At 37.1% G+C, this 106,886-nt stretch overlaps 2 protein-coding genes and 1 pseudogene across 3 annotated transcripts; 1 reads left to right on the forward strand and 2 right to left on the reverse strand.

Annotated features, from left to right (window-relative positions):
* Window positions 1-848: 848 nt before the first annotated feature.
* Window positions 849-27,047, reverse strand: CRISP1 (cysteine rich secretory protein 1; the record flags this gene model as incomplete). Its single annotated transcript, XM_081094648.1, has 8 exons — window positions 849-976; window positions 3,238-3,326; window positions 5,300-5,397; window positions 12,949-13,094; window positions 14,141-14,231; window positions 16,702-16,830; window positions 18,716-18,791; window positions 26,965-27,047. 8 exons carry the CDS (start codon window positions 27,045-27,047, stop codon window positions 849-851), a joined length of 840 nt encoding a protein of 279 aa, XP_080950774.1.
* A 1,534-nt stretch (window positions 27,048-28,581) lies between these two features.
* On the forward strand, window positions 28,582-62,837 carry LOC308521585 (DNA repair protein RAD51 homolog 3-like; annotated as a pseudogene). The gene is made up of 4 exons: window positions 28,582-28,725; window positions 46,696-47,478; window positions 47,591-47,737; window positions 62,811-62,837. The product of its transcript is annotated as a DNA repair protein RAD51 homolog 3-like (transcript).
* Window positions 62,838-88,660: 25,823 nt separating this feature from the next.
* On the reverse strand, window positions 88,661-89,659 carry DEFB113 (defensin beta 113; the record flags this gene model as incomplete). Its single annotated transcript, XM_081094649.1, has 2 exons — window positions 88,661-88,851; window positions 89,602-89,659. The coding sequence occupies 2 exons, from the start codon at window positions 89,657-89,659 to the stop codon at window positions 88,661-88,663; spliced, it is 249 nt and encodes an 82-aa protein (XP_080950775.1).
* Window positions 89,660-106,886: the final 17,227 nt, after the last annotated feature.

The following is a 106,886-nucleotide window of genomic DNA, read 5'->3' on the forward strand; positions in this document are numbered from 1 at the left end:
GCATTGAGTTGATAGAGTAATTTAAGTTAACGAGCTCCTTAAGGAGCTCGGTCTCAGAACGAATTAAACTCGTAAGTCAAAGCCCCACTGTACCAGGTACTGGGCTCTCTGGGTAGCCATACAATACACTTCACTAATTTCTTTAATGTTCAGATTCAGGAATACTTACATCTTTATTTGAAATGAGGAAGGCAATACCCTCTATATTTTATGGATTACGCTTTGTATATAATCAGTGCTGAATCCATATTTTTTAAGGCACACGGGTTTTTTTCCTGCTTTACACATGTGTACAGTTAAAGCAGTGAAACAATAAGACACTTAAACCACTTGCAATGAGGCAATATTTACCTTGCAATAAATGAGCCTGGACTCTTTGTTTGCTTTGTAAATTACTTTAATGATTGATTTAACATAGAAGTAAAGTTGCTAAGTGAAGAATTATTAGTTCATGGACGTTTGCAGAGAAGACAAACACCAGGTTTGTTGGAGATGTGAGAAAGCAGGGGAAGGAGTTAAACAGAGAAAGAGGAAGCCAGTTATGCCATCAACTGGATTTTGTCAACCTACAAGCACTAACTCGCGTGATTTAAATATGGGGCAGGTGTTAACTGGACCTTTCCCTCCAGGAGTAAGAAATAAAACGATGTTCCTTCAGGGTGTAGCAGGACAGGAGTGGGTGGCATTGGTGCAAATATCTGAGGCCCATGTATGATTAATGAAAATAAGGATCTCAAGTATAATTAAAACCAAATGAAATTCAGCAACAGCTACTGAAGCAAAATAAGGAGAAAGATGCAATACAGCGGACATTTCACTAGCAGCGTATTACAGCTCTGTCACCAAGGTTACTTGATCTCAGTGGTGCACAAGCACGTGGCTTTGCATTGTAGTGTGACTGACAGGGCGCGGCATCCAGGAACCACTTTCTGTATATCGCAGTCAGTGTATTCATCATAATAGGTGCAGGGGTTAGCTGAACGGAAAAAGCAATGTTATCTCAAACAATCACAGTCAGTGGGGAAAGAGGGCAGCTCCTAAAGGCATAAACATAAAATTGACCAACAATAGCTTATTAATTTTGATTATCATGAACTAATAAAATTAGAATGGAAAACGGGTAATGAGTTAAATGAGGTCAGTCATTAAAGAAAAATAAAAAGATGAAAGTTGCCTCTGACATTAAACAGGTTGTTTTAATCACTACTTATTTATTTATTTATTTATTTATTTATTTATTTATTTATTTATGGTTAGACATATCTAAGCAGATTGGAGATGAGTCATTTTGAGATCATCAACATCATAAACTATATATAAGAGAGTTTTATTGATGTGTGTATTCTGCTTATATGTTGCTCTACCATTTAATAGGTAAGGAATTGCTTTGGATTATTAAAATTAATATATACCCATATATACTAGGGTTTGTTTCTGGGCTCTCTATTCTATTCCATTGGCACTTGTCTGTTAAGCCAGCACCACTCTGAATACTATAGCTTTGTAATAAGCTTTGAAATCAGAAAGTGTAAGTCATTTAGCATTGTTAGTGAAAAAAATTCATGCATGGCCAATGTAAAAATCGTATAAAACCCACACATAGAATAGCAAAATTTTCAAATAACCTCTTTACCCAGAGATTTTCTTATATAACAAGGCAGTGGGCTCTATATTATGAACAAGCACATATCTATATCAATGTTTCTTTAAATCAGCTATCATTATTCCACTGTCTTCTGCTATGTAGTATTTTAGAGAAATATGATGTGAGAGATGTGTATTTCTTTTTATGTAACATGTTTTTCTTTGACTTCTCTAAATTGTTTTTATTATTCTTTTTTCTTTTATTCTTTACTCTCCCTAGTTTTATTGAGATATAATTGATATAGAACATTGTATTCATTTCAGGTGTACAACACAATATTATGATGTATGTATACCAGTATACTGTGAAATGATTAACAATTAGTTTAGGTAGCATTCATAACCTTACATAGTTTTTTTTTTCTTCTGATGAGAACTGTTAGGATTTACTCCTTTAGTAACTTGCAAATATATAATACAACACTTTTAACTACTGGCAAAATGCTGCACATTACATGCCCAGAATTTATTCTTTCTCTAACTGGGATTTTATACCTTTTAATCACCTTAAGTCATTCTTCCCGCACCCCATCTCATAGCCTCTGAAAACCACCAATCTATTCTCTGTTATGAGTTTGGACTTTTTTAGATTCCACATATAAGTGAGGTAACATATTATTCATTTTTCTCTGTCTGACTCACCTCATTTAACATAATGTCTTCAAGGTTCATCCATGTTTTTGCAAATGGTGGAGTTTGCTTTTCTTTATGGCTGATTAGTATATCACATTTTCTTTATCAATTTATCTGTCAATAGACAGTTAGGTTGTTTCCATGTCTTGGCTATCGGTGCTAACCATGAACAGATACCTTTTTGAGTTAGTGTTTTCAGTTTCTTTGGATAAATACCTAGAAGTAGAGTTGCTGGATCACATGATAGTTCCGTTTCGAATTTTTCCAAGACTCTCCATACTATTTGCCAAAGTCACTGCACCAATTTACATTTCTGGGCTCTCTCCTTTGTCCCATTGATCGATGTGTCTGTTTTTAAGTCAGTTTTATACTGCTTTGATTACTAAAGTTTGTAATATAGTTTGAAATCAGGAGTGTGATACCTTCAGCTTTATTTTTCCCCTTAAGATTGCTTTGGCTATTTGGGGTCTTTTGTGGTTTCATACAAATTTTTAATGTTGATAGTGACATTTCTGTGAAAAATGCTAAAGGAATTTTGATAGCGATTACATTAAGTCTGTAGATAGATTTGGGTAATGTGTACATTTTAGCAATATTAATTCTTATAACACATAAGTGGGTAATATATTTTCATTTATTTGTGTCTTGATTTTTTTTCATCAATGTATTATAATTTTCAGTATATAGATCTTTTACTGTCTTGAATAAATTTATGCTTAGGTATTTTATTTTTTCTCTGTAATTGTAACTAGGTCTGCTTTAAAAATTTTTTTTTTCTGATTGTTATTTGTGAGTATAAATACAACTAAGTTTGGTATAATGGCTTGTATCCTGCAACTTTACTAAATTCAATTGTGAATCCCAACAGATTTTGGTGAAATTGTTAAAATTTCCTATATCTGCAACTAAATTGAATCAAATCCATGGTTAATATTAAGCAAACTGGGATGTAAAACTTACTACAAAGTTTGTTGTCACAGTCGTTTGGACAATCTTCACATGAATCTCCTATCATATAAGGCATACCCTTTAGTTCAGGTTCATTTCCCCTTAAGAAAAAAGAAAAAGTGGTCTCATAAATTTGAAGTTTGAAAAATACATATAAAATGTACTCTCTATTTACTATCAACTTTAAAGACAATTTTTGAAAACCACTTGTATATAACAATGTTAATCTTTTAGATGACTTTAATATTTTCTAGACTTTGTAAGTTGTACAATGAAAATTTATCTTTTTAAATGTGCAACAGGCAACTCTGGTGTCCTAAGAATATTTTGAGGGAGTTTGTACCTCTTTGAACAGTCAAGTCCTAAGCAGAATGACTTTAGAGCCATTCACAATAGGAAATTTTTCTTTATACCCCTAAGTACTTGATAAATAGTTACATGAAAGTACATGGTTCTTAACAACGTGAAAAGTTTTAAGTGAGTGGAGTTGTTCTAAATTTATCTTGCGCTATGTGATAAGAAAATTGAAACATGTTACTGTCTTTTATAGAAACAGATGAAGTATTATAAAAAGTAAAACTACACCATATTTTACTCAACCTAAAGAGCTGGAGGACAGAGTAGTAGGTAAGACTTTCCCGTTCTGAGATAATTTAAGACAGGTTTGCCTGCAGATATCTTAAGAAAGATTAAGTTGATTCTTACTTCATAAAAAGTAAAGCAAATGTTTTGGCTGAAAGAACAATCTATCTAATATTTTTTTCTCCTTGATCTATACATTGTTAAAAAAATTACCATATAAAATATTTTTATTACTTAATTCAGTAAGGGATCTTGTCAGATACACCATGAAATCTTTTTGCTAAGAAAATTTTTCAATCACAACTCCATGCTTTCTACTTCTTTTTGTATTGTCAGGAGTTCAACACAGACCATCAACCCCGTCAGAGATTAAGCACAATTTGTGGCTTTTAAATGCAAGCAGATCATTATTTTTCTCAGCACTAACTACATAGATAAAAAAAAATCACAGCAAATACTAACTACTAAAATAAAGATATAATAAGACCAGAAATAACTCACATGGACCTATTATATGAATATTAGAGGCCCAGGGCATGAATCCGTGCACAGGTGCAGTCCCACAGCCTGGCCGCTGATTGGGATCATCTTGCCCAGTACAGATCAGGGCCAGTGGGGGCTGGGGAGGGACCACGTCAGGTTGGCCAGCCAGCCAGAGAGGGACCATGGGAGGGCTCCAGGGTGTGTCCGGCCCTCTTGCCAATCCTGATGGTCCGGACCCCAGCAGCAAGCTAACCTACCAGTTGGAGAGTCTGTCCCCTGGTGGCCCATGTGCATCATAGCAGTTGGTCGAGTAGTCGACCCAACAGTCGACCAATTGGTCTAACACTTAGCATATTGTTTTATTGTATAAGATGTTATATAAATTGACTCTACAGTGATTTTGAAGACATCATTTAAAGTGTAAAGGTGATAGCATATGATCAGCTAAATCATTTTCATTAGTTCATATTAAACATCTTTTTATTGTGCTACACATATGGGAGGCAGTGGCAAAATACCATGGGACAAAGGAGCACACCTGCCCTTCACTAAAGCAATCAGATTATTTCTTCTAGGAACTGGCACTCACACTGTTGGTAATATATAAACTTAATTTTTAAAGAAAAGACATACATTGATAGTTATACTGAAAAGCTAAAGACAAGAACACTTGGCTTTTTCTGTTTATTCTTGATAGTCCATTGTATTTCTGCCCTTGCATTATAAAAATACTCTGCATTGTTGAAGTAAATATCCCTGTTTTTTACTTATGCTAGCTCAATAACCAGACTACTTGTAATATTTCTGAATTTAAATATTCTATTAATGATAGACAGAATTATTTAGAAAAATAGGATGTAAAGAAAAGTGTGTGTGTGTTTGTCTGTGTGTGTGTGTACAATGTTTTAGGAATAGCTAAATAACTGAAATGTAATACTTATTTAATTTTTATTCTCTGTTTGAGGAACTAGAATAAAAGCTATGTGAACCCAAACTGTATAATACATACTCATGGCAATAGTGACAAACATAGAGGAATTGAGGTGTCAATTTTTTGCAGCATGATGACACACCACAGCCAATGAGGTAAGAGGAAGACCAAATAATCTGTAAATATAAAGAGATTATTTTGTTAAAATTTGATTATTTTCTATATGATTATAATATGAATATTGTTATCTATGATTTAAAATAAACACTTTGCTATTAGGATGCTTTCAGCACAGCTATTTATGAAATCATAAAAAACAGAACGATTCTCATGTGTCTAGTGGTTGGTAGGAAATGGTTGAGATTTTGTTTCCTCACTTGGGTTGGACGAACTAGAAAGGACCTTATTTGCAAGATTCTAATGTGCTATGTGCTTCCCCAAGCAATATTTTTTTTCATTATTTAGAGCTCAGATGGTAAGCTATTCCATAATTCAGTTCCCAGGCATGAAAAGACATAGGAGATAGTGGATCTGCCTCATTATAGCTGAAGGAGAAATGGAAACCCACTGACACCTGCAGCAAAGGACTATGCGTAAGAAAATATTCTAGAGCATTTAAAGTGCCAACAAGAATGAGAAATTATGGGAAATTAAGACATTTGAAAATAGCTATGCATTTGGGGAAATGGAAAAGAGTCCGAGACATAGTCTCAGGCGTGATACTTGCTTAGAAAAATAACATGAGACGACCTCTAAGTTTCACCCTAGTTTGATCCCCAGTCTCAAAATGTATCCTGTTAATTAATCAAGGTCATTCCTACAAAATGGCAAAGACTGGGAAAAGTTGCTTTTTTGTTCAAATGTCTTATTTTTGACAACAACAAAAAATCACAAGTTATATGAAGAAATAGAAAAACATGTCTCATTCAAGAGACAGATGGAATCACAGAAACCCTGAATATACACAGGTGTTAGACTTACTACACATAGACTTTAACACAACTGTCTTAAATATGCTTAAAGAGCTAAAGAACAACACAGAAAATAACTAAAATAAATCAGGGAAATAATATATTAAAAAGTGAGAATGTCAACAAAGATTAAAAACTTTTTTAAATAGCCAAAGAGAAATTCTAGAGTGGAAAATAGCATAACCAAATTCAAATAATGTACTAGAGGTGATCTATAACAGATTTGAACAGGAAGAAGAAAGCATTGACCAACTATGAGACAGGTAATTTGAAATTATTGTATTTGACAGAGGCTAGGGGGTTTATGGGACATCATCAAGTAGCCCATATATACATTTTGGGAGTGCTACCAGGAAGATATAGAATAAAAGGAGTAGAGAGATCATTTGAAAACATTATTGTTTAGGATTTCCCAAATTTGAAAAAATAATTTAATGTACAAATCCAAGAAGATCAATGATCTCCAAGTTGAATACAACCAGTACTAAGATATATTATATTCAAACTGTCAAAAACTAAAGATTAAGAATCTTGAAAACAGAAAAAAATACTATGACTTATCATGTACAGGAATCTGCAATAAGATCATTAGAGAATTTCTCAGCATAAAACTCACAGTACAGAAGACAGTGGGTGATACATTTAAAGTTCTGGAAAAAAAAATAGTAGACCCAAAATCATATACTGTATCTTACAAAACTGTCATTCAGAAATGAAGGAGAAATTAAGATATTTTGAGCAAAACAAAGTCTGTAGGAGTTTATTGCCAATAGATCTGCCTCACAAAAAAATTCTGAAAGGAATTCTTCAAGTGAAATGGAAAGAAAGTAAACAGTACCTTGAAGACATATGAAAATATAATATCTCCAGTAAAGTAAATACATGGTAACATATAAAAACCAAGATCATTGAAATTTTGTTCTGTAGTGCTATTTTACAATTTTTACATGGTTTAAAAATAATTGTATAATAGTAATAACTCTTTCTTGTAAAAATAATGTGTTGCATAAGCAGGGTGCTGGAACTATAAATGAGCACTTTTGTATGCAACTGGTTATTAGTTAAAACAGATTATTATACTTTTAGAATATTACATATAATTCCCATGGCAACCAAATAGAAAAATATCTATAGTAAATACACAAAAGGAAATGAGGAGGGAGTCAATAGGTGCCACTACAAAAAGTCCACTAAATAAATAAACAAAAAGATGGTAATGGAGAAAATGAGGGACAAAAAAGAAAAAAAAATATGGTTTCCAAAATGTAAGAAATAAAACACTCCAGCCAATACATTTTGTCAAATATACATTTTGTCAAATACACATGGAAAAATCACCAAGATAGACTATATGTTAGCCTACAAAACCAATTTTAATATATCTAAAGTCTTAAATATAACAAAGTATTTTCTTCTTATCACAAAGGAATGAAACTAAAAATCAAAAGATGAAAGAAACTGGAAAATTTACTAATATGTGTATATTAAAAACACAATCTTTACAAGTGGGTAAAAGAGAAATTAAGTGGGAAGTTAGAAAATATCTTAAGACAAAAATTAAAAATTCAACATACTAAAACAGGGTTAAAGCAGCAAAAACAGTGCTAAGTTACACTTATAGCTATAAATGGTCACATTAAAGAATAAGATCTCAAATCAATAGTGTAAAGTTTTATTTTAAGACACTAGAAAAAATATAATAAGTTAAACCCAAAGCTAGCTGAAGTAAATAACAGAGATTAAAGTATAGATAAACAAAATAAAGAATAAAAAAATCAATAAAACCAAAAGTATAAATCTTCTTCAAAAAGATCAATACAATTGATAAATTAGCTAGATTAACTAAGGGAAAATAGAATGATCAAATAAATTACATAGAGAAAATCAATGTTTCTAAGAGGTGATTCTTCAAACAAAGAAATTGCAATAGAAAAGCTTTAACAAAATAAAGAAAGATCTGCCTCTGATCACTTCACTGGAGAATTATACCAAATATTGAAAGAATAATGAATATCAATAATTTTTAAAGTCATCTAAAAGTTTCAAGATGAAAAAATACTTTTTAACAATTACTATAAACCAGTTTTATTCTAATACTGGAGACTGACACAGACGCTACAAAAAAGAGTAAGCTACAGCCTTGGCCAGTGTGGCTCAGTTGTTTGAGCATCGTCCTGTGCACTGAGAGTCACAGGTTTGATTCTCTGTCAGCCAGTAAAAGCACATGCCCAGGTGGCAGGTTTGTTCCCCGGTGAGGGTACACACTGGAGTCAACTGATCAATGTTTCTTTTTCACATAACATTTCTCAATCTCTCTCTCTCTCTCTCTCTCTCTCTCTCTCTCTCTCTCTCTCTCTCTCTCTTTTTCTCTCTCTCTCCCTTTCCCTTTCTCTCTCTCTAAAATCAATTTAAAGAAGAAAGTAAACTACAATCCAATATCCCATATGAACAATGTAAAACTCAACAAATTAAATTCAGAATCATATTAAAAGTAACATTATTATATTTAAAATCATTTTTCTTAAAATACTAATGTTTATTGGATATAAATGGCTAATTATTTTGTATCTACAATCTTGTAATAGATTTATTTTGCATGTTGTAAAAATTAAAATAGAATTTTAAAAAAAGAATTGTACACTGGGACAAAGTAGGATTTATTCCTCCAAAATAAGGATGGTTTAACACATAAAAATAAATCAATGCAGACTAACACATGAAAACAATGATGAGAAGAAGACACATGATTACATAAATTGAAACAAGCATTTTATAAAATTCAACCTCTCATTATACAAAGTGTTCAACAAACTGGTAAGAAAAAACTATTATAACATAGTAAAAGCCACATATGTAAATCTCTCTGCTAACATCATAATCAATGGGAAAGGTGGAATTATTCTCCAAGATCAGCCACAAAAAAAGAGTGCTGACTTTTGCAACTTCTATGAAACAAGGTGCTAGAAATTCTAGCCAGAGCAACTAGACAAGAAAAAAAATCCAATTAGGAAAGGAAAGAGTAAAATTATCTGTATAGATGACATAATTTTATATGTAGGAAACCCTGACAATGCCACAAAAAAAATCATTACAATTGATAAACAAATTCAGAAAATCTGCGGAATACATTAGCACAGGAAAATCAATTGTGTTTTCATAAACCTGCAGTAAACACTCTGAAAAAAATTAAGAGAATAATTTTCTTTAAAATAGCACCAAAAAATACAATATTTACAGGGATCAGCAAAAGCAAGTTAATAACCATAATAAAGAATGCTACAATGAATAAATAATATCAGAATAAACTGTGTTTTGCATACTTACAATTATAAACCTACTTTTGTCCACCCTGGTATAAATAAACCTAAGTTGGTGAAAGATTTGTATACTGAGAACTAGTAAACATAGCTGGTAGATATTAAAGAAGACTGAAATGATAAGAAAGCTATCGGATGTTCATGGGCTGGAGGACTTCATATTTTTAACATAATAACATTACTCTAAGCATTCTACAGATTTAATGCATTTTCTGTCAGAATCCCAATATATTTTCTTTTCACACAAAAAAATCATCCTAAAGCAGAACAAAGTTGGAGGTCATACACTTTTTGATTCCAAACATTAGTAAAAGCTACAGTAATAAAACTGTGGTTCTGGCATAATGATAGACATATACACCTATAAAATAGAATAGAGACCTCACAAATAAACCCTAACATAAATGGTTAAATGTTTTCCAACAGGGTGCCAAGATTATTCAATGGGTAAAGAAAAGGCTTACCACAAATAATGTTGGGAAAACAAATATCCACATGGAAGTAAACAAAGTTCAACCCTACCTTACACTACATAAAAAAAATTAACTCAGAATGGATCAATGACCTATATATAAATGTGGAAACTATAAATGTCTTAGAAAGTAACAAAAGGGAAAAACTTCATGAAATAGAATTTGGCAATAATTTCTTGAAATGGAACTAAAAGCACAGGCAAGAAAAAAAAAGAGATAAATTAGACTTTATAAAAATTTGGATCATAAATAGGATACCATCATCAGGGTAAATATGCAACTCATACAATAGAAATTTATATTTACAAATTATAAACTTGATAAAGGATAGGTATCTTATAACTAAAAAACAAACAAACAAAACTGATTAAATAAGCAAAGGATTTGAGTAGACATTCCTTCAAAGAAGATATACAAACGTCTGGCAAGCACATGAAAAGGTGCTCAACATCACCAATCATTAAAGAAATGCACAACCATGCCACAGTGAAATACCACTTCAGACCTGGATTTTCTTTAATATATCAAATAAACAAAAACCAGCACTAACAAAAAAAACAACATAAAATACTAGAGGCCAGGTGAATGAAATTTGTGCATTCAGGGGGTCACTCAGTCCAGCCTGCACCCTCTCACAGTGCAGTCTGGGAGCCCTCGGGGGATGTCTGACTGATGGCTTAGGCCTGCTCCCCATACATCCTTAGCACAACTGTGGAGGGGGAGAGACTCCCACCACAGCTGCTGTGCTTGCCAGCTGTGAGCCCGGCTTCTGGCTGAGCAGCGCTCCCCCTGTGGGAGCGCACTGACCACCAGGAGTCAGCTCCTGCATCAAGCGTCTGCCCTCTGGTGGTCAGTGCGCATCATAGCAACTGGTTGTTCTGCCATTCCATCAATTTGCATACTAGCCTTTTATTATATAGGATTAAAAGTGTATGTGTTAGGTATTGAATGGTACATCTCCTCAATATTCATATTCCAAAGCTTTAATCCAGAAGTATGGATCTATTTGGAGAAGCCTCTAAGGAATTAATTTAGGTTAAATGGGGTCTGAAGGGTGGGGCCATGATATAATAGAACTAGAGGCCTGGTGGATGAAATCCATGCATGGGTAGGGACCCTAGGCCTAGCCAGCAATCAGGGCCGATCGAGACCTTTTGGCTGTCAGCGGGGGCCTTCCTTCGGCTGGCAGGCAGGGCTTTCCTTTGTTCCATGCCGCCCCATGGTGGTCAGTGCACACCATAGCGAGTGGTAGAACTCCTGGTTGGTCGAACTCCCGAAGGTACAATTTCCATATTAGCCTTTTATTATATAGGATTAGTGTCCTTATAATAAAAGGCACCAGAGAGCACCTTCTGCCCACCCCTACCTCTCTCCAGGTATGCACAGAAGAAAGACCATGTGGCAACATAGTGAGAAGATGGCCACATATAAGCCAGGAAGAGAGCTCTCACAGAAACTGCCTAAACTCCAGGCGTTCACAGACTTAAAGCTTCCAGAAATGTGAGATAATAATTTTGTGTTGTTTAATCCACCCAGCCTGAAATGTCTTGTTATGGCAGCCCAAGCAGATCAATACAGTATGGATGTGAAGAAACTGGAAATATTGCTGTCAGGAATGTAAAAATATAAAGCTGCTATGGAAGACAGTATGGCAGTTCCTTAACTAATTAAACATAGAATTACCATATGATCCATCAAATCTACACCCAGGTATAGTCCCCAAAATAACTGAAAACAGGATATGAACCAATATCTGTATACCAATATTTTTCGCAACATTATTCTCAATAGCCAAAAGGTTGAAACAACCTAATTATCTATTGATGGATGAATGGATAAACAGCAGGTGGTATGTACATATAATGTACAGCCTTAATAGGTTGAAACACATGCTATAACATGAATGAACATGGATTAAGCATGTTATGATAAATGAAATAAGGTAGACATTAAAAGACAAGTATTGTATGATTCTAACTATGTGAGGTATCTAGAGCTGTCAAATTTAAAGAGACAGAAAATATACTGGTGGCTGCCAGAGGAAGGGGAGGGGGAGATATGGTAAGTTATTATATAATGGGTACTGAGTTTTAGTTTGGGAAGATGAAAAATTCTGGAGATGGATAGGGGTGATAGTTGAAAAATAATTTGAATGTAGTTAATGACAGTGAACATTAATGGTACACAATTTTAAAATGACAATTTTAATAATATATATGTATACTAGAGGCCTGGTGCACAAATTCATACACATTGAAAAGAAATTAATTAGAAGAAATATTTTAGAGGCTGGGGAGGGACTGTGAGAGGTTGGCTCCAGGGCGTGTCTGGTCCATCTTGCCCAGTCCCGATCATGGCCCATGGGGGCCTTCTCGCCCAGTCCCCATCCAGGCAGATCAGGGACAGCCTGCCAGGGAGGGACTGTAGGAGGTTGGTCAGCCAGGGAGGGTCTGCAGGAGGGCTCCAGGGAATGTCCAGCTTGTCTCGCCCAGTCCCGATCAGCCAGACCCTAGCAGCAAGCTAACCTACCGGTCAGAGCATCTGCCCCCTAATGGTCAGTGCACATCATAGAGACTGGTCAAGCGGTTGACTGAACAGTTGACTGACTGGTGGGACCCTTAATGTATTAGGCTTTTATATATGTAGATTATTTTACCACAATAAAAATAAACTGGAAAGAAGGGGATTCTCTGTATTGTTACAATTATTTTCATTCTTTAAAAATATAACTTATAAATTACATTGGTATATTAATATTTATTTTTCACTTCCCAGAAAATAAATTATGTAAAGAAGGAAAAATCCTCACATTTCCTTGAGTTGCAACTTATAAGAGGAATTCAGTAGGTCAAGTATAAGTTTGAAAAAAGTGGGTAGAATGATTGCCCTTGGTTATCAGTCACCTATTTTTCACAGATGATCATCGTCACTTAAGCAATGTGTATATTTGCCAGTTCACAAGTTACCTGAGTGTAATGATCAACTGTTTGCTCATCCTCTGTTGACCAGACACCATACTCAAAATTTTTAGATTCATTGTGCCAGATTCCAATCACCTCTGTCCATGTGATAGGATAAGGAGTCAAATACATATTTTCTCCACAAAAAGTATCTGAAAGAAGGGAAAAGGGTTGGGTTATACTCTAAAATTTTGAAAGTACTTTAGAAGAATGACTTCCTTATTTTTACTTTATAAATGATTTGCTGGCTATCCAAGCAATATCTTATAAGAGGAGGTGAGCTCAGTGATTTCTCTGCTGGCAGTCTTCTCCCTCTTGGATGAGTGCCCTTCTGGTGCTCAGGTCTGGTGAGACATTGACAGCAGAAGATGATGTGTGAGGCTTAGAAATCAAATCAATCAACATTTCAGTCTTTGTCGCCTCCAAGCTGATAAGAAGGGTGAAATCAGTCAGAGCAGACTATGAGTTGTAACAGGGCCCATGGTTTAAAAGGAGCCACACAAAAGTATGAATCATGTAAAGTCCTTGAAATAAGCATTTACTAACTTAGCCATACCACTTGTGAGGTGAGTTCTAATCAAATATGGCATTCAGGAGTGATCTGCATCTCTCTGGGGAAGGAAAGACTCGCATTGCTAATTCACTGCTCAACAATATTGGACAAATATGGAGGTTTCACTAGTATTTTTTAATATTTTCTGATAAACAAATATCTTATAAATATTATTAATCTCTGCATTCATAGGAAGTAGCATTGGCTTTCCTGGAAACTAACAGCGACTGACCTATTATAAATGCCATGAGATAGACTCATATTTGAACACCTACAATTGTTCTTCTGGGAAGCTCAGTAGAGTTGAATATAACTTCTCAACTGTACTAGTGTTCCAAAGCGTAAGGTATGGTGATATTGTGGGTAGCTGAAATAGCTGCATAGAGTAGCTAGCTAGAAGGTGTCCATCACTCAACTATTCTGTAACACTGAGAGCTTTTATTCTCTCCTTATGATAATTAGAATCTGAACACTGAAAATCCAAGTTAAATAATTAATAATAATGAAATAGTATTATTATAAACAGCGGGCCACAATTCACCGGCATTTATGGGGCAAATGCAAACCCAGATGGCATGACTTTCCCGGTGTCTTAGCAATCCCCGCGGACTTGTGAACAAAGGTGAGTCATAGACATACACCTACTTGTAATTCTTCTCTTCAGTGCGTTGCTCTGCACCACGTCACAATGCTTTGCCAGTTCTCTGGCATTGTTTGCAGCTTCGTTATTCCAACTCTACAGCAGCAGAGTAAAATACAAACACATAATCTCAACATTTCCATAGTAAGATTCCAATGTATTGTCATTAAGAATCCACGGCCAGAAATATACTCAATTTAAATAATTGAAGATAATTTAAATAAACATACTGCTTTAAATAGTCTAGTTGAAAGAGAAAGACAAAACTTTCAATTCATTCTTTTAGCCTTTATGCTTTCAAAATCAAAATTTGATAACACATTTCAGATGTAGCTTCTCTCTCAGAAGCATTAAAGAGGTTAAATAAATACTTCTTGAAAACATACCAGGGTTAGAAATCCTTCCCATCACTCATTAGTACATATTATTTAGTCTGTTGGAATCTCAGTTTCTTCCTCTGTAAAATGTAATCCATACTTTATACCAAATAGTTTTTTCAAAAATTTTAATATGATAATTGATGCAATACAATTGTGATGTGATAAATCTTATGTTACATGTTCAATAAATAGTGGCTGTGATTAGAAGCAAGTATAGTGTCACATATTTCCTATAAAATTGTGTATAATAAAATTTATAGCTAATACTTCATGCCAGGATCGGTACCCAATTCTATATGTATATTGTCTCATTTTTACTCACAGATTGCTTGTCATACGTACTGTGATGCACTAACCAGGTCCCCTTGTGAACTGAAGCTTTTATTTCCTCTTAAGCTGAGAATCCTGCCCACAGACAACTCTATTATTGCCTGTGCTCCCTAAAGTTGTCCTTATCCATGAGCATAATCCCTTCCCATATCCAACAGCTAGCACACATGGCATCTGTAACTTCTAGGACATTTCCTTCCAACTCAGGACAGCTCAGCAGGGTTGTGTCCTAGTTGGATAGTTTCCCACGGGATTAGCTAAAGCCTCTGCTCGGACTGTGTCACAATCTCATTCCTCCGTTTGCCCAATGATGCTGCTCGCTCTCCCTCCATAGGTAAGTGTACATCTGGAGGTTGTTCCCCGAATGAATATGCTGCATGATAATTTCCATCTCAGAGTCAGCTTAGCTTATTGTGTAAATTAACGGCAGCATTCATTACACAGAGCCTGTTGTTCACACCTCCTTGAGGATGCTCTGTAGGACATTATGTTGGCAAGATACTCTGTTTTTGTGATACTAGTACATCCCTGATTAAAATAGCAAGTGAGTGTTTATGGTTATTGCACCAAAGTCATGAATTCTGGTTTCGACAAGTGGTTCTGTTTAATCAGGTCCTTACCCATTATACAGAAACTCTCTTTTTTTTTTTAATCCCTGGCTGTCAGTGGTGATGGGTACTTTAGCCATACTGTCTGTAATTCTATCAGTTTCTTTCTATCCAGATCCTGTGAATTGTTTATGGAACAGCTCGATTCCCATATTCCCTTTAAAATGTTACCCAGCTTTACTGGTGCGCCTAATTTGTCATCTTGTTGCTCTCTCACACCTTTGCAGTTAGCACGAGAATACAGCCATTCTTATAGTCTGTTTCCATTATATAAACCTTAATCCACAATAATAAAATATAGTAGTGTCCATATTTTCTATTTACTCTATAACCTCCTTGCTACACTTATTTGCTCATCTGGAAACCAAGGAGTTTGGATCATGTTCATCCTAAGGGAAGTACCTAATTAAGAGCGGGTGCCTGGAGCTGGCCCTTTGCAGTCAACTCTGTACTGATGCAGTATTGATGACTGGAGAAGCTACCTCATTTCTCTGAGACTCAAATTAATCATTTGTAAAATGGAAATGATAGTATCTAACCACAGAATTATTGAATTCAATGAATTAACATAATAGGTTCTAGAAGAGTGGTTAGCACAATAGGCGTGTCAGTGGTAGCACTCACAGTATAACAATGCCTGAGATAGCTTTTGGTTTCTAGTGGAAAGACAATTTCTCTCTCTCTCTTTTCATGAGATGCCAGGGAACTGGAAAATAGATTTGTCAGTATTTTGTTTACCTGATAGCATCACCTGGCTTAGAATCTGGACATCTTTATTCTCAGAAGAGTGTCCTACCATTGATGACAGCTATGAAAGACCTCAATAACTTGTAGGCAAAGATTGTTATACTGACAACACTGGCTGGCAGCGTCAGCATCAGCTGGAAACTTGGCCTGGGCTCCACCCCAGACCTCCTAAATCAAGGTCTCAGAGAGCGGGGCTCAGAGACCTGTGCTGTACTGAGTTCTTCAGGGATCCTTAGGCACACTCGAGTTTGAGAGAACTGTCCCAGGGCACAGTATGCATGAAGCCAGGCTGTCTGAGTTGGAATTGTTGCTCTGTCATTTACTAACTGTAGGATTTGGGGAAATTGCTTACCTTCTCTGAGCCTCTCTTCTGCTAGGCCATAGGTTTGCTTGTGAAGACCTGACTTGCAGCATATTGAAAGTGAATAGAACATAATAAAAACTCAGGAAGCACCATTGCTATTATTTTCATCATTGCTATTACTTTTTAATTAATCTTACCATTTTCAGCATGTTGCTGGCTGGTGGATCCACTGCTCTCCTGATGGTGTTATGTAAATCAATAATTTCTTTTTGGACAGCTAGTGAGTCAGTAAGGACTGAATCATATGAAACTTTACCTGCATTTACCTGTTACCAGAAAATGATTAATTAGTCTTACTTCTTCAAAGTGCAATTTTTCAAGTACAGTGTGGTATATGCAGACCTACACACAATTTTAATTCATAGTTTATATTGAATAAATAATGATAAGCAGCATTTTACAATTTGTTATCTCTATGTGTTACTTTCCATATCTTCAGTGCTAGTTTTGAGGATTTCTGAATGTCAGTATGATATTATACAAGCCTATAGAATAGTGCAACAGCCTGTAGTGGGGATTTTTGAACTTTATAATTGGTACTTTGGACCACATTAAAGCACTTGTTATTGGACAATATGAACCACAATAATCTTGGTAGCAAACCTTTTACTGACTGACTTTGCTCATTCCCCACCACACCTCCACGTGTTCTCTTTGCTTCCCAGATAAAAACCACTTACATGTTTGTTTTATTCATATGATAAAACATTAATATTTGCATCTGAAGTTTAAAGTAGAATTCAAGCCCGGGCTGCTGTGGCTAAGTTGTTGAGTGGCAATCTACGATCCAGGAGGTCATGATTCCATTCCTGGTCAGGTTATATACCCAGGTTGTGGGCTTGATCCCCACTAGGGGGCGTGCAGGAGGCATCTGAGCAATGATTCTCTCTCATTGATGTTTCTATCTCTTTCCCTTCCTCTCTGAAATCAATAAAAATATATTTAATATAAGATTCAAATCAGCCATAATCCACAATTTGTGACTTTTAAAAAATTGTTTACCTTTTATCTGCAACTCACCAAGAAGAAAAATAAATACCCTTAATATTTTTAGGTTATCATTCATTGCAATAAAGAGCAGCTTATTTATATTACACATCTGATTTATCCTATTTTGCATATAAAAATATAAAAACCATTTTCTATACTGAAGCTATTGACTTCAGCTTATAATAAAACTAATTTGGGGAACATTAAAAAGTCATGTTTTCTTCATATCATTGAGGTATTTAGAGGTACACATTAGTGGGCGAGCACAACATATATGGGACTTCTTCCTAATTATACCATTGAGCATTTTGTTTCTGTCTTTGATTGTTGAAGTTCTTGTTTACAATAAGTAGTGAGATTCAGGCCTTATATATTCACTCCATTGCTAATTGCTCCTGACTCTGCTCACTTTGCTCTTGGCATCATTAATTTCATAGTTTCTTTTAATGTGTTACAATCTTGTTATAGTTACAAACCAGATAGCTCAGTTTGGATATTAATGGAATAGTTACCTTTTCTGGGTCAACAGAACAGTATTTTTTCCCTATTTAGTCATGGAAAATACATGGATAAATAAGTAATTCTTGCCCTACATTCTCAGCTTTTTTGAATTGCCCAGAGGGACTATAATAACACAGGCATGGGCCCGTGAAATCAGACTACTTAGGGGCACTTACAAGCTCTGCATGTCCTAGTTATCTGACCTTGGCTGCATGACTTAACCTCTCTCTGTAATGAGGGATTAAGAATAGTACTTGCTGCTCTGGCCAGTATGGGTCAGTGGTTGGAGCCTGGGCCTGTGCACTGAAGAGTCTCGGGTTCAATTCCCTGTCAAGGGTACATACCTGGGTTGCAGATTTAATCCCAGGCCCTGGTCAAGGCACCAGCAGAAGGCAACCAGTCAATATGTCTCTCTCACATCGATGTTTCTCTTTGTCTCTCTCTCTCCTCCCTTCCACTCTGTCTAAAAAGCAATGGGAAAAAAATATCCTTGGTGAGGATTAACAAAACAAAATAAAAGAATAGTACTTGCCTAATAGGGCGATGGTGAGAACTAGGTGAATAGCAGACATAACATCCTCACATAGTGCCTGTAACAAAGTGAGTGTACTACAGGGCTAGATCTATTTCTTCTGGAAAATAATTATGAAATATACAAACCCCACATATTCTTATAATCAAACCAGGCAGAAATCCAGCAGCAGCAGCCAAAAATAAGAAGTGTTTCATTTTTATCCTGGAAAGAAAAGTAACATAATTTTAGATTACTGTCAACTCCTGAGATAAAGTTGCATAATAAGACTTTTTTTAAAACACTTTTAGATATATTTGCATTTCCTGAAAAAAAGAAACCAGCAGGACTATTGAAAGGTTTAATATGTTAGTCATTGGGATCAAGAGGTAAAGACAGAACTGCGGTTGGAAGAATAATAGACTTAATGTCTTAATTCCTGGAACTGTTTAATATGTTACATTATGTGACATGAGAGAATTAAGCAGGTGGAATTCAAATTGCTAATCCGCTGATTTTAAAACAGGGAGAGTATCCTGGATTATCCATGTGAGTTCAATGTGATCAGGAAGATACTTAAATGTGGAAGAGGGAGGCAGTGTCAACAATAAATCATGAGAAAGACTTGACTAGTCACTGCAGACTTCAAAGATGGAGGAAGGGACCATCACCAAAGAATAAGGGCTCCCTCTGGCAGTAGGAAAAGGAATGGACATGGATCCTGCCTGGACCCTCCCTGCTGAATCCCGATTTTAGCTCAGCCAGGCCCATTTGGAACTCTGGCCTCCAGAACTGCATGATAAGAAATTAGTGTTATTTTATGACACTAAGTTTCTAGCAATTTGTTAAAGTAGCAACAGGAAATTAATATAAAAACACAAAAAGATTAGATTTGAATTCTCTGTTGCCTTACTGGTTACCAGTAAATTATGTTCATGATTTAGAGATATTCTGTAACATCTGATTATTGTCATTGCGAGTCAGGAAAATCAGAATTAGTATTTCCTCTTCTTTATTTATATTCAATAGAGGTTGCTTTAGGATATGAATAAGTATAGGTTATTAAATTTGGTTGGCACCTTTTTTTTTTTATAACAATTTGCCAAGTTTATTTTTGACTCCATCCTGCTAAGTGATAAGGGGGGAAAAAAAAGGCAAATAATTTTATTCTCATTTTGAGAAAAACTTCCAAAAAAACAGATTAAGTTTCCCCTGCGCACAGTCAAACATGTTCAATATCATGGGACTTTTGTAAATTACATCAGGGAACGTGCACATGAAAACAATCTTGCCTTTATTGTTCTTTAGTCCTCTTTTTCTTTCCTTTCAACTCTTTATCCCTCCAAAATGTCACATATCCTCAAACCCCAAGATTTATAGTAATATAGTGACAGAGATGATGAAATAGGCATTCTATTCTATTACTTAACTCTCAAAAAAATGTAGTAAAAAACATAATTTCCCCCCTAAGTTAATTGAAGAAAAAGTAAAAAAGAGCTACTTAAATATAGTAGGTGGATTTTATATATATATATATTTTTTTCATTGATAGCAACATATATATGTGTACTTATTTATATACACATTTATATATTTATAAGGTGTTATTATCCTATCTAATAATAGACAAACATGGTAATTAACCATACCTCCACTACGCTTCCCATTGGCTAATCAGCAGGATATGCAAATTAACTGCCAACAAATATGGCGGACAGCAGCCACGCAGCTGAAGCAAACATGAGGCTTGCTTGCTCCAGTGACAGAGGAAGCCAAGGTTCCCCGCCTGCCACAGGCCAGCTCTGAGCTCCAGATGCAACAATGTTGCAATTATAGAAGCTAAACAAACCCAGAAACCTGCTTTCAGCTGCCAGCAGACTCAGAGCTTAGAGCGCCAGTGATGGCAACAGAGTTTCAATTATAGAAGCTAAACAAACCCAGATACCTGCTTTCAGCCAGCCACAGCCTCAGAGCTGGAGACGGCTCTCAGCTCCAGTGACAGCTATAGAAGGAAAATAAATCCCAGAATAAGAAAAAAAAAGAGGCTAGGAGCTTCAGTCACCCTCCAGCCTGAAAACGACCCTCAGCCCCTCACCCACACTGACCAGGCACCCAGGTGGGGACCCCCACCCTGAAGGGGGTGTGACCAGCTGCAAACAGCCATCATCCCCTCATTCAGGCTGGCCAGACACCCAAGCGGGACCCCCACCCTGAATCGGATCATCCTTCAGGGCAAACCATCTGGCCCCCACCCGTGTACCAAGCCTCTATCCTATATAGTAAAAGGGTAATATGCAAACTGACCCTAACAGCAGAAAGACTGGAAATGACTGGAAACTATGACACACACTGACCACCAGGGGGCAGACGCTCAATGCAGGAGTTGCCCTCTGGTGTTCAGTGCGCTCTCACGAGGGGAGCTCTGCTCAGCCACAAGCCAGGCTGATGGCTGCTAGTACAGCGGTGGTGGTGGTAGCCTCTCCTGCCTCCTCAGCAGTGCTAAGGATGTCCGACTGCAGCTTAGGTCTGCTCCCTGCTGGCAAGTGGGCATCCCCCGAGGGCTACCAAGCTGCCAGAGGGATGTCTGATTGCCATCTTAGGCCCAATCCCCCGGGGAGCAGGCCTAAGCCAGCAGGTGGTCATCCCCAAAGGGGTCCAAGACTGCGAGAGGGCACAGGCTGGGCTGAGGGACCCCCTACCCCTAAGTGCACAAATTTTTTTCCACCTGGCCTCTAGTTTAAGTTAGACTCCATGATGAGGCTGTCTGTAATTTCTCTTGTTGCATTTTCTGAGGGAAGTGTTTTGGGATGGTGTGTATGCTCATTATTTTGTTATGATGTTTTATGGTATACACTAAAGTGGATCTTAATTATACCTCAAAAAGCCTGTTATAAGTGGTTTAAGATGTACCAAAAATATTATTTGTTTCACATCAATTAAACCACTGGTATTGACAATTTAAAGATTTTGTCTTTTAAGTCTTTTTTTTCCCCCTTATGGACAAATTTACTGCTTAGATTTACATATAAATACATAATTTTTATAAAATATTATTTACTACTTTCCCCCAGAATTTCTATCATAATTTATCATGAGCATTATTTTGATTATGTGAATGACTTATACTGTACTTAATAAAATATTGGCTAAAGTTTGATTTTAGGCTGTTAATATTTTTCTCTGTAAGTAATCCTATGAATACATTGTTTATGTGAAGTTCCAATATCTACCTTGAGCAATTGAGTCAAACCATGAAGATAAAGGTTAATGCTTGGGCATCAGTAGTACGTTAAGCATTTTAGAATGAGGATTGATCCAGGTCATTCTGAAGCTGTCATCATTGGCTCAGAACTGTTATGAAAGTGCAGGTTTTGGACTCTCACTCAGACAGTTCTCAGACACAGAGTCAAAAGGTGGGGCCTGAGGAATGAAAAAATGGTAGGGAACAGGCAGAGATTGAGGCAAACAGCAATCCTGCAGAAATAATGAAGAGGGAGACATAGAGATGTTGTGGGGGTGGAAAGACAAGTGGGTCCAAGGTTGAGATTCCAGGGACCCAGACAGCAGCTTATTCCCTAGAGAATAAGGGCAGGGTTTGGGCCAGGCCTCCAGAAAAGTCCAAACAGTTCTCCATTACCTGGAGGTCTGCAAATCTAGGACCTAAGTAGGTCATTTTAACCTAGACATTATAGGTATTTGTACTGAGATAAAGGCAGCTTTTCTTCTTTTTAATTTTATTTATTGATTTGAGAGAGGGGGAGGGGGAAAGGGAGAGAGAGGGAGAGAGAGAGAGAAAGAGAGAGAGAGAGAGAGAGAGAGAGAGAGAGAGAGAGAGAGAGAGATGTCAACCAACTGTTCTACTTTCTATGCATTTGTAGGCTGACCTTGGCATGTGCCCTGACTGGAGATGGAACCCATAACCTTGGCATATCAGGATGATGCTCTAATCAACTGAGCTACTGCCCAGGGCCAAAGGCAGCTTTTCTGAACAGGGTATTTCAGAAGCAGCAGAGTTATCATCACCTCACTGGCTTTAGCATCAATCCCCACTTACACTTATTTTACATCCAATAGGCAATTTTAAGCCCAAACTCTTAAAAATATTTTCAGATAAGAATACTAGAAATTTGACACAGTATTTATATTTATTTCCTTACATGGCTGTTTCAGGATGTATTTTCATTAATATATAAACAGAACTTGGATATTTGCAAGCTATAATTAGTTGAAGGAAAGATCAAAAATGAGGAGAGAAAAAAACTGAGGAAAATTGAGTACTGCCCTCTGGCATGCCCTTGGGTATGCATTCTGACAGATTAAAGGGTTAGATCACGACTGTTTCAGAAAGTACCTACAGGAAGAACAGTCCCAGCCTTGTCTTAGGCAAAGACTTCATAAGAATAGACTTTATAAGGAATATAGTGCCAATCTTTTTATCTTCTTTGCCTCAGTGAGTTTGTCAATTAAAAAATTACTAAGGTAGCCCTGACCGGTTTAGCTCAGTGGATAGAGTGTCGGCCTGTGGACTGAAAGGTCACAGGTTCGATTCCAGTCAAGGGCATGCACCTTGGTTGCAGGCACATCCCCAGTGGGGGGTGTGCAGGAGGCACCTGATCGATGTTTCTCTCTCATCGATGTTTCTAGCTCTCTATCCCTCTCCCTTCCTCTCCATAAAAATCAATAAAATATATTTTTTTTAAAAAATTACTAAGGTAGAGCTTACATTTAATAAAGTACATAAGTATTAAGTGTAGAGATTGATAACTTTGTAAATATGTACATTCCCATGTAACTACCACCAAAAACAATATATGTAACAGTTTCAGCAGCCAAGAAAATCGCTGGTTTCCCCTTTCAGTCAGTAACTCTCTAGAGTAAAAACCATTTTGATTTCTATAACAATAGGTTAGTTTTATCAGTTTTGAAACTTCATATAAATAAAAAATATATTTTTAATAAATACGCTCTTTTGCTTGAATCCATGTTGAATGTGAAGTTTATTTTTGTTAATAGCTATGTAGTATTCTACTGTACATTAACAATATAATTTACCTACCCATTCTATTAGTGAGCATTAGTGAATAAAACTTCTATGACATGTTATGCATATGTCTTTGTACATATTATTATTCACTTTTTTTGAGTATATATTCAAGGGTAGAATCATTGGGTCATATGGTATACATGTTTTCCTTCAGTAGATACCATCAAATCTTTTTCCAAATGATTTATAAAAAATTGTATATTTTTTCTACCATCTTCATAGCCTCACCCATATTTAGTATTCTCAGTCTTTTTTAAATTTTATTTTAGAGTTTATCCATTATGTTTGTGTAATGGTACATATCACAATATTTAATTTGTATTTGTCTAATGATGACTACTGATATTGAATACATTTCTATATGTTTACCAGCCACTTGCTTACCATCTTTGGTGAAATATCTGTCAAATCTTTTGCCCATTTTTGTAATTAATTTGATTGTATCTTATTGATTTGTAGAAATTCTCTATATGTTCTTGATATGAAGTATTTGTCAATGTATATACTGCAAAAATATTTTCTTAGTCTGTGGTTTACTTTTTGAACTCTCTTAATTATATCTTTTGTCAAACCGAAGATCTTAATTTAAATGTGTCCAGTTTAATCTTTCTTTATGGTTAACTAGAGGCCAGGTACATGAAATTCATGCAGGGGAGGGGGGATCCTCTCAACCCAGCCTGAACTCTGTCTAATCCAGGACCCCTTGGAGGATATCCTGAGGATCGGGCCTAAACCGGCAATAGGACATCCCTCTCAAAATCCTGGACTGCTGGCTCCTAATCTGCATGTCTGCCTGGTCAGCCCTAACTTCCCCCACTCCTCCTGCCACTGGCCTGTTTGCCCCTAACTGCCCCCCCCCCATTGGCCTGGAAAACCCTTACTGCCCCCCTGCCGACCTGGTTACCCCCAACTGCCCCCCCTCTGCTGGCCTGGTCACCCAAGCAGCATAATAATCAGAGCAACTTTAGGGCTTTTGAAGATTATGAATTATGATTGTCGTTGCATTTACAGTTTATAATCAAGGCAATGTCTTTAAAGGACCTCATTGCTTTGAAATGCCCATATTTGGGACAAGCTGCAAAGATTAGCTACATGGTTCAGTGGAGCCATGATCAGATAGCAAAAGTTCTGAAAGGGATAGTGACCCCATGGCCCAGAGGAGAGAGGCAGCTTATCAGCTCTATTACATGCAGGCATGCATTCATTCCATAAACATTTATTGCAGTATTAATATGAACCAAGCTCTCTTCTAGATACTGCAGATCCATAGAATAACTGAACATATAAGCCACAATCTCATGCAGTTTGTAATCTAGTACCTGGCACATAATGCATACAATGCATTTATGGAAACTGTACCATAAATACCGGAGAATCTGGGGATTAAAAGGTAAAGAGTCCATTTTCCTATGGAACTTCTTGCTCCATAGGAAATCTACCTGCAAGATGGGAACATTCTAATATAAATTGGTCCAGAAGTGATGTGGAAGCAACTAACTGCCTTGAAGAGTCCAAAAATACTAAAAGGATATCATACCAAATAGTAAAATACTAAATACTCTAGATGTCATTTGTACTAGACAATGATAAATAAATGACTTTTAAAGCAAAGGATATTGTTACCCAGACAGAAACCATATGTGCGAATAGAAAATCACTTCAAAACCAGGTATATTAAGTTTTTTTTTTACTTAGTTTATTATTCTGAAAACTTGGCAAATGTCTGTGTCTACAAGTGCATTGCCATTTATAGTGATGTCTCTGTCTACATGGCTTGTTTGTATCTTTTTTTTCCATTTTGGATAAGGCCTTTGTTCGTTGGAAGAAAGACGCTGCTATTATTTAATAAAAATTTTCCTCAGATCTTTCCTGAGAAAGGCCAATTGAGTATCAACAAGAGAACAAAACAAAATAAGGTAAAGAGTGTGTACTCACGAATTATTTTGTGTTGTGTGTTGAGGTGGCGGGTGTAAAATAAAAAACAAGAGAAAGGTTGTAGGCTCTTGAGACGGAGTTTTCTGGCCTTGCCAAAGTGCTCTTAATGAATGCCTGGAAAACGGTCTGTGGCATCGCTGTACTAAATGTCATTTAAAAATCAATCACCAATAGCCGTAAGCATATTGTTGGAGGAAGATGGTATTAAGCTGGAAGCGTGCCAAGCTCATCCAGAAATCATTAAGCATTTTTCAGAAAGAGAATTTTGTATGATCACTGAAGGAAAACTCACAAATTACTGAGCAACTAACTTACTTTCTCCCCTACTGTAAAAAGAAAGCTGGAAAAGAGTTGCATTACTTTGTCAAACCAGCGCGGTTTATATATTGGAAATGTATGATTTGTCAGTTACGCTTGCCACACTGCTGTTTATCAAGAAGAGTGTTGATTCAACACCAAGTCAAGTGTTTGTGGAAACTTAATTGCTTTGGTTTAACTGTTGGTCCTGTCAATTCCTGGCATTGCTCTACCCAACACAATGCTGTCTGTATTTATGTCATCGATGTCTTCTTATAGAGTTGCCATCCAGCCTCAAATACGTGTTTTTTTAAAAATTGGGAAGTGTTGGAAAGCAAAGAATAACTTGATTGGCATGTGAGCCTCAAGCATGGGTGCCAGTTGGCTGCTTCGGCTCACCTCTCTTATTTTCATACATTGTTCTTTTTATGTTTAAGCTTCTTAGCATAGTAAGAAATAGTCTGCAATGGCTTTTTTTTCTAAAACCAAAAACCAAGACACATTGGTTTAACATATGATATAACAACATGATAGAATTGATTGGAACTATCCCAGAAAACCCTTGGATGATGGCTGAAGAATAATGTGCTCATAAGCATATCATGTTTGTTAAAATAGATGCCTGTAAAAAAAAAAAAAAAAAAAAACTGAAGCAAGATAGTAAGAAGCCAGGAAAACTCCTTGGCAAGTGGGATAGGGAAACTGAGACAATAGCTGATTCAAACTTGCCCCATCCAGCACCCTGACTCACCTGCCTCCTTCGCCCTTGCACAGCACTCCTGTAAGCATTAAGCCCTCAGGACAATGAGGTTCTCATCAGCCTCAAATAATCTTAGGAACAAAGTCTCCGGTCTGCTGACCACAGAGACAGAGTTTTGAGGAAACTATAGAGATAACATCTAGGCATCAGCTGTGTTTCAGCTCCAGGCCCAGAAAAGCAGCAAAACCAGGTGGAGCGATGCCACGGCTGGCATCTGGGCCAGATACAATGACCAATGACCCCTTACTTTGCACCAACCAATCGGTAGAGACCAGGACTCAGACCCTATAGCTCATGTTGATGGATCAGCATATTAAAGGACACCCCTGGAAAGCCTATGAGTATTCTATTGAAATCCTCACCTGAGGCATCCTCTAAAATCCCTGCCTTTAGAAAACAGATCATAAGCCTTAAGACAAAGTGCCTGCTCTCTCTCTAGAGCCATGGTCGGCAAACCGCGGATGGCGAGCCACATGCAGCTCTTTGGCCCCTTGAGTGTGGCTCTTCCATAAAATACCATGTACGGGCACGCACGTACAGTGCGATTGAAACTTCGTGGCCCATGCGCAGAAGTCGGTATTTTGTGGACGAACCAGTATTTTGTGAAAGAGCCAGACTCAAGGGGCCAAAGAGCCGCATGTGGCTCGCGAGTCATGGCTTGCCAAGCCGCAGTTTGCCGACCAGTGCTAGAGCATGCCTGTGCTCTCTGTCTTTTTTCTAAGCTTTAAGGGTCCCCATGAGACTTGCAACCAGGGGAGCAGTGGTAGCTCATCCTGGGCTCACCCCCTGACCCTGTTTCCAAGGGCCCTTTATTTTGCCTCTATAATTTGTTTCCTGAGTCCTCACAGCCCAGCTGGCTTACTTTGTCTGCCTCTGTGACTTTCTTTCTATGAGACCAAGGCAGCTCTCTGAACATCCTGCTCAAATCTTCTCTTCCAGCGTACTTTTGTTTTGCAAGCTAAATAAACGTCCTCTTGTGCTAGAGTTCTTGGTTCTGCGTTCTTTCTTTGCCAAACTCAAGAACTGAGAGCTGACATGGCCCATAACAAAATCTTAAAATAATTATGTCACTAGAAGTTGGCTACCAAAACTTAAAAAAATACACAAATATTTAAACGCAGTAAAAGAAGAAGCCAGCATCTATATATAAAACATAATTATAAAACGATACATCTATAAAAGCAGTTGCATACATCATGGCTATAACATCTTGAGGGAAAGATTCAACCTATTAACTTGCCAAATCAGTCCATTTGAAGCTGATTGTTTCTTTATACTGCTCAGTGCAATTGTGTTCATGCTGCAAAGTTCTCTGTATTGCAAGGCTATCCACCTCTAAACTTGCCTGGAAACTGGGGCTCACCCACCTAAGAATTCTCTAGACCCTAAGGAATCCAAACATCTGTCATGCACAGAATAAAGTGAAAGTAATTTTTTGAATTTGAATTCAACTCTGGAAAAGGGAGAGACCTTCCTATCTGGATTATGCAGCACTAGTATTGGTACTTTGATATCTTAAAATCTAGAACCTACATGACAATATGGGCTTTAACTTCCAGAAAAGAGTGACTTAGAAGTAAATTGTTAGTGACTCATTTTAAGTATTTGGTTTCTTTCCTTTAGGATGAACATTAGCAAATCCTGAAATAAATCTCTAATGGGTTATGCTTCAATAAAGACAATATTTGTGCACGCACTTTATACACTACCATTTCCTACACATTTACTGAAATAAAAAATAAGTAAATAAAATAATTTTATTGTCACTAGTGTTATTATTTATTATTATTATCATCTGAACACCAACTATCATTATAATTGCATTTGTCAAGGTCTGTATTTCTGCTGTGGCCAACAAGACCAAGTTCCCCTCAAATTTAAGAAATCATTCATAGTATGAAATTTTTAAGTGGGAGACAAAAGGGAAAGATAGTCCTGTGGATCTTCCACAAAGGGCTTTCCTAAATCTAAAAGGGGGAATGACTTGGGAATTCCTCTGTTTCGGAGCGGAGAGTGAAGTGTGCTGTAACTTGAGCAGTGCCAAGGAGAAGTACAGATGGATGAAGAGATCGCCAGGCAGATGGTGCCAAGAACAACAGCTGCTGGGAGTGATTGCTGAGCAGGTGGTGTGATGGCATAGGCCACGACAGCCATCAGCGGTGAGAAGACTAAGTTCACCTTAGAAGATTCTGGAACAGCTGTCCTGAACCTGGTACAAAATGAAGTCATTAATTTCAGTGACCATTTGTTAGTGTGCACTGGTGTTGAGTGTTAGCTAAAGACAACCAATGGTTATTGATCAGAAGTATGCCTCTCTAAAAACACAGTCATTGATTGCATATTTCCAGTAATCTAATTGAGTAAAGCAAATATTACTGAGTGTATACTTTCAGGAATAAAAAGGAGAACTAATATTTCACATCGGGCATTATTATTGATGTTTTTTTTTAAGTACTACTAAATTACATAATTTATTAAGCCTTACAGCTAGTTTTCCTTAAGGTATGGAAACCTTCAGATGTATAAGAAACGCATGAGATAATGGCTAAAAAAGTATATGTTTCTGGTTTTTTTCCTAAAATGGTTCACTCATACGTTCTAAGAGTAAAGTCCCAAATCTGTAACTAACAGGCTTCTGTAGGGATTCTCATGTACACTAAGTGTAGAGTCCCCACCTTAAGGACACTGGGGATAAGGGGGTAGGGGAATAGAGAAATGAAACTCTATATCAATAGGTAGAGTTGCAAATGAAAGGACCTATTTGTCTTCTGTATATGGAAATTCCGATGGGATACTTATGAATTTCATTTAAGGCTACATCCAAACGCTTAAATGCTCTTTCTCCAGGTTTCTGCCTGCTTATCTCTGCTGGACTGCTCTCTACAGACTATCGAGGTTTACTTTCTGAACAACTTCTTTACTCATCTCTGAAAATGGCTCCATTCATACTTGGATTATTTGCTATAATTCCCAGGTCTACAATGGCAAGTGTAGTGACAGGAGAGAGATGTAAATATGGATCTAGCTAGAAAAAAAGATGGATGGGGAGTGGGCCTGAAGAATCAACAGAGATTGTTACTGGGATTTTATTTATTTATTTATTTATTTATTTATTTATTTATTTATTTATTTTAGTTTGTGTGGATTCATGCACTGACCCAAAGAAATGCATGAACAGGAATTTGCAGAATAGAAAGAAAAATTGTTGAATACCGAATTGGCAGATAAGCCCTGACTTACTGAGGGAAGGTAGGTTACAGAGTGTAGTGGACAAATTCCAAGACCCCCTGGGGTGTTGAGTCGTGCTGGGAGCTGGTTGCTTGGAGGTGAGGATTTTTCTGAGGTCTGATCCCACATCCCTCTGTCTGGCCTCACAGGAAAGTCTCCAGGAGGTTGTTCTACCTTAGTGCTCAGGAGCAGAAACATAACTTAAGTCAAGATGTTATTTTTAGGTTCAGGCTACTGTTTTCTGTTGCCTTGGGAGTTGCTGATCCTCTGGGGGAAAGGTTAGGTCTCTGGGGGAAGGGGGGAGCATTGGGAGGGGAAATGAGTTTTAGAACTAGGATTTAAAACTAAATTTAATGAAAGGCATACTAGGTTTCAAGAATAGATCAAAATACTCATTGCTAAAAATATTGGAATCTTATTCTTGAGGAAATTAAAAAATGAAAGATTTACATAGGCAAGTGGCAGCCTTCGTCATTTTAGAAAGCTCACCTTTATCCACCTTCTTATTCTTAGGTACAAATATTGTTCAAAAACTCCCTGACATCTTAACAAAGGAATATTAAGAATGAAACTCCTATCACACCTCTATTTTACTTCCTCAAAATGTTTTTCTTTTTAATGGACAAGGGATAAAAACAAATATTTTCTAAAAATTTCGTATGAGACCCAGAATTGATAATTCTGCAATGTTTTAGTTATAGACAAGAGTAGTAAAGTGTATTGCCCACATTAAGAAGAGGAAGAAGACGAAGAAGAAGAAGAAGAAGAAGAAGAAGAAGAAGAAGAAGAAGAAGAAGAAGAAGAAGAAGAAGAACAACAACAACAACAACAACAACAACAACAACCAAAGAAAGAATGCTATTCATGTAATTCAAATAAGGATTTCTAGCTGTGCCTTGCTGGGAAACTTGATTTTACCTGATATTCTGTCACTTAAAGATGCCCCATCTTAAAACTGATTTCCCCTGTGTCTTGACCAAACTAACAGGATATAAAAGATTAAAAGATTTCAAACAGCCCTCGGGTTTTTAAAAATGTAAGATAAATAGCTCTCTATTATTGAGTGTTTATAATATGTTAACTCCCACTACAATCCTATAGGGAGGCGCTATAATCATTCTCCTTTTTTAGATAAAGCAATCTGAGATTTTAAGATATTAGATAACCTGGCCAAGATCACATAAGAAGTAAATTATAAAGACAGGACTAGAATGCTTTCTGTTTGAGCTCAAGACATTATTTTAATCACGATGTCCATCATGCCAGTGACAATAAATTTTATCCTCAAATTCCTAATTTATAACACTATTCTGTAAGGTAGCTGAGAATACAAAATGAATTACACATAAAGTGACTAAGGCAATATTTAAGCACCTTAACTGCAACAAGTGAATTGTTGAATCACTGTGGCTTTGGAAGAAACAGTCAAAGTATTGCTAATTAGTTTGTTGATATTCTTAGGCCAAGAAATAACTTATATTATGTTTGCTCACAGTTTAATGGTTGAAGATGCTTGTATGCCCACTAATGTCGGGGGAGTGGGGCAGAATATGAGGCAGTAGCTAGAATATTTGGTGAGCTCTATTGTTACTCAATATTTACAACCAACAAAATCATGTTTTGATTTCAAGAAAGGGTTATCATGATATAAATCTTAATTTTACCTCAAATATAAGCATAATTATATCAACATTTAAATTAAGGGGGAAAATTCAACCAAATTTTCTTTAAGCTTTATACAATCTATTTTAGTTTTATAAAATTTTCACTTTTAAATGGTACTCAAATGACAGATTTTTAAAGAAATAATTCTGACATTTATATGTCTTTATTTGTACAGCTAGTTGTAAATTACTCAGCTTTTCATGTAATGTAATGAGATTTTATATTCCTGGTGTTAAAATCTGAAAAACTGAACTGATTAAATCAGAGGGGTTTTTTTCTGCCTTCTTTTCTTTGTAAGAACCATGTTTTAGTTATAATATGACTCATAATTAGCAAAATGCCACCAGAATCTCCTTTAAAAAAATGCAGGGTCTAAATGAAGAATACCAAAGCAGTCACTTTTGATTTATAATATTAATGATAAACTTTTTATATAACATATAAGTTATACCTGAGAAAATTTTCCTCTTGCCTCTTATTAAAGTTGTAATTCTGGTATTTCCTTCTCTTTTGACTTTTAAGAGCACATTATAAAATTACTAGAGGCCCAGTGTACAAAGTATTGTGCATTGTATGTGTGTGGGTGTGTGTGGGGGGGGTGTCCCTCAGCCTGGCCTGGGCCCTCTCACAGTCTGGAACCCCTCGCTCCTTACTGCCCGCCTGCAGCATAGGTGGGAGAGGCTCCTGCCACCCCGCTGCGCTCGCCAGCCATGAGCCCGGCTTCTGGCTGAGCAGCATTCCCCCTGTGGAGGCGCACTGATCACCAGGGGGCAGCTCCTGCATTGAGCGTCTGCCCCCTGGTGGTCAGTGCATGTCATGGCGACTGGTCGTTCCACTGTTTGGTCAATTTGCATATTAGGGTTTTGTTATTTAGGATGGTTAATATTTTACAAATATGTGATCAACCCAATTAAGAACTTACTTTGCCCACAAATTTTCTTGGCTCATTACATTATATCTGTATATAAGAACCATAACTAAGGAAATGATTTTAATTCTAAAAATTCCTATAAGAATAACTTATTTTTCTGGCAGTGTTCATGAATACTTGCAGATATGCCAAACATAAATCATGAGAATGTGCTATTTGTCCGGATATTAGACCCAGAATGGGTTATTTTCAGGATTTAGCCGATGTGAGGCGTTGACACAGGTCATATTCCCAGCTAGACTTGGCAATCCTTTGAGTAATAGAAGACAAAACTTGTTAACCTTGACTTAGGCTAGAATACACCCCTATCTTTTATTTTCCTCACTAGCACATAAGCAGGAACAACTTCTGTTGTCTTCTTAAGCGAATGACTATATCTAATTCTAAAGGTAAAAAACCAAAGTAGTAGGTTATATTTAATGCCTGTGTTACATGTAAACTGCCTCTTCAGGGACTTTATAGACAGTGGGGACATCTAATATGATGAAGGTGTTTATGCTAGACAGAAAGACATTATACTCATAATTTTATGCAGTCCCTTTGATACTGTTAAATAACCTGGTTATTATTTAACAGAAAAGGAACCAAGGGGAGACTATGATGCAGGCATGCCATTTATATAGCTTTTCCAGGAAGCTGCAGTTAGCATTCTCCAATTCTGTTCCCCCAGATCAATGGGGAAGGGACTAGATGAGACAATTTAGACACATGCCCAGTAAGGTCTGGGTGATGTGGAAAGATGCTTATCTGCCAATCACACCTGAGAGCAAGTCAGTGGCTAGAATAGGTGTGGCCACTGCATGGGTGCAGGCTGAGTTGAGGGACACCCCCCCATGCACAAATTTTGTGCACTGGGACACTAGTCCTATATAATAAAAGCCTAATATTCAAATTGTTCGACCAGGAGTTTGACCGAGTTCAACCGCTTGCTATGACATGTGCTGACCACCAGGGGCTGGTGTGGAACCTGGCTTGCATCGGTGACATGGCTCTGGTAGCAGGTGGCCTGCTCCCAACCCATCACCCCACAGACAGCAACCAGCGGTGGTGGCAAGGGGTGGGTCTGCCGCCTGGCTCCCAGGTGCTGAGGGAGACGGGAAGAGGGCCTGGCCCCAATCGAATTGCCTCACAGGCGGGATGGTGGAGCAAGTGAGGGGGTGGTGCCATTTATGGGTTAAATATCAAGAATCAGTGCTGCGAGCCTGGGGGCATGAGCTGGAGCCCACTCCCCACAGGCCACCCCGAGGGACCTCGCCCATGCATGAATTTGTGCACCAGGCCTCTAGTAGAAAAATAACACATACTTTTAAAGTAATTTTATGATAGTAATGATGAATATGATATTATTATCATTTTGTATCTTGGCTGCTGCCGGGAGCCGGTCCATGCTTGCTGTTTCAAGGGACCTGGCATATATGGCATACTGTTCTTAATATGTTTGCTCACCTTCTTGGCACTATGTGTTTTAACTAAGGTCTCTGAGAAAGGTTGTTTCCCCAGGTAGGGATTTTCCCCTGAAGTTAGGGAGGGAATAAACCTCTTAACTAAGTGCCAGGTGGGTAATTAATCACTTTAACTACGAACAATCATGCTTAAGCTACATAATCTTTACTCCCTGGAGAAACGCCCTAACCTTTGGAATAGAGATTGATAGGATTGGAATCAACTGGTATAAATACAGATGTAAGAACACAGAACTTAGAACACAGAACTTAGAAGACAGAACCAAGAAGACAGAACCTACACTCAGAACCTAGAGACAGAACCTACACCGAACCTAGAGACAGAAGAACTTTGCTGGAGAGAACATGGCAAAAGATCCTGGACTGAACCTGACTATAGAACATGGCAAGAGAACCTGACTAGAACCTGGTGACAGAACCTGGCTGAAGAACCTGGCTACAGAATCTGGTGACCGAACCTGGCTGGGGAACCTGGGGAACCTGGCTGGAGAACCTAGCAAGAGAACATGGACACAGAACCTGGCTGGAGATCCTAAGCAGAACCTCTCTGGAGATCCAGACCAGAACTTGGCTGGAGATCCTGGCTAGGCTGCTGATCAACTGAATGCTGCCTCTGTGTTGTTCCTTCTGTGCCGACTCCATCCACACCTTTGGGGACCCCTGGACCTGCTGGGGTTGGACCCCAGCAGGCTGCCAGGTACTCAGCTAGCTGCTTTATCTGTAACTCTTACAACAACTCTTCAGCGAAGTTGCTTGAAAGAAGAAAGAGGTTTTGTAGTTACCCAAGATCACATAGCTATGGCATTCTTGAGCTAGGATTGTCATCCAGTGTTTTGTACTTTTCTACTCATGATCTTTCAGCACATGATATTATCTTATCTTATGGACATTTTTCCCCCTCAATATTATACTTTTAAGTCTAGACGCCATCATTTTGATGGAAACTAAAAGAGCCTTGCTTTCAGTTAATAAATTATAGATTGGCATGTAAACCAAAATATATGACATTGGAGATGCATAGTTAATTCTATATGTTGATAGCTCATTGATTTTTTTTCCACCTAATAAGATTTAATCTTTTATTTTAAAGCAATTTTATAAAGCATCTTGATACTTAAAATATTTAATCTCTAAGTGGTGACATTTGTTATTAAGAATGTCCAGACTGACATGTGAGCACCAACTTTTGACATCATTTTGTGAATCTAATTTTACAGAAAGCTCTTATTATTCTTTGATTTGTACTTTTACTATCAGTGTATACATCAAGTCACATTATTTCCCAACAGAGTATTATATATATTTTATTGATTTCAAAGAGGAAGGGATAGGGAGTGATAAGAACATCAATGAAGAGAGAGAATCATCCATCAGCTGCCTCCTGTACACCCCCTATTGTGGATCAAGCCCACAATACGGTCATATGCCACGACTGGGAATTGAACTGTGACCTCCTGATTTGTATGTCAATGCTCAACCACTAAGCCACACCAGCCAGCCCCAACAGAGTATTCTAAATTTGGTATCTGTAGTAATACATTTACATGCAATTTTAACTCATTTCTTTCAGCCTGGCAGCTAAAAGGGAAAGGGATGGCAGGACAATAATAAGAGTTTGGAGATAGAAAGTATTTATTATGAGTCCTGTTTGAATAAGATGAATAATTATAAAAAGATGTAATTTTATAATGAAATGAATTAAGTCTGACGATTGAGTTCTCCTTTTTCTCATTTGAGACATCTCATCAAAGCAGTGTAACCTTCAATAGCCAACAAAGGGCTATTGCTAACTCAATGATCTCTTTCATTTCTTATGATCCCAAGTTTACCCTTCAAGGGAACTAGTCTTGCTGATATGTAAAATTTTGAGGAAATGAAAACAAGAAAGTAAACCTGAATATAGATATTATTTAAGAAAAAAAGGGGGGAGGCAAATAGCCTCACTTATGCTGGAAACCTATGATACAAAACCTAGATTTAACACCTAGCCTAATTGCAATTTCAAACTTCTCCAGATATGCAACATTAATCAACCAGTTGGCATTTTCTGGTCAATACTAATTAGGTCATATGGGTCCTATCCATTCCCCACAGAAAGAAGAAGCAATCTGCATGATATAACCTTTGCTTGTCTCTTCACCCCAAAAAGATTTCTTGACTTCAAAGTAATTCTTTCTTTTCTTTTGCTAATAGCTCCCTGGCCCCACCCTTCATCCTATAAAAGCATCCCATTTTGTCCAAGCCATCAAGTGCCCTTCTAGTGGCTAGATGAAATACTGCACTATTCATGAATCTTCTAATAGAGCCAATTAGATTTTTAAGTTTACTGGGCTGAATGTTGTTTTTAACAGCATGCAAATCTTGGTATTTTAGAAGGAAAGATCAGACTTCTAAGAAAAATAGGGTTGGAAATCACAACATAATCTCTTTATAAAAATGTGTTTAATTTTTAAATAAATAGACTATAGAAAGGATAAAACTGGGAGCATCTGAGAAAAATATTGACACATAAAATCTCTGTGACATTTTCTGTCAAAGGCAATCTGGAAAAGACATATGGAGTGGTGGCAGATACTATGTAATCAAAAAGAAAAAAACAAAGTCTTTATCTACATATTTCAAAGGCATTATTAAGGGTAGAGCACATACATTTCAGGAGAGACAGAAGAGAGGAGTGAGGTCCTGTTGGCTGAGAATCCCCCAAATGGTAGTCACTTAAATTCAAAAAGTACTTATTAAATGCTGGACAAACTCTCACTATTGGCTTACATATATAGAAACAACTTTGTGTGTTCTCTACGAGCCAGAAAATAATTAAATATCAGTTATGATGTAATCATTTTCATGGCTTTCTCATTTTCTTAAAGTTATAGTTTCTTTCTTATACTCTTGTTATTTTTTTTTTACATTTGTCATCCATTTTAAATTATGTTATAAGAATGAATATTAATGATTTAATTTAATAGCTATTTATAGAGTCTTTAGTCTGTGAAAGTTAATATAGCAGGTTCAAGTGCTCTTTGAGATAGAAAATTCCTCAAAGAAAAAGATGCAGTATAGGTAAAAATAGCAGGTGGTTAGTACAGCAAAAGTTGTATCTTAGTTTGTGCTTCACTTAAAATTTAACTGTGCTCTATTCAGAGTAGATACTTTAAAAGACTTGTTGACTGAGTGAATGAATGGTTCAAACTTATTTATACACATTTTGCCACATTCTCATTAAAAGACCTAGCATGCAACATTTTGGGTTTGGCCACGGTGAAATTTTGACTTGTGTTAGTCTTATACATAAGATCAATACATAAATACCTGAAATTTATTCTTTCCAATGAAGAAAAAATTATTCTTCCTATTTTGGTTTCTGCAACTTTAAATTGAACAAACCAGCAAGAAATTTGATTCATACTGTTGGTGGCAAAAACAGTATCAGAATGTTACTGGCAATTTGACCTCTAGGTAGCAAACCTTGGTACTTGAGCTCCGGCTCAGAAAAAAATTCAGAGCCAAGAATCAGATACAAGCAAAAGTTTATTAAGAAAGTCACAGAGGTAGGCCTGGCCAGCATGGCTCAGTGGTTGAGTATTGACCCATGAATCAGGAGGTCACGATTTGATTCCTGGTCAGGGCACATGAACAGGTTGCTACTCAATCCCTGATAGGGGGCATGTAGGAGGCAGTGGATCAGTGATTCTGTCTTATCATTGATGTTTCTAACTCTCTCCCCTTCTCCCTTCTTTTCTCTGAAATCAATAAAAATTTTAAAAAAATAAAAGAAAGTCACAGAGGTAGAGGAAGCAAGGCATGGAAATGAGACAGAACAGTGAGCCAGGACAGCAGAAATAGAGAAACTGAGATAGATAGCTTACCAAAATGACAGAGCAATTACAGCAGATACGAAGGTCACCGCCTTAGAAATAACATCTAGGCCTCAGTTGAATTTCAGCTACAGACACAGAAAAGCAGCAAAAACAGGTGGGCTATTCCAGGACCAGCTGCAATGACTATCGACCCCCTGCCCTGACCCTGACCAAGACCCTGAAGGAGCACACCTAGAAAACTGATGAATATTCTGTTGGAACCCTCCCTGGAGACCTCCCCTAAGGCTCCTGCCTGTGAGAAATAGATAGAGCCTCAAGACAAAGGGCCCAGGTGTGCTCTCCCTCTGGGAAGCAGCCCCTGCCTTCCCTTTCCCGTCTTCTTCCCCCACAGGCATGTGTGTCCTAAATCCTAAAGGACCCCATGAGGCTTGCAACCAGGAAGCCATGGGCAGTGGGCAGTGACAGCTCCTCCCAGGCCAAGCCCTGAACCTGATCCCAAGGCTCTCTTTTCTCTGACTTCCCAGCAAGCTAGGGCAGTCCAGGCTAGTGACACCCACCCCCCCACCCCAGCCCAGCTGCTTCTTCTATGCTAAGCCCTTCCTTGTTTAACTGTCCCCAGCTTTAATAAACATTCCCTCATAGTCACCTGGACTTTTGTTGTGAACTTTTTCCTGCATGAAGTCAAGAACCCACACACTATTGGCTGGTACTAGCAGACCCGCCAAGGGTCAGGCTCCCTTTCTGGTCACAAAAGAAGTGAGCCAGCTGGGCTGTGTGAGCTCAGGGAATAAGTTACAGAGGCAAAAGTAGGGCCCTTAGAGTTTAGGAGAAAGAGAAGAGGCAAGGAAAATACCCTGGGGGAAGAAAACAGGGAAGGGAATGGGCATGTTCCATGTGCTCCATAGAGACAGCCACACTGGATCCTCTGTCTTGAGGATATTTATCTGAAAGTCTCAGGGGAGGTTCACAGTAGAATATTCATCAGCTTTCCAGATGTGTTCTTTTGGGTCATGGTCTCTACTGATTGGTTCGCAGAAGGAGAGGGGGTCACCAGTCATTGCAGCCAATTTTAATGTCAGCCATGGCATCAACTTGTTTGATTTTACTGGTTTTCTGGGCCTGCAGCTGAAATATCACTGGGGCTGACCAGCAATACGCTGGGGGAGGAAAGGTTGCCCTGGAAACAAGGTCCTTGTTTTCCCAATTTTGCCTGTTAGGCACTCGGAGCTTTCAGCCCCAGTAACCTTCTGTAACTGGCCATAGTTCTTGCTCTTTGCAAGTCTGTCTAGCTGCCTACCACAATACTATGGCTTATTCTGAATATTCATATTACAAATTTAAGGGTTTTTTTAACTAAAGCAATAAAATGATTTAGTATGGTATTAGATTCTTAGAACCAACATTTTGTATAAAAAAAAAAACTAATTGATGATGCTTTAAAATATTTTTACAGAAAAAGATAAGGTATTTTATAGATTAAAATATTTTAAAAGATAAAGACAATTGTACTTTATTAATAGCATTCTGAGCATGTTTTTTGTTGAAGAGTTATACACCCAGGAATTACATATTCAAGTCTCAGAATCCTTTAAATGATAATCACTATATATATCTACTGATAGATGACAGATAGATCCCAATAGGTAGGTTTTGATATTTAAAATATTGTATTTATGGGTTAAATATCTTTTTTGTTAAATATCTTTTTGTTTTTGTTATTAATCCAAGGATATTTTCCCATTGATTTTTAGGGAGAGTGAAAAGGAGAGGGGAGAGACAGAAAGAAACATCTATGTGAGAGAGACACATTGATTGGTTGCTTCCTGCATACACCTGAGGCCAGAGGTTGAGCCTGCAACCAAGGTATGTGCCTTTGAATAGAATCGAACCCAGGACCCTCCAGCCGATGCTCTATTTACTGAACCAAACCAGCTAAGGCTGAGTTAAATATCTTAGAACTGTAAAATATTCTGTGTACCAACTTTACTAATTATTTTCCATGTCTCTCCACACTTTTATTTAGAAACCCCATGCTCCGATAAATATGCTTTTATTGTATTCCTTCTGATCTTTGGATTTTGCAGTAGAAAAAAATTATTGTAATGTACCAAGTTTTAAAAATATATTTAAAAATGCTTTTCTTTTGATAAATATGTTATAGATAATTCACACTGAATCCCCATACTCAGAACACACAGGACAGATGAAACATTATTAATACATGTTTAAAAAGACATACCCATGCTTATGAGCAGAATATCTTTATCTGAGGAGCAGAAATGAAATGACCTTCCAGAAGAGCAACTGAAAGAGGAAGCCTATAGGGCTGCTCTACTGAAAATGATTCTTAGCATCTTTTATTTAATTCCTACAAGAAGCAGCTCTAACAATATTCCACTCACTGTGAGGGAACAGAGCACTAGGTCTGCAAATGGAGGTTGGAGATAGCTTTGTGTAGGGTTAGGATCTGTAGCTTATAATGAACAATATCTTTGGAGGGTCAAGGAAGGACTGTGAATATCCCTCCACCAAGAACTGACTCTGGAAATGGATTGGTTACATCTTTATTTTCATCCTCACCCAAGGACATGTTTATTGATTTTGGAGAGAGAGGAAGGGAGAAAGAGAGAGACAGCGAAACATCCACATGAGAGAGAAATATTAATCAGTTGTTTCCTATACATGCCTCAACCAGGGAACGAACCCAAAACCTAGGCATGTGCCCTGGCTGGGAATCTAACCCACAATCTTTTTGGTGTATGGGATGATGCTCCAACCAACTGAATTACCTTGCCAGGCTGGTTATATTTTCTTAAGCCAACAATTCAGAACCAGAAATGTAAGAGCTGGTTTTCACTTGAGAATCCCGAGGTGCAAAGCAAACAAACAGTGAGGAGTAGGCATGGAGAGAAAACCACAAACTAGCCAAGAGATTCCTTCCCCAAATAAGGCTTCCATAAAAAAAAAGAATTAATTTAATGGAAAGATCCCAATAAGAGATCACCCCAAAGCAACAAATAAAATCGTAATCTAAGAAGAAATTAAAACAAAACTGAATTAGCGTCTCAAAAAATAACTAGCATTCTAAAAATAAATGGAAGGCTATGAAGCAAAAACAGTTGGATAAGTATCAAGTTGGATATGGAAAAAGAACACATTAGTAATCTCAGCAACAAGAAAATACAGTTACTCAAAGATAGATCCCTCGTTTGCAGAAGGAATCTTTGGCTACTTCAAAATTGAACAGGTGCAGATTATTTTGTCCTGAAAGAGTCTGGGATTTCACAGGATTATTACCCACTAATTGATCTCTGGTTAGGATCAATCTCAACAAAGCCTTGAAGCTTCCTGGTAGGAAAAAAAAAAGCATTAAAATTAGATGGCAGTTTGCTGAGTAAATGAAGTATCTTCCCCTTCATCCAGTCTAACAGTCCCAAACCTACCAATGTTTGGAAAAGTCTGAATTGGTATGACTTCCCTGTGAGGAACAGAGCTAGCAGGAAAAAAGCGAAGCATATATGTCACGCATTTAAGCCAATGTCAAGTAAAATGCCTATGCCTTAGAGTCTTTAATACCTAAGGTCCCAACTGTCATCTACTTGAAATAGCCAAGAATCATTGCCTTCTACCCAGCTCTGACCATCTATTATCACTTGCAGGGTCCTCCAGGTTAAATGGGCCACTACTATTTCATCTAGGGAAAAAGAAAAAGTCATCTCTCAACTGGCCATTGACGTACACTTTTTACATTGAAGAATGTAGTTATTGCAACAGCTGAACTGGCTACCGAACATTTGTTAAAGCATCTTATGCATACATGACTCTACTTAATGCTAAGCAAGAAGAAACACGTAGGTGCAGCCCATGTAGGCCCTCAGGGCGTGGGTTGTGTGCCATGTTGGAAATGTTTGTGAGCCAAGAAGCTGTCAGCACCACGCTTGCCGGTGCCAAGAGAGGTCTGAGCAGACTGCTCAGCGTTGGCACTCTTCCTTCCCCGACAGAAATACTGATGATGAGATGGACACCACGGCTGTTGTCCGGGTCCCTGTCAGAACAAGAAATCACAAGTAGGTTTGCTTGAAACAGCCCTTCAGTATCTTCGAGGAAACAAACACAAACTATTCTTAGCTGGTGTGGGGGAGCGGGGGATCAGAGGCAGGCTGAAGCGAAGGATAGCAGACACAGTGCTTTACCTTCTACAGAGAGTATTCTTTCTAATAGTAAGTAAAATTAATGGGAATTTAAGAAGAAGTTCAACTTTTTACCTAATTCCCCAAATTATATGTTCCATTCTACCATTAAGTTTTTTTCCATAGCTAACCAGAGCAAATATAAAGTCAGATAACTCTGGGATTTATGCAAGTAGTCAGTGTGTATAGCCAATGCAGAAAAAACAAACAACCCCCTAACATGTGAGTAAAGAATAATTAAGGCACCAATCAAGTCTGACCCAATCTGCTATATTAGAATTGACAACATTCTGTCAAATAGGCATTCAGCAACAAGAACATTATAAATAATTATTCAGCAATCAATCAATTATAAAGTTATTACTGAATGTAATTGCTATTAATTTTAATATGATTTAATTTATACATATTACAAGGATATATTAGCATTTTGCAATTTGTTTTCCTTATTAAGACTGTGGATTAGATAATATTTACTTGCTTGCATATTAACAACAAAATAAAACTTTATTATAGGGAACACAAATCATGATATTGATTTTTCTTCCTGTATCTTCAGGTGATTGAGATTCTGTGTGAAGCTCTGAGAGTCCAAATGCTATGAGTTTTTATCATGTACTGTAGAGTAAACCATAAAAATATTATTTTTTTTAGAGAACATCAATAAATTTAGTACATACATGACTGAAAACTCATAAAGCCTAGCAGGAAGTGAAAAAAAGAGAGGAAGAAATGGTTCATTAAATTATTTGAGAACCTGTATTTACATTTATTTACCTTTAGACAAAGTTGGCTGAGGAATTGCCAGCTTGATACCTGTATCTTCTGTATATGTAATGGCCCCTAAGGCAAAGGGCGCTTCATCCCAGTTGGACCTTGAATGATAAATAGAGAATGAGAGATCAAACTTTACCTGACCTTGGCCAGATAGGGGCTGAGAACAAAGTATGATTAGCAAGTTTCCTAGAGATCGTATTAAAACACACACACAAAAAAACCCCTGTAGAATGAAAATTTCCATTTAAACAATACCCAGATACTGATAATACCTCTCAATTCATTGAGAAAGAAGCCTGTCACTCACACTGAATTCTGATGGTCTTGTGCGGGAGCGGTGAGGGGGGCTGCCTGTTGGGTCAGTGTGTATATGGGTTGGCCTTATGAAACTGTCACAAATACTCCCATTGAAAATCAAGATTCCATGACCATCAACTTTTGATAGTATGTTTTTTTCTCTAGCAACTCTCATATTCTGAAATAATACATAATTTTTAATTTGAGAGTAATCAAAAGAAATTCTGAATTAAATGTAGACTCAAGTTCAAGCCCTGGATTTGCCATTTGCCACCTGTGTAATCTTTTATCTTTCTTTGAACCTTGTTTTTCCATTTACAAAATAATGTTACTCTGTAATAGATGATCAAACTATCTTCTTGAACTGAAATCCATGATTCTGTGATTCTTAGTTTCTAAGTTCTGTTGTTGTTACTCAGTTTCTGCAATCAATAGTACATCACATATCTGTAAGACCGGCTGAATGATTTTTTGGGATAAGATTAGTCTCAACTAATTCACAGAGAACAGAGATATGTTTATTCTACAACAAGCATGTCAAACTTGCAGCCCAAGGTTACATGCGGCCCACAAGGAATATTTTTGTGGCCCAGCCAACATAACGGTATGTAAGAAATGTTTTAATAAAAATTTTGTAACTTAATTTTTACAATATTCTGTTCTACATTACATATATGTGTATATATATATATATACATATATATATATATATATATATGATTTAAATCACCCAACATATTACAGTTTCATGCCAAGTTAGCACCTTCATTGGGGAATGAAATCAAGCAATTGATATTGATATAGAATATGTCAGAACATGTAAACCATTCTGGGAACAATAGTCATGGAATGAAGTGAGCAGTCACCATTATCTTATGAATTTATTATTTGTGATAAATAAAAATAAAACTCTAAAAACATAATATTTCCTTTTTATGGTTTTTCTGTAGTTAAAAAGATTATATAAAATTCCTTTAATGATGATATAAACACATTTTATTACTAATTCATTCTTTTTTGTTAAAAGATAATTTGAAAGTTGGGAATTTCATTTGTCCTTTTTATTTTCTTTGTGTTTCTATTTTTCTTATTCCTCTCTCTTTCCTTTTCCTTTTTGTCAGATTGAAGATTTAAATGGTGTCACAAAGCTATCTTTTGGAGAATTTCCATGTTGCCTCTTTGAGGACTTAATATTTTATCACCTTTGCATCATTACACAAATTAACCACAAACAATCTCTTTCTCTGGGTTACCTTTGCAATTGTAAATGGTATAATTTCTTTGTGGTTTGCACAAGCTATTAGTCAGGGACATTTTAATTAAATGTGATGTGATAATTGCCTTTCATAGCAAATTTAGTGTGGGGACCTATCAGACAAACTGAAAAAATTGAACTATTGGATTTTTAAATTTGGGTTTAATCGTATAGAATCTTAAGTGATTGCTTAGATCTTCAGAAGAGCTAAGAGGAGTAGGAAAAGGTAATACATGTTGCATGTTAAACTTGTGCGTACACACACACACACACACTTAAACAGCATTATTATGAATGAACACGTTTCCCTTCCTAACGTGAGCCTTGTGCTGGCGAGAGGTGACAATTTGACAACATTGGGAAAAAGAGTCTCCCATCCAGAGAGGGGTAGCAGATTGACAGTGACAGGGCTAACTCCTCTCTCACCTCCACCAGCTGGTGGGCACCACGCAGGAAGGAGAGAGGCTTGGCAGCTTCTGAAATGCCTGCTCAGGATTCATGTCCTGTGACCTGCTCAGCTCCTGGCCTCTCTGCAGAGCCCACCACCAGCAGGGGAGTTAATTACTGCCAGTCTGTAACGTGGACCCCCCTCCCCGGGAGTAGCTGAACGGGGATCACCTCTTTCACAGCTAACTCCTGTCCCAGCTGTGAACAGCGATTAACCAGTGAAGACCGGTTCTCACCATGATCAGATGGAGATATGCATTGGGGACTAGAGTGAAGGCTTCATAATGAATTCCTAGAGTCATCCAAGTCCCCGCTAGTCTGGCTAGCGTTCTAAAATGAGATTTTAAAAATCTCTGCACATTCTTATGTCCTTGACCGTGTGTATATTTTTGCTCTCTGTCTGGTCTCCATTTCGCTCTGCATAAGCAGTTTTAGGCTTTACTTAAGTGTTGCGTTTCCAAGTGCTCATGACTTCCTGCAGGGCTCGACACACATCACTCATGCCCTATTTTACAGGGTGAGTGTGTAATTAGCATCTTTTACAATTAGGCAGGATTTGTTCTGTTAATTTCATTCCCCGATAAAGGTGCTAACTTGGCGTGAAATTGTAGTATGCTGGGTGATTGAAATCTCCACTGATGGGTGGAAATCACATGTCATGCCTTTGCTATTGAGAAAGTGAACAGTGTCCATTTGTAAGAGGTGGTATTTGAAAAGTGATGTTGGTGTGATTGAATGTGTGAATGTATAATGAAGGCTATTTCATGAGATAGCCCCTTTCTGATAAAATTGTATTAAAATGACGTGGCAGCTCCTTGAAAAGAGATTTTTAAGAAAGAAATATGCACTCATCTTTTAAGAGTAGCTGTCAGTTACAGTGTCACTGGGGCCTAAAAGAGAAAGAGTCATACTTGTGTTTTAAGCAGCAAATAGAAGAAGACACCATACTGATATGAAGGGCCTTTTCCTAAACAAGCTATAAGATATAGCTTTTAACAACACAGGGAGCACACTTCTTTAGGAAATTTTCAATTGAGCAACTGGGAACATATACGATTAGATTTACTGTAATGATGCCCTTAACTTGTTTCCAATTTAAGCATAAGTCTTTAATGTTTAGTCTGAGACTTTATAGTCAATCAAGAAATCTAGTCTCTACTGGAAGTTATGTTTCTGGCAACCCTGAGTTATATCTGTTGTTTTACCCTACTTATCATAAGTTTTCAAAAGAATAAGTTTTGTTTTTGTTTTTTTAAGATTTTTAATCCAGCAGAAATGTGGAGGACATCCCTGTAGCCAAGTAATGATAGAACATCATCGATGATGGGGAAAACTGACATTATGTGCCTCTCGTTAAGATGCTTTAGAGAAAACACTTCAGGTAGTATACTTAGTCAAAATTAAAGACTCATATCAGATGCTCATCAGGATGAATACGCTACCAAATAACTTTTCCTAAATAATTTTGAAGTATTATTTGAGATCAGCGCCAGGAAAGACAAAGAATGGCTTAGAAGTGGTATCAGATTAAAGAAAACTAAAGAGCTATGAAAATGAACACAATGTATGATTTGATATTGGATCCTTGTTATGGTAAATTGCTGTAAAATGTATTTTTAAGTCAATGTAAATTAATTTTCAAATATGTACAATAACCAATGTGTACATGGATGGATTAAGTAGAAATACCTAAAAGAAAAGCTTTTGTGCCTATGTATTAGATAGTAGTAATAAAAGTGTTTCTTTAATAAAGAAGACAATATAAAATTTGAATATCAATTTTGTATTAGACAATAATATCTCATCATTTTACATTTCTTTAACTTTATAAGCATACTATGACTATTTATAATAATGTGTTCTATGATGATATATGCTGAAATACTTAGAGGGAAGGATCATTAGACCTGCAACTTCTTCTGAGATTATTAAGTCAATAAGTACCTAAGTAAGCTGTGCGGCTGCACATGGAGGGGCTAGCTTTGAAATGCAGCGGGTTTTAGCGGTTTGCCCTGTCCCCAGGGGTGCAGATTAAAGCTGGTGCCTGCAGGTTTCTAGAGGGCTGAGGAAGTCCTGGAAGTGAAACCCTCCCATCTCAGCACAGAGGTCGGGGTAACTAAAGAGGAAGCCTTAGAAACTGCAAATTATAAGAAGAGAATGTCTCACAAATAAGCCAAGACCTGCTGGTACAGCTGAGTCAGTATGCAGCTGGGAGTAGATGGCAGATACAGGAATGTTTTGGAGGAGTGGAAGATGAAGCAGTTTTTATTGGTGCAGAGGAAAATTTTATGGTTGAGTGGTAGACCTTGCTACTGCCTGCATTCAGCACCTTCAGTTTATACCACAACTCCTATGGGGGAGGTACACCCAAAGGCTTTGGGGAACTTCACTCCTGAAAGAATTCTTTGCAATATTTTTATTGTCGTGACTACACAGAGCTGGTAGCACAAGTTTATCTCCTTCCACACTTCCTTTCAGAACACTCAAAGGTCCAATTAATGGTAGTGGGTGGTGTTGCTTTTCCTTTTCATCATGACCTCGATGGCTTATCCCTTTATACTCAATTACTAACTGGCCTACTGAAGTAAATGATCAGCCTTGCAGATAATCACAGATTAGCTGTAATTTTAACCAATCAGATGACAATAAAGATTGATAGAATTTAGGCATTAAAAAAAAGAGAAATTATGCTTTGCTGATACCAGCATTGGGAGAAAGTTGGGGTCAAACTGGTGCAATACAGTTAACTTTTAATGGGATCAAAAGCAAAGGTTGGCAACGTTATACAAATACCAAGCCAGAAGGAACCTACAGGACTGTTTTTTTCTTATTTATTTATTTTTTAATTTTTTTTAATCACCATTTATTCCCTCTTTTACTCTCCTCTTCCTCTACTCCCCTCAACCTCTCCCTCCAGCAATCACCACACTGTTATTCAATCACACCTCAGGGATTTAGAAATGCTGTTGTTCCTACTTCATGTTCATTTCAAATACAATGTTCACTGAATTCCCAGAAATGGTCACAAGAATCAGAAGAAGAACAGGAATCCAAAGACCAGCTTGTAAGATGCAATGTATACAAATAGTAGGAAGACTCCTTACTTTAAAATATAAACACACACTAAGGCATTAATGAATCAGGAATATATTAAGTGAAATATAGTTAATACATATGATTCTCTGAAAGAGTTTTCTACAATTATATTGTTCCATGTTTTCAATTTTAGTAACATTCATTAGGGATGATATGGGTTGTGTTTTGCAACTGTGGAAAGCTGATCTCATGTGGCCAATCTCAATTTAAAATTCAGGCTGTTCTTTCCTCCTTTCTTTGCTAATTGCCTAGAAAATCCTAGGAAGAAAAGGTTATTTTTTACATTCCTTTTGTGTTCTCTTCCTTAAATGTAGCTTTGATAATTCTTAAAATGACCCATTTTATTATTATAAAAGGGTCAGCATATCATTACATTCAATTTTATGGGTAAGATACACATTTTAGATAACCAATCTGATTTTAGTTACCTCAATCCTAAAATCTAAGCCATTTGTTTATTTTTTATTATTTTTATAATGTTAAAGAGAGGACTTTGGAACTGCTATTCCATTTAGAATTTACCCAGAACATATATCTTCCAGAACAGCCAAGTCAATAAGTTACAGCTATTTCTGCATTTGTGATTCATTCTAGAATTCTAGATATATCGACATTTTCCTTTGAATAATCTTAACACTGCTTGAATTAATTAAACATTTGGATTCCGTCTGGCCAGCATAGCTTGGTGATTGAGCATCGACCTATGAACCAGGAGGTCACAGTTTGATTCCCAGTCAGGGCACATGCCCAGGTTGCGGGCTCCATTCCCAGTGTGGGGTGTGCAAGAGGCAGCTGATCAATGATTTTCTCTCATCATTGATGTCTCTATCTCTCTCTCCCTCTTCCTTCCTCCCTGAAATCAATAAAAATATACTTTAAAAATTCAGATTTAGGGGTTTCAGAATATAATGAAATAAATAAGCTATATATATATATATATATATATATATATATATATATATATATTACATCTATATATTACATCTATTAACAGAAAGTGGAAGAGAGGGAAAGTGTATGCAATGAGTTTACAGTTAGTGCTTCTAAAGCAGAGCATCTGGAAATTTATTAGACTCTGCAATTTTATCTAGGCTTCATTTTTTTCAAAATAAAAAGTGAAAGATAAATATGTGAATTCACATCAGATAATACAATAAATGGTATTCATCCTAAATAGCAAATTTTTGATTGGTTTACATTTTTAAACACACTCAAAACTCAATTAGGTTTAACTTTTGAAAATAAAATTATATCTTTAATAATCTTATAATTTAGCATTCTCACATACTGAAGATCTTTTCCCTTTTTACTTACATAAAATCACAGAGGACTAAAATATCTGAAAGGATACTGGAAAAGATTGAAAATAATTTCTTAGTAAGAATTTTATACCCATCCAAATTAAAGATTAAAGATGATGTTAAAATAAAAAAAATGTTTGCCAGCATATAAAGTTTCAAAATATTTATTTGCTATTTACCCATTCAGGAGGCTAACAGAAAGCATAATCCATCACTGAAAAAGAATAACACATAAACATAAAAGAGAAGGAATGAGTGAGACCAAGAATCAAGAAATTCAAAAGAGAGGAGAGATAAAGAAAATTCCCAATATGATATTTAAAGGAAAACCTAGGATTCCTAGGAATACTGGTGTGTAGTCATTTAAGAAAGGAGAATTGGAATAAAACCATCCAAGAGAAATGACTCAAAAAAGTAAGTTGGAATGATAGATTATTTCATATGTTTGAGGACATTGAATGAGTTTTCGCTGTTGTCTGAGATATTACAGTATGTAAATAAGAAATTTCTAAATGAATATCAATGTTTGTTATTCTAAATTAAACACAAAGAATTAATATATAATCACATTTTTCCTCAGTATGTTATTAATTACAGTATGCTATTAATATCTGAGAGCATTATTTAATTATAACATAATCAGCGGAGAAGGAGATTTTAAAAAATTATTATATAACTCTTGAGAGAATAAGAAGAGGAGAATTTTTGAATGTTGAAAGATTTTTTTGAGTTTTACGCCCTTATTTATTATAGAAAATTAAAAAATTAAAAGTGTTAGTATTAATGTATTATATAGAAATATAGAGGTAATAATAGATTAAATAGTGAAATGCATTAAGGAATGGAATTTACAAGTGGGGAATAGTGGGATAAGAGGTGCTATTTTTTATTAAAAATTGAAAGTATTATTTTATCTTTTAGGAACATGTACATCTATCATTTGGAAAAACACTAAAAATTAAAATTAAATGCAATAATCACAAAAAAATTATAACAAAAATAAATATTTAAAACAATGGATTTATTATTTACAAAGTCCAGAACAAGGAGGTTTGCGTTATCTCATCTAAAAACCCAAATAATCATATTATCTACATATTATTATTATTTGATTGATTGATTGATTTTAGATGTAGATGAAAGGAAAGGGAGAGAGAGAAACTCCAGTTCAGAGAGAAATATCAATCTGTTGCTCCCGGAACCTGCCTAGAACTGGGGATCAAATCTGCAACCTGGGTGTGTGCCTTGACTGGGAATCGAACCTGTGACCCCTCTGTGCATGAAATGACACTTCAGCCAACTGAGTCACACCAGCCAGGGCATATTAGCAACATATTATTTATGACAAAAGAGAGCCTTGAGAATTCAAGATCACACAATATTACTGAAGAGTCATAGCTGTCAGATTTCTAAACCAAATGCTACTTGTCCATCTCATTAATTCACCTAATAAATATGTACTTGAAATATCAGGAGGAACATTTTGTAAAGTATGTGATTGTCTAACCATTATGCTGTATACCTCAAACTAATACAAAATAATATTGAATGTAAACCATAATTTAAAAAAATAGATAAATATGTACTTGGATACTTACTGTGTTCTAAGCACTGAGTTGAGCATAGGATATATATGAGTTCTTAGCTAAGAGGGGAGTTAAAGGAATTATTACATTATGTAATTACAACTGTGATATGTACTAAGAAGAAAGTACCACATCCCCGCATCTAGGAATCTTGTTGTTGTTGAACCCTTTGCCTCGTGTTCCAGAGAATCTCCTGACAAGAGATGTAGGATGCAACAGGACCCTTATTAATCATCATAAATGTGTTAGCTAAAAATGTGGGAGAGTTACAGGCAAAACCTTTGACCAATATGAAATGGGTATGGATGAATAAATGCATTACTCTTTCTTTTCTGTAAAGCAGTCCGGAGACCCAATTAGCATGGTCCGGAGACCCAAAGGTCTCATGAGATAGACAGTAAGACTATTTAGCAATATCCTGCTTAGTAATGAACTCTTATATTGTCTCTTAAGGACCTAGAACAAAAGGTTTATAAAGAATTAATTTTTAGCAATATGTGGAGGAAGAGAATTCAGCAAAGGAATCAACAACATCAGCGCCAGGTAGAGAACTAGGTGATAATAGCACCTAGAAAGGAATCTAAGAGAAAGTTAAGGAAGTGAATTTCTCACCTGGATAAACCACAAATGATGAAAAAGAGAAGAGTTAGATGGAAACAGGATTAAGGAAGAGTTTATAGAAAACAGGGGAAATTTAAATAGGTTCATTCAATAAAGGGCAGGAACATAGTAGAGAGAGGAAAATGATTGTTGAGGTGTTAGAGGAAAGCTAGAGGGTGGACTTTTCTTAGAGGCTGATTAGCTTCAGGAAGGAGGACACTCTTCACTGTCTGAGACAGGAAGGAAGGCAATGCTAAGAAGCTGGAGATCAACATGGAGAACTGTTAGAAGAGCTCAGGCTTGGTAGACTTTTTACTTTTCCTTGCCAAGTGGTAGACAAGTAGTGGTGCTGGTGGAAGAGGTTAGAGGCCTTGAGAAGTGTGGGGAAGGTAGCAGGTCTGGTTTTGAACAGTGAGGATAGGAGTGAACATTTGAATGATGGCTAGAGGGTAATTACCTGGTAAGGACCATGCATTTTCTGCAGCAGCATGCAGCCATAAAGTCTAGAAGGCCGAGTTGAATCAATCCAAGGTTGAGAGGTTTTCAGGGTCAGTGAGCAAAGGAGTTAAAAATGCTGGTAAAAAAGTAGTTAAAATGTGTCATCAGTGGGAATAGTGTTGCAGTGAAAATAAATTAAGATAGAATATTTATGGTTATCTTTCCTTTGTTGAAAGAAGCAATTTAGGTCTATTTTGAATGCAGATGTAATTGACATTGTTTGATGTGATGCCTAGAGTTATAGGTAATCATAGAATATAGACAATATGGAGAAAATCATAACCATTCCTTTCTCTATAACATATGTCTTTTTCTATAAAATTATTTTGAAGCAAGCTGTAATAAGAACCATCTAGGAAATTTTCTACTATTAAAAATATATTTCACCCTGGCCTGTGTTGCTCAGTGGTTAGAGTGTTGGCCCAGGCACCAAAGGGGTTGTAGGTTTGATTCCCGGTCAAGGGCATGTACCTAGGTTTCAGGTTCAATCCCTGGCAATGTCTCTCTCTCGCTCTCTCTCTCTCTCTCTCTCTCTCTCTCTTCCTGTCTCTCCCTTCCTTCCTCCCTTTCACTCTTTCTAAAAATCAATGGAAAAATTACCCTCGGTGAGGATTAACAAAAAATACACACACACACACACACACACACATATGTATATATTTATAAATATATGTGTGTGTGTTTTCATCTAATTTTATGTATGTAAATAAATAAATTTTTTCTTGCAGTCTCCTTGATTATAGTGAGAATGTGTGCATGTGTGTGTGAGCTTGAATGCATACATATCCATGTGCAGATATTATAACTTTGATGTGAAGACCAGTTATGACTTATTAATGCATCACAGGTTCCTAGCCTGCTGGATTGGGGAAAGGCAAGCTGCGGCTATAAGATGTCCCTGTGACACCAGACGGAGCTCTAGTTACATCTGTGCCAGTAGCTGAGGCAAGAGGAGTTGCTCACGCCAAATGCTCCACAGCTGGAATCTTGTTTATAGTATCAGCCGATGCTTCTGGACTCTAATCTTTAAGATTGGATTCTAGAAAGTTATCTCTTCAATTTCGTAGACCATTTAATAAGTTGCTGTGGTGAACATCAACGACAATCTTCTTATCATTGGAAATAATACAGAATTATTTATTCTTTGGTAATTTGTTTTGAGTTAAATTTTCTTTTCTATTAAAATGTATATAATAAAAAGAGGAGGTCTTATAAATGACTTTTATTATATACATCATAGAGAAACATGTTTGTTTTAATCTTTTTGAAGTAATGAAAATAATTTCAGTAAAATCTCTTTAAAATGTAAGTGATTAAAAAGCAGGAGAAAAATGATAGGATAAAAGGTATCAGTTCTTTTTAAATACAAAGAATTATTAAAACCTGTCGCTTGTTCTTCTAACTTATAGGTTCTTTGTAGTAAAACAGCTTAGGTTTTATGAGATTGAATTTTAAGAGCAATAGTAAAAATAATACCCACAAACTTTACAGTAAAGAAAGAAAACCAAACCAATTTTCTTCTTAATTCATTTCTATACATTTCATATTCAAAATAATTTCTGCTTTGCACTTGAGATAGCAAAGACATTACAAAAAGTTATTTGACTCCCATATATGTGAAGTTTCTATCAGTAAATTATTAGATCAGGAAGATCAGAAAAAATATTTTTAATGCTCATATGACCTGATTTCTTTTATTCAGAAAAACAAAATCAAAACAGAGCAGGGAAGAATCCTTGACCTAGTTTCAGCTCTGGTTTATAGTCTCAGCTGTCCCACTAACTGTAGACTTGAATAAATGATATAATATGTTCAGACCTCAGTTACTTCATCTGAAAGATTGACATGGTTTAATAACTGCTATGATATTATTGGACAGTGTTCATGACTTTTTAATATGCTTAGACAAGATTTATTTGAGATCTAAGAAATGCTTATGATAATGACTTCCCCAGAGTACAACTGGGCACTCCTGGCAGCTTGGTGGCCAGTGCATTACTGTCACTTTCCCAGCACAGATGAGATTACAGGAACGGCATGCTGGCCCTAAAATGTGTGCCAATATTTGACAGAGTACGCACATACCCAGGATCCTTCAAAACACCATTGAAACCCAGGTCTCCTTGAACCTTTGTTCACTTGTCCACTTCTTCTGGCTGCAATTGAGGTGAAAGGGAGGCCAAGGTCAGGGGGAAATTCAATTTACTTTTCATGTTATTTCTTCTTCCCTAGAAAACAATCCCTTACAGCAGTTTTCTAGCAGCAAACTCACATTCAGCACATGGGCCAGTATCTAGAGCTAATTCAAGCCTGGCATCTATAGAAACACACATCTCAGTATCTTCAGAGAGAGAAAATGCCTATGTCAGAGTTGTTACAGAGTTGTGTCCCAAAATGACTTTCTTAGAAATATAGATTTTAGAATTAGAAAACAACTACCTAAGATCACTCGTTCTAACTCTTTGGTTCATAGGTGGGGAGGCTGAGAACCAAAATTGCTAAATGGCTAACCCCTTGCCTATGATTAGCCACATGGTTTGTGAGAGAGAAAAATTCCTTAAAGGCCAGGTCTTGACAACTTTATTTTTCTTTCTTTTCTACTTCATTTCCCCAATCTGAAGAGTTGAAAAAATCACAGGAAATTACCTAAAATGAACCCTAATGCTTAAGAAACCCTTTCTCTTACAAATACATTAGATCATCCAATCAGTATTTAAACTTTTCTAATTCTCCCTTTTATCCTTTCTGTGGCTCCTTACACCAGATGCCATTTTATATTTTTCTGACATTATTCTTGACTCTGATTAAGCTTCCGTGTGATGTTGAAGCCATGACAAGTTTGTGTCTTCGGAGAGGTAGGGAAATATAATGCTGGTAGGCATAGAGAATAATGCACAAGGAAAAATATAAAGATAATTTATAGGTTGTATCCCTAAATTATTCAGGTATAAAAAATTTTTAAAGTAAAGACTGTTATTAGTAAAATCATTGAAAACTTTATAATCTCGTGTCTACTATAGTGCAATGTGATAAATAAGCACAGTTAAACCTTTTACCAGTATGTAGATTAGGGATGACTCCTTCAAACCCACTCATTCCAGTTTGTCACCAAGTCTAAGCCAAGAGGGGTGAGTTGCCCTCCAGCCTTCTCTGCTGTAAATCAGCTTTATATCCAAGGCACCCCTGCGCCATAGCAGCTTCATTTATTTTCTGTCTTGAACAATATTGATAGTTATCAACTAACCAGGAAAGAAGAGGAAGCACGGGGAGTGAGAAAGAGAGGAAGCTCCATATGGTAGAAGAAAGATACCCCAGTAATTCAACCGTGCCCAAAGAAGTCATTAAATGTAGAGAATTCACATCAGTAGAGGACAGATAACGTTAAACTTCTTAGAATGGTGCAACTCTAGTTTGTGGTAGGGGCGTGGGTCTGAGTTAATAGGCTTTATCAGACATATGGAACAACATGACATTAGAAGACATGTACAATTCCAAAATATGCCTGACTAATACTGTACTGCACAGTGTATTTACACATAAAGCATATGTTATACACTAGTATAATATGTATATAATATATTAAATCTATGTAATTTCAGGAAAATCATCACAAAATATAGATGATAGCAAAATAGCAAAATTTATTTCTGAAATGGATGTAGTTTTGAGAAGAGGTACTATCGGTTTGCTTTAGCTCTCTGATCTGTATGTTAAATGGTGTCTGGAAGAGAGATGAGAAAGAAGATGTTAGCTTTGCTAACCTAGTGAAAGAATTGTTAACTGTCCCTAGATAGAGACATGCTTTTGATTGTGATAATTAAGTTAGACTGTAAGAGTAGATAAAGAGAATACCAACAGGGAAGGTGCTTTGTCGCTCGCCAAATGCAAGTAGAATCTTGCATTTGATTTTAATAAAGAGAATGGAATGCAATGGAAATCCTGTCAAAATTGTATGACGATGTAAAACCCTATTACATGTACAAGAAAAAGTAATGTTTATCAGAAAAAAAAACATAAAATACAAAGAGACTATCAAGATGTCTTCAGATATTTGAAAGTTGGACATGGGAAGGCATTTAAACTTCTTAAATATAACCTCAAAGTATAGAAGCAAGATATCAAAGATACAGGGAAAGTGTTTGAGGCCCATCATGGGGAAGATGATTTTTAGACCTTTTTGATCAACTAAAAGTGGAATCAGTTACTCTGGGAAGTTGTAAATGTACTGTTATTCAAGAACCAGTTGGGTAACTACTTGGTGGGAACATGTTAGAAAGAATTCAAGCATCAAATGGGGCAGGAACTGAAAACACCACATGATATCTTTTAATCTTAAGTATTATTTGGAAAATGAACAAGTATGAAACCTGGACCATGACCACCCACAGATAACTGTTTGTGCCTGATTAGTCTATTTGTGTGAAGCCCAAAGAACACAAAAGATGCATTTTGTACAGCTGCTGAATTAAGCATATTAAAAAATTTGGTTTGCTAAAATAAATTCTATGATTAGTATTAGAGTCATTATAATGAATAAATTTAAATTTTATTTGACTCTTCTTTCTGAGCTAGTGTGCATATGTGCACCACCTGCATGTGTGTGCATATCTGTGTGTGTGTTGTGTGTGTAGCAGGAACAGCTTGTCAACACCATTTTCTGAGTGCCTAATCTACAGCCTATTTTATTGGATATTTTGGGTATATAGAGATTTATAGATACAGTTTCTTAACTAAAAAGATTTATCTTGTTCTCCCCCCCCCCCTCCCATTTTCTTTACCTTTTCTCTTTCTACACATTTCCATACTCCAAGTATTTTGGATTTTAACTATACACTAGACATAGGTTCCAGTCCAAGCTTTTTAATTTATTAGCTGTGTGACTAAATTACTAATCTCTTAAAGTTTTAGTTTCCATCTTTGTAGAAGATAATAATAGAACCAACTGCATGGTAAAGACTGAAATATGGACATAGCTCACAGTATATAAAAAGTGTTCATTCGTTCAGTACTAGTATTATATTATTGTTCCAACTCACTGTCATATCTACCCTTGTAATCTCTCATTAAACTCTTCTTACTCTGGGTCCATTAGAACCCCTATCAAACTGCTACTCCACCACACTGCCACTATCCATTCTGTTTTATGGTTGTCCTACCTTGTTTTGGAAAAGGATGGGCTTCCCATTTCAGTTCAAAGCTCTACACATTCATACTCCTGCTCTCATCTCTTGCCCTTACATGGGAAGATGGGAAAATCTATAGTCATAGAATTTTAGGTCTGATAAGAACTAGAGCTTGTCCAGTCAACCCACTCATTTTAGAGATGAGAAACCTGGGATAACAAAGCCAGGATCTGACCTTTGTAAGATAATAGAACTGATGTTGGCGAGGCCTGGTCGTCAGCACAAGCAGCAGAGAAGTAAGGAAGAAGAGTGATCGCCTGCCTTGGAAGGAGAATCGGAGGACGCTGTTTCCATGAATAAGTCTCATGTCATTCTGAGATTCCTAAGTATTTCTGTGGAGTCTTGGTGGTAACTACTAAAGTTCTACTCAAAAGCCATTGAGAGATATGAACCAGTGATATTTGGCAATTAATACAATATTTTCACACATATACCCACAATCTGGTAAAGTTCTAGTTATTTGTATTTAATCCATCCCTCATTTTTAATGAAAAGTGCATGTATTAAAAGAATTGGAAATACTTAGGTGGAGGTATTGCAATTCTTGGAGACCTAATGAGAATGCACATAATGAGGTGAAATCATAAAATTTTAATTGTGATTTTCCTTAATTTTTGTTTAGAATGGAAAGTCTAATGAGTCATCATGGACTTAGCCACCATCCAGAAACCTGGTAACTATGACTTCTATTTTATATGTGCTAGTAGGATTTGGAACCTAGAGTGGAGTCAGAGGATTGTCTCTAAAGAGATTCTGAAATGATAGGTTATAAAGGGTATCTTTTCCATCAAAATTGATGAAATTTGTTGGTTGAAAAAGAATATGTGTTCTAGAGATGTCACCCTTTTTTCTACAATCCTCCTTTCCAACCCAAATAGGGGAAGAGTGATATTTCTCAAAAATATCAATACTAGATACTTGCAGAAACAATTTTTCAAAAATTGATGTAAAGATATAGCCTACTAGATATAACTATACTATTAGAAGTATTCCAACCAAAGAGATTTTATAAATCAATCAGAAATATAGACATATACAATGCTTCTTTTATTTAGAATATAGCCTTATGATAAATATTGCAATGGATTTATTAACTTATTCAGCTAACTAATTGATATCCAAATATGGAGGAATAGTAAAATGATCTAAACATGATCTCTATCCCAAAAGAGATGGTAATCTTGTACCAGAGAAAAACACATAAGGAAATAACTCTGAAAAGTTTTCTGGGGGTCAGAAATGCTGTATGCACATGTTGTCAGGGTAGCACATATAAGGCAGTGTATAACTCAGCTATAAAATAAATATATATGTATATAAATTTTCTAAGGTTTTATATAATAGAATTCTAGTTAGTCAAAATTTTCTGAGGATACCAAAACATGATTTTTTAACCATTAAAGGTTTTCTAAAAAGATTTCTCATAGGGATGTAGTATTTTTAATGCCACAATCAGAAACTTTTAATTTAAGGATGAAAGACATAATGAGAAGTATATTTTTATGATACAATAATAGGAATCATAACACCTATATTATTTTATCCAGAAAATCTAAAACAACAATAACAAAAAAGTATTTGCTTAATCCAATGATGGAGAAGCAGGAAGAGTATCATAGGAGACAACAATCATAATATATTTTGAAGAATGAGGAATTTTATACACTGAAAGTAAGGAAGAGTATTTTTAAAAATGCAAGGACAGTCTTGGATTTGTGAATGTCACTAGATGTGAAGAATTGACAGTAAGATTAGGACAGTAAGATTAGACAGTAAGATTAGACAGTAAGATTAGACAGTAAGATTAGGAAGAACAGGCCATTGTGAAACTGACTATTATATAGAAATGAGGAATCATTAGTATGCTTAAGCATGGGAGTGACTTTAGAAAATTCCTTTTCTAAAAATTAATCTGGTGAAACTGGAGTGACACTATTGTAGGAAACTATTAGAACAAGAAGTAAAAATAAGAGGCAATTACAATATAACCAATCCAGATGAAAAATGTCATAAATTCTTTAGTACTGCTCAAAGCACACGGAGAGAAATGGGGGCTGCAGACAATTTATCTTGGTGTTTAGAACCTATGGGCCTCCATGGTCCAGACATGAAAATCAAGGAGTATGATAAGTCCAGAGTCCCTCTGTATTCCTAAATCAGAGACCAAAGGTGACATAAAGGAAAGAAACATTGTTCTAAAATTCCAGGACATGGAAACTCCAATTCAGCAGTAATTTTAAGAAACTGATGAGGGTTGGTAGTTAATTATCGAGGTTCATGTAAGGTGATTTTAGAAATAGCAAAAGGAATGTCCAAACCTGAATTTATAACCCTGGCAGAAATTTTGTGAGAGAAGTCGCCAGGGGCTGTGATTAGGAATTATCCCTTGGGATTCCAGTTAAAATGGTATTCATGACTTCATTACAAAGTCACTTCAAATGAACTTTCCACAGAAAGTTAAGTTTGATAGTCAATGTCCAATCTGGTATTTACATTGGTTTATGGAATTGTAAATAGATCCCTGAGCAAAACTTAGAGTCCTGCCTGGTGTGAGCAAGTGAGGCTGTTACCTAGTAGAGAGCAGGAGGGTCTACTGCACTGTCTGTGAGTACCTCCTGGACTATTTTATTTCCGCATAAACTCAATCTTCAACTCCTGCAGATTCTACCATCCAGGTATAACTAATTTTCATTCAATTATCTTCACTGCAGGAATCTTCTCTGCCTCATCATTGTCTCTCATCTGTATTGTTCCAACCGCCTCTTGATTTATCTCTTTTTTATTATAACTGACACTACTAAATTCTTCAGTGGCTGCTGTAGGGTTAAGTAGATGATCTCTTTATGAGGTATCCATAATAGTTACTATGACAACAGGTTTCTAGCTTCACAGCAAGTGGTTTTCTGTGATACCTGTGGCTTCCTCCAAACTTGCAGTAATGAGCAATGTTCTGAAATCAGAGCTGGAATAGAGCAAGCTTGGCTGACTAGACCGCTCTGTTGGTGGACCTTGGTGCATATGACTTACTTGAAAATGCAGATTAGACAAGCAATGTTTTATTTATTAATTCACTTGCATACTTACTTACTTATGTGCCCCATCACTGTGATATTGAGAGGTATTCAGTTTATGAACATTTTGTAAAACTGTCTATGCCAATGTTACCCAGTTTTATTTGGGTAGGAATCCAGTAGGAAACTGATTGAAAGTGGTTGGTGAATACAAATGCATACAAATGTTGCCTACAGAATAATAAATCTATCTAATCTATCTATCTATCTATCTATCTATCTATCTATCTATCTATCCATCTGCTTTCCTAACTACTTATCTTTATGCACATATAAATATGTGTGTATGTGTGTGTGTGTGCATGTGCAGATTAATTTCAGCTCATACTGTAGTTTCTTAAACTCCCTAAATCAGCAGTTCTCAACCTGTGGGTCTCGACCCCTTTGGGGGTCGAATGACCCTTTCACAGGGGTCACCTAAGACCATTGGAAAACACATATATAATTACATATTGTTTTTGTGATTAATCACTATGCTTTAATTATGTTCAATTTGTAACAATGAAAATACATCCTGCATATCAGATATTTACATTACGATTCATAACAGTAGCAAAATTATAGTAGCAACAAAAATAATTTTATGGTTGGGGGTCACCACAACATGAGGAGCTGTATTAAAGGGTCGCAGCATTAGGAAGGTTGAGAACCACTGCCCTAAATTGTAATCGTTTGCCTACGAAAGAACTATGAAGTTTTGTGTAAAATGGGTTTTTATTTGTGAAAATTTTTGAAATTAATAGTCTAGGTTATAAGAGAGTGACTTTTTCTTTATATGGATTATGTACTCAAAGGAAAATTGGTTTGGAAGTAAATTATACAACCTTGAGGAATTATGGAATTGGTTTTTCTTTTCTCTTTATAAAAGTTTCAGTTGCTAAAGAGAATCTGGAAAGTTTTATGTGTAAGAAAAGAGACAGATAAAAAGAAATAAAAGTTTAAGCATTTATTACTTGGCTACCAGGTCAATCTAATTAAAAGTCCATCTCCTAAGCTTATTTACAGTGCTAGCAGCTAAACATAAACATATGGTCATCAGACCTCCCTAATTACCTGTTTTCATTGTCTATGGCTGCTCCTTAGTTTCCAATATGGCTTCTTTTTTCAACTCTGCATTTACTTTGCCCTCTGTTGCAATGTATTCAAATCTGTGTTTAAATTTATTGTATTCATTGTACAACAGAGCTTATTTTTCAGTCCTGAATAACTGTGTAAATAATTATATGGCCAAACAAACTCTCAAAACATTACTTAACAAATCAGATTTACTTAAGAAATCCCACAGTGATCACTCCCCCAAATTAGAACCTTGGTAATTTGGTTCCAGTATTTGTGCTGTTAAGTACAATTCTCTTGTTAGTTGCCTGATATATTCCATGAACACTGCATTACCTCCTAGACATGTTGTGTCAGTCAAAAACATTTCTGCATCACAAAGTGTTTCAAAACCACACATTAATATACAATATAGATATATGACTGTAAATAAAGTTTCTAATGTTTTTTAGTGAGCAAGAATTATCATTTGTAGTGATCGACTGAATTTTTGTCCCCTGCTCTCTAGGTGTTAGCTGTGGAACTCTTCCAACTTTCATTAGAGCTCCCTGTTGCCTGTTTTCATTGCCATACATCTACACTTAGTTTTAAATATGGTCTCTTTTTTTAAGTTCCCTATTTGAGAAAACAAACGCAAAAAACTGAAGGATGTAACTGATGTTAGGACTTCCTGCTCACATTGAATCAGGTCCCCTGATCCATAACCTGCTGAAGATCCTATTTGTTTCATTTCTTTGGTGTCTTTCAACTCCTCCCTCACTTGGAGAAATGTTCTGATAAGTTGAAATACCTTTGAATTGAAGAATCCTGATAATAATAGGGTGTTTTTTTTTGTATCATTTAGCATTTTCCTGCCAATTAATAAAGAACTTACATCCAAAATGATGGCATGTTTCCACAGAACAACCCTATATATTGAATATCTTCAGCTATTGCTAGATCCTTAGGAAAGAACTTAGTTCCTCAAGTGATGCGGTGTGACCAGGAAAGCACCACACACCATGTTAAGAGTAGATGATAATTCAGTTCCATTTATTAGTCACATTCACTGTGCTTTATTTTTCAGGGAAGCTGATTTTAATTTCAGACATCTATTTACAACAGGAGGCTGTTCCTTGTAAGCAGAGACCAATTTTTTGTTCTCCTACATGGCAATGATTTCTACACTTGCCATACGTGAGAAAACACTTAGCGGTGTCTTTCATGGCGCATTTCACTGTGAAAGGAAAGAAAAGCATAGAAATCATTGCATTATTATATGTGTCTTCAGGTCCCAAGCTTGTTGAGATGATCTTACCTAATAATAGACAAACATGTAAATTAACCGTCCCTCTGCTACCCTCACCATCCAATCAGGAGAGTATGCAAATTAACCCAACAAAGATGGCAGTTAATTTGCATACGTAGGGGCGAAGTGGTGGAGCAAAGTCTGAAGACTCCATTCAGAGCTGCGAAGACTGAAGGCTCTGGCCGGAGCAAAGGCCTGGGTCACGGGTGCCAGAGGAAAACTAGTGCCAGCAGCCAAGGGAAGGGAAGGCCTATTGCATGAATCTCTTCATGCAACGGGCCTCTAGTGATTAATAATTAGCTGATTAATTATTAAGCAATCATTGACATGAAAATTATTATAGCATCTGCATATGTTAAGTTTTCTCCCCTGTTGTAGAGATTGAAGAAGTGATTTATTTTGCTGGAAATGATTGTTTTGTGATATTTTTAGCTTCGTTGTCTGTTTTTCTTCTCCAGCTTTTAGCTGGACCAACTAGTGGCTAAAGCTTAGTTTTTCATAAAAATTTCTAAATTGATATTGTTAGACCAGAGTGGTTTTGGAACAGACATAATATATATCCCTGTGGCTACCTACCAAACTAATTTTTTTCCCTTAATTCAAAAGAAATCAAACACACATATTCTGGGCTTTAGAATTAAAACATGGAAAAATTAGTTGTTTAAATTGTTATATTGCTTTTATCTTTAGAACTCTTTCTTACAGGAAAGATGGAGAGAATCCCAGCAGACACTAGGGTAAGAGGGATTCTTTGAACACACACAATGACCTGAGGCTCGTCAGGGAAGAAGGGGTTGTTGGGAGTACTAGCTATGCCATTCACCACCAGCCTTAGACACACAATGAAGCGGGGTTAACTTGCTCAGCATCTCCTCATGTCTCCTTTTCTGAGTCCTTTCCTCTATAAAGTCCTCAAGTCCACATTAACACAAAATAAACCAACTAATGCACTCATAAGTGCATTATCTTAATCTTTCACCTTTTCAAGAATTATTTGCATTTTTAAATGGGCCACTCAGGGAGGAAGACCCTCAAAGTAAAAGCAATCTTAACATATAGGACACAATGGTAAATAATACTGATAACCCAATATATTGATCCCCTCTGATTTCAGTGAAGTTATGTTAGCATAAAATTTCTGTTACTTCGGGTAACTAGACTTTATAAGAAAAAATAAGTTAAACCCATATAATATGAATTTTCTTGCCAAATAATTTAGACCATGTGATATCGCCATTCCACTGTATAAATTAACGATGTTTCCTTATTTGTATTATCTAGAAATATGCTATTTATTGCCTTTAATGCTAGAGGGGAAAGACATTATCTCACCAGATCAAAAATGCATCCTAAAATTACACTGTCCTACACCAGGAGTGTGAAACATGTATGTTCACTTGTTAGAATATACAAATAACAGAAGATGACAGCAAGTGGAATTATAAATTAGCATTTTTCCATTACTAACAAAAACAATAAATACTTTCCTCTAGATAACAGCTATTGCATAATATAAAAATTCATATTTATTCATAAGAAGGAATTGTAAATTTTCAACTTTTAGATAAGACCATGCATACACTCAAGTTTCTTGGGTCTCTGAAGATACTTAAAATGTCATGAAGGTTTTCATATTTTTTAAAACCAAGGCATGAAGGACACATGCAAATCATGACAATACTGGAGGTCCTGTGCATGAAATTCATGTGGGGTTATGGGAGGGGTCTCAGGCCAGCCTGCACCCTCTCCAATCCAGGACTCCTTGGGGGAAGTCCGACTGCCGGTTTAGGCCCGACAGGGATCGGGCCTAAACCAGCAGTCAGACATCCCTCTCCCAATCCTGGACTGCTGGCTCTTAACCGCTCACCTTCCTGCCTGCCTGGTCGCCTCTAACTGCCCCGCCCTGATGGTCTGATTGCCCCTCACTACTTCTGCATGCCAGCTTGATTGCCCCTAACTGCCCCCCTGCTGGCCTGGTCGCCCCCAACTACACTCCCTCTGTCACGCTGGTTGGCTCTTACTGCCCCCCTCTGCCAGCCTGGTTGCCCCTAATTGTCCCCCCCTGCTGGACTGATTACCCCCTGTTGGCCTGGTTGCCCCACGCAGCCTGCTTGTTCAGTCATTTGGTTGTCCCTCACTAATTGCCCTGTCAGCCTGGTCATAGGCAGCCATCTTGTGAGGGCATGAGGGTTAATTTGCATATTACCTCTTTATTATATAGCATAATTGGAGTTAATATTTTATTATCCAAATATGGTTGCTTTATATACTAGCCTTCTCTATTTAAGAAAAAAAATATTGTTTGGGGTTAATGAAAACAAAACCTGTTTTTAATTCAATTTGTCCTGAATTTGAAAGAATATAATCCTATATAATAAAACCAAGCATGCAAAGTGTCCCCTCAACTAGGAGTTCGTCTGGGAGTTAACCAGGGGGCAGGGTCATCCAGAGGAAGAGAGGGAGGTGCTAGCTGGAGGCTACAGCAGGGGGCTGGGGAAGGGTGGTAGGCCCCAGTGGCAGCAGGAGGCTGAGGAAAGAGAGGGAGTATCCAGCTGGCAGCTGGCAGCTGCTAGGGACCCTACCAGTGCATGAATTTTGTGCACTGGTCCTCTAATATAATTATACTAGTATTCCTCATAATTTTCAATTTATTTTAATTATAAAATAGTACAAACCATTCGAATCTTTTATCCAAAATTCTTAAGTACTTGATTTTTAAAATTCACTCAAAGCTAGATTTTCATCTGTGCTGCTAAGACATGAAATTTTGTTTTAATGAAACTATATAGAGTTATAAAATAAAAAAAGAGAAGGAATTCTTTGCAACAGCATGAATGGAACTGGAGAGCACTATGCTAAGCAAAATAAGCCAGTCAGAGAAAGATAAATATCACATGATCTCACTCATTTGTGGGATATAATGATCAACATAAACTGATGAACAAAAATAGATCCAGAGTCAAGGTAGCACTGAACAGACCATCCAACCTCAGAGAGAAGGCAGGCAGGGAGAGGGAGGGGGTGGTTGTGGGAGGGGGGATTGGAGATCAACCAAATAACTTATATGCATGCATATTAACATAACCAATAGACACAGACACTGGGGCAGTGGTGGCTTGCCCTCAGGGTGGGAGTGGTCAGGTGGGGGTCAATCAGGGAAAAAGGAGACATATGTAATACTTTAAATAATAATGTAAAAGAGAAACATGCAAATTGACTGCACCTCTGCTACACCCCAAGCCATGCCCACCAGCCAATCAGAGCGACTATATGCAAATTAACCCAACCAATGTGGCGGCCGGCAGCCACGGAGCTGGAGCAAACAGGAGGCTTGGTTGCCCCAGCATTGGAGGAAACCAAGCTTCCCGCCTGCCCTGGCTGGCTGTGGCCTCCACTCAAGGCAATAAAGTTTCAATTATAGAAGATAAATAAATCCCAGATACCAGCTTCCAGCCAGCCTCCACTGGGAGCTTGGGTGGCTGGGGGCTGTGGCCAGCCTGCAAACAGCCATCAGCCCCTCACCCAGGCTGGCCACACTCTCATGGGGTGAGGGTCCCTGCTGAGGGGCTTGGCCAGCCTGCAAACAGCCATCAGCCACTCACCAAGATTGGCCAGGCACCCCAGCAGGATCCCCCACCCTGAAGGTGTGTGGCCAGCCTGAACGGCCCTCAGCCCCTTACCCAGGCTGTTCAGGCACCCCAGTGGGGACCCTCACACTGAAGGGGCTGTGGCCAGCCTGCAAACAGCCATCAGCCCCTCACCCAGGCTGGCCAGGCACTCCAGTGGGGACCCCCACCCTAAAGAGGGTGTGGCCAGTCTGAAAACAGCCCTCAGCCCCTCACCCAGGCTGGCCAGGCACCCCAGTGGGATCCCCACCCTGATCCGGGACACCCTTCAGGGCAAACAGGCCAGCCCCCACCCAGGCACCAGGCCTCTATTCTATATAATAAAAGGGTAATATGCAAATTGACCCTAACAGCAGAACGACTGGGAATGACTGGTCACTATGACACACACTGACCACCAGGGGCAGACAGTCAATACAGGAGCTGCCCCCTGGTGGTCAGAGCATTCCCACAGAGGAAGCTCTGCTCAGGCACAAGCCAGGATGCCAGCTGCCAGTACAGGGTAGTGGTGGGAGCCTCTCCCGTCTCCTCAGAAGTGCTAGGATGTCCAACTGCAGCTTAGGCCTGCTTCCCGCTGGCAAGTGGACATCTCCAGAGGGCTCCCAGGATGCCAGAGGAATGTCTGATTGCCAGCTTAGGCCCAATCCCCCGGGGAGCAGGCCTAAGCCAGCAGGTGGTCATCCCCTGAGGGTTCCCAGACTGCAAGAGGGCACAGACTGGGCTGAGGGATCCCTGAATGCACAAATTTTTGTGCACCTGGCCTCTAGTATATATAATAAAACAAAATAAAATAAGATGTTTTTAGACTCTAAATCAATGAAAACACCAAACTTTTAAAAATGAGAATTCTTAAAGTAAATTATGCAACATAATTTAGCCAAATCTATCATTCTTGTTAGTGGAAAACCCACTGTTCCTGTACTACACACAATGCCCCATTATTTTCCAGGGATTCAAATGATTATACTTTGATACTTTACCTAACTCATCTTCTTCACCAGCCAGCCCATACTGAGAACAAAGCATTTGCTCAAGTCCTTAAACTGTCTCCCACACAATGATATAACTAACAAGGAGCCTTACTTTTTAGGAAGATCGCAAGTCCCTTTGAAATTCATTCCTGTGACCAACACAAACCACTCCTTTGGCAATCCAGTCACTCTTTTTCCCCAGTTAACATCAAACATGACTTCTCTCTCCAGAAAGATATTTCACCTACTCAAATAATATTTCCATTTTTACCTGGTGGCAATGGGACCAGTAAGAAAAATAAAATGAAGAGAGAAACCACAATTTTCATGGTTGAAGAGCATCAAATCAGCAGCTGGTGTCTTTTAGTAAGAGGACGGTAAAAAGTGTACCTTTTTATATTCCTTTCCTTGCAGTGATATGAATTTGGTCATTCATGTTTATCAAAAGATAACAATCCTGTTTAGCAGTGCCTGACGCAAAAGTGCTGGACATTGCTTTTCTTTAACATGAGAATGTAAAGGGCTTATGACATCCCCAGTGGGTTATTGTGATTTTTTATAACTAGTTGTCTAAGAAATTCCATAGTACTGGGATTTTTTTTTTTTTTTTTAGTACTGGGATTTTTTAAAAAAATATGTTTTTATTGCTTTCAGAGAGAGGAAGTGATAAAGTGATATAGAGATAGAAACATCAATGATGTCCCCGCTGGGGTGATTGGCCAGCCTGGGTGAGGGGCTGAGAGTCGTTTTCAGGCTGGCCACACACCTTCAGGGTGAAGGGTCCTGCTGGGGTCCCTCACCAGTCTGGGTGAGGGGCTGCTGGCTCTTTGCAGGCTGGCCACAGCCCCCAGCTACCCAAGCTCCCATTGGAGGCTGGCTGGAAGCAGGTATCTGGGATTTATTTAGCTCTTATAATTAAAACTTTGTTGCCTTTTGCGGAGGCTAAAGCCGGCCAGAGCAGGCAGGAAGCTTGGCTTCCCCCATCGCCATGGCAACCAAGCCTCCTGCTTGCTCCAGCTCCATGGCTGCGGGCCGCCATCTTGGTTGGTTTAATTTGCATATAATCACTCTGATTGGCTGGTGGGCGTGGCTTGGGTGTAGCGAAGGTATGGTTAATTAGCATCTTTCTCTTTTATTTTATATATATATATATATATTAAAAAATTATTTTTAAAATACAAAGTCCTAAAGAAAATTGAGATAGTAATGAAAAAGGAAGTCATGAGGAAGAAATACAAAAGTTTAATATACTTATCCAAAATATTTAATTCACTGGGAATTAGGAAAATATAAGTGAATATAACTTTGACTTTTTTCATAATTATTTTACATATGTTTTTGCTGTTGTTCTTTAAAGAGTAATACAGGGTACTCCCTCACCACCTTTGTACTTTTGAGTACCTTCCTAGAATTCTTCTGAGTCCCTTGGACAGTTTAAAGCTGGATAATTTTAAAGGTCCTGTTTTCTACATCATAGAATATTTCTTGCCAGAGGCCGGTCCATCCTTGCTGCTTGACACAGTCACTGAAGGCAAGAAACATCCGCACAGTATATGTTTCAAGGGACCTGTTCTTAATACGTTTGCTCCCCTTCTTAGCGCTATGTATTCTAGCCAGGGCCACTTTCCCTAGAAAGGACTTATGAAGAACTTGGACTAAGACTGTTGGCAATAAATTTGGGACTTGTTGGGCCCTCATCCCGGGGGGTCTGCCCACCAAGGAAAGCACCAAAGCCTATACCCCTGGAGACCCACTGACACAGGGCAGTCCCAGGGAAGACAAGCAGCCAGTGGGGCTGGGAGGACATAACCTTTACTGGGAAAGATAATCTCCTTCAGTCACTTCCTTGTAGCTTATCAGTAGAGCAGTAGAATAGTGACTTTGGAATAGCCCAGCCCTTATAATGGAACACAAAGATTAATCTAGACAAGATTAAAATCAACAGAATTAGATAGAGACAGGATTTTTGGCAAAGGTCAGATAAGAAACTATGGACATGAAACAAGGAACTGTAGAAGGTTAAGGGAGGACCCAAAACATACCATGATGTGACTTTAGAGGCATGCTTATAGGATCAAATGGTATGAAACCAAATGTAACAGGAGAATAAAGAGAGAACCTGGCTATGCTGATCAACTGAACACTGTCTCCATGTCATTCCTTCTCTGCCGACTCCATCCACACCTTTGGGAACCCCTGGACCTGCTGGGGCTGGACCCCAACAATTATATTTGATTCATTATGTTGTTGATGATGCTCTCTATTGCATTTTCATTTAAGTCATTGTATTTTTTCAGCTCCACGATTTGTCTGGTTCTTTTGATTATTCCTTCTCTATTAAACTGTTCACGTATTACTTTCTGATTTTGTTGAATCATCTTTCTGTGTTTTTTGTACTCAACTGAGTGTTTTTAAAACAGCAATTTGAAATTTTTTACCAGGTAAACTACTAATCTTTGTGTCTTTGGAGTCAGGTACTGAGAAATTATTGTATTCCTTTAGTAGTGTCATGTTTTCTTGACATTTTAAGTTCTCATTTTCATGGCCTCACAATGAAACATAATGGCACTTATTTTCACCTCCTTCCATGAATCAATAATTTTTAAAAACCTCAATGAACCCAATAAATACAGTTCATTAACAGTTTGAAGCTATTTGAAGGAACTGTATAATGAATCTATGTAATTTTTTATCTCTCTTTTAAATATGCATCCGTTCATAATCATTATAATTTGTTAGCTTGGCCTGGTTCTTCTTGGTATATTCCTTCTTTTAAATGTGCCTTCTTATTACTTTAGAAAGATAAAGCTGTGATAAAAGAAAAGTACAGAAGAATGGTTCAAGATCTTTGATTCTTTTCCAAATTTTATCACAACCAGGCTGTACTGTTTCATAACTCTCTGTTCCTCAGTATCCTTAGTGTAAAGTAAGAAATTTGGAACTCAGCGATGCTTTAGAAGTTGTGTGGTAAAGAACTTAACAATGCTTTAAGAGAAGCCTTGCCTGTATTCTAGCTCTTCTAACCCTTTAGAATGTCATGCCTGAGAGCAGTGTCTAGTTTCACATGGAATCTTGAGTTACACAGGACAGCCTAAGAATGTGATTTCAGTTGAGGGCTTTGGGTTATGTAGTATAAACTCAAACATCAGATGGGCTGGGGACAGATCAGCCAGGTGGAAAGTCAACTATACCTATTTGATGAACCCCCAATAAAATCCCTGGTCACTAGAACTCAGGTAAACCTTCCTTGTTGGCAATACTCCATATATATCGTCATGCATTGCTATTGAAGGAAAGTAAAAACATTCCTGACTGAATTGAGAAAAATAACTGGAATCTCCATACTGGAACCTTTCCTGGACTCTGCCCCATTTACCTCTTCTATTGGCTGATTTTAAGCTATATTTGTCACCCTAATAAATCATAATTATGAATATAACAGTTTTCAGTGTGTTCAGTGAATCCTCCTAGAGAATAATAAAAACTGTAGGTGGTCTTGGGGTGCATGAACTTACAATTGGTGTCATAATTGAAGATGGTGTTGGGAACTGCCCCCTAATTTTGCATCAGGAATGGGACATTTTGTATTGCAGCTCCATCTTTAGTGCATAGCTTAAACTTTATTTCTTTAGAAAATTATATCCTCATTTCATGGAACTTATTTGCTTTCCATATTTTATCATTTTTATTATGCACTGATTTGTGGTCCTCTAAATTTCTTCTGTTCAAGCTCAAACTCTCAGTATGACTCTATCTGGAGATTGGGCCTTTAAAGAGTTAAATAAATTTAAATAAGGTAAAAATGGGGAGCCCTAATCCAATAGGACTTATGTTATTATAAAAGGAAAAGGGACACCAGAGATGTGCATGCACAGAGAAAAGGCCTTGTGAGGATACAGCAAGGAGACAACTCACCAGTATTTTGTATACTAAAGTACATACTAGGTACTTAACAATGTTTGAATGAATGGAGTGATAAATTAGCAAAAGATTAAATAATTAATTTCTATAGTTATTATAGCTGAATATCTACAGCTGTACTTCATTAGAGAACCCTTTCCAGATACTTATATCCCAATCCTATATAATAAAAGGGTAATATGCAAATTGACCCTAAGGGCAGAACAACTGGTAACGACTGGTCACTATGATGCGCACTGACCACCAAGGGGCAGAAACTCAATGCAGGAGCTTCCCTCTGGTGGTCAGTGTGCTCCTACAGGGGAGCTCCGCTCAGCCACAAGCCAGGCTAACAGCTGCGAGTGCAGCAGCAGTGGTGGCAGTGCTAAGGATGTCCGACTGTGGATGCCCCGGGCTGCCAGAGGGATGTCTGACTGCCAGCTTAGGCCAAATCCCCCAGGGAGTGGGCCTAAGCTGGCAGGTGAGCATCCCCTGAGGGGTCCTGTACTGCGAGAAGGTGCAGGCCGGGCTGAGGGACCCCCCTTCCCGAGGGCACAAATTTTCATGCACTGGGCCTCTAGTATCAATATTTTTTTTTTAATTTCTGCTGAGTCAAGAGATCCAACAATCAGTGACCGACTTCCAGATCTAATGAACAAGTCCTTTTTCAGTTTACACCATGTCTGTACTCCCACATGATGAGAGAACAAAAACACACTGACTATTTTCACAATAAATTTACTGCCAGTAATTAATTAGTGCTCTCTGGCAGTCATATTACATTTCCTGGTTCCTGTCACACTTCTCTTTTAGAAAATTATTTTATACTCTCTCCTCACCTCTGAAGCTACCAGAGCCTTCTCCCATTTTCTAAGTTTTAGCTCAAGACCTGGCTTTCTATGTTGCTGAGAGATTTTGGCAATCATTAGAAAACTTTATCAACTTCCAAAATTACTGTTCCCCAGTTTTACCAGTGGGACTTACCTCCATTCTATGCTCTGGATGAATTCTCTGAGATCCCATGAGTCCAGCAAAGGATGATATCTTTGTTTTTTATTTGGATCCAAACTTTTTGCCTAGTTAATGGTTTATTTTCTCTTCTCCACAAATCTTTTAATGTTTTAAATTTTCCAGTTATAAGTGTTGAAAAAAATTTTCTCGACATCATTTTGACCTCAAGCTACTACATCATTTCTTTTGTTCCATTTATTGCCAACCTCTTCAAAATAGTTTTCTATATTTTTTATTAAATTTCCATCCTCTCAATTTCTCATGAACAGGGTTTTTGCCTCTTTCACCCTGCTGAAATTGTTCTAGTAATGGTCTTCTAACACTTTCAAATACTAATTTATTGGTCATTTTATTGTCTTTCTTTTACTTGGCTTATTATCAATAATAGATTCATGCTTTTAAGTGGAGTTTCAGGATATCACATTACTTAGTTGTCTCCTAACTTTCTGGTTACTTCATATTAGTCTTTTATATTGGTTTCTCATCTCATCAGTCTTTGAATTTTGCTACACCAAAAATGTAGGATTTAATTTCGGAAATTTTATCTGTACTCATTCCCATGAGATCTCAGGTCAATCTTATGACTTTAAATGACATCTAGACAATGGCAATTCTAAGCTTTTAATCACCATCCTGAAGCCTTTCGTTTAAACTTTAGACAAATATCCAACTGCCTATTTGACATTTCCTATTAAATATCTAACCTAACATGCCCAAACTGAACTCCTGACATGCACACTCTTGCTAAACTTATACTTCCCACAGTTTCTCTACTCATTTAATGGCAACTCTATTTTTACAATTACCTGAACAACAACAAAAAAACCACAACTAAGGTCACCCTTGGCTTGCAAGGTTGCAAGTCACATTCTTACATTCTGTCCCCAGCAATTCCTTTGACTCTACTTTCAAAATGAATCAAACATTTGATTAATTTTCATCATACTCACTCTTACTACCAGGCACGGGAAGTCATCTTGGTGTATCAGAATGATAGAAACTAAGAAAAAAATTGTAATGTTGTGTATGATGTGCATATAAGGACCATCTTAAAAAGTTGGGAGGTATATAGATAAAGATTAAAATTCCCATTTGGAGGACTGAAATAATATAGGTGCATGCTGAGGTCCTGCCCCAGCAGGTCTAGGGGTCCCCAAAGGTGTGGACGGAGACAGCGTTCAGTTGATCAGCAGCCTAGCCAGGATCTCTAGCCAAGTTCTGGTGTATATTGTCTTGTTACATCTGTATTTATACCAGTTGATTTTAATCCTGTCAATTTCTATTGCAAAGGTTAGGGCGTTTCTTATCTCCATTCCAGGGAGTAAAGATTATGTAGCTTAAGCATGATTGTTTGTAGTTAAAGTGATTAACTACCCGCCTGGCACTTAGTTAAGGGGTTTTATCCCCTCCCTAACTTCAGGGAAAAATCCCTACCTGGGGAAACAACCTTTCTCGAAGAGGTGACTTTGGTTAAAACACATAGCACTAAGGGGAGCAAACATATTAAGAACAGTATGCTATATACGCCAGGTCCCTTGAAACATATGCTGTGCAGATGTTTCTTTCCTGCAGTGACTGTGTCAAGCAGCAAGGATGGACCGGCTTCCGGCAGGTTCATAGCTTATTTTGTACTTATTTAATGATAATATATTTGTATTACTATTTTTTTTAAAGTAAATAACATAGGACATACACATTTATTAAAAATGCAATGATTTGATTAAAATATGACCTGGGTTTGTGCCACAGGCCAATTGGTGGTGAGTTACAAAGGGACAAAATAAGAAGCCGTAAGGGGCTAAGCATGTTTTTAAAAGGCATGAAAAAAAGAAAAGAGACTCAGAGCAATATCGGTACAAACAGTTTTCACAGAACAGTTTTGCTTTGCAGTCTATAGGAAAACTCTCCCCAGCGCTTTTAGAACTGTTTGCATTCCTGAGACGATAGGGAAAAAAAAGGTCCAACACTCGGCCCATGATCCACTGGGATAAGAGACAATGAGCCCTGTTCGGGAAGTCGATTTGAAAAGGCAAACTATTTTATCAGTTTAATAGGGCTAATCATGTTATTAAGTTATAATGGCAAATGCTGCCACTCAATTAGAGCAGCAATACATTAATTACTGAGTTTATGATAATACATCAATCAGGAAAAGGACCAGAATCCAACTAGAGAAAGAGGACAAGATTGATTAGAAGTAGGTGAGTCAAGAGTTACTAAAAATAAAAACAAAAGGCAATCCAATTAAAAGAATAAGTAATAGTAAAAGCTAACTTAGCCATTAACATTTACCCAGAATCTACAAGGTTCTCCAACAAAGAAAACATAATCGTAGGATGCATAGCGGCAGAAATGATTCTTAAACATCTTCCAAAGAGTTTGTATCCTGGGACTCGGAGGCCAGAATGACCGAGGAGGCAGCGCCCACGCAGCAGAGCTTAGGCATATCTATTGTGTTTTATGTAAAAGGGCCATCCATGGGGACCGCCACCGACGGGCCCACTTCGCCAGGACTCCGGCTGGCCAATAGCTGTCCTCGAGAACCCGCCTCAAAAGTGGCAGCATCCCAATAAACTGATAACCTAGTGACATGATGGGTTACACTGCGATGAAACGTCACTGGAGGAAGCAGTGTGAAAACAAGGCTACGCGAGTCAGAGAGGTGGCAGGCCGCAGAGGCACAAACCCAGCAGGGCGTGCACTCGCTCCCCCAGCTGCCAGGAGCATCCCCTGCTTGCTTTCACTTCCCTGCCTTGAGAAGTTGTATGGAATGAAAACGGAAACTACTGACGATATTTAGAAGGCGATTTGGGTTGAATGGACTTAAATAGCATCTTCTCATCTGATGTGAGAGCACTTTTTAAATTTATAGATACATTTAATCGTGTTGTATAAAGAGAACCTTTAATGTAAACGCAAAATTTTAAACGTCAATAAGATTCATAGTCAAATGACATAAATTTAGCATATGGTCCTTAGATGCTATTATTAAAGTTAAAGGTCCAAAATATTTTATCCAATTATTTTGTTTTCTAACTATAGTTATCAATTGTGATCAAATGAAAGCAAAGATTAAAACAAAACAAAATAAAAAGGGTGTTTGCGTAAATGTCAGGATTGTATGCTAATGAATTTAACTATTTTTACATTTCAGGCATTCTGCATTACAATGTTTTCATAAGTGTTTCTAATTGAGACATTCTGATTAAAAATTAGAGCCTGGCCTGCTTGGCTTAATGGTTGAACGTTGACCTATGAACCAGAAGGTCCAGGTTTGGATCCTGGTTACAGGCTCAATCCCCTGTGTGGGGCCTGCAGGAGGCAGCCTATCAATGATTCCCTCTCATCACTGATGTTTCTGTCTCCCTTTCCCTCCCCTTTCCTCTCTGAAATCAATAAAAATATTTTTTTTTAATTAGAAATCAAGTTTGACCAAATTTTAATGCTTTGGTTATATATCAATTATTTCTACATAGGAATTCAATCATTATATTTATTAGCTAGTTGGACATTCCAGAGGAGTTAGTATATTCTGAAAGTATTAAAAAAACAGTAAAAGCCCTAACCGGTTTGGCTCAATGAATAGAGCATTGGTGCCTGGAGCTGGTCCATCCTTGCTGTTTCAAAGGACCTGGCATATATGGCATACTGTTCTTAAAATGTTCGCTCACCTTCTGTATTACTATTTTTAAATGAGCAAACTGACAACTAGTTTAGTGACTTGGCCAGGAGTTAAGAAAATGCTAAGTCAATAGTAAATCCTCTAGTATTGATACTAGTAATGCCTTCTTCCAGAAATCTCAGAGTTTTACAGCTCAACATTAAAATGAATCCAAAACCATAAAATTTCAAATAAAAAACGTTGTCTACTTTAGACATAATATCTTGAATACATGTTTTATTATTTTCTCACATTTATTGATTAATATCTATTATGGTTATAGCCTATTATAGATTTGAGGAGAGCTAAAGGAAAATGATCTAATATTTCCTAAATGCTTATAATTTACTTGAAAGCTAATTGTGGAAGGAGCATCTACAAATGTCACAACACAATGAAATATAATATAATGAGCAAGTACATCATGCAGCCAATACCTCGGTTAGAGCTTTAGGACTGTGTATTTTTTACATCATTCTTTGTTGGTCATTGACACCCTAAATTGGGATATTAAGAAATGCTCATTCTGGACATGGATCTGCCACTGACAGTGGTCATGGGCAAAAATTCAGTTTCCCTTTGTGATTTTCCTAGTCCTGGACACTTCTTCCCCACCCTCCCACCCCCACTCCCACACATACACACACACACACTCCCAGGAGTTTTGTTGCTCTTGTTTTTTTGTTTTGTTTTTCTAATATAAGTCCTGTCTTGTCAGTTTCAGTTCAGAGGAATAGATTTCTCCAGCCCTGGCAGTCATTGCCTATTATTGCTTCACTTACCCACCATTAGACTGGAAAATTCCTCCCAGTTATAGCTGCTGGAATCAAATTGGCATGCTATCCTTCCTGTGAATGTTGTTGGCACTCTGGGGATCTTCCATTCTCAGAACCATCAAAAGGTTGCTTTTCTTCATCGAACTTCTCCCACACAGATATAGATTCCACAAAGGCCTTTAAGCTCTTGATTTTTTTTTCTCTTCCTATCTATATGATAATGTAAGTCCTCATATCTTGTCACCTAGTTTGTTGTAAATTTTTTCATGAATTTTCACTTCACCATTTAGTTGCTCTATTTTAAACTACTATGATGCCATCACCACTATCCAAAATCTCTTTCTTCACAGTTTTAATGTAAATTTTGAATTATTTTTGCCTTATGTGTTATTGCACTTCACTTTTTTAACTTGTTCCTTGCCCCTAGAGCTTTTTCTTTATTCTCTTCAGAAACACTTAAATTTAATCCTCATGGTATCTGATTTGTGATTGTGTTTGGGTTATCCTCCTTGCCTCTAACTTGTACATTCTACATGAATTAAACATTTTTTAAAGATACACATCATCTAAATTCCTGGTGGCTAAAAATGATGTCTGACCAGTTACAAGCTGTTTAAGTTGGAAATTCCCACTAGTTTCACCAGATTTCTAATTGGGAAAAAAAAAAAAAAAAAGCAATAATCTTGGACCAGTAGTTCAGATAGTTTAAAAGGACATGATAATTAACAAATATTTTTGGGAAGCTGGTAGACTATTAATAAAGGGTTGTTTCAGCCCTTGTTTTTAGCTGGAAAAATTTCAGTCTCCATGTTTCTTCCCTAACTTCAGCATTACAGAGCTATTTAGGTTGTCTATTGCTTATATTGAGGCTGAAATAACAGACCTTATGCATCTCCTATGCTATCCAGAACTAATTAAGAAAATTCTGAGCTAATATTTTGAGTCTAAATTCTTTAGCCAAAGTTCAGATTGTATTTAAACCCAGACTAATAATACTAGAATCAGATAGTGTTCAATTAGCATGCCTTTTTGAATGAGCAGAAACTTGAGAGAAGAGAGGAAAGGCCAATGGGTATCTCTATGCTCTGCTGTTACTTATGTATTCATAACATTACTTAGGTGTCCTGTCATTTAACATCACTAACATGTTGATGACAGCTAGATAATTGATAAGCCTATGGTTGTTAATTTTTATGAATCAAATTTGTAATGAGATCATAATTAAGTTGGGAAATGTTTAAGTTTAGTTGAACCATAACATGTCAAAAGTGGTCCTAAATTGAAGCAAACATGTTATCCATAATATGCCTCTACCAAAACCTCTAGTGTAGACACAATAAAAAAGATGCTATCTCATTTCATTGAAGACATAAATAGTGCCTACAAAGGAAGATATCAACATTGGTTTATTTGTTTATTTACTTATGTTTCTATCTCTCTCTGCATTGGTGAACACATGATTTCTTTGGTTAGAGGTTCATCTTCCTTTCCAGATTAATCGTCTTCAAAATCCCTCTCAAAGCAGCAAATCTTACTTGGTGACAAACATATATCAATTTGCTTTTCTGTTTTAAAACAGCGTCTCCTACAGAAACCAAAAGATTTTGAACACTTCTCAGGATCCACCAAGGTACATGTAGCTATAGTAAAAGAAGAATAACCGAAATTACTGATCTCTTATTTCAAATATATTATTTCTGATTACCAAAAATACTATGTGTACATTGTAACAAATTTGGAAAATATCAAAAAATAAGAAGACATTAAAATATTACATATCCCCATAAAATTGAAATTTGTTTTAATTAACAAATAATTAAATTTTGTCATATATTACTCTTCTTAACAAAGATTAAAGATGTTTTAGAGCTTCAAAATACACTCCCTTGAAATTACAAGAGAATTTATTCAATCTTTCAACTAGGTCATACTGAAAGTTTTAACATTTTAGCATTGTGATAAATAAATTGGCATTGCATATTTTAATATTTACATGACACATATTGAAATACCTGTAAAAGAGAGTTCAGAGTTTTTTACTTATATATTATCACTAACAATGTATGTAACTTTTGCCCCAAAATAAATTGCAATTTTAATTTTTATGCCTTTGGTTTCTGTTTTGAATAGGTTTTTTTTTTTCATTTATTTTTCTATTTAATTGTTCACATAGTTTGCTTATTATGTTATTAGTATATGTTTTTATTGTTCATTAATTAATAATAGCTCTTTTATGTTTTTTATTTTTTAAATATTTTCTTTTTTAGAGTAGTTTTAGGTTTACAAAAATATGAGAGGAAGATGCAGAGATTCCCTATATAGCCCCTATGTCCACACATACATAGCTTTCCCCATTATCAACATTATTCACCAACATCACACTTTTTTTTTTTTACCCAGGTACCAAGGATGAACCTACATTCACAGATTATAATTATCCAAAGTCTATAGTCTACATTCTATGGGTTCAGGCAAATTGATTATATATCTAATACAGAGTACTTGTGCTTATCTAAAAATCTCTGGGCTCTACTTCTTCTCTCCCCCAAACACTCTGGCAATCATTGACTTTTTAAAATTACCTTCATAGTTTTGCCTTCTCTAGAACGTCATGTAGTTGGAATCATACAGTACACAGCCTTTTCAGATTGGATTTTTCTCACTTAGTTATATGCATTTAAGGTTTCCATGTGTCTTTCATGGCTTCTTAACTCTTTTCTTTTTGACAATGAATAATATTCCATTGTCTAGATGGAATATTATTTATCCATTCACCTACTAAAGGACATCTTAGATGCTTCTAAGTTTTGGAAACTATAAATAAAGCTTCTGTAAACACCCATTTGTAGGTTTTTGTCCAGACATAAGTTTTCAACTCTTTTGGGTAAATACCAAGAAGCACAATTGCTGGATCATATGGTAACAGTTAATTTTGTAAGAAGCTACCAAACTTCATTCCACATTGGCTGTACCATTTTTCCATTCCACCAGCAGTGCATGAGAATTCCTGTTGCTCCATAGCCTCAACATCATTTGGTGTTATCAGTATTCTGGATTTTGGCCACGGTAATAGGTGTGAAATGATGTCTTACTGTGGTTTTAATTTGCATTTTCCTGATGACATATATGTGGATCATCCTTTTATATGCTTACTTACCATTTGTATAACTTGTTTGTGAGGTGACTTTCAAGAATTTTGGTCCATGTTTTTAAAAGTGGGTTTTCCATTTTCTTATTGTTGAATTTTAAGAGTCGTTTATATATTTTGAATGATAGTCCTTTATCATGTGTCTATTGCAACTATTTCTCCCAGTTTGTAGTTGTCATTTCATCATCTTGTCACTGTCTTTTGCAGAGCAGAAGTTTTTAATTTTTATGAAGTCCAATTTATTAATTTTTTCTTTCATGATTTATGCCTTTGGTGTTGTACCTAGAACGCCACTGCTATATCCAAGGACATCTAAGTTTCTTCTGTTATCATCCAGGAGTTTTAGAGTTTTGCATTTTACATTTAGGGCTATAATTGATTTTGAGTCATTTTTTGGTGAAGAATACAATGTCTGTGCCTAGATTTTTTTTTTGCATGTGGATGTCTACTTGTTTTAACTTCACTTGTTGAAGAGACTGCCTTTCATACACTGTATTACCTTTGCTCTTTTGTCAAAGATCAGTTGAATATATTTATGAGGGTCTATTTCTGATTTCTCTAACCTGTTCCAGTGATCTATTGGTTTATTCTTTTATCAATACCACACTGTCTTGATGACTGTAGCTTTATAATAAGTTTAGAAGTCAGGTAATATCAGTACCCCAAATTTGTTCTTCTCTCTTTTTTTTCCTTACCATTTTATTTATTTATTTTATTTTATTTTTTGTTATTCCTTACCAGAGGATATTTATTTTTAGAGATAGTGAAAGGGAGTGAGGAGAGAAGGAGAGAGAGAGAGAAAGAGAGAGAGAGAGAGAGAGAGAGAGAGAGAGAGAGAGAGAGAGAAACATTGATGTGAGAGAGACACATTAATTGGTTGCTTCCCACACATACTGGGCTGGGGATTGAACCTGCAACCTAGGTAGGTCGAGGTCACCTACCACCAAGATACTCTATTCACTGAACAACATGGGCTGACACTCTATCCCCTGAGCCACATGGCCAGGGCTGTTCTTCATTCATAATGAGTTTGCTATTCTGTGTCTTTTGCCTCTCCATATAAATTGTAGAGTAAGTTTGTCAATATCCACCAAAGAAATTACTATTGTTTTTAGAGGTTGCATTGAATTTATAGATAAAGATAAGAAAAATCAACCTCTTGAAAATATTGTCTTCCTATTCATGGACATAAAATTTCTCTCCATTTTCTTAATTTTTTTCATTGCATTCATCGTAATTATGCAAAAAGAACACGAACCAGGCAAAAAAATGTTGTATGAGTTTCGTCCTTGAGTAGAAATAGAACCTGGTAGTCTAGTTTAAAAAACAAATACTAATGAAAATAGTTTTCATTTGTTGCAAACCTATATGTCAAGTATTGTAAATATTGTGCATAAATCTCATTAACTATTATAAAACTTTGAGTTAGATGTTGTTCAAATAAAAATATGAGGCTTTAATTGACCAAATAATTTGCCCAAGTTTGCAAAACTAATACATGCTTAATTCAGGATTTAATCTTACATTGTTCCAAGTACAGAATCCACACTTTAAATATTTAATCTATGGCCTCTACAATGAAAAAGTTGGACAGTGAGACATGAAAAGTACTCAATAGGTATCTGAATATTAGCTCAAATTAGATGCTGCTTACGGTAGATCTAGGTGTGTCTAGGAGCCTTAATTATTTTGTGACTACAGAGTAACGTGAAAATTGAAAGTTGAGTGGCAATTTTTAAGATAGAATTCTATTAAAATGAATATGTTTACATAGATAAAGAATTATTAATAATACCATTTTGATAACGTAATCTCTATATGTTTAATAAATGATGTTCCAAGCTGCAACCTGAATGTAAGAAATAATTTACTTTGGGAAAATTTAAATAACATAATTCTATTCCCTCTATTTGGAATTATTTGTCAATTTTCTTGACTTGGATATGTCTTAAAGTTGGATGATAACTGAGAATTAAATGTCACATTCAGTTTCCCATCTCTTATCCACCTCTTATTCTTATCTTAGAATTAAGCCTTTTTTTTTTTTCTATTTCTGGCGCATCATCATGAATTTGTCAAAGGTTATACTTGTCTCTTATCCTTTGCCTGGGTAACTGGATCTCTAGTATTGAAGAAATTTTATATCAATTAGTACCATCATGTAAAGGTCATGAATGTTATAAATTGTTCTAGAACAACTTGCTCTAGACCAAATAAGAGCATTCTATCCATTCCAGTAGGCATTATAACTTATATCTGTTTGAATGATCAAAAGGTAAAGGGAAGCTTGTGCTCATGTTTTAGTTTCTTATCTTATAGGTTTCTGCAATACTGAGGAAAAACAGTTTGATGGTACAGACCTGATACTCTGACGTGCAGCTCTCTTCCCACGTGACCTCGCTGCCTTTGACCAAATTATTTAGTCAGTCTTTTCTTTAATCTCAGTGCCTTTTATAGAAAGTATGATGAAGAAGAAAGAACAAATATGCTGGGATCTGAAAAGCTTGAATTTGTATTAAACATATCACACACAGTCATCTAGGTGTGACCTTGAAAAATTATCCCCTGGGGTGTCATTTTTCTCTTCTAAAAAAAGAGGCGATAGCAGTCACTTGAGAATGTTATCTCGAAGGTCCAATGAGATGTCTACATGAAAAGTTATAACATAGTGTTTGGCACATACTGGACACTAATATTTACTTCTTTTATTTTTTTCCTTCACTTTCCAAGTTCTAAATACAAGTGACTTATTCCCAATTTTAAAGCTTTTCATCAGAAAATTTGGGACATTTTCCCAAACCTCCACAATTGTCACAATTTCACCATCCCTCCTACTTAAAGCACACTTATATAAACGTTTGAAATAAAGCAAATCCATTAATTTACTTGATTTTTTCAAGGAGCTTATAAGTATGCCCAAAGCATTACTGCCTTTTATTTCTGTTTTCTCAGTGTCTAGCATTTTGCTCAGGAGATCACTAGGCACTCTAGGTTAGAGGGTTATTGATCGCTTGACACACTAGCACCATGGGCCCCAACACCTTCCCTAGTCAGATTTGAGTTCCTCACTTAATCAGGTCCCTTTCATTATTAATAATAGCAATGACTGTGATAACAATAATACTATCTAAGTTGATAGTCTCATTTGCAGTTTGTTGGGCTACTTTCCAATACATTGTTTTGCTAAATCTTAACTGCAGTTTGAGGTGAGTGTAATTAACATGCACAGTATTTTATATTAGATGTTTTATTTTTAGAATTGTGGTTATTATTGATTCTCCTTATACTCTGTATTCTCTCCTCTCTCTCTCTCTCTCTCTCTCTCTCTCTCTCTCTCTCTCTCTCTCTCTTGTTACGTAAAATCTGAGTGGCAGGTTTCACAAGCTATTAAGTAGGCAGCTAGTAGTAGATCTTCTAAGTTTGAATTCAGTCCTTTTTCTAATACATAATGTATCTCTTGAATTTTCAACTCTAGGGCCAAATTAGGACACCTCCAGATGTACATTTACATCTCCATTGTTATGTTTGTATTGCCTTAGAGCAGTGGTTCTCAACCTTCCTAATGCCGCGACCCATTAATACAGCTCCTCATGTTGTGGTGACCCCCAACCATAAAATTATTTTCGTTGCTACTTCATAACTGTAATTTTGCTACTGTTATGAATCATAATGTAAATATCTGATATGCAGGATGTATTTTCATTGTTACAAATTGAGCATACTTAAAGCATAGTGATTAATTACAAAAACAATGTGTAATTATATATGTGTTTTCCGATGGTCTTAGGCGACCCCTGTGAAAGGGTCATTCGACCCCCAAAGGGGTCTTGACCCACAGGTTGAGAACTGCTGCCTAGAGGCTATAGCTATTGAGAATATCATATTATCATATAATCATCACCAAAGGCTTCATTACAATATATTTTTCTATAATTTATTTTTGATTGATTGACAAAACCATTGCTATATTACTATATGCATTAACTAATTCAACAAGGTTTTTTAAGGAATTATTTCTTTACTTTATTCCTGTTGTACCTTATTGTCCAACATATTCTGAGGCTATATCCTAAATCATCTTACACTCTATTACTGATATTCTAAAATATATATACTGTTATTCTCAGTCCATTCATCTTCCCTGTGGCAAATTTATTATGAAGCCTTTACTTCTGAATCTCAAAAATAAATTTAATAAATTATTATTTTCTTAATAATTTGAATATCTAAAGAAATTAAGGTCTTTGTAAGGCAAAAGATCATCTCATTTTATCTGCATATTAATTTTCAAAATCAAGTAATTAAAGTACATTTATATAACACTATTCCAAATGAGAAAACCAAGATTCAACATAATCAAAAGATGTTTTTCATTGAAAAGATTGTGTTAAGAACCTGCATTTTTCCAATTCATAATCTAGTATTTCCAGCTAGAATCTGAATGCTACATATGAACACACCAAAGTACCTTTTACCTGGTAGGATGAAGCTCACAAAACACAGAAAATGGAGGAGGTAATAATAGATCTTCATTCTGAAGAAAGAAGTTCCTGAGGATTTGGTAACAAAATCTAGATACCGGAGCTCTTTCCAAAAAGGTAAGAGACATTTACTATTTATAGTTTTGAATGAAAGAAAGTTTCTCTTTATCCGGAAATTGTTTTATTTTTTGTGTGCACTTGTCTCTGCTCCACTGACTAGGCCAGTGGGCAGAATTACCCAAATTGAAAACACTTGCAATTAACTTGCAATCTTTAGGGAGAAATCTCTATGTAGAAACAGCTGTAAATATGACATCTTTCTCTCAATGGTGATCAATAAAACATCAACACAAAGGGTCTTGCATAAAATGGGTTTAAGAGAAATATTTACTTATTGTTTTAGATGCAAAACAACTGAACATTACCATGTCAGTTAAACTTATAGCTACTTTTCAAAATATATTCTAGTTACTAATTTGGTATGTAAATTTACCAGTATGTCCATTCATCTAAAATCCTTACTTATGTAGTCAATTTCTCCAAATTACTCATTGACCAAAATCTAGATATTAAGCCTTATTGTTTTTTTTCAGATGGAACTTGAATATTTATGGAGCTCTGCTTTTTAACCTAGAAAAGCCCAATTAATCTTCATTTATTTTAAATTTTATCATAGTAATATATGCACACAATAATTATTGAGGGAAAAATACTTGTAATGAACAGAAATAATTTCCCATCTCAATTTCCCTATTTTCAAGTTTCCGGTTACTATTAACATATGAATTAGAATTTAGCTGATATTTTGTTTTTGCTTGGCAACCACAGAGTATGTCTTTAGGTTTTCAATATGAAAAATGCAGATTTAGATCACTTACACTCTCTACTGTGCTGTTCTTAAATATTCGCAAGTTATATTAATTTTTGAAGATTTCTCTAACTTATCATCAAACTTTTAAGTACGTCTCTATTTAAAATGAAGATATTATTCCCCTTGCCATTCACTCCAAAATTCCTCCCCCCTTTCCACTTCTCATTCACTTCTTGCTTCATACTTGCTTTCATCTTGCCTAGGATATTTGCACTCTCTGTATAACCAGAATTGAAACATTCATACTTGATATTTAAAGATTGTAATACAATAAGCAGTATAAATTATATTGCCTTTTAATGTCTCATATGACAACATGGTGCTAGTCAAAGACAAATGTTCTTGGTTTCAAACTCAAGTGTATTATTCTATTATTTTATTATTATTATTTTCTTTTAATATTGTTTCCTTCTCTTTTTTTTTCTCAGATGTTTTCAAGTCTTTTAGTTTTAATTGTTTTATTTTTGATAATGATATTTTTGAAAAGTATTTTTTCCCTGTTGTTTTCTTATAATAATGGGCAACAATATAAATAATAGTCATTCCTTATTATTTTGCTTCTCTTAGTATCATAGGCTATTCCCACTCCTATTTCATTCTAAGATTTTTCTGAACCTGCCTTCCTGCAAAGATCTACTGTTATCTAGATCTCGGGTATTTTTGTTTGTTTGTATTTTCCTCCCCCACCCCCCCCCGTCCCCTCCCCCCTTCTTTTTCTTGTTCTCAGAAAAGATTTTTTAAAAGTGGCATTTCCTTCCTGGAAAACATTTTTATTGTGCCCACATATTTGATTGTTTGGATGTAAGCTCTAGGTGTAAAATCATTTGAAATTATTGCTCCACTAACTTCTAGCATCATGATGAGAAACTTAATGCTAGGCAAGCTCCTTTCAAAGGGTTTGATATGTGTCTCTTCAGACACTTTTAGGATATTCTCTTTATGTTTCATATCCTGAATATTAGGAGTCATACATTTCCTGGTCTGAATTTCTTTTTTATAAGTTATGCCTGGCATAGGTGAGCTTTGTATCTTTCTTCAAATCAGGAAAATTTTCTTTTTTTATACTTTTTTTTCTGATAAAGTCTTTTCTTATTTGTTTATATATTTGCTTCCTCTCTTGGGATTTCTTTTAGACAAATGTGTTCTTGCACCTGCTCATGGTATCTTGGCCTGATTATGATTCTCAGGCTCAGAGTCCTTGAACATCCCATTTAGGCTCATGCCAAAACCTCCTTGACCATCCTGGTGTACGAATAACAAGGCCGCTGTGCTCTCATTTGGCATGGTTGCCACAGTCTTGCATCAACAACCTTGCTAAATTCAATTATTAGTTGTATTATCTTAATTTTTAAATTCTTTGGATTCAGTATATAGTCAATCATGTTGCCTTCAAATGTTGTTTTTAAAACATTTTTAAAATTTTTAAATTACAGTTGACATTCAATATTATATTAGTTTCAGCTGTACAGCATTGTGCTTAGAAATTTACATAACTTAGGAAGTGATCCCCATGATAAGTCTAGTACCCCCTGATACCATACATAGTTATTACAGTATTATTGACTATATTCCTTATGCTGTACTTTACATATCCATGCCTACTTTGTAACTACCAATTTCTACTTCTTAATCCCTTCACCTTTTTCTCCCAATCCTTCAACCCCCTCCCACCTGGCAATCATCAGTTTGTTCTCTATATCTACGAGTTTGTTTCTGTTTTGTTTGTTAATGTACTTTGTTTTTTAGATTTTATATACAGTGAAGTCACATGCTATTTTGCTTTCTCCATCTGACTTATTTTACCGATATGACTTGGGAAATAGCCTCTCATTATATTGCACAGAAGTATTTATGTATAATGTGTATGCTTTTATTTTTAAACTATAGACCTGGTGCATGGATTCGTGCACATTGAAAGGAAATTAATTAGAAGAAATATTTTCGAGGCCGGGGAGGGACCACAGGAGGGAGGTTGGCTCCAGGGCGTGTCCAGCCAATCTCACCCAGTCCCAATCACCTTGACCCCAGCAGCAAGCTAACCTACTGGTCAGAGTGTCTGCCCCCTGGTGGTCAGTGTGCATCATAGTGACTGGTTGAGTGGTGGACCAAATGGTTGACTGATTGGTCGGACACTTAGCATATTAGCCTTTTTTATATATATAGATATTTGAAAGAATTCAATAGTGTAGCAATCAATACCTGGTATTTTCTATGTGGGAAGATTTGTAAACATATGATATTTTATTTTTTTTATTTTTTTTTAAATATATTTTATTGATTTTTTACAGAGAGGAAGGGAGAGAGAGATAGAGAGTTAGAAACATCGATGAGAGAGAAACATCGATCAGCTGCTTCCTGCACATCTCCTACTGGGGATATGCCCGCAACCCAGCTACATGCCCTTGACCGGAATCAAACCTGGGACCTTTCAGTCCGCAGGCCGACGCTCTATCCACTGAGCCAAACCGGTTTCGGCAACATATGATATTTTAAAATAAAGATATAAAATTATTCAAGTTGTATATTGTTTTCCTGAGTGAATCTTGGTAGTTTACATCATTTGTGGATTTTGTTCTTTTTATAACAATTAACCAAAGTACTGATCAAGTATTGTTTATTATATTCTCTTCTTGTTCTTGTAGTATCTGTTGCATCTGTACTTTCTCTTATTCCATTCCTGATATTGGTCGCTTGTGCTTTCTCTGTTTATTTTTTTTAGCCATCTGTTTGGAGATTTCTAAAAAACATTTTTTTTTTAACCTTTTAAAAGAACCAGCTTTTTTTGTTGATTGTTTTTTGTTTGTTCATTTTATATTTAATGAATTTTATTTTATTTTATTTTATTTTATTATTTTATTTTATTTTATTGTGTCTTTCAAATCTGCACCTTTTGTGATATTTTCTAAGAATGATTACATTGTTCAGTAATGTGTTTCAAGTAAGAAAACTAAATTGGGAATTATTCTTTCCTCTTACACCCCTCTCCCCGAAACCACTAAACTTTTTTTCATTTCCTCTAAATTGTAATTTGGTCCTAAGTTTTATATTATCCAGATCTATGCAATAGCTATAGGTAAAAACAACAACAACAAAACACTCATTGGAGATTTTAAATTCTGAATATCAAGCATTTACTGAAGGAAATCTTTATAATTCATAAGAAATTTTATATTAACATTAATTCAATATTATAACAGAATTAATGTGGAATGTGAAAAGCTGGAAACACAATGAGTTCATTGAAGACAGGTTCAAGAACAGAAGCATCAAATACTGAATTATAAGATGAAGGAGTTAAATAAATTTCTTAAGGACCAGGAGAGAAGACCCTTAGATTGGTTGCCTATATTCAGAATTGATTATGATAAAAGTTCTGGATGGTAGAATTAGAAATGACTTTTTTTTTTATTTTTGGACATTTCTGTATTATTCTGAATTTTCTTACTTTTTATCATAAAAAAATACCTTTAAGATGTTTTAACTACCTTCTTTTCTTATCACATTTTACTCCTTGTTGAGCTTTGTTTAATTAATTCTTTCTCACATTATCAATATTATCCTGTTATGTGATTAGGATGTATATGACTTTGTGTCCAAAACCCATGCACATTTTTACTAAAAATATGGAAAGGTGGCATAAACCATGATTGATGGTTGATAACCTAAACGATCATATGAAAATAATTAGCCTACTGTCAGGGCAAATAAACAAATATGAAGGGAGGAGGGTATTTGAAAAGTGCATGGAGGAGAACTGCCAAATTATTTGCCATGCTATCATTGTGCAATCCAAGAGGTCAGAGGACACCCATGGGAAAATAGATTTAAAGAGAGTACAAAGTTCTTTATTAATAACAATATTGTTACAAAGTAGCGTTGTGTGGTGTAGTAGAATCAGAAGTATAAGCTGTAGTAGTGCTGGGTTCAGTGGCTGGCCTTATATATTCCCGTACAACACAGCAGGGCTCATTATTGCAGTAATTATATATGTATTCCCAGGTGTTGCATGAAGTCTTACAAGCACCACGAACAAGGTAACATTCTGTTTTTCTCTCTGTAATTTCTCTTGTTTTTTCTCTTGTTTTCTTCTGTGAAACTAAGAAAAAGTAGCCATGGTCACAAATCCAAGTTTGATCTACTTGAATGGATAGATGGACAGACAGATGATAAATAGATAAGTAAATAAAGTTGTTTAAAGTATAGAGTTAAAAAATTTCATTTCTTAAATTATGCCCATGCAACTGCATTAAAATTTGTGATTTTATCCCCAGTAAATGGGTATAAATTCTTATTATCTAACAATTTTTCTTTTGCCACTAGCAATTTTTTTTTGTAAATAGAATAGCCTTAAATATCTAATCTGTGCATACTTCCTCAAGAGAAAAAAGGATGTGGAAAAAATAGTCTGCATGTTTTATGCTCTAAAGAGCCATCTACCTCCAACACCCTTCTCCCCAGTACAAATTGCGGGGCTAGATAGTTATAGAAAGCTGCAATCAGTATCAGTGCATTATATTGTGTTTAAAAAGAGAAGGCAGTGGGAAAGACATAGGAATCATAGTCTCATCAAAGAACACAGCAAACAGGTTTAATTATATATCTTGGGAGGACACCCCCCCCCCCCCCGATTATATTATCAACTATCAGTTTCACTCTTTCCTTCTCCCATGCAAAATACAGTGAACTTTATTATAAACGTATATGCAGTTTCCTAACAATCATTTATTTGTTTTATTTTTTCAGAGCAAAGCAGTTATAACAAAAATGTTGCCCTTCCCTCTTTTTCTATGTTAATAATCATTACCTGATGGACCACAAGACACAGTGAAGACAAGGGTCAGGAAAATACCAAGTATCTTCATTGCTGATAAAGTTACTACAGTGAAGGTGAGGCAGAGCTCAAAGTATCTGAGAGGTGTGCTATTCTTTGGTGAAAGAAAGACGAACTCTTGTTTTTATAGCCTCCTCGGGGTAATTACTATTCTGATTAATGTCACCTTTCAAGATTGAGCACAAACTCAGGTAACTATTGTGAAATAGCAACAGGCAGTTTACAGGATTTGCTTCTGTTCTGACCTCAATGAGCCACACGTGAACTCATTTTCGATTTGCAAGCAGAGTGGGGTTAAAGCCTTTCTAAATTCTTTAACTAAAAGCGCACAATCAGCATCGTTAACATTTTTAACCACATGTTTTTTCAAGCGTATATTATGGGCCAGGCACTGTTCTAAGCACTTTACATATGTTAACTAGTTTCATCCTCATGACAATTTCTATAACATAGGAATTTTTTTTAATTTTTCAGTTGAGGTAATTGTGGCATAGAGGAATTATATAATTGCCTTAAATCCTCTATGTAGTGATTGGTAGAGCTGGGATGGACTCTAATGTGATGTGATGCCAGAGTCCATATGCTAAACCTTCTCCTTCTTCACTCACAACTGAGTAATGGGTGTTTATCAGGCGATGTTATTCTCTCTACTCATGGCCTGAGCCAGACATTGTTACTGAAATTTAATTTTCCTACAAATAAAGCCTATTTCTAGAACATAGTTCTAGTACTGCTATATTAAAAATTATCATAGTTATGCTGTAAGAATAATCAGTATAATTCCTTACATACCATGAAATGAATCAGTCATAGAATTACCTCATTCTTAGGGGGAAGCAGTGTGCTAAAACCTGAAAGAACACTGGATTTAGATGCAGAAAACGAAACTTGAGATATGGTTCTTCTGTTTAGTAGCTATATATTTGGGATACATATTTACTAGCTGAGTCTCAAGATTCAGTTTATGGTAAGGAATAAGTAGACATTTGTGAAAAATAATTGATATGTGATTGACATAGACATAAACAATTAGGCTGAGTGTGAAAAATCCAAAAAGATGTATCTTTACAAGTTAATAATTTATGTTCTAACTCCCTCTGTCGTTGGGGACAAACAAATTATAAGGATATTCTATAGTCTGAGTTTTAAAAGCAGTAGTCTATCTTTTTGTTACTTCTCTGCTTCATTCCTTATCCAAAAGTTGTCTGTATATTTATAGCCAAACCATGAAAAATCTGCTGGACATTTAATAAGACCTATTTACATTTGCAGAGCAAAACAGCAAGTATGAAAAATAAAATAGAAAAGTAAAAAGCTGGGCACATTTATGGTGATGTCATTGATAAGAAGGTGATGTAGGGCAAAATTGTCCATTTTGCTTCATTTAATTGTGTCCATTTCAGCTGTTTAAAATAAACCACTCCTTCCCAGCCAATGTGGTTCAGTTGGTTGAGCATCGTCCCATGCACCAAGAGGTCACTGGTTCAGTTCCCAGTCACGGCACATACCCAAGTTGCAGACTGGATCCCTCTAGGGGGTGTGCTGGGAACAGCTAGTGATGTTTCTCATCAATGTTTCTATCTCTCTCTCTTTTTTCCTTTCTCTCTAAAAAATCAATTAAAATACTTTTAAAGTGTTAAAGGAATTAAAATAAGCCACTCCTATCAAGTTGGAATATCATCTAAACTCGTATTAATTACAAGGCTTTTCCTTCTTTGCTTAAATGTGAAATTGGGACTAGTGATATCAGATTCTAAGGAGAGAGAAGGCCAAAAGAAAATATCAAATGTAATGCTGTTCCCTTACAAGAATTTTCAATAAAAACTTGATTCTTTCAACCACTTTTCTGCATAAAATCTTGGTTTGTTGCTCTGGCACTGGGTCTTAGCCTTCACATTCCAGAAACAAGAGCCTAAAACAATATTATGATCTGTTTGCCTTGCAAAAACCAGGATGCATTTCCATTCTTAGCTCTTCTCTACCACACACCGGGCATTATTTCATGCCCCACCCCTCAAAAAATTGTATATTTCAATTTCTAATGATTGCAGAGCTTTAAATGTAAAGATTAAGGCTCCATTATGAGCCTACCTGGTGTGGCTCAGTGGTTGAGCATAGACCTATGAACCAGAACCAGGAGCTCAAGGTTCGGTTCTTGGTCAGGGCACATGCCAGGGTTGCAGACTTGATCCCCAGGATGGGGGCATGCAGGAGGCAGCCAATCAATGTTTTTCTCTCATTGTTGATGTTTCTATTTCTCTCTCCCTCTCCTTCTCTCTGAAATCAATGAAAATATATTTTAAAAAATTAAAGAAATATTTTTAAAGAATCCATTACCTACCTATGACAGATTAATTGGTACTTTTGGATATTTTGAAATTGATAAGAATCATAAAAAAATTTTAATGAAGATATAGTTACTGAGAAAACAAAAATTGCATAGATGTCAATGGCTGAATCTTCTGCAAAAATTTTTACTTCTTTCAGTTATGAAAAGCTCTCATGCAAACTCCAATAGTTACTGATGTTTCATATATATATTTATATTAGTAGCCCTGTGCACAAATCCATGCACCAGTAGGTCGTTGCCGCCCTCCTGTAGTTCCCCTGCCCCCCTTCCTTTCCCCTGCCTCATAGCTTGCTGCTCTGCCCCCTCCTGTAGCTCTCCACAGTCCGCTTGTACCTCACTGGCTCACCCTCCTGCTGATCTGTGATCTGGTCATGACGTGCCTGGTCGTTGTGCCTCAGAGCGCAATGGCTAATTAGCATATTCCTTTCTTATTATATAGGATTCTTAGAAACCATGAGTCTGAGAGGCTCAGCCTCTCCCTTATGCCTAATCTGTTGCACCTTAAAAACACCTATTTAATACTTATTATGTGAAAGGCTCTTATGTAACTTATACATTTAAACCTCATGAAAGCCCTAGAAGGTAAGTATAATGTTGAGCCCCATTTCACGTAGGAGGAAACTGACACACAGAAATTGAAGTAATTTTCCCGAAGTCAACTAGCTGGCTGCTAAGTGGTAAAACTGGAATTGAATGTGGTCTATTGTCAGAGCCCACATTCTTAACCACTATTATTACTAAATACCCAAATCACCTAGAATGGCTGTCTTGAACAATAATGTGTGTAAGGAACAAAGACTAGGCCCGTGAGCTGACGCAGTGGTAGAGGGAGGTCAGGGTGTGGCAGGGGCTCCATCTCTTTGGGCTTTATATGTCATGGTGAAGTGGTGGATTTTATTATATGTTTGATGGGAGCTATTTAAGAGTTTATGAATTCCCTTTGGCTCCTGGTAGGACGGTTTGGAAGCGAGTAGGAGGATCAGAGTCCTGGAGGGAAGTAATTTCAGAGACTACTACAGTGGCCTCTGAGGGGAGAGATAGTAACTTAGCTAAGGCGTCTCTCTGAGCTGCCTATCGATTGTTCTCCTTGTTGTTTACTCTCCCCGTGGTTTTGCTAGTTCTTACACTGAACCAGCCTAAACTCCTACATCTCAGGTCTGACCCCAAATGAGGAGAGCCTGTCCCTGATGTTATGACTCACTGATATGTGTGTCCTCTCCTCCCTGCTTCCTGTCAGCCTTGGGTTGGACTCTCTGTGCTTTCTTAAGGAACAATCAGATAATATGCCTACTGTGCCATATGGGAGTTTACAGCAGAGTGTTTCTTTTAACTCATGAGACATGTGCACTTTAGGAGACATTCTACATCTCCCAATAATGTTGCCATCTAATGCCCAAAAAATTAAAGCAGAAACTCCCACAGAGGAAATTTCAGGTTAGTTGAGAGATGAATATAAATGTTTGAGAAAGGAAAGGAGGAGAAGAAAAGAGGAAGAGGGAGGGAGGGAAAAGAACCACATTGATTAGTAGATGGATGCAGCTCTGATGTGTTGCTAGAACATTGTTTCTTGAACTCTGATGTGCATGTGAATCACCTGGGGACCACTGTGAGGACCGGGGCCCTGGAGTACATCACATTTACTGCATCAGTGTTGTCCTCTCACCATGTCATCATATGAAGAGGAGTATCTCCAAGAACGTGGTGTTAACAATAGATTACTAGTATAGGTGCAGCATTGTAATAACAGTTATTCTTTCACCAATTACCAATGTATGCTTTTGTTGTGGCAAAAGTTGGGATAAAGGGCTGGAATTTAAACATGGGTTTTGGTTACACAATTGTGAGGAAAATGAAACTCTTCACTTATTCTCTCTCTTCTAGTCTCTGAGGTGAGTAGCAATTCAGAAGGGGAGAAAAAATCAATTAGGAAAAGATACAGATCTCTTCAATGTTGTTTCCCTATAATATGCAAAGGAAAATACTTTAAAAGAATATGTATTAAGGAAGAGATATTATCAGTAAAAATAAAGCAGCCATGTAAAGTAAAGATATAAGAACAAAACAAATTACTATTTCGCCCATAATCTGAAGGCTAGCTGCAACTTCTTCCAAGTTCTTTCTTCTCTAAAAATCGATTTTTTTAATACAGAGAGAAAAAGGGAGAGAGAGAGAGAGAGAGAGAGAGAGAGAGAGAGAGAGAGAGAGAGAGAGAGATGTTCTTCCACTTATTTGTGTATTCATTGGTTGATTCTTGTATGTGATCTGACCGGGGATCAAACCAGCAACCTTGGTGTATGGCAGTGGTTCTCAACCTTCCTAATGCCGTGACCCTTTAATACAGTTCCTCATGTTGTGGTGACCCCTAATTTCATTGTTACAAATTGAACATAATTAAAGCATAGTGATTAATCACAAAAAACAATATGTAATGATATATGTGTTTTCCGATGGTCTTAGGCGACCCCTGTGAAAGGGCCATTCGACCCCCAAAGGGGTCGTGACCCACAGGTTGAGAACCGCTGGTGTATGGGGAAAACACTCTAATCAACTGAGCTACCCAGCCACAACCCAAACTCTTTTCAATCTTAATGTTCTTCGTCACAAGTTTAGCCATGTCCTACTGAATTGATCCTCGATTTTTTAATCCATACTACTTTACTATTTCCTTGGATTATACACAGTAATCTGGACAAAACTTTCAAGAATGAATTTGCAAGGAAAAATTCCAATAAATGTGTTATTTGCAGCTACGTGTGCCCAAAAGAAGGAAAACATTAAAATAACAATTCCCATGTTTAGTAAGATTTTTTAGCAAGGAACAATGAAAATATATGTATGAAGCCCTCTAGACTTTTGGATAAAAGACATATCTATATTTATAGTTCACCTGTGTGGTTCAGAGTTTAGTTTACTCAATTTTAGAAGACCACTGAACCTATGGTTTATTGAACAGGACTACAGCTGAAACACTTCACCAACAAACCTCAATGAAAAAAGAAAGACAACCTTCATGCTGATCTAAGGCTGTTTTGTTCATAATACTTCCCTGGCATTCTACTGGGCAGTGGTTTCAAGCTTTTGATCTCTGAATCTCCTGTTTTCATTTTAAAAACTTTATTACCCTTGTTTTTTAAACTACTGCTCCAGGTTGCACAGTTAATTGTGGAAACATAATAAAAAGTATGTGGGTGAAAGTTATTGAACAATTTGTCTCTGAACCACAGACATTCTACTTTCAAACTCACAGCCCACGAGTCTCTCTTGCCTCCTGCTGGGTCCTGCTGTGGCTTCTGTGTTCTGCTTGATGGCCCGTATGTTCTCCTTTGAAGTGGCCCATGTTCACTGCCTGGAATTTACTTACAACTCCGCTGTTTGTTCATGGCTCTGCTCTCCATGACTATCTTAGTGATTTTGCACTTCTCATATTCTCTTAGCAGGGGATCATTCTCTCCCGTGCTTCTACTGCTATCATTGTTGTTCCAACTGAAGTCTGGGCTCCTCTTTCCAATTTAGTGACTCATTTTTCAAGGTTCCCAACTGGACTATCAATGTTCTCTTAGCATCCTATACACCCGCAGGGTGACAACTATGCTCCATGTCACTCTCATGAACAGTGTTATTTCCAATTCTCTGCCTTGCATAGAACTATGACTATGTCTCTGGCAGCCTAGGTGTCAAACTGAAGACTTTTGCTGGGTTTTGCTTGTACTTTCCCTACCTCTACCCACACTGGGCTGCCTCACCTCTTCCTTATAACACCACTCTAACTTTTGGTTTCTTCTTTCATCTAGTATGTAAAGCTATCTTATTCTAAAAACACAACTAAATAATTAACAATTAAAATTGCTTTTTATCTAAAAAGTCTGATATTTATAGCAATAACGGACCTTTATTATCTTTCTCTCTACTGCATTACAGAACCAGATATCTCTAAAAATTTTGTTTTTGTTTTTGAAGTATGATTTTGCCTAGTGATGTGAAGTATCAAGCATGAATGTGGAAAAGATATCTATTTAAAAAACCGGATATATACACAAAACAGTTCTGAAAGAGATAAGAAAAGGGGTGTAAATTTGGAATTTTCTTACCATCTTTAACCAGAAGTCAAAACAGTAATAATCAATATCCTTTTCTGAATTTTTTTTAAATAACTAAATGTTATCATCTGAATAATTTGTGCCCAAACCTTGAAAGATTATGTTACTTGGCCTTTGAATTGGTGTCTTTCAGCTCTGAGTATATGATATCTGCTGTTGATTGACTGGAATTGGATGCAACATCAAATGTGTATAGGCTGTCTGCCAAGGCACACATATATACACAAACACACATAAACATGGATCAATGGCATCAAAAGTTGTTCTCTATTCTGGTCTAAATTACTATTTCCAATAAATAGTGAATCATTCAATATGATTCAAGAAAAAGAAATAATTTCTTTTATGGCTAAACAAATGTCAAATATAAATTCAACAAAAGCTGATTTTGAGAAGAGGCAGCTGTAATGTTGGACTGTAACTTACCTCAGCTGTTTCCTTTCTCAGGCTGCTCGCTTCTGCTAGGTCAGTGGTTCTCAACCTTCTGGCCCTTTAAATACAGTTCCTCATGTTGTGACCCAACCATAAATTTATTTTCGTTCCTACTTCATAACTGTAATGTTGCTACTGTTATGAATTTAATGTAAATATCTGATATGCAGCATGGTTTTAGGCGACCCCTGTGAAAGGGTCATTCGACTGCCAAAGGGGTCGCGACCCACAGGTTGAGAACCACTTTGCTATGTCATTTGGTCCATTGCCCTCTGTCTCCCAACCAGCTCCCTACATTCTCAGCGCTCATGTAGGATCACATCATCCCAACGTGATTTGACATAAACTTTCAACTCATATGTTCAACACTGGTTGAAATAGTTTTCTTTTCCCTGAAATATATAGTATAACATCATACATCTTTGTTGAAGTAAAGATATGCCATTGCATTAAAGAAACAAATGTGTCCAATGACAAGTAGATTATTAAAATATGCAATCACCGAAGTATTGCAGTTTACACTAATTGATTAATATACGCCAGGCACTGTGCTACAAACTAGAAAACTAGATGTTACTACCTCCATTACATTTTAAGGAAACCAAAACTTTAGACAAATTGAGTAACTGCTCAAGTTTACACAGCTAGCAAAAAATATGACTTAACTAGCCTTGGGCCATCTGACTCTGGAGACTATGGCATTGAGACCTATGTCTGAAGCACTTTGTTTAGTATCTCTCTGAACCAATATATCTAAAACAAGACAGAGTTAATCAAAACATGTATCCTTGGAAGTGAACGTATAGAAGAAGCAAAGCCACCTGAGACCAAAACTAATCATGCCTGTCAAATAACTTTTCTGGGAAGAGTAGTTCTCTAAGAGTATGTGTATGTTGATATGAATATTGCTCCTACCAGTAAACTTATTTTAGATATGAAAGTATCAGGCCTTCATTTTGATGCCCCTTAACATTCAAACTCCTCCTCTAATTCCCACTGTTCTTATTCTTTGCTCAGAAGGAAACTTCTTCTAACTTGACTTCCCATGACAATTGCCCACAGGGAAAATATGCCCGTGTCAGGCCAATACATAATATGCCTATGACTGTAATGTCTTATGATAATTATTGCATTGGTTTCCTGTATTAAATGATGGAGGCTCAAATTGACAATGAGTATCTACATCGGGTGCATCTTAGGACTCTGAAATCATACACTTTGTGGTAAACCAGCAGTTCGGAGAGAACCATGGTGAAGCTGTGTAAGGTAAGGGCTGCTTCTGAAGATCTCTATGGAATGAACCTGCAGGCCTCATGACAACAGTTCCAGCTTGGCAGACAAAGGCAGCGCACTACTAAATACTTGGTGTGGGTCTGTGCTTCGCCTTCTGGGGCAGCGATAGTTTTGGTCACTATGCAAGTTGCCCAGAGCATCATTAGGAAAAATCAAGTGTAGGGGAGGAGAAAATAGACATAAAAAGAGAGACGTTTTTGAGAGTCATGGCCACAGAGTTGCTATCAGGAAGAAAAAGAGATATTGTTTTTTTTCTTTTCTTTGAAAGAAAACTTAGTTTTCAATTAAAGTGTACTTTTTCTTTTACAACATTTAATAAACTTCATATTTACCAAAATTTGACCTGTACCTATGCAGTCCTGTGTATTTACAGTTGTGTATGAATGTAGAGGAGTGGAAGGGTAGAAGTATGTGCTTTTTGTCACCCTACACCCTTATTATGAGAATGGGAACATTTTCATTTTGCCTGACATACAAATATCTTATTCAATGAAGAGGGAATATGCAAATTAAACATCACACCGTAATGGTCAAGATGGCTGCACCCACAGTGGAGGCTGAGTTCCCGTAACGAGCCTTAACAAGCAATCAGCAGGGACGTGAGGCTGCGTGGTGCTGAGCCAGGGCAGGGGACGTGAGGCTGCGCCTCCCCGCCTGGTGAGGCTTGACAGGGGACCTCAGACAGCGGCCCCCACCCCAGTGCCAGGCTGGGGAACCTCAGGCTGTGCCCCCAGCCTGGCAGGGCTTGATGGGGGACCGCAGGCCGCACCCCTCGCCCCAGCGCCGGGCCGGGGGACCTCAGGCCTTGCCTGCCGCCTGGCACCAGGCCAGGGGACCTGAGGCTGTGCCCCATGCCCTGGTCCTGGGCTGTGGGACCTGAGGCTGTGCCCACTATCTGGCGGGGCTTGACAGAACGTACCCCCCACCCAGCAGGGCTTGACGAGGGACCTCAGGCTGCACCCCCTGCCCAGCAGGGCTTGACGGAGGTGGGGCCAGCTGGGTCTGGGTCTTGCATGATTTCGAGGCGTCTGTGGGTGGGCGGGGACTTGACTCTGGTTACTGTGGTATGCCCCAGACTCTGAAAATCTTCAGAGGAAGACTTTCATATACATTTTACTAATTTTCTTTCATCTCTGACACTTCTATTATAAAGGGCAAATAGGCCAGAACCGGTTTGGCTCAGTGGATAGAGCATCGGCCTGCGGACTGAAGGGTCCCGGGTTTGATTCCGGTCAAGGGCATGTACCTTGGTTGCGGGCACATCCCCAGTGGGGGGCGTGCAGGAGGCAGCTGATCAATGTTTCTCTCTCATTGATGTTTCTGGCTCTCTATCCCTCTCCCTTCCTCTCTGTAAAAAATCAAAAAAATATATTAAAAAAAAGAGCTTCTTTAAAAAAAATAAATAAATAAAATAAAGGGCAAATAGCAATATTAAAATATTTCCTCTAATTAATTCCTTTTTAATGTGCACAAATTTCATATATACATATATATATATGGGCTCATGCTGTATCCTTTAGAGAACCTAATCCAACCTCTTCCTTCTTTACTCTTTATAAACTAGGCCCCAAGTCCCTAAACTAGATAACTTAGAAGTAAAAGTGCCGATGTTTCCTTTAGAAATGATTTTTAAAATGGAATCACAAATCTGAGAAAGGTAAAACTACGGAGACAGTAAAAGGTTGAGTCGTTGCCATGGGAAGGAGGGATGAACAGGCAGAGCACAGATGACTGATTTTTAGGACAGTTGAACCATTCTGTATAATATTATAATGCAGGTACATGTCATTATACATTTGTCAAAATCACAGAATGCACAACACCAAGACCACACCCTAATGTAAACTACGGACTTTGGGTTATAATAATGTGTCAGTACAGGTTCATAGATTGTAGCAATGTGGTGAGGGATGTTGATAATGGGTGCTAGGACTGCAGGGCAATATAATCCTTAAAGGCCATTTGTAAGCTTGCTGCCACAAGAGAACAAAAGACCAGGATAAACTTGCTGCAAGCCAGGAGTCAGGCCTTATAAAGAACTGAGACTGTCCTAAAGGCACCTCATCACACCCGTGCATTCCATCCACATTCTAAGCCCATCACCTCAGTGCCCAAACCCCCGATGACAAAAGTTTCCCATGGATAGGGGCAGAAATAAAGTGTTGGGGAACCAGCTAGAATTGTAAGGAATATGAATCATGCTCTGTTAAGCGTGATTGTTTTATTCTGATTAAAGAAGGCACATTCTAACCTGGCTGGCAGCCACACTCCAAACCTGGACGCTCACCTGGAAGTGCAGCCCACCCTCTCCATTTTAAGTTGCCTGTTATCATGGAAAGATGAACAACATTGCAGCAGAAACCAGAATCACCAGCCCTTTGAAGACCCCCAGCCCTTTTTGCATATCTGTAAACTGCCCATTTGCCCTTTTGCCTATTTTCCCATGTAATCTTTGCACTTCTACCAATATTTGCCGCTGGCTTATGGTGGGGTGCAGGGCAGATTTTTGTGAATGACCTCTGCTCTCCCATATTGCTGGAAGTATTGGAATAAATGCTCATATATGATTCAACCGTGTCTTTGCTTAATTGGCTCAAGTAGTGACAGTCAGCATGGACCCATTGTTTGTCCTGTTACATCACCAATGACTGCATATAAGGATGAAACTCCAGCTCCTCAGTGCTGCCATCATTTACCCAATGTCCCTGTGGCTTGGTGCTGTGCCGCCCTTCCCTTTAGGTATCCCATCCCCCATTCCCTTTTCCTTAAATAAATTCAATGTATTTAAGGAAATAAATACATTTCCTTAAACTGTCTGAGATGGCTATTAAGCATTCCCATGTACCGCCATGTTCACTTTTCATTGGGGTTACTATGCATGTGCAGACAGGATCAAGGAGTATATGGGAACTTTCTGTATTTTTGTTCAATTTTTCTGTAAACCTAAAAAAAGATCTAAAAAGTAAATTTTGATTAAAAATGGAATCACAAGTAAACATTTATGTATATAAAAGCCTAAGCGACTGTCCAGCCAGCAGGGAGCTATGAGGCACACTGACCACCAGGGAGCAGATGCTCAATGCAAGAGCTGCCGAGCAACAGATGGTTTCTGCCCGATCCCCACAGGCCAGGCTGAGGGACCCCACTGATGCATGAATCCATGCACTGGGCCTCTAGTTAGTTAAAACAATTTATAGTTGTAAATTATTATTTCTGCCCCCTATTATAAAAATGAGAAAACTAAAGCCCCGAGAATATAAAAATACTTTTTCCACATTACCATGATTAAAATAGTAATTACTCAAAAGTATTTGTATTTGTTACACACCTTCATGTGATTCTCCAGCACCCTTCAGATGGAATTTCTGAGTCATACAGGTGATTAAGTGTTAATGTATAAAAATGAACTTTAATGGATCTCATATGAAACCAAACTGAACCAAATGAAAGAAGAAGTTAATCGTGGGATTTGCATTAAGAAAGACTGCAGCCCTAGCTGGTTTGGCTCAGTGGATAGAGTGTCAGCCTGCGGACTGAAGGGGTCCCAGGTTTGATTCCGGTCAAGGGCATGTACCTTCGTTGCGGGAACATCCCCAGTGGGGAGTGTGCAGGAGTCAGCTGATCGATGTTTCTCCCTCATTGACGTTTCTAACTCTCTATCCCTTTCCCATCCTCTCTGTAAAAAATCAATAAAATATATTTTAAAAAATACTACGCATTATTCTCACTTTAAAAATAGAAAAGAAAGACTGAGATAGAACTCCTTCCCAATAATATTATTTTCCAGTAGTTCTCATGTATATAAATATTTATTTGTGTATTAACTTCATAGAACCTAACCTATCAGAGAGTCAAGGAATGGGGAAGTTTGTTTGATTGATAAAAGCACCAAACCAACTTTAAATGGCAGTGTTAAAACTGTGGGTTTTTTTTTTTTAACCACAGTTGTCAGAAACTGAACTTTTAATGTTACTGTGCTCAGAAAGCAAGAATTGCAAGAAAATGTTGACCCCTGTAGACAAAAAGGAACCACATGTTAACCTGACTAACTGAGGGAAGGCCTGCATGGTGGCCTTACAAACTCATAGACCTAAAGTAACCCAAAGAATGGTCTGACATTAAAACCTTTTCATTAAAAAGCAGTTTATAGTGGGTTGTCATGTCCTAGGCCAGTATCTTCCCTGACAAAAATCAACTTCAACCTTTACTGAACCTATTGTCTTTTTGCATCTAAGATAACATGCTTGTGAAATGTCAAGGTAACTTGCTCTTCCCTTTTTCTGGACCGCTCAGGGCTTCCGGGCTAGATGACAGATTCCCTCATTATTGTGTTAATTGTTGACTGTTAACTATGCTATACCCACCTGTGTAAAAGAAGCATGTGTCTATCATTTTACTTTTTATCCAATCCCAGAGGTCCCCCACCCCTTGCTTTCTCCCACCTCCCTAATCAATCACCAATGGATTTCAGGTAACCCACTTATGTCTCCTCCTTTGATTGTAATTTATGAAACAAGGTGAAAAACTGCCCTTCTGCAGAGCACTATCGCAATACCTTGAGATTCTGCTTCCGGCAATTGTCAACTGTTTGGCTCAAATAATCTCACAAAATTCTTTCTTTTTTAAAAAATATACTTTTTTTTTAAAAAAAAATGATTTCAGAGAGGAAGGGAGAGGGAGAGATAGAAACATCAATGATGAGAGAGAATCGTTGATTGGCTGCCTCCTGCACACCCCCTATTGGGGATCGAGCCCATACCTGGGCATGTGCCCTTGGCTGGAATCAAACTTGGGGCCCTTCAGTCTGCAGGTAGACGCTCTATCCACAGAGCCAAACCAGCTAGGGCAACTCATAAAAATTCTTTATAGGTTTGAATGTTGTTTTACGTTAACACCCCTAATTAAAACCTGAGACTAGAAGGAAGGGAGAAATGCCCCTAAAAGGGAAAATATAACATGGGCATGGCAGCACAGAACTTGTAAATATAATAGGTAAGTAATCTTGTGTCTATCTATATCCAATAGGAAGGTATCATTGTCCTCATTTTGAAAATGCAGGGAAGAGAAAAATGGATACTCATGAACCTTTCCATACGTCAGCTTTTTCTACCGTTGCATTACTTTCAGTAATTTCCTATTAATTTTTTTATTTTCACATAATTTGCTTAAAGGCAGAGAGAATGTAGACTGAGTCAAAAGAAATATCCTTGGTTTTTAAAGTTGTGTGTGAAAGATGAATAATGATTGTAACCTTTATCTTAACAAAGTAAAGTTCTAGCTCTTTACTATGTGTTTCTTATCCTCTCTTCTGTTCTAAATTAAATGTATTTCTTAAGGTAGGGTCTTTGGCTCTTCATTATTTATGTAGGCATCCACCTATCCATTCACTCATTCATTAAAATTTATCAAGGGTCTTTCTTTGTCAATCTCTGTGCCAGGTTTTAGGGTTATCTGGTAATCTAAACCTACACAGTTGTCTCTGCCCTAAAATATCTTCTTCTGCCTAATATCTTGCCTGGTCATTCTAAGAAAATTATCATAAACTCCATTGCCTTCTCACAACATGTATATGCAACTCATAAGGCATTTTCAGCATTCTGCCATAAAGGGGAATTTCTCTAAATAATATCCTCAGTCTGATTGATGTCAGAACCATATTGGGGAGAATTCTACTTAAATAAATGCTTCAAGCCCACAATTCCAATTTCTGTCCTTTTATTTGTCAAAGTTGCATCAGAAGGAATTAAACAGTCATAGAAGTCTTTATTCAAGACTATTGCAATAGGGAAGAGAGACTGAGCTCAATTCCAATGAAATAAAAGGTGGTAGGATTTTTAAGCTCTGGTGTGGGCAAATGCAAAAGCACTAAAGGATAATAGGGGGAGGAGGTTAATCAGTGGGTTACCTTGAGCACTTTGACTTATCCCTGAGTTTACAAATACATTTCTCTGTGATTAGGTGTTTGATAATTGGCACCCATTTAAGGGAGGCTCTTAACCTCCCACAGAGACTGAGAGATAAGAGTGCTGTGTTCTTTGAAATGTACATTTCAAAGGGATGGTTCTCATGTCCTTGAGAAAAACATTTCTTGTGTTGTAAAACTGACAAGAGTATGGGAGAAGACTTACATATATTTCAAAGGAACAGAGAAAGAATTGACAATTGCAAGTTTTCAAAAGTAAATTCAATAAGAAAGATGAGGTCAGGGGCCTATATTCAGGAAGAAATCTATCTGAAGTTCAATCAAAGCTAAGGGGAATATTGAGGCTGTCTTACTCATATTTCTTCAGTTGACTGTTATATATTCATGGAACCAGCAAGAAAATCAATACTGCCATTTCAATACAACATGGCAATATTTGGTGTCCAAATTATGTGTGAGCATTAAACAAGTTATTAGCACTTGTCTTTTTACCACTTCTCAATCTTTTGAATCTTAAAATTCCTATGAGAAAGTAGAGGGAGAGTGAGGGGGGAGGGAAGGGACTGGGCAGAAGAGGAAGGCAGAGCATTATTTGTATGAAAATTTCCACAAAGAGAAATGTTAAAAACAGTTTTACAGCTGCCTTTACTTCATATAACTCTCCTGGTGAGATAAATATGAGCTTTTGTTCAAACAAACAGGTTAAACAACACCTATTGACAAACCAATAGGCAAGAACAAATTCTAATTTCTTTATCTAAAAGATTCTTTTTATGTTTTTCTTTTGCCCAGATCTTCTCCAAAGAAAGAGAAATATTACCTGGGATCTTTTTCTCCTACTTGAGTATGTTTTGTGATTAATGACAAGGGTCTCTAAAAGTTTGTCCAAGTTCACTAACAAATTAAAGGACCATAATTTTGCTTCAGAATTCAGTAGTTCAGCGCATTCTGAGGTGGTGGTTAGCATAGTTTTCAGTGCATTGTAATCACATGGAGGGGACCACCAACAAGAGTTATTGATTCAGTAGGTCTGAACCCCAAGAATTTGCATTTCTACAAGTTCTCAGGTGTTGCAAAGACTGATGTTTCAGGAAACATAGCTTCCACCTGGAAACTGTGTTGACTCTTTTTATATAAGGGTCAGCAAATGTTTTTGTTCGTTTGTTTTTTGGTTTTTTTTTTTAAATTAAATTTTTATTGTTCAGATTATTACAGTTGTTCCTCTTTTTTCCCCCTATACCTCCCCTCCACCCATTCCCACCCCACCCTCTGCCCTTACCCCCCCCACCCCCCACTGTCCTCATCCATAGGTGTACGATTTTTTTCCAGTCTCTTCCTGCACCCCCATGCCCCTTCCCCCCCGAGAATTGTCAGTCCACTCCCTTTCTATGCCCCTGATTCTATTATATTCACCAGTTTATTCTGTTCGTCAGATTATTTATTCACTTGATTTTTAGATTCACTTTTTGATAGATATGTATTTGTTGTTCATAATTTTTATCTTTACCTTTTTCTTCTTCCTCTGCTTAAAGGATACCTTTCAGCATTTTATATAACACTGGTTTGGTGGTGATGAACTCCTTTAGCTTTTTCTAATCTGTGAAGCTATTTATCTGACCTTCAATTCTGAATGATAGCTTTGCTGGGTAAAGTAATCTTGGTTGTAGGTTCTTGCTATTCATCGATTTGAATATTTCTTGCCACTCCCTTCTGGCCTACATAGTTTCTGTTGAGAAATCAGCTGACAATCGTATGGGTACTCCCTTGTAGGTAACTGACTTTTTTTCTCCTGCTGCTTTTAAGATTTTTTCTTTGTCTTTTGCTCTTGGCATTTTAATTATGATGTGTCTTGGTGTGGTCCTCTTTGGATTCCTTTTGTTTGGGGTTCTCTGCACTTCCAGGACTTGTAAGTCTATTTCTTTCACCAGGCAGGGGAAGTTTTCTGTCATTATTTCTTCAAATAGGTTTTCAATATCTTGCTCTCTCTCTTCTTCTGGCACCCCCATAATTTGTATGTTGGTATGCTTGAAGTTGTCCCAGAGGCTCCTTACACTATCTTCATATTTTTGGATTCTTTTTTCATTTTGTTTTTCCGGTTGGGTGTTTTTTGCTTCTTCGTATTTCAAATCTTTGACTTGATTCTTGCGATCCTCTTGCCTGCTGTTGGATCTCTGTATAATATTCTTTATTTCAGTCAGTGTATGCTTAATTTCTAATTGGTCCTTTTTCATATCCTCGAGGGTCTCACTAGATTTATTGAGGGTCTCACGAAATTTATTGGCAGTTTCTAGAAAATTCTTGAAAAACCTTATATGTGTGGTTTTGAACTCTATATCCAGTAGTTTGCTTTCCTCCATTTCTGTCATTTGTGACCTGTTTCTTTGTCTCTGCATTTTGCTGCTTCCCTGTGTTGATAGAGTGGCTTTGTGTGCTAGGTGTCCTATAGGTCCCAGTGGCTCAGCCTCCCCAATTACCTGAGGTGGACACTCTTGATGCACCCCTTTGTGGGCTTTGTGCATAGTCTTGTTGTAGTTAAGCCTTGATTGTTGTAGATATCACTGGGAGGAATTGACCTCCAGGCCAATTGACTCTGAGAATCAGCTGTGTCTACGGTGGGAGAACTTCTGTGCTGGAGACAATCTTATGGGGCCAGACTTGCTTCATTGGGGCTTTGGTGCTCACTGAGTCTGCCCCCTGAGTGTGTCCCTTATGGATCTGAGGAGTTGTTATCTGTATGGTCCCTCTCTGACCATCTGAGTACACTGGCTCTTGGATCTCCAAGGAGGTGCTAATTTAGTCTCTGTCTGAGGCTACCCAGCAGGAGCTATGGAGAGATTTGGGATTTGAAGGAGCCCAGATGAGGCCCAACTGTGAAGCAATGCAAGCTGCTGTGGGGCCTTGGGCCTTCTTTTGGATGTTCTGGGTCTCTCTGACCCAGATACAGTTTGTTAGGTAATTTTACATTACCTAAATGGTCAGGCCATTCATATGCAAAAGCCTCTGCCCACAGCTTGGGTGGTACAGGGTCTCAGGGCATCAATAGGGCGGAGCAAAGAGCTATGGCTGATCCTCGCCCTGCCCTAAGAGGCCCTGGGTCTCAGTGTCCCAGGGTAATCACTGAAACACCTCTGAGAGAAAGCCGCCCTTGAGGTCTGCCCAATGC

Source organism: Myotis nattereri (genome assembly GCF_964212035.1).
Source record: "Myotis nattereri genome assembly, chromosome: 6".
NCBI lineage: Eukaryota > Metazoa > Chordata > Mammalia > Chiroptera > Vespertilionidae > Myotis > Myotis nattereri.